At 37.4% G+C, this 144,179-nt stretch overlaps 2 protein-coding genes across 2 annotated transcripts; both read right to left on the reverse strand.

Annotated features, from left to right (window-relative positions):
- Positions 1 to 378: 378 nt before the first annotated feature.
- Positions 379 to 29,032, reverse strand: psat1 (phosphoserine aminotransferase 1). The gene is made up of 9 exons (XM_028802441.2): positions 28,851 to 29,032; positions 15,886 to 15,946; positions 15,736 to 15,805; positions 10,503 to 10,708; positions 8,654 to 8,826; positions 8,227 to 8,396; positions 4,352 to 4,480; positions 3,902 to 4,039; positions 379 to 972 (listed from the first exon to the last, which is right to left on the reverse strand). Exons 1-9 carry the CDS (start codon positions 28,908 to 28,910, stop codon positions 855 to 857), a joined length of 1,125 nt encoding a protein of 374 aa, XP_028658274.2. The 5' UTR covers positions 28,911 to 29,032; the 3' UTR covers positions 379 to 854.
- Positions 29,033 to 44,204: 15,172 nt separating this feature from the next.
- On the reverse strand, positions 44,205 to 101,799 carry cep78 (centrosomal protein 78). The gene is made up of 16 exons (XM_028802440.2): positions 101,582 to 101,799; positions 98,371 to 98,630; positions 97,998 to 98,167; positions 97,529 to 97,601; positions 83,949 to 84,052; positions 79,620 to 79,794; positions 77,943 to 78,056; positions 75,599 to 75,663; positions 75,040 to 75,148; positions 70,912 to 71,035; positions 70,216 to 70,270; positions 69,289 to 69,426; positions 68,444 to 68,521; positions 64,403 to 64,569; positions 48,875 to 49,016; positions 44,205 to 45,044 (listed from the first exon to the last, which is right to left on the reverse strand). The coding sequence occupies exons 2-16, from the start codon at positions 98,621 to 98,623 to the stop codon at positions 44,697 to 44,699; spliced, it is 2,115 nt and encodes a 704-aa protein (XP_028658273.2). The 5' UTR covers positions 98,624 to 98,630; positions 101,582 to 101,799; the 3' UTR covers positions 44,205 to 44,696.
- Positions 101,800 to 144,179: the final 42,380 nt, after the last annotated feature.

A 144,179-nucleotide genomic window follows, 5' to 3' on the forward strand; every position in this document is an offset into this window, starting at 1 on the left:
CCACCACAGGACACACACAAACACACCCACACACCAAGCATACACTAGGGCCAATTTAGAATCGCCAATCCACCTAACCTGCATGTCTTTGGACTGTGGGAGGAAACCGGAGCGCCCAGAGGAAAACCACGCAGACACGGGGAGAACATGCAAACTCCACCCAGGGAGGGCCCGGGAAGTGAACCCGGGTCCCTAGGTCTCCCAACTGCGAGGCAGCAGCGCTACCCACTGTGCCACCGTGCCGCCTAAATGGTATTTATATAGTATTATTATGGTTTAGAAGGCCCCCACCCATAATACAACAGTGCTGAAAATGGAGATACATCTCAAAAATAATCTTTCTACAATGGACACATATAGGCTGAACAAATAATGTAGTAACTTTTAATCATTTATTAGTGTTTCATTGTAGTTTCACATTTTAATAAGTGCCACATAAATCACTGCTAGGATACAGTTAGGATAAATCATTACAAAAGAAGTAATAAAAAATACACCATGTACTATTTACAAATTATAAACAATAATTGTTTTGTCAGCAAAAGCAAGAAAAAGTGCTCTACTATTGAAGGTGATAACTGCATAATGTTATCTCTTGAAAACATTGGGGTGAAATGTGAACTATAAAATAACATTAGGAATTGGTCCCTTGTAAAGACAAAAGGTACAAAGGTAAGTTTTCCTATAGCTATATAAAAACTGGCCATCATACCACAGTAATGTACTATATTTTCAAAAGTATCTTCTTAATGAATAGAAGATTATAACACTTGATTTCATTACATTTGGAAATGGGGAATCTATAACATGTTTTGACTCTTGAACACAAGTATTTCATGCAGAACTGAAACTATTTACAACATGCAGTTTTTTCGATGCACCTTCATAAACTCAATCATGTATTCTGCCAATGCTTTTGTTTCTTCCACAGTTACTGCATTGTAAAGTGATGCACGAATACCACCCACTGACCTAGAAAAATAAAGTACAGTATCAGTTAAAGTTCTAAACAGAATGGTCTTTGCTTTCAGAAAATGTAACTGCTTTTATTTAAGTTATTATATCCACAAGGATTCAAGTATTCTCTGCCTTTTCTTTCTAATAACACAAAACTCTTCATTGACATTTTCAGATATTGTTAATTGAAGAACAGCTTCAAATTAAAGGTACCTTTTAGCTTTTACAGTTAGCCCAAGAACAAAAAATCTAGCTGAATTTATGTAAGAAAAAAATGGCAAAAAAATAAATGCTTTTTGCTTAACATTCAAACAGTAGTACATATTCCATGTCATTAGAATATGTTATGATGAGTCTGTTTTCCAAGACAATCTCATTGAACAATATGGACCTGTGATGCATTAGTGTTGTGTGAAAGTGTGCTTGTAAAACAACACAATTTAAATGTGCACAATAAGTAAAAACATAAAAATACAAATGTTTCATTTTTAAAGAAAGTGAATTAATCTGAAGAACCTTGGTCTTTATTCCACCAATTAAGTAAAGATCAAACAGTTACTGACATGGGTAACAGTCAGATAACAGTTCAGCTCAGACTGCCTGTCTTGTATAATATTTCAGTAAGTGGTGGTGCAAGTAGACGCGTGTCAAAAAGGTAAAATGATTGCTGTCAAGTAGAAAAGAAAAGAAAGATGCTAGCACTCTAAGTACTTTTCACAATGCAGCAACTGTCATCCGGGTCAGGGGGAATACGGAAGTAACTAAGCCTTGCACTGTAGTAGCTTACATTAACACAAGGGGTGAGTCAATTGTGTGGATCAGGCACTGTTATTCTACGCTCTCATTCTCAAGCAACAGAAACAAATATTATAAGAAAAGTGTGCAAAGAAACACACTTCTACTGTTCTGATTGCAACATCAGGCTGTGCATTGGTGACTGTTTCAAAACATGTCACTCAAAAGATGTATACAAAATCTGCATCGGTACAACAGCAAACACAACATTTTTTTCTTATTGTAAAAATTTCAGCACGTTGGACTTATTTTTCCAAGAATAAACATAACACTAAGAACAACAGCAAATATTCAACAATCCAGGTGAGTAATCTAAAGGTGTTTTCCTACTCCTAGTCCAATTGCTTTGTTCTAAATTGGGGTGATTTGTTACTTTGTTTCAACTTCTAGTTAGTTTGGTTGTGTCTCATGCTGCAAACCTTCAAGAAAACTAAACAAATTACAACTACAGTTGTGTTTGTGAACCAATGCATTTTCCATAATTATTTATTTACTAAGCACAGCTCTGTGTGCAAAATGCCTATTATAAAATAACAATAAAATACTTTAAAAATTATGTGCTACTATACATGGTAAAAGAAGGGCATGTTTCAAATAACTGAGTGTACAAAAGAAGGCAAGCTGTGCTGAGGGTACTCACTGATGTGCTTCAGTTTATGACAGTAGATGTATCAAGCGAGTTTCATTTAACCATATGATTTTGTACATTTACTACCCAGTAGCCACCATATGAATTTAACCTCAATATAGATTTTCTCAAATCATGTGTGTACTGGAATAACTCCTATAACTATTTTTTAATATTGTTGGAATGTTTGGTTGAAATTTACTACATATGTAAAGGTTACTGTGCCTTTGTATCCACATCACACGCAAAAAAAGTGTCTCACAGGGCACTGACTGCTTTCTGTTTCTTGCCATCTCTGTATGTGTTTTGAGTTACCCAGTCACATGTGAATTTGCACCTTTTTCTTCCCCCTGATTATGCGTGCAATGGGTGTGCATCAGGTGCAAGATTTGCTCTGATTAACCGTTAATTGTGTCACATTTGAACATTTGTGATTTTAATCCTCGACTCTGCTGTGAATTAAATTCGATAATTACCAAAAGCAGATGCTTAGGTCAAATGACTAGTGCAATAAAAAATAACCATGCCTATTAGTTCTTATTGCAATTTTTAAGACTTTGGGAATAGTAACAGAAAACACTTCTACATAAAAAAAGTACTGTGGTGTAAGCAAACTCATATTTGAAATGGGGCATGTATGTTAAAAAAAAGTGCAATTCCTCATTTTTAATTACTACAGCAACATAAATGGTTGCAATTAATTGGTAACCATATAATATATACAAAACACATCATGCTGTAAACAAAAATATTCTGATAAAATTAAAACATTTTTCAGTATTCAAATATACTTTTTATTTTTAAGTTAAATACAAAAAGATACACAAATATCCATTAGTGCCATGTGTGATGGACAGCCAGGGCACCATCTTAAAGGGACACCTTCTTAAAGGAAGGACCAGGGAGGCAGATATGCACAGGGCACTGCCTCCCCATGAGCACTAGATGGCAGCCCCCCTGGGTTTCATTAGTCCCTCGGATTCCCACAGGGCTCCATGGGAGATGGAGTTTGGCACAGCCATTCTGGGTTCCATGGGGGTCACCAAGGTGAATTCTTGAGCCCTAATTTGTCAGGTTTCCACCACACCTGCTTCTGGACTTTGCTAATGAACCACCTAGAGTACTCCCAGGTGCAGCATAAAAGGAGCCACCGGGAGAAGACAAAGCTTGCTGGAGGAGAAGTGGACGCGGAAGAAGAGGAAAAAAAAGAAACAGAGAGACAAGTCAAAGGAAAGAAAAGAATTGTGCTATATTGTGCTTTGTGTATACTGTGCTTGATGCTGGTGGGAAACGAGCAAAAAGCGTTTCCCACTGAAATAAAAGCCTTGTGTGTTGCAAAGAGTTGTGCCTGTGTCTGTCTGTTTCAGGTTTGGGAAGCTGATGTGCCCCCTGCAGGCCATACATGAAATAAAAAAGTTTCAGAGAAACTGTATTCAGAATTATGACAGGCCAAAAGATAGCATTAGCACACCATCACGTACCCTGGGTCAAAACACACTGTACAAATTCATTACAACCTACCTGTGACCTTTCAAGCTTAACATGCTTCTTTTTGCAGCTTCATCCAAAAATTTCTTTTCTAATTCTTCATCTCCATTAATACTTCCTATGCGGAAAAATATATTCATTCGGCTTCTGCTTTGGCTCTCGACAGGACATCTATATGAATAAAAGTGGAATAAAAGATAAGTCAGAGGAAAATGTCTTTTGAGGCTTTTAGGTTCAATGTAATGGATAGACAACAACTAGCCCAACATTCTCAATAGTAATGGCAAAAAGACATACTCATTACAGATTCTAATTATAACATATTTCTGAATAATGGTCTATTATAAAAGTTTAGGTAAGAAAGAACTACAACATATTAAAAAGAAAGTAAACAAATATTTTTAATGTATCTTTTATTACTCTGAATATGTTAATTTTTCCTTCAAATAAAGTAAGATTATAGCCATAAAAACATCTACTCACACATAGAATCCATTGGATTCATCAATTATGTCATAAAGTAGTTTGGATTTGGTAATGCTTAGTTTCTCCATTGCCTCAAGGCCACCATTATTCTTAATCCATTCACATACCAATCCCATTATATAGATACTGAAAAAAAATAATTTTGGCTTTAGTAATGGATCTATTACCCAGTAGTCTCAAACATTAAAAAAGTAAGAGAAATGCAAAGAAAATGAAGTACAGCGAGTAATGGGCAGCATAATGGCATTTCTTGCAATTTTACTGAGTAAATAGATTAGAAAATGGATGGATCTACAATATCAGATAACATAAAATTAAGTTTCTTCTTTTTTACATCAGTCATAAAATACCTGCACTCAGAAGGTCTCAAAAATTGAAAATTGCATTAGACACATTCTGTATAACCTTGCGATGCTTTAGAAATTTTAAACTGTGCTGAAATGTCCTGAGGGAGTTCAGTAATCTGTTACCCTCTGTGATATCCTAGCTGTATAATCAACAAGATCCTATAACTACAGTCATTATGTGTGAAATGCTCTCTTGACTCAAAGTCATGCAGTATGGTGTAAGGAAGAACAGTTTTTATAGTTCACATCCTGATGCACGCTTAACCATATCTTATAAAATGAACAGCAGTATATTTTATGGCACTTGGGTAAAAACATCAGTAGAAGCCATATTGCTTGGCTCCCATGTCCATTTTGAACTGAAACGTGGAATGTTGCAAGTCTGGTGAATTCCATTGCACAAAGCTAACAAGAGCTGCAAAATGATGAAACCCTGTCTTTCGTGCAGGCCAGAATACAACAACAGAATGGCATTGGCTTGAGAAGTAACACCAGGGAGCATGTTTTGCTACTCATTTATTGATTTCATCCACTATGTTCAACACTATCACAACCACAATCTAGTGCAGTGGTTTGGATTTTCAGTCATCTATGTAAACTCCATGTAGACTGTGATTGTTTAACAGTGATGTCACTTTCTAAATATCAGGTTGTTCAACTTGAACAGCAGTCTCTAACACATTCTAACAACAGCTGTTTTATAAGCTCAGATACAATTTTGTTTTGTAGCAGAATGTACAACTGTAATTGTTTATATTATGAGGAACATATTGTGTAACACAATCACCTGGTTGTTTTTTTTAGTAAAACAATGCATGATGATGCTCCTGCTAGGGATAAAATACATTACTTTTACTGACTGCTTCAATGACAGTCTCAACACAGGGTGAAGAGTGGAAAAGATCAGATAATGTGGATCAGATCAGATCAGATAAAACAGAATTGCGCAAAATAGTGCAATAGGAGTAATATCTTCCAGGTGTCTGCCACTTCATGAAGGCATGTATGTAAGAAATGGTATACTCCCTTTTGGAAATAATCAAGAATGTCTTGTTGGTCCACAACATGTTCAGAATGTAACTTTAGATTATGCATACACATGCCACAACTCTTAAAAAAAGTGGAGATGCCTGTGTGAACATAAAACATTAAAACATAATAACATTTCGAAACAAAAATTACATGTACTGTACAACCAAAGTTTTCAGTATAATGTATGTGTTGGAAGGTAGTTATGCTATTCCAGGAACTATGCCATCAATACTAATTGAACATTAGTTATAGCACTGCTGTGTCCCAGTTCCAGAAGACAGTTTGTATATCTGCTTATTTTTTCTTTCCTATGTTCTCCCACATATCAAAGATATGTATATTGCATTAACTGGTAAATTTAAACTGGCCCCGTGTGCTTAAAAATGCAAATGTGGAAGAGTGTGCCTTGAGATGGAGTCATTAAGGCAGTTCTTAAATGGATAGATATATGCACATACAGAGGAGTTCAAGAAGACTTCTGTTTACAGGTTGATCTATATTCCCATTCTCAGCTATGGTCACAAGCTGTAGACAATGAACAAAGCAACATAACTATTGTTGGAAATAAGGTTTTTCCATAGTGTTAATGGACTTAAATTTCTTTAAAGAATGACATACTTCTTTCAAATTTGGAAAAGCTTTCCAACATTCATCTCATAAAAGTTTCCCAGAGCAAATAAAGCTAGAGTTGCAAAGTCCACAGAAAGGAGGCACACTGGGAAATATTTCAAGGGTTTACATGTAACAGTAACTCACATTCCATTTTTCACTGTGAGCAAATTGGTAATTTGAATTGTTTAAAAAAAACTGAGCAAATAAGTGGAGTGACACTACAGTAAATTGGATGTCATCCTTTTTCACTTTTAGCCTTAATTCACCTGTTAACACAATTGGTAATGTTGGTTATGCATGTAGCTATTAAAGACATGTTCTTTTCTTCTGCATTCATACAATGCATTATGTACTTAGATGTGTTGGTTACAAATATAGTTGGATCATTTTTACTGGAAATCTGTTATTTGAATAATTTAGCAAAAATCATTGTAATTTACAACTGCATTTTATAGGCTACAGTATAGCACAAAATGCTCCAATAACTGCATTCTCATCGTTCTTCATAAACTGTGCAACTTTAATGCTTCAAATGTTCTTCAAATTAAAAGAACTACCAACATAGATGGTAGAATACATAATCAGTATGTACAATATTTATCTTTCTGTTTTGTCTATTATAAGCAGTATGGAAATATAATATTTCCAAAATCCATTTTATTAAAGCCAATATTAACAGAGCCCATGTAATCTGATGAAAGTAATGATACATTCTTCTGAAAGTGAGGTTCACAGACACCACTGCTTCTTTTTCATATCAAAGGTGTGCCTTTAAGAAACAGACTTATCTCCCCAATCTACTTATATGCTGAAAATATATGTATATTACAGTACCTATAAAAAGTATCCACTCCCTTGGAAGTTTTCACATTTTATTATTTTATCACACTGAATCAATGTGGACTTAATGTGGCTTTTTGATACTGACCAACAGAAAAACAGTAATTAATATCAAAGTGAAAACAGATCTCTGCAAAGTGGACTCAATTTATTACAGATATAAAACACAAAATAATTGATCACATTAAGTATTCATCCCCTCCAAGATGAATATTTAGAAGACTTTGGTAGCCATGACACCCTTGAGTTTATGTGCAAAGATCTCCATCAGCTTGGCATAGCTGGACATTGGAAGAATAGTTTGGTGCAAGGAACCAACTTCAAATGTTGTACATTTACTAATAAACGTATGCTCTTTTGAGTGGTATAATACTTTTTAAGGTAGACTTTGTTATACATGGGCTATATGCATTTAAAATATTGGTGTAAAATTATTTTTTTCCATTTTGACTGCCCCATAAATCAGAAAGTTTGATTTCTTTCTGACAGTTACCTAGTTGCTAAAGAAGAACTATAACAGGAGTATTAGCTTTCAAAATTTTAAAGACCTAATGTGGTTTAGTTTGGAGATATAGAGAGCCAAAAGTTCTCTAAAGCATGTAAAAAATATGTAATTTTCGTCAAGCTGTAAACTGACATATATGCAACTGTGGACCAACTGTTTTAAATATTAAAGACATCTAATACTAAACGACAATCTCTGAAAATATCATGCATCTAGCATTAACAGTTCCAAAGTTATGACTTATGTAACACTGTCATTTTTAGTAGCATTTGTTTTTCAATATGCCATACCCTCTTTTTAAAGTGTCCACTAGAAACTAATGATCATGCAAGCCTATAATTATTTTGCACACTATTTTTTGGGGACAATGGCATTATTTTCTGCAAGTGTAAAACAAATCGGACATGGTCAATCAGGAACATTTTTTTAAATCTGTTAATTTGACATGGATTGACTCAGTAAAAATTATTTCTGGTAATTAACACAAACAGAAAAAAGATTGAAGATTTTATAAGCTGTGGCAAAACCATTGCTACCTGAAACAAGGCGGTGTGTTATATAATGAATTCATTCCAGCTTGTACTTTATAGTCAAGTATAATAGGACACTCTTTGGCGGCATATCCCAGTAGGTCTTCACGCACTATGACCACAGTCACACCAGCACAGCCAGCATTCTTTTGGGCACCAGCAAACAGAAGTCCAAACTGCAGAATAGAAAAAGCAAACTGAGGTTTAATTTACAAAAAATCTCATGTATTTCTTGTTTTTGATCTACATACATATGCATTCCAAAAGACAGCTTAACATTTAAGGAAGAATATGTACAATATAAGAATGTTCTGCTGAATATTATGCATTTTATGCATAACATACCAAAACACCATGTAAGATTGCTGTTATTTCATTAATATGTCTTTACTCACTGTTGAAATAAAACTGACTAAATAATTGGAAACTTCACCTTAGACACATCCACAGGCCTGGAGAGGAAATTCGATGACATGTCACAAACAAGTGTTGTTCCTTTTGTGTCTGGTATAAAATTGAACTCCACACCATGAACTGTCTCATTTGAGCAATAATATACATATGAGGCATCAGGGTTCAAACTCCAGTTACTGACATCAGGAATTTCTAAAAAAAGAAATTGTTTTTACAAAAAACTTTTAACTAAAGATTTTCTGGAGTCCAGAGAATTACTTATTACAAGGTAATACATGTGTTAAAACTTTGTTGGATCCAAATGAAAAACTTCCACATTAAGTAGCACTAAAAGTTTGTTTCAGACTGAGCACCAAGTTGCTAAAGTCGACACAGCAGACCATCTACAGCCAACAGTCACTTGTTAGTGTAACTTTGTGTTATAGGTACCTTTTTTTTTTTTTTTTTTTTTTTTTAACGTAAATAAATAAATAAGATCTAATGCAATGTTGCCACATTTGAATTTCAAAGCTCTAGACTTCCAGCATTGACAGGACTGAAGCAGCAGGATGAAAACAAAGGGTAAATTACACACACACATTAAAACATTTTCTGCACAGAAAACCTATAAACATATTCAAGAGGTTGCCTCCTACTGTAGTAGTCAGGTAAGCCTTTATGGTCCTTTATAACTTCACTTAATGTCATTTTGGAGAAATTGGCTAAGTAGGACAACCTTTATTTGGGATACATTTTTGGAATGCTCCTAAAAAATTAGAAAATAATAGAATGAAGCCAAAAAGACAGAAGACCTAATCATGTAAGATCACTTAATTTGTTTTTAGTAAAGTAGCATGTATTTATATAAATGGCACCCATTACACTAGGCTTCTTTATCTTATCCATTTAGAGTTACAATGCTGAAGAACACTACCTTTTTTTCTGTTAAGAAAATAAACACATGCAATTAATTCAGCAGTATTCAAACTCAGTCCTGGGGACTCCATGTGGCTGCAAGTTTTTATTCCAACTAACTTCTGTTTTTAATTGGGCTCCTTCCCTAATAAAGCAAAGTGTTATTTCTCCGTTTCACTCTTTTGGGGTCAATGTAAAATTTACAAAACCTAGTTTGATCATTTTTTACTTAAAAATTGTAGCATTTTTTATGTACATAAATGGGGATAAATTTGGAGAATTTCTTTTAAGTTAGATTTTAGGACTTCCATTCTCATCACGTTATGTTTTTCTGCTTATTCAATCCATTATTTTACCAATGAGAAAAATAACGTGGGTGACACTGAAGTAGTTGTGGTCATTCAGCATTCAGTGTTGTTTGCCCGGATGTCTGCTTTGCCTGATATTAATTGTTATTATTGGAATACAGTTAAAAGAGGTGAACAGAAAAAGGTGAACTAATAGGAAAACAACAAAAGAGAGTTAAACTTTTAAAGCTATAGCAAAAATACAAATATTTTTAAATATGTTATAAATGTAAAAAAAAATATCACACTGCTGTGATTTTCTGAATAAAGAATAAAATAAGAGAAAAACATCAGTTAATTAAATTAGATCAGTTACACTTGACTGACTGACTGACTGTGAAACTGTTTGGAACAAAAACCTATAGCCATAGGGGTCTCCCAAGAGAGCCACTAAATTAGTGTAATATTTCTCAGTTTTAGTACCCCTTACTTGTAGCCTTTAAGACTTGCTCTAAATAAAAAAGAATAAGAAAAAATTGTCAGCTCAGAAAGTGATGTAAATGTGCAACATCTGTGCTAAGAATAAATGAGCCTATTGCTGCCTGCAATAAACATGTCAACTCTTTTAATGTGTACTATTCACAATATTTTGCTGTACTCCTTTTCTTCAAAAAATAAAAAACTTACTGGTGTAACTGTCCATTTTAGGGAAAACTGTATTTATTTTGCCGTATTTCTCAGCCTCTTTTGCTGCTTTGCCTGACCATGCTCCGGTCACTACATAATCAGCACAGTGATCCTTCTTAAGTCCTATCAGATTGAGGGGCACAGCACTGAACTGGCCAGAACCACCTCCCTGGAGAAAAATGACTTTGTAGTTCTGTGGAATGTTCCTGCAAAACAAAACAAAAAAGAAATTCAAATCTCTAAGATTTACATTATATCATATTGTATCAAATCACATATACATTTAAATCAAAGTAAACTGCAAAGTCTATTAAAAACAATTTATAAATAATTCATAATACAAAATATTACTGGCAAATACAATTAATCATAGCATAAAAACTACTAGTGAAACATGCCGACCTATGGTCCTAAAATACAGACAGTTCATATGATGCATGCAGCACTGTTCCATTTTGGCAACATATTCTTTTGTTTTCTCCATGAAAAAAATACAACTTTCCTAAGTAGCACTCGCTTGTTGCAATGCATTTTTCTCATGTTCATGTTCTTGCATTGTGTATCTTAGATTTTGCCTTGCTTGCCTAGGAGCCTTTGTGTCTGCCTGCTGCTTAATTGCTCTAATTTAAGTGCCTTCTGTGATGTGCTTGATGCTCAGCAGATGTTGTGGCTCTTCTTCATCCTTCCTAATATGACAGAGTTCTTTGCCACATTCGATGATCAATAATTTATCTATTATCAATAAATAGGCTGGGGAGGACCTTGCTTTTATTACAATAAACTTTTCTGCCTACCAGTAAAAGCACTAACAGGGTGCTGCAATTCTCAATTTTTTTAAATTTCCAGAACATATCAGGTTATATTCAGGTTTTCATCTTGCTTGTTTGTGTGTATCAACGTTTTGTGTGCTTAATCCTTCTAGGTTTTTGTCGCTTAATTGTCTTCTGTGATATGCTTGACACGCATGCATTTCTCAGTTATTGTCACTGTTGCATTTGGTATACTGCACTTGACACTCAGAAGATGGCACTGCTCTTCTTCCTGTTAACGTTTTTTGTCATGTCATCGGCCTCTGTGGTTTACTTGACACTCAGCTGAACTGGTGTTCTTTTTCTTTTCACAATGTCATATCACTTTGCCATAATAAAACCCATGAGTAAAGGCCAGTTTCTGAGATTCCTGCTACCTCATATTTTTTTAAATTTAGTTATTGTTCAATACCAAGATCAAGGTTCTAGCCCCAGTGGTTTGCAAGTATTCACATGGTAAATGATAAATACATAGATTTACTTAATACATACACAAATGTTTACCCGAAATTTCTTTTGAATTACTTAATTACAAATACAATTATAAAAAAACTTAGAGAAAACCCAAGCAAAATGACACCTTTTATTGGCTAACTAAAAAGATTACAATATGCAAGCTTTCGAGGCAACTCAGGCTTCTTCTTCAGGCAAGATGTAAACATTTTGCTTGGGTTTTCTCTACATTCATAATGGCTAACACGGTACAACACCCTAGTACAACAAAAAAAAAAACTTAATGAAACATGGTTATCAAATACATGATTGTATGAAGGCTATAAACTTTGTCTCAAAATTCTGTTCCTTCACTGTTTATAATAGATTATTTTCTGCTACTGGGCTGAGCACTCCACATTCAATTCCACTGAGACATACACACTTTGCAACAGGGGTTAAAAAAATCACACTCTTTCCTGGAGACATAGATCAAGATGATACTCACAATCAGGCACAGTTTCTAAAGAGTAAATTCTGTTATACAGTAAGTTTCTGACAATGGTGCATTCTCATGCCTTCTCAATTATGACTGATGCGAATAAACAGTTCAGGCATAATTCCACCATGGAACCTTTGTGTAAAATAATGAGTTGCTGTCTTGCTAGATTGTAACTGGTTACATTTCACATAAAAGTCAAAACACAATAAATAATAATAATATCAATCTTTTCTATATCTATGTACAACTTAATTACACTTTAGATTTCACAAATTTGAATCTCTCATGTACTGTATATTCCCAAGCACAGTGTATAGCATAAAGACATAAAACAAACAGAAATTAATGTAGTGAATAGGTAAATAGTAATAAACACACACCAGAGACTCAACCCACATAAAGAATACACACTTTAAATGTAATAAAGTAAATGGTTAAAACCATGATTTTTAAACAAATAAATACATGTCAATTTACATTTAAGCAGTGTTTTAGCTGTTAATATCAGTTAATTGCTGCATTGGCATCAACTCACAATGATGCTGAATTAAAACAGTGTGGTCTACCTGAACTTCATAGAGTAAACTACTCAACTAAAACCCTCCTCTTATGCCCTTGACCCAGTCCCAACAGGCTTTTGCAAAGAGGTCTCCAGTATGCTAATTGATAGTGTACTTGGTACAGTTAACTCCTCATTAGATACTGGAGTCTTCCTCCCAGCCAATGAACTATGGCACCGGACTTATCTTTAGAGACTTTAAAAGAAATCTGTATACAGTATATAAGGATTCTACCTTTTTTTATCACTTGTATATCCATGTTATGTGTGCATTGATTTATACTTATCTGTTATCTTTTGGCATGCCATTTATTCATTATTTTTATCTATTTCTAATTTGTTTTTCTTTTCTTGTATCTTTTTCTTTGACGTCTTTTAAAGCAATCTGAGCTGCATCCATTGTCTGAAAATGTAGCATAGAATTAAAATGTTCTTATTGTTGGTTAACATACTGAATAATAAAACTTCAAAAAGTGAATTCATAAACTTAAACAGCTACCTTACATTAATTTAATTCAAAACGATCAAGTGTGCTGACTTTTTGTAGCGGTTTCTAACAATATTACTTTTAATTAAAGTGCACCTAAATTAAAATTGTGTATTTGCCATATATACTGTATGATGAAATCTTTCATTTTTTTTCCTTTTCCTGGCACAGAATTCTAAATTTGCATAAAGTTAATATATTTGTGAGTGGTGAGTCTGTATGGTGAGTGTAGTACAGCGATATGCCAGCCAGTGTTTTATGCTAAATGCAGTTTCTTTGGTCATGTATAATAGGTGCCTCATCACATGTTTAATATTATGGCATGCATGGAGTCTAAATCTGTAACTAGGGTGCAAAGAAAATTTTGTATTTAAGCTTGATTAATTTCATTTCTATTGATAGTGTGAAGGATGTCTTTGTTAAACCAATTGAGAAATGTAAAAACAGCAGAAAATTTCAAAAGGTTGAGAAGTACTGTGGAGCGGACTTCGCGATTCAGCAGGTGTCTGTCAGTAGTATTAAACATTTCAGACTGGACTTTTTGTTTAATTCTTAACCCTTGCGCTGGTGTATTTTGTATACCAATTTCAAGTTATTTTTGTCCAATGCCCTTTTACTTGAACTTACCAGCAGCAACTGCGGTCTATCCTCAGCTTGATTCACTAAAAGTACAGTGCTGCAATGGTTTCCCTCCAGTGCGCCCCCAGACGGTTTTATGAGTGGATGCACAGTTGCAAGTTCCATATGGTGCATTTGGTATACCGCGCAGGGAATTTGAGTATGTATAACAACAGTGAGAAGTTCTTCTTGCAATGACTGTGTGCAAAGAACATTCAACAATTGAAGTGAAATGTGATACATGTGCAAATCCTGCAGTGGATGAAAGTGCGACAAATGAGCACTGGAGAAGTGGATTAGGTTTATTTTCAGATAGTCCTAGACTGTGTCATACTATTCAGTAAATAAGGTATTATCACAGCGTGCATATAAATAGCCTTTTAAATATTGGTGCATAAAGTACACTGCAACTACTTATGAGATGAAAAATGGTGTGAATAGTTAAGGATTAATCAATATTTACTCTGTCACATACAAAAATACAAACAGTGCATATATCTGTTTGGGAATATTTTCAGCTTTTGTGCTCAGTTTATTGAATTGTTAAATGAAAACCATATCCTAAACAATTTGCAAACTCATTTAGAACTCTTATTAGTGGTAGAGATCATTTGAAAAACATATTATTCATAAAAAGGTAAATAAACAGTGTTGATTAATTATTTTTGACTACTTTATTCCTTATCTGGCACCATTAGTCAAGTGACGAAGTTAAGTGATTCTTCATAACTTCCTTTCAAAAATCACCGTATCTTTGTGCTGCACCCATTAAAAAGAAGAATTTACTTTTCTGTTTTATTAAAGCTTGCACTGGTAGTGATATACTTCAGAAATATATTCCCTGTTTTGATTGATAATTATTGTTTTATTAACAATATGTTTGTCTTTTCTCTTTAAGTAAAATGCATGTGAGAAATATGCTTGAATCAAAACAAAAACTTATACTGTTTGTTATTTTATTGTTTTTTGTCCAAGTATGACTCTGCTGTCATTGTATTTATAATCCTCTTTTTGGGTCCCAGTATGATACTAGTTCTCTTTTATTTCTTTATTATATTGGAAGCCTTGAACTCACAATATTAGAGAAAATGGAGTTCTGTCATTGACAGTCAAATTTTATGGATTAGGTTGATAGGTACAACATGAACGATATACACTTTGACAAGTATAAATAAAACTGTCCATGTGGATATTTTTGGTAATATAAAACAAATAAAATGTAACAAAAATTAAAAGATAACAGTTAAAAAACTAAAACTTGATAATAGAAAAAGAACAAAAAACTAATTGGAAAATAGCAATAATAAAAATACTAAAACTAAATAAAAACTAAAAAATACAATCAAAAACTAAATAAACAGTATTTTAAAGTAGAAAAACACTGTTGTATACATGCTCTTCATTATCCTAAAATGAAAATTAGTAAGCATAACTTTCAATTCCAAAGAATATGCACAGCTTTTACATTTTCTTTACCTCTTTTAAAAACTGTATACAAGAATATAGGCTTTGCTTTTATTTATTAGACTATGAACTAATGACTAATTATGAAATTTTCATCTGTTAACCTGTTGTGCGATCTATATGTACAAAATGGCAACTATACTAATTTAGAAATGTCAACAGCTATTGTTACTTACACAAAAAACAAATGGACATAGGACCCTGAAGTAGAATACACTTGTCCTGAAAACTATCTAAGGTGAAATACGACATACCGTACCCCTAAATCAGATTAAACAGGCTCAGGAAGTAAATGTGTAGATGATTTCTGATAATCAATGTGTGGATGATTCTTATTCTAATTATTAATAAACTTTACTCACAGTAGTTCACACAAAAGGTTTTCTGTTGTATGTAGTATTTTTGAGAATTCTGACGACCTGTGGCTCATCTCTGAAAACAAGAGAATGCAATTAAATACATGTAGAGAGTTAATAATAAGAATATATATACATGCAGATGGAGGAACTCACCTAGAACACTAATGCCAAGTCCTTTATAATCCAGTAGATCATTCTGGGCCTCTAATAATACCTGTAGAAAAAATTATATGCATATATAAATGTTAAAAATAATCCATTTATTAAATCCTTCTATTTACTAAATCGACTAAATCCCACTTAAAGCTGCAGTAAGATAAGGCTGGTCCTGGTAGCATTGGGCATAAAGCTGGCATCGTTCACTCTACTCACAAGTACACCCACTCACTTAAATCAGATCACCAATAAACATTCACTTTGCATTACAAAGATGTTGAGAAAAAGAAAAAGACATTACATTAATACATGGAAAAGATGCTATATAAATAAAATATATTATCAATCTATGAAGAAAAATAAGCTGCCATTTTTAAGATTTTGACTTATCAAATACTTCTAATTCCAAGTCAACTATAAGGGAGATTTGTTGACATAAAATACTTAAAAGTATTTAGAAGTACTCTTTAAAAGACTATTGCTAAACAAAACAATACTACAAAAACATGTTCTCATCACTTATTATCAAATTTGCTTAATTCATATTACAATTACATGGGGAAGGACAATAATCCAGCAGAAAGACCCAAGATACTGTGTATGCAATGTTTTGTGGGGTTCGAGTCTGCTATAAAGCATATACAACCTAAACAAAAACACAATGCAGAAATTTAGTCTACAGTAAACTTGTCAGCATGTCTATAGATATTAACAGTGAATCCACATGAATAAGGTTATCACACACACACTCTGTAGAAGCAGTGTTTTAATTTTCTTACATTGCTTTGTAATTCATAAACACATTTAGGACATAATAATTAAAAAATTCAAATAATAAATAGTGGCAATTACTTGTAAATACATTGTTATAAATGCCCACATTATAATTCTCTAAATATTGTATTGGCATTGCACAACCAATTAATAATTTTAAACTCTTTTCTGCTATAAAGTCCACTTCAATCCTCTGCTCCCAAAAATCAGATTGCAAAATATACATGACAAGGCTTTAAAAATATTGCCAAACCTTTACCTCCATATTTAAAACTAATGGTACCCTCTGTCATAAATATCCAGTATGTATTAATGTTTCAGAGTTACTTCTTATAGACTTCTCTATTTCAGTGTAACCGTAGTGAGTAATAATACGATCTAACCAAAGCCCAAAAAAGCTCACATTCACTATTGACTTTTGAACTGCACCAAGCAGTGTCATCTCTGCATTTAAGGCATAAGGGCACTGCCCCCATCCCTCAGCAGATGGCAATGTTGTGCAAAAATTAAATAGGCAAATTCACCTCAATAATTTAACGTATTGTTAAAATATTTATAACAACCTCAAATAAGTCATCATAATCAAATTTTTGCAGTTTCCCATGTTATACTCAATGCAATTGTGCTATCCAGTTTTAAGGTTACTTGGGTAAGCCCTTGGACCCTGCAGCATTCTTTGCAAACATTGCTCATATGTTCACATTTACAGCTTGAAGTTTAAAATTCCACCTTGAGGCTTGAAGGATTCTGCCCTTTTAAGCAACTAACTGGTTAATTTTTCTGTGATGCAATTTAAAGTGTTTATGAACTTGTATGTTTTGGGAGTAATTGTCATTATTATTATGAATCACATTGAGTATTCACAGGCAATATGATTTCACACTTTGCCCAGTGAACATAAATTAAAAATTTCTGAATATTCAGTTGTGTTTCTGCTTTTTTTTTTTTTTAATAGAGTATTTAATGTTGGCATTGACATATCTTTTATATATTGTTATTTGGTTGTTTTACTATGTGAAAAATAATATGCTGATAGATCCTCATTATGTTTGATATTTTATGGTACTGCTTAACTGGAATTGTATCATCACTGGTGCTAATACATTGTGAAACACTGTTTTTCTCCATCATATGATCGATCATCGAAAGTACTTTCAATTCGACTTCAATGATCTTTTTTTCTGCCACTTCACACTGTTTCACTTGGGGTCAGAGGCACTACCATCTGTGCTCACTTCCCCCCCCCCAATTCTGTGACCTGAGCTGATCCTTCCTGGAAGCCATATACCAGGACCAGTGAACTTAAGAAGAGGAATGGTCTCATAAGTTCTGCTCACTAAGTAGCTGATCCTCTTTTTCTTGATTTCTCTATCTCTCTCTCACACAGTCTCTCTCTCACACACACACACACACATTTTCTCTCTTTCCCTCCACAAAGCTTCTCAGGATGGTTCTGCCCTTTCTGACAGTGTCTCTTTCCCAGGTCCACATAACCCCACTAGAATTTTCATACCAAAAATACCACTGGCACTAATATTGGAATATGATATCACAATGTTGCGCCACTACTTAGATGAAGACTGACTGATGAAATCTGTAGTACTACAAACAGACAATCTTCCAGCTAGATATAAAAGTAAAAGCCTTGCTAAGAAGTTAACATTATTGTGTAAACATGAGGAATTCCAGGCAGAGCAATAGTGTACTTCCATGATAACAAATTAAATATTGTCCATTGAAACATCAACACCTATGAACCGGGCCTCAGTAAGTAGTGTATTTTGCTCATACACTACATAGTGTTGTTAAAGACAGATTCAAAAATGTTCAAATAGTAGGCAACCGCAGAATGCATCAAACATTGGTTCAATGACACTGACCATTTGTAGCTTCTACTAAAAAAAAAAACCTTTTCTCATGTAATTTAGATTTTTTTGACATGCTACTTTAAACTGTGTAACTTGCAAATGTTTTGGACTCTATTTGACTATCTTTAACACTAGAATTACCAGAGCCTACGAAAAAACTCGTAGATCCGGCCCACCTTAAATTGCTTCTTAAAACCATTCTCACCTCTCCGCCAGCGTCTTTTGTCATCTAAATGTACTGATAAAGACAAGCTGCAAACAGCCTGCTATTCCATCCCCCCACCGACTTAGAACGTAAACGAACTTTTTCCAGCTCATGTCTTGATTGATTATCTGGGAGTGAAGTGGAGTTTTAGAGTGGAAATAATAAATCGTTATTTGGAACACACGCATTTCATGTGTGTTGCGTTTCTACAGTAATCTGTGTAAACACATTGTTAAAACAGAAACTTTTTTTATATTCTAGTAACAAAATGTAGGCATAAACTATATAATGTATGAAGCCTGAAGTCCAAATATCAAAGAAACACTTTTCACAAAAGGTACAAAAAAAAAAGCCGCTGCCAAAAAAAGCCACCTTAGTGTGCGACATTGACACCCGTTTACTATAACTGCCGCCGTAGCGCAACAGCATCAGTTGCTGACTAGCAATCAGAAGGTCATGAGTTCGATCCTGCATGACTCCCTTTTGTGAAGTGTTCTTATTTTTACTGTTTTAGAATAAAAAGATACATTTGATTTCAGTCTGTAACAGCCGGTGTAATTTATGATATTTGTAAAGGTTAGCTTTATTTATTTATTTTTTTAAATTCACTTTTCATTCTCTGTCGTGTTCAGGATCCTTCCCTAGCCCACCCGACACTGCTGTTATCACATAAAGACGCGCTATAGCTCTGCAGTTTATCACGATATATACGACCACGTGTTTTTTTCCCCACAATCTTGACAGTCTCCACATGTTGCTGTATGCTGTTTCTTTTGTACTCCAGGACATGCAGAGGAAAGCATAGTAAAGAGCAGTCACTTCAGCGCTATATGCAATCATCAGACACTCCCCATCTGACACTGCTATTTTCACATTAAGACTCGCTATAGCTCTGCAGTGTACTTGTGACTGCATTGTCATACCAATGATTGCGAACTGAAGTGTCTGCATGCACTTTTCGTGGCATTACATGCATATTTTTTGAGCATGCCCATGTAGCTCAAACACAGGAACATATGTTGATGTAAAAGTATAACAAAACAAGTGCACTTTTATTCAAGACTATAACCGAAGAAAAAAGAAAGCAAGTTACAGTAGGCAGCTGATATGACAGCTTGCGTGGTGCAATGCTAAGAACTGCTGGTTTCCATTCCGTGCTATATAACTGTTAACATTTGAATCTGATGATTGCATATAGCGCTGTCTTATTCAGTGTGCGCAAGAACATGCAGGTGGCCAGTTGCTGCGTGCTACAACGCACATTTTAAAAAAAGAAAGAGACAAATATATGTGACGTTTTGAAGAAATCATTTTATGCCGTGAATAGTACCAATCAGAAAACATTGTCAAAGTAATGCAATATTATTTGAAAACGAACAGCGTCAGGTTGGGTGTGAAGTTATACTGGCGCTGTTTGAGTCAGATCAGAAGCTGAATAAGCTGAACAAGCTCCTGTTCTGACTCTAAGTAAAAAGCATGAATTAATCAACAGAAATAACTGCGATCGACATTTTAAACTTAACGATTTACAGTGCATACCAATTTATAAATTTTATGTCCATTTGAGGTAAAAAAAAAAAACAAAAAAACCACTTTCTCCAAAGCTGGGAATCGAACTCGCGTCTCTATAGCATGGCAGGGTTGCTGTGGTCCAAGTCAGCAAATCTTAGCATTAAGCCACGGAAAGAGTTGTAGTATCCTTGAACCTTTTGTGAAAGTGTTTATTTGATGTTTGGACTTTAGGCATGAACTATAGAATGTGTGAAGCCTGCATTTTGTAACATTTATTACTAAAATATGAAAATGTTTCTGTTTTAGCAATGTGTTTGCACAGATTACTGTAGAAACGGAACACACATGAAATGCGTGTATTCCAAATAACGATCTATTATTTCCATTCTAAAACTCCAGCAGTTCAGTCACTCCCAGATAATCAAACAAGACATGAGCTGCGAAAACTTCGTGAACGTTCTGCGACCGTGGGGGATGGAATAGCCGGCTACTTGCTGCTCGTCTTAATCGGCACATTTAGAAGACAAAAGAGAGGTGAGAACGGTTTTAAGGTGGGCCGGATTTATGAGTTTTTTTCGTAGACTCTGGTAATTCTAGTGTTAAAAGGGACTCATGATCCAGGAGGTTTTCTTTCAGGATTCCAAACCACAAAAATACCTCATTAATTCTTTTGCTTTACAGGCTACAGGACACGCTGGAGGGACTATGTCTCTCGGCTGGCCTGGGAACGCCTTGGGATTCTCCTGGAAGTGCTAGAAGAAGTTGCCGGGGAGAGGGAAGTCTGGGCATCTCTGCTCAAGCTGCTACCCCCGCGACCCGATCTCGGATAAGCGGAAGAGGATGGATGGATGGATGGATGTTAATAAACAATATCGTTGCAATTAACAGTTAAATACTTGATATTGCTGTTGGGTGTTACTTTACCAATGATTTGAACCATGTGATTAAACACATTACAAATAACCTGTTTACACTAATTGTACACAAATAGGCTGTGAATGCACTGTACTTGCATTGCGTTTACACTAGATATAAATGAGATTCCATTTTCTCTCATAAAATGCAAATGCAAATTAGTGTCAGAGATAAGAACAATTTTAACTTAATTAATTATTGGTTTTGCCTTCAGCAATGCAAGCAAGTAATTAAATAATTTGGTAAGCCTTCTACTTTATTTTCCTTACTTTCCTCTGTTGTAGGAGGTGGTTCTCCAGCTGTTAGACTCATATCAAGGTAAATGAAGCCCACTCACTTTAAGAAAGAGAATAATACAATTTATTGATAAACACATGGATTACAGAAATATAATATCTACAAAAATATACTGATATAAGGAAGGATGCAGACAGGCTAGACAAACATAAAACATAGACAGACTGGATATTTACTGGTTATTTACAGTTCTAATTTATCTTGGCATAGACAAACAGTTTTATGATACCAAGTCTTTAAAGATGATATCCAATGTTGTATGGAGTTGTTGTTTTGCTGCTCATGTGGAGCATTCTTCTTGTGTTGGAGTGCACTCTTTCTCTTTGCTGCCTGATCTTTGTCTGTGGTGTACAGTGCTTTCCTCAGTTAGACCTTTTGCTGTGTCATCTACAAATTCATAGGGAAAAGCATTTCTCTTTCTGGCATAAGAGTTTAGATGCTGAAGTTCCCTTCTTGAAATAACGCTTGCTTCTCAGTCTTCTCAAACTGCTGCCATAATTATTTGGCTTGTGAGACTGCATTTCAGCTTTCTGGTCCTTGAAGAGAAGATTGTCATCTTTCAGCTGCCCAAAGAGGGCTCATTTGCTTTCTGGTTTTAGAGAGATTGTTTATAGCTGTCCAGACATTCTGGAGAGTTACAGCAGAGCACCCATGTGAGTTTCTCTGAGTTCTGGTGAATTCTCTTGAGAAAGCCCAGAGAGTATCCTACCATGGGATGGGTGCAACTGGTTTATGAATGAAGGTGGAACCTCTCATGATTGAATTAAAGTGACTTCCAATTACAAAATCTGAGTTATTCTGTCCATTTCAGTTGTCATTCTTTGAATTATAGGTCTTTGTTCTTTCTTGAGTCTATTTTGAGCCTTATGGCCTGAAAAATGTCTGCAGAAGGGTCTCTGAATAGATATCAATTCAAGTCTGGTTTACATGTTTGTTATCAGATGAAGCACAGGCTGGTCCTGGTATGAAGAGTTCAGTCCCTTACTTTGTAAGCTGAGTGGGGAAAGGAGCAGCAGGGTGTCTGCATCCCTGCTGAATCTCATTTCTTAATAGGCCTGGTGTGCCACTAAAGACTACCAAAATGGACAATGCCCACTATGTCCTACATTAGCAATCTGAGAACTTCCTCTGTGGTGGAGATCAGCATGGTAAATGTGCCAGATTTTTGCATGATTTATGCATTGTACCTATGCCCCACCCCGCGACAATGTTGTCAATCATCAATATTTAAAGGGACAACTGATCCCATTGAGAAAATTCTACATACCTCCCAAAAATATTGTTACGTTTTACGGATTGATAACTCAAAGGCAAATTTTTTCAAATATCATGTAGTATGATTCACATAATAAATAATAATTAATACATGTTATTTATATAGCGCCTTTCCCATGCTCAAGACACATCCACTATAACTATGAAAAACTATGATGCACAGTCCCAAGATATTTCTTGCACTCCTTAGAAATGAGATTTTGATAAAAGGGAATGAGGGAAAAGGACCTCAAGTGTGCCTTGGCATTTGGAATAGTTGACAATCAGGACAAATAACACAGACATGCTTTAACTCTGCTTTCAATGCAGGCCAAAAACACCAAAACATTAATCATTCAACAGTCGTGTCCACACCAGTCATTTGCAGGCAACACTCATACACATATGCACCTACTGTACATGCATACATACCAGGTTCATTTAGAGTCACTTATTCAATTAATATTTATTTACCTGTGCACGATGTGCTATGCATGGATTTTTTGACAGAGTAGTTATTTCCTTGTACATCCCAAAGATTTATGTTAAGATAAATGCAAGTCCTAACCAATCCTCTACAATCAAGTATAGATACCTGTGTGCCCTCTTGGCTGCTAGGATCAGCTCCATCTCTAAGCTACACTGGAATTTAAAATGTTTATTCAGAAAAATGAACAGATGGATTTTGTCTTCCGAGTTTGCTTTGTACATATTAATAGTATATGTTTCTAACACATTATTTAAACATTTCACCCAGACTAGTGTAAATGTATCCAATCCATTGTTTAAGTCTTCCATTATCATGCTTAAATGCCCTCCCAATACATTAGTGCCTTTCCTGCTCAAATGTAACCTATCTCAGCCACACAATTTCTATATACTCCAAATGCCTCCCCAATCTCTCCCAAGTTTAGTCTCTACATTATTAGATCAACATTTGAGTCAACCATTTAACATTCTCATCTCCTTAATTTTAACATATTTTCTGTTCTGTTTTCAAGTAATGATTTACATTTGACTATCATTACCTATGCAATTAGTTCTGATTTTAAAAACAACTGGACTGAGCAATACTCTGGAAAAAATCTATCTGTATGCTCGTGGAGCCACCTACCTATGCACCAGGGAGGCAACACACAGACTAAAAAAAATCAGAAATTTACAAATGTATGTCGATGCATTTACTAAGTGTCATGTTTATTTAAACTATTCAAGTACATACAACAAATTATTTATTTATTCATTATTCAATTCAGGAAGGTTTTGCAGGAATTGCAGAATTTATAAAGATGAACACTGATGTCCCTTTAACATATGCAGAACATCCCAGGATGTTGCTGGTCAAATGCATGCGTTTACAAAGCAAGACTCAGCTACCCTAGAAAACTTAAATAGTCTATTGTCAGGATGAAATCTACTATAATTCCAAGCCTGATTAAGCAATCAGAATATCACAAAATTTTCAAATTACACTTTTTTAAAATAAAATATAATTATTTCAAAATTGTCTGTAAAATGGATGAACTCTGAAACAAGTATGCTGTACTTCACTGGAGTCAAGGAGGACAATGTTAGCTTGGTTACTGTCATACATAGCAATGGATTGCCCTCTTCACAGTTACTGTCTCCCAGCAACACATACTCAGGCAACTGTGAAGCAGTTGGTAGAACAGATGGCAGAGTTTTCCAACTTTGGAAAACAATAAAAATGATGGTGTTTTTCAGTTTCTTATTTATGGTATTGTTTATGCCTTTGATGTATCTGTGTGATTTCAGTACCTTGTGAAAAATATTTGTTTGAAAAACATCAGTAAATTAGCAAAAATAGTACTAAATACTGCAGCTTGACACCCTTTTTTCCTTTTTGTGAGTGTATGCTTTGGCTCTTGGTGTTGAAATGTGGTGTGACTGTATTTTAAGGGATCTTATCACTTAGCAGGTGCTTTCACACAAGCCAACCAACTACGTAAAGGAGTGCTGTTTATTACACTGAGCCACTTTATGTCTGGATACCACTTTCCACCAGTTGTCTGCTTCATTTAATCTTTCATGTCAAATAGAATCAATTTTAAATTGTGTACTTTTCATTTATCCTGGAAAGTAAATGACCCAAAATGTTTGTTACAATTGTCTGGTGGCTGCTGTGTTTTTCCTAACATACTTGCATAGGAGACTTAATGAAATGGATTACTGGCAAAGAATACAGTACCAGAAATAACATTGCTATGTTTGACTGGACTATTAACAAACAGTGCTCAAAGATTGCAGAACCAAGAACTGCTTAAAGTGCATAATTTTACAGTCCAGGGTTAAACCATCTGCTTTAACCATCAGAGGAATGTGCAGAAATTGCTAAACAATTAAATTTTGGCTGATCTGTTGTAAAACTCAACAGTTAAAATTCACCATAAAATAATATTTAGCTCACCTTTCAAACATGTACTCAGACTACATCACATCAAAATCAACTAGCCCACATAAAACAATTGATAAAAAGGGAACTTCTTGTTTATTCCACTGCTCTATCAGAATAATATAAAACACAAATTTCAAAATAAACCTTCAATGCTCATCTTACATAAAACAATTGATAAATAGAGAACTACTTGTTTATCCCACTGGTGTATCAGAATAACACAAAAATACAAAAAATTCTAAATATATACTTTCATTACACATACAGTATTAAATAGTATGTTATTACAAGTATACACGACTAAAAAAAAAAAAAATGTTGCTGCAGTACCCGAGCTAACCACATTGTGGCACCAAAAACAAATACTGTAGCTATGTTCTGAAGCAAAAAAATGTATTCTTTTTCAGATCCTGCCTAATAAGATTAAATTTGGTTTATATATTTAAGCTTTTATGAAAATTAAACACATTAAATAATAATCTACAAAGTAAACTGTCCATTTTTACTCCCAATGATATTTTTATTAACAGTATGAGTATGACAGAAAGAAAATGGGCATTTTGCAGAAATTGAGAACTCATATGACTCCAAAGACAGCGAAGACTTTGTACAATAAAGGCAATCCATGCAAAGAAACCAAATAAACACAAAGCAACGCCTTCCATATCTCGTCCGCAGGTATATCAGCTGGACTGCTTTTCTTCTTAGACATTCCTAATGCTCAACTTTTCTTCTGTCATTCTTTCCCTTCTATTTCACCCTATAGTGTCTTATTAGATGTGGTCATTTATATTCTATGCTGCAAATATTTTTGGGGTTGTGTCTAAAGAACTGTGGCTATCATACAATGCATCAGTTATTGACCATGCTTTAATGAAAGCTATCTGCTTCCAGCAGCATACTTGAGGCATGATCTCAGCTCCTCATGTTTATTTCATAGTAATTTTTAAAAATAAACTTGCCAAAGAACAAATTTGTCAATGATTTTTGCAGTTAATTCACCAGTAAATGTTACAAAGTGGGATCCACCCATCAACATGACTGAAATAAGCACTCTGTCTGATGAGGTGGCTGTTTAAAGGTCAAGCAGAAAATTATACTTGATAATGAAATAACAGCAGCATGCTGAAACAAAACTGAACAACTGTAGTAAATGGATGTCCCTTAGATATACTGCCAAAGTCATGCTTATCTTTAACCAAATTATTACTAATAAAAAACAATTATGACTTTTCTTTATTTCATAACTTATTATGTATGAGCAAGAAAATGACTGATACTTGTTATACTGTATGCTCCTTGCTATTTCATATTAACCAAAAAAAAAAAAAAAATTTTTGGACCCATTTAAGGTCACATATTAGCTAAAAATAAAAAACTGGAACACATCTGGACATAGAAAGATTTTTTTGTGCTCAACAGCCTTGTGCTTTTAAAACTAGGATGTACAATAATTGCTAAAATTAAATTGCTTGGCTGTCTCAAATAAAGAAAATTAACTTTCTTCTTCAGTTTTTAGGAAAACAATTGAAAATCATCACTGAAATGGTACATTAAAATCTGAAACAGCAAGTTCTGGGTCCAAATGAATTTGAATACATATTTCATTGATCTTAAGTAAACATAACTTATATAAATCTGATGTTTGACATATTTTTCATTCTTATTTTCACTTTACAATAACCATTTAGAGCTATAACATATCCATCCATTTATCTGTTCTTTTACAGAAACCCACCAATGCAATCTAATGTTGAATGGCCCAAAAAGCTAATCCTTTCAAAATGTATTACAATACTGTAAAATAAAATAGAAATAATACAAGACAAACCACTGATATATAAAATACAAGAACATCTATTTTGCCCTGTATAGGATATTGTGAAATGCAAACATAATCCTTAATACATTACTGTTATTTATGTTTTTAGTAGTAATACATAAATGTTTTATATATATTTCCATATTTTACACATACATTTAGCTTGCATTTGCAGACACTATAAAATATTTTAGCTTGCGCTGGAAATATGAAACACTTCATGCGCTGCTTAACAAATATCTTTGAAACGTATATGTCCAGAGAGAACCTATAAAACAGATCTAGAAAGTGCAGGATATCTAACTACAGACAGAATAATAAAAAGAAGAGGTATAGATTGAATTGTATAGTTTATTGAGCAAATGTTGTAAATGATAAGTTGGATAATAAGATAAATGGTCTGCTTACATTCATATTATACACTGTATTATTAAATTATACATTCATCACGGTAATCCCAATGTTACACTGCTCAGTATAACATGGAATCATAGCCAATGGTTGGACTCTGTTTCTCTTCCATCGTTTTATGTACTTCAAATTCAAAAAGATTACTGTACTGATTTTTCATGTGCATGATGTCCCATGTATAAGCTGTACAACTTAACTTTTTCTTTTGTTGTTTCAGTCATCCTACCATTTTTCTCGTCTTTGTATCAGGCAATGGAAAGTTCCCAAAACAAAAAAAGCATGGTCAATATAAGATGTACATTATTAAAACTGAGAAGCATACAAGTGGTGGTACCTTTAAACATATGTGTTGGGAAGGTGTGAGGAACAGATAAAAGATCAAATTAAACTATGGCAAGCAGTAAGTGACTTAGATGTTACTGTATACTATCACATACAATATTTTCTACTGCTACTTAATAGTTAATAATACTATAATTCATTGATTACTGACACTTATATTTCCTTTATTCTTCATCCATCCTACTGTATTTTTCTAAATCAATTTACTGTGGGAGGCCAGTTAATATCCCAACTCATCCAAACCATAGGAAAAAAAAAAAATCTGTCATATCTGAAGAATGCCCAAGTGAACATAGGAAGATTCAGCACCCAGGCACTGAGCCTTGGACAACTGTAAAGATGTGATCTTTTTTTCTTTCTGAAGCACTTACATACTTCCCAAAATCGGTTTAATTGCACAGTCAAAGTAAATGTTTCCCAGGTCTAGTGGCGACTTTAAATTGGCCGTGGGTGTCCTTTGATGAACTGGCGACGTCCAGTCCAGTGTTCATTTATGCTTTACTCCCACTGGAAGGTTCCCCGTTCCAAGTTAATCTGCACTACGAAAAACTTTTTTTTAAGCAAAATTGTATTCCATTTTTATCCATAATAAACTGTACTTATTTTTATTTTAATATGTGGCTATGTATTGATACAATAAACGTCATATGTGCAATCATGCACTTTATACAGTACACTCACTACAATCTAAAAGGTGACTTTCAATTGTGTCGAAAAGCTTTTTATTTTAGTGGCTTTAGAATGTATTGATATAGCAACAAATTTAACTTTGTTTTTAACTGTTATTTAACATTTGCAATCCGCGCTCGAAGTTCTATCCACATCAAGCTCTGTATCCATAGCGACGTTATGTTCTCATCCGACATTCTGTCCAAAAAATCTCTAATCCCTGAGGAATAAAGAAATATATACCCTGACTTTCTCATATTGAGGTTTTCCCTACGTTTCCGTATGTTCTGTATTTTACTAAAATTATAATAGTTTTATTACATGAATAGTACTAAAACATAGAAATGTTACTCTCCTTGAAGAACTATAGGCTACTTTAATTTGTGACGAAGTTTATACTACATGCTGGCAGAGATACTGGGTAACCCACAGATGAAAGATGACACACATGCAATTGTCTTCATATATTTTACTTACTGATGGGGGGATTTTAGCAGGGCCGGCACCGAAGTTGATTGTCAGCTTCTTTTTCTCCATGACTAAATAAAGAAGTCGATGATGCGTTTGTCTTCTTTTTGTTTTCTTTCAAGTCCTCTCCAGACTACAATAACTCCCAAGCCGCCGAATTTATGTGAAAACCACCGCAGCACAATGTAAATCTAGGCATTATCAACAGTACCACCCTCAGAACTTGATTGGTCGCTTTCACATGGTGACTTTTTGTGATGCGCTTCTATTGGGTGTCATATTCAAGCGGCATCCACGATTGGCTGAGTGTCCACGAGAATGGCTCGTGATCGCGGAGAAGTTCCTGCAACCCCAAGTTAGTATTGCACCAGCCAGTAGCCACGCGGACGAGCGAGATAGAGAAACAAAGTGCGAGGGTTACGTGATGCTTTTGCATAGTCAGGTATGCTATGCTTTTCACCGTCAGCAGAGCGTAAGGTACTAGACCTTGAGTTCATAGTCATTCATTGGAAATCGTATGAATATGTACATAAAGGATGCTTGGTGAAAATACACCCAAGTAGGGCTTTACAATGATTTTTGCAGTTCTGTGCAAGGGGATTTATGATACTTTGAGTGTTAAAAGTTACATTACCGGCAGTACAGTAAGGTGAAAGACCAGTAACATATTAGGTCATTTCAAGCAGCATTCTTTAAAGTAAGCAGTTACGCTGCATTTATGTTTAATTTGTCTTTTCACACTGCATTTAACTAAACCTAGTTACGGTGATTAAAAATCTGCGCAGCAGACTCAGAATGTACCTGCAGATTCTTCCATATACCCATAACTATTCCAAGCAAGAAAGCAGTATCTGTTGATAAAAATATTGAAGAATTGCAGTTTTTTTAGCTAATGTATAAAGTACTGACCAGCGTTACCATGAATATATTTTACTTTTAAAAAGTATGAGTTTCTTCACAAGTATGACAATATGTGAAACTGACATATTTTAATTGGTAAATTTTGAAACAGAATATTGATTCACCCATATTACAGTATTTATTTGACCAGAACAAAATATTTTTCTGTTTTTCCCATTACCAAATGTAACCTGTGAAGCTTCACTGTTAACTAAAAAAATATACAAATAGATTTACATATAGTACTGTATAAAATGGACTTTTCAAATGTGCAGAGAATTCATCTGTAGTCTCCTTCCAACATTGCCACCAGGCTATGCTGCATCGGCTGTAGATACATTATTGAATATACAGTATTTATAACTTCTTTCAGAGATGTATTCAATATGATCTGTATCTTACCACCAGCTAGCATTTTACAATGGACTTTGGACAATATTATAACACCAAAAAACACATTTACTTTCTTGCTCTATACATAAAAGGTACACATAATTTAATGTGATATTTTTCTACTGCAGAAATTCAGGACTTGGACCGTGATGTTCAGCAGCTTCATTACATGAAAAAGAAACATGTTTAAAATTTATATATAAATCAAAGTGTATAAAATGATGATTAAAAATGTGCAGAATCAAGTATAGCAGATGGATTTCCAGGGCCTCTGTTAAGTTCTAATTCTGACTATTCATTCATATATGTATTTTATCCAGCAGCCTGCTTATCCAGTTAAGGGTCACAGACAGCTGATGCCTTTCTTAGCAGTATTGAGTATAAGGTGGGAACCAACACAGGTTGAGCCACCAGTCTATCATAGGTTACAATCACCCATACTAGCCAACGTAGTTTCCTTTTATCCCCACATATATGACTTTGGCTCTATGAGCAAAACTAATATCCCTAAAAAATAAACACAAATGGAGACAAGCAGCATTCAAGCTAGAATTCAGTAGTTCTAACAACTGTACCCTGGTGGCACACTGTTCTAATTTCTGTACAGTAATCCCTCCTCCATCGCGGGGGTTGCGTTCCAGAGCCACCCGCGAAATAAGAAAATCCGCGAAGTAGAAACCATATGTTTATATGGTTATTTTTATATTGTCATGCTTGGGTCACAGATTTGCGCAGAAACACAGGAGGTTGTAGAGAGACAGGAACGTTATTCAAACACTGCAAACAAACATTTGTCTCTTTTTCAAAAGTTTAAACTGTGCTCCATGACAAGACAGAGATAACAGTTCCATCTCACAATTAAAAGAATGCAAACATATCTTCCTCTTCAAAGGTCACATAGATAGAGAAAAGCAAACAAATCAATAGGGCTGTTTGGCTTTTAAGTATGCGAAGCACCGCGGCACAAAGCTGTTGAAGGCGGCAGCTCACACCCCCTCCGTCAGGAGCAGACAGAGAGAGAGATAGAGAGAGACAGAGTTTGTTTTTCAATCAAAAATCAATACGTGCCCTTCAAGCTTTTAAGTATGCGAAGCACCGTGCAGCATGTCATTTCAGGAAGCAGCTGCACAAAAGATAGCAACCTGAAGATAATCTTTCAGCATTTTTAGACGAGCGTCCGTATGGTCTAGGTGTGCAAACAGCCCCCCTGCTCAATCCCCCTATGTCAGGATCAGAGAAAGTCAGCGCAAGAGAGAGAGAAAAGTAAGCTGGGTAGCTTCTCAGCCATCTGCCAGTAGCGTCCCTTGTATGAAATCAACTGGGCAAACCAACTGAGGAAGCATGTACCAGAAATTAAAAGACCCATTGTCTGCAGAAATCCGCGAACCAGCAAAAAATCCGCGATATATATTTAAATATGCTTACATATAAAATCCGCGATGGAGTGAAGCCACGAAAGGCGAAGCGCGATATAGCGAGGGATCACTGTATTACAAAGTTTTTTTTTGATAGATAGATACTTTATTAATCCCAAGGGTACTAGGGTGTTGTACCGTGTTAGCCATTATGAATGTAGAGAAAAGCCAAGCAAAATGACACCTTTTATTGGCCAACTAAAAAGATTACAATATGCAAGCTTTCGAGGCAACTCAGGCCCCTTCTTCAGCCTATTTTGCTTGGCTTTTCTCTTAATCCCAACGGGAAATTCACATACTTCAGCAGCAACATACTGATAAAAAACAATATTAAATTAAAGAGTGATAACAATGCAGGTATACAGACAGACAATAACTTTGTATAATGTTAACGTTTACCACCCCCGGGTGGAATTGAAGAGTCGCATAGTGTGAGGGAGGAACGATCTCTTCAGTCTGTCAGTGGAGCAGGACATTGACAGCAGTCTGTCACTGAAGCTGCTTTTCTGTCTGGAGATGATACTGTTTAGTGGATGCCGTGGATTCTGCATGATTGACAGAAGCCTGCTGAGCACCCGTCGCTCTGCCACAGATGTCAAACTGTCCAGCTCCATGCCTACAATAGAGCCTGCCTTCCTCACCAGTTTGTCCAGGCGTGAGGCATCCTTCTTCTTTATGCTGCCTCCCCAGCACACTACTGCGTAGAAGAGGGCACTCGCCACAACCGTCTGATAGAACATCTGCAGCATCTTATTGCAGATGATGAAGGATGCCAGCCTTCTAAGAAAGTATAGTCGGCTCTGTCCTCTCTTGTACAGAGCATCAGTATTGGCAGTCCAGTCCAATTTATCATCCAGCTGCACTCCCAGGTATTTATAGGTCTGCACCCTCTGCACACAGTCACCTCTGATGATCACGAGGTCCTGGAGAGGCCTGGGTCTCTTAAAATCCACCACCAGCTCCTTGGTTTTGCTGGTGTTCAGTTGTAGGTGGTTTGAGTCGCACCATTTAACAAAGTCCTTGATTAGGTTCATATACTCCTGCTGCTGCCCACTCCTGATGCAGCCCATGATAGCAGTATCGTCAGGAAACTTTTGCACGTGGCAGGACTCCGAGTTGTATTGGAAGTCCGATGTATATAGGCTGAACAGGACCAGAGAAAGTACAGTCTCCTGTGGCGCTCCTGTGTTGCTGACCTCAATGTCAGACCTGCAGTTCCCGAGACGCACATACTGAGGTCTGTCTGTAAGATAGTCCACAATCCATGCCACCAGGTATGAATCTACTCCCATCTCTGTCAGCTTGTCCATATGGAGCAGAGGTTGGATGGTGTTGAAGGCACTAGAGAAGTCCAGAAACATAATTTTTACAGCACCACTGCCTCTGTCCAATAGGGAGAGGGATCGGTGTAACATATAGATGATGGCATCCTCCGCTCCCACCTTCTCCTGGTATGCGAACTGCAGAGGGTCGAGGGCGTGATGGACCTGTGGCCTCAGGTGGTGAAGCAGCAGCTGCTCCATGGTCTTCATCACATGTGACATCAGAGCGACAGGCCGGAAGTCTTTCAGCTCACTAGGACGTGATACATTTGGGACTGGGGTGATGCAAGATGTTTTCCAAAGCCTCGGGACTCTCCCCTGTTCCAGGCTCAGGTTGAAGATGCGCTGTAGAGGACTCCCCAGCGCACAGGCCTTCAGCAGTCATGGCGATACTCCATCTGGACCCACTTCTTTGCTGGCACGAAGTCTCCTCAGCTCCCTGCTTACCTGGGCTGCTGTAATTGTGGGTGGGGGGAAACTCTTCCCTATGCTGATATCAGTAGAAGGATGGGTGGAGGGTGCAGTACTCCGAGGTGGGAGTGGGTTAGGGTGGTCAAACCTGTTAAAGAAGTTGTTCATCTGGTTTGCTCTCTCCACGTCTCTCTTGATGGTGGCACCCCGCTTCGAGCTGCAGCCAGTGATGATCTTCATCCCATCCCACACTTCCTTCATGCTGTTATTCTGCAACTTTTGCTCCAGCTTTCTACTGTACTGTTCCATCGCTGACCCTGAGCTGGACTTGGAGTTCCTTCTGCACGCACTTGAGCTCATGCTGATCACCGCCTTTAAAAGCCCTTTTCTTCTGGATCAAAAGGCCCATGATGTCACATGTATTCCATGGCTTGTTGTTAGCATAGTAGTGTACTGTTCTTACTGGAACTACAATGTCCATACAGAAGTTGATGTAGTCAGTAGTTAGGTCAACAACCTCCTCAATGTTCTCACTATGACCCCTGCAGGATATACCAGTCCGTAGTTCCAAAGCAGTCTCTAAGAGCCTGCTCTACCTCAGGGGACCACTTCCTGAATGAGCATGTGGTTGTAGGTATCTCCCTTACTCTTGGTTTGTAGTGGGGCTGAAGAAGAACCAGGTTAAGATCTGCTTTCCCAAGCGCAAGCAACGGGGGTGGCACTGTATGCGTCTTTAACGTTTGCATACAATAGGTCAATAGTCCTATTTCCCTGGGTGTTACAAACCACATACTGGGAGAAGGCAGGTAATATATACTTTAATTATCCCCTTTTAATAGTTTTAATTGGCCATTTTTAAAAGTGTTGTGCTGTTATGTCTTTGGAAGTCATATAGGTTATTTATTTACAGCTTCAGAATGAATAACAGCTACTTGTCATGCAGACTACATGATTACAATAACTTTCATCCATTTACTGAAACATATTAATCCAACTTTAAGTATTGTGGTGAAAGCATAGATTAGCTCGGAGAGGGATCGAAATACATCACAAGTCACAACCATTGGTTCAGTTCTGCTCAGTTGCAAAGCATATTTATGCACATACTTTCATTCCCTCATCCATCCACTTTCTAACCTAATTTTCAAGTTCAGGGTTGGTGAAAGCTAATTATCTCTCCCACCAGTATTGGGCAATATATGGGAAGCAACCCCAATGTGTCAGTCTATTGTAGATATTCATTCATTATATACCACTATGGAGTTGCCAAAATACTGAATGTGCATGTCTCTTTGAAATATGGGAGAAGAGTTATGTTCTAGTCATAAAGCAGGAAGATGACTACGCTTAACTAACGATTATGTAGATTTGCATTCATTCCTTTAGTTCGATTATAGTCAAGAAAAAAAAAAACTCAAAAGTTTGCATCTCAATGTCAAGTCTTTTGTGATGTTGGGAATGGCTTGAAATGTCACTTCAAAAAAATGTGTGTACTATTCTAGATAATCTGCAGACAAATATATTTCAAGGAGTTTACAAATCTGCCTCAAATTGGTTATCCAAACCATTTTTAGATCTGACTATGTAGTATGTAAGAATCAAAGGACATATTTCATACAGGTGAATATCTACGAAATGTTAAAGACTGAGTCCATCATAAGAATAGCTTTCTTAGGAGGACATGATGAGTGACTACCTTGATCTGTCTGCTGCACACATTAAATATACACTGGATACATTTTGTGTACATTTCTGGGAAATGTACTTGCAGCATGTAGTAGTTTGCACATTGAATTTTGTTATTTTGTATTATGACTTTGGGCAACATACTTGACCAAGAACTTTCTGATGACCAAGCTGGATTCCATAAGGACAGAGGGACCCATGATCACATTGCAAATTTGAGGTGGATCATATAGAAGACGAGGGAGTACCAGAAGAAGCTCTACCTGTGCTTCATTGATTATATCAAGTCTTTTGACTGTGTTGAGCATGATAAGCTTTGGGAAACATTGAGTGAGGTAGGAATGCCAACACACCTGGTCAGGTTAATTAAATCACTATACTACGATCAAAAAGTCACAGTACAAACCCAATATGGAGACACAGAATGGTTCAAGATCAAAAAGAGTACAAGGCAAGGATGCATCCTCTCTCCTTTTCTTTTCATGAAGAAGCTGGACTTAGATGATTCGAGTGTTGGGATGAAAATAGGTGGAAGAACCATCAGCAATTTGAGATACACAGATGATACTACCCTGCTGCAGAAAGTGAGAAGGACCTCAAGAAGTTGATCCTGAAGCTGAAAGAAGAAAGTGAGAAGATGGGACTTAACTGAACATCAAGAACACCAAGATCATGACTACTGTCAACAAGAAAGTCCACATAAAAATCAACAATGAAGAAGTAGAAGTGGTTGACAGCTTTGTTTTTCTTGGATCCCTCATTGATCACAGTGGAAGTTCGACAGCAGAGATCAAACGCTGATTAGCACTAAGGCATGCAGCCATGGTGAGCATGGACCAAATATGGAAGTTCAAGGATGTCTCGGTCACCATCAAATAAGGACTGATCGCTGCCATTGTGTTCCCAATCGCAATATATGGTTGTGAGACATGGACATTTATAAAAGCAAATAGAAGAAAAATTAATGCCTTTCAGCTGTGGTGCTGGAGAAGACTTCTACAAATCCCATGGACAGCTAGGATCACCAACAAAGATGTTCTTGATCATATAAACCTTGAGTTGTCCCTGGTAGGCAAGATCACCAGACAAAAACTTACCTATTTTGGACATGCGATGAGGGCAAATTCACTAGAAAAGAGGCTAACTTGGAAATGTCAGTGGTAAAAGGAAGCAACGGAGACCAAAGACCTATTGGCTGGACATCATCAAGAATGACACGGGAATGAACATCAAGCATTTGAAAGAAGCTGTAGAAAATAGGGAATCATGGAGAGGACTGGTCTACAGAGTATGCAAGGGTTGGACATGACTGAATGAAAAGGGAGATTATGACTTTATGTACTGTGCTATTGCTGGATCAAGTGCACTTCCCTTCAGGGATCAAAAAATAGATACTCTCTAACTAAAGTCAGACTCATATAAATGGCAGATGGCACCTGTGCCAGTATTGTTACTGATCAGAGGATGTGCGCCCCCATTGGCTTAGCCTTTTCAAAATAGCTTTCTGCCAGTAGATAATAGCAGTGAACCTGCAATGACTTAAAGTATTTGCATTTTGTCATCAGATTTTTAAGTTTAAAAAAGTCACATTTTTGTATATCTGAATTTCTAGTCATCCCTTAGGGAGAAAAGCAATGTCACTGTTGATTTATTGCAGGTAATCAGTTAAAGATTACTTGTTATTATTTTTTTTTTTTGGTAAAATAAAGAGCAATTAAATACATTAACCTTGTACCTAAATGCTTCAAATACAATGTGACCGAAAAAAAGAATGTTTCCACATACTGCATGATGTGATGCAATTAACCCAGAGATGCATGTCTCCTCTTTTATAATAAACTGTGTATCTCTAAGATTAGTGAACAAGCTGTGTCTATGTCAGAGATATTTGAACAATTGGTACAATTTGGAATTTAAACCAAGGCAGAATGTGATTGTTTTACATGAATGTTGAGGTGTGAACGAGGATGAAAAAATCCTGCACAAAAGATTTTGCCTCATTTTCCATGAGCGTGTAAATGTTAATAGCTTACTATACACAGGACAAAAAGCTCAGTGAACAGTTTATCTGGCTGCATTCAACCAAAAAGCCAATTTGGTTGTTTTTTACTTTTCCCTTGAAGGTTATGACAGTCTCCTCCCTGCGTGGAGTTTGCATGTTCTCCCCGTGTCTGCGTGGGTTTCCTCCGGGCGCTCCGGTTTCCTCCCACATTCCAAAGACATGCAGGTTAGGTGGATTGGCGATTCTAAATTGGCCCTAGTGTGTGCTTGGTGTGTGGGTGTGTTTGTGTGTGTCCTGCGGTGGGTTGGCACCCTGCCCAGGATTGTTTCCTGCCTTGTGCCCTGTGTTGGCTGGGATTGGCTCCAGCAGACCCCCGTGACCCTGTGTTTGGATTCAGCGGGTTGGAAAATGGATGGATGGATGGTTATGACAGTCCGAGTTGGCTCCATGGTCTTTAGCAGCTTGAACCCGGAACCATCAATAGTCATAGACCAAGGAGGAGCAGGGCAAATGAAGACACACACAGCTGGCAAGGGTAAGTAAAAAAGTGGTTTAGTGCTTTTATTTAAAACAGTGTCCAAAGTGCAATGCTTCAATTAATAAATAATCCATAAAAATGAGGCACAAAGTGGAGGTTGAAATGTTTATATAAAAAAAAAATCCAATAAAAAGATGGTTAGAAATCATGGCAGGAGTCTGTCTATTCATTAAAAAAAAACACAAGCCCCAGTGCAGCTTTCTAAAAACTGTCGTCTCCTCCACTTACTCCAGATGGGATCTTGCAGCCTGAAACCTGTCCTTCCGAAAGGCACAGCCTACCTTTTAACTGGACTTGGGTCCTCCCCACCGGTCCAATGGTGTTCAAAAGACACCACGCCAAGCCTCGCTCCCTTCTCCCCTGCTGCCATTCCTCAGCCTTACACGGTAGCGCCCCTGGAGTGGTTGGTCACTCCTGTGACCCTTAGTGCCCTCTTGAGCAGCGGCCATGCACTCCTCTCCTGTTATTCTCTTCCTGTCTGCCTGTCTCCACTCCTTTTCACACCGGCTCTTCTTCTGTTCCGTCCCTTTAACCTCATACTGTACTTTCTTTTCTTTTTTTTGTTATGGCTGTCCACTTGGACTTCCTTTTCTACCTGTGGGCTTAGGTGAGAGTTAATAAGGAAGAGCTGAGCTAACTGCTCAGGCACTCAACAGACAATAAACTCACTACCCCCAATGAACTCCCCATGACCACACAGCCAAGTGTGTTGCACCCACATGCCCAAATCTACCCCCACCGCTTTCAGTTAATTTATTTATTTAAAAATGGCACAAGCACCAAAGACCTCACCATACCACAAAGGTAAAGTAATCATGAACATATTGCAGCACATAACTATAAACACCTTTGAGTAAATATAGTGTATAGCGACACACTTTTCTTTGTTGACTCATTCTGACTGCAGTTATAATGTGTGGTGACTTCAACAATGTGACTTTGGAAGGAACTGTGACAAATTTTTATCAGTTTGTGTCTTGTTCCATTCCAGATAACATGCTAGACCCACTCTATTCAAATGTTAAAAATGCCTTTAAGTGTAAACATCTGGCACTTTTGGGCAAATATGACTACAAACTGATTTATCTTATTCACAGCTACAAGATTGTTGTTAGATGGCAACTTGTTAGCGAGGAAGTGTAGCCTGGAGGCTAAGATAGTTCAGAATGATTACTTCCAAATGACAGACTGGGAAATAATGTGCGAGTCAGAAATTATGGGGATGATATTGCACCACAGACTATATTAACCATGGTGCTGACACTGTGGTACCCTCAAAGACACTGCATTGCTTTCCAAACAAAAAGCCTCAGATTATTAAGAAGCTGAAAGGTATCCTGAATGAGAAAAAGAACGCATGCAAGTCTGGTGACAAAGGGGCTCTAAAGAATGCACAGTGAGTGCTGAAGCAAAAGCTGAGTGAAGGAAAGGAAGCTTAAACAAGTAAAACAAAACAAACTCACTCAGAATAACATGAAGGAGGTCTGGAAAGAACTGGGCATAATTACTGGATTCAAGCAATCTAGGGCTAAGGTGCTAGTAGGGAATGTGGACAAAGCTATCACCCTGAACCAGTTTTTCAATAGATGTTCCTTCCCTCTGCCCCCTTCTTCCTCTGGTTAGTCTCTCCACACCACCCCTACAACATCGACAACTCCTTCCACATCAACTGTAATGCCAGTGATGAGTCCACCTTTGACCATCAGTATGGGCCAAGTAAGAAGACAATTGAGGAAGGTACACACAGGAAAAACCAAGGGACAAGATATATTTAGTCCTACGTTTTTTATCTTGTCCTACGTTTTTAAAGCCTATGCTGACCAACTTTATGGTATTCTCTGTCACCTGTTTAGTCTGTCCACAAGGCTCCAAAATGTGCCATTGATGTAGAAAACATCTTGCATTGTTTCTGTTCCAAACATGGCAGACACCTCTTCATCAATTGACTACAGACCAGTGGCACTTGTGTCTAACATAAGGATGACCTTTGAGATGGTGGTCGTTGGACAATATGAATCCTTTTGTAGTGGACCACCCGGCCCACTGCAGTCTGCTGTTGAACAAACATTTGAGTGGAAGATGTAATTATCCATAGGCTTATTCTCACCTGGACAAATCTGGCAGAACTGTGAAAAATATGTTTTTTGATTTCTGCAATGCTGTCATTAACATCCAGACATTAAGGAGTAAGCACAGAGATATGCAGGTAGATGAGCCTGTGGTGTCTTGGATAATGGACTATCTGTCGGGCATACCACAGTTATTGAGACTTAAAGACTGTGTTTCCGATACAGATGAAAGCTACACTGGAGCACCACAAGGAACAGTCCTGTCTTTTCTCTTCACTCTGTACACCTCAGACTATAAATATAACACCAGGTCATATGTCATTGGCAGAAATTCTCAGATGGATCTGCAATTATGCAGTGTATTAATAAGGTGAATGAGACAGAGTATTGGAGTCAGGTGGAGAACTTTGTTTCTTGGTGCAGAAGGAATTGTCTGCAACTTAACATCAGAAAAACCAAGGAACTGGTTATAGTATGCACTTTCTCCACACCAAAGAGGCACTATGTCCAGTCACTATTAAGGGAATGAATGTCAAGGTAGTGTACTCCTCCAGGTACTTGGTGGTCCACATGAATGACAGGTTGGATTGGTCTCATAACACAATAAAACTGTTTATGAAAGGGCAGAGCAGGCTCTTTTTACCATGGAGACTGTCCTCCTTTAATGTGGGTAGTGACATCCTTGACATTTTCTACAACATGGTGATGACCAGTGCAATTTTCTATGCTGTGGTGTGTTGGGCTTGTAACATCACTTCAAGAAAGGTCTACCAAATCAACAAGCTGATTAAAAAGACAGGCTAAGTTATGGGACACACTCTGGATCCCCTGGAGATAGTGGCAAAGGAGAGAATGAAGACAAAACTGAATGCCATTATGAACAGTGCCACACATTCTCTCTCTGACATACTGAGTACTTTCAGCCAACAAATTATTCTGCAGAAATGTGTCAAGAAACGCTCTTTTATACCCAACAGCAGTGCACCTGCATAATGTCTCACGGTGACTGTCAAGTCAGAAGTTTTTCTTTCTTTTTAATTTTCTTCCCTTGCAGTCATTCTGGTGTGTGTTCAGACTATATACTGTATAGTGTGTGTATATTTATGTATCTAACTACCTATTGATTTATTTATATAAAGAGCTTCCGTAAAAAAAAAAAAATAATAATTTATCCCTGGGAACATATAAAGTTTTATCTATTTTTATTTTGTGTGTATAGTGTGATGAATTGATACTGTAATGATGGACAGATTGGTAACAATGGTGTAACTTTATATTCACTTGACAGTTTTGAAGTTTAACATTTAGCGATTTTCCTGTGATAGGCTGGCTTCTTGTCAAAGACCCTGAATAGGATTAAGTGGGTTTGAGATTACTCTGTTTTCTTGCCATTTCAATACTTGCTTAAATATAGTAATGTTTGCTCATGTTAACTCTTTCATGATTCCTGAAGATGATACCTTGGTGAGACATTTATATTTTTAGATTTATTTTTTCATGCTTGAAAAACATTGCACAGGATCAGACATTAGGCTACTGCATACTTTAGTGCATGCTTACTTGCAAAGTGGATGGTTGCCCCATAATTCTTAAATTGTTACATTTTTGTAGCTCCTCTTATGAAACATCGGGTTGGGAGGAGAGGTCATGCTCATTCACTCTTCTTTTCACTTCTCTCCAGTAGTGTTTGAGATTCCTAATACACATACACACACAGTTTATCATCTTAAGTTAGATCAACAGAGCCACTGTATAAATGTTGTATGTTACCAGTGATGTCACCAAGGAGGGCTAGCACATTTCAAAGATAGTGTACTCAATGGTGCATTACTAAATTACTTTTTGATGAAACTTTGTCAATGTTCTACCTTTAAACTTAACACACATGCTGAAACCTGAAAACTGAAGAACACATGTGCATGAGGTCATCTGAAAATATGCAAAGCTTATGTCTGCACCATGTAACCCACGGCAGATATTAAACCTACGGTATCACTAGGCACAGTCATGCACACTCACTCATTACAGTTAGTCTGTGCAAACAAACAGTGTGATCAAGCCAAAAATTAAATCTGGACCCCACATCATAATATTTCTAAGTAAACCATCTGGATATTATGCCTGCAGGTTTCCATTTCTGTGTGACTTCTTGAATCTGTTTTTACTTCCCATTTGAAGAGAAAAGAAAGGGAATTGTTACTGATTGCAAGGACGTAATACATTTGGGGAACTAAAATGCAGGATGATACTTTGAAATATTTTTGAGTGACAGGAATACAATTCTATAGTACAAAGGAGACAAAATTGAACAACTTAAATACAGGGTGAGTCAAAATGATGTTAATATTTGAATGACAGAAACAATTTATTCACAAAACATACTTCATATGTGCAAGTAGTGCTGGGAGGTATAGCGGCTCATACCGAAAACCATTTATTTTTTTTATGATAAGGATTTTTCTTATACCGCAACACCGGTTTAAATAGCCTCAACAACGTTTGGAACGTGGTGCAGTGGGAAACTGTTTAAGAGGGGACCTTTTTCACTGCTACACCGCTAAACAAGCATGCAACAGAGTTCATGCATTAGTGGAGATATTGAGTGGTGAAAATGGAAAGAGAACATTCTAAAACTGAAGCTGTAGCAGACGATAAAGTTGAACATGATGACACAGAAGAACTTTTGCCGAAAAAAGGAGCTGTGTCTGTTGTCTGGAGATACTTTGGTTTTAAAAGGTTGGATGTGGACCAAACAACTATTTACTGCAAATGCTGTTGAGCTAAAGTTGTCGCCAGAGGCGGCAACACGAGCAATTTGCTGCACCACCTTAGCCACAAACATGCATTGAAGTATCATGAATGTATGGAACTAAGATTGGCACCCTCCACGTACTCAGGTAAAACTGAAAAAGCTAGAGGACACTTGAGTCAGACTTCATTTGTAGATGCATTTGCTAGAGGTACTGCCTACGACAAAAAAAGCAAGCGGTGGATCGAGATAACCAACACAATTACAATCCATATAGCTAATGTGTCAGTGGACAGAGATTGTTAACATTAACAGAAATTGTAGTTGGTTTACAAAATATATTTACTATTCCTTTTCTAAGACATGTTCAGTGCAATACAACTTTTGACAAGCACCTGTGGATATTTTACTAAGTCTAAATGCCTCTTTGGATGGTTGAAAATATGTTGCCAAAATTATAGTTTAAGTTGTTTGCAAAATTTGTTCAATTAAAAGGTTCTATATTTTGTATGCAGCTGTCATGCAGTGTGATCCCTTCTCTTCATTAGTGCCACCCCCTTGAAAACCATCACTTTATGGGGCCATGCAAACCTGTATTAATACTTGTGTACATATTAAAATGTTTTTTTTGTACAATGTACAATTCTCATGACAGTGGAATAGGTTATTCTTAGCCAGTTTACTGCAGTAATTGCAGTGGAAAATGTGGTTAACATCCACTCATGCATGGGGAAAAAATACCGTTGAATACCGTGAAACTGGTATAATTTTGAAAAATACCGTGATATAGAATTTTGGTCATACCGCCCGGCACTAGGAATGTCTCAACCTGTTCGCCATCATGTTCAACGCATGTACCATATGTGGCACATAAATTGTCCACAAGAATTGTATACAAGTATATACATAGCAGTACCATTAGTGTTAACATAATTTTGACTCACCCTGTCCAATAAGATTTTTTACAAGGTGTATGAGACCACAGTGACTTGATAGGCTAATAAAGCAATGAGGTAAGACATGGCAAAGAGCAATCAACTTGCTGCAGGTAGACATTACATTCATATGGGTTCAATTGCAGGCTATACTCTGTACATGTCTCTCTCTTAGGAAAAAAAAAACATCTGGGAAAATGCCATAAAAGCTAAAAGAATGTGAGACTATTTTCTTACAGCTATAGATTAATTGGAAATGACATTGTGATTTCCCCACACCTCCTCCTTTTTGCACAATTTAGACTTTAAACCTAAGCAAATGTTGTTGAAGGATGTACATACAAGAGAGCCCTGAAACATCACTAAGATGAAGGTGTATGATAATGTAAAATGAAAGAAACAGAATTCCTCCCAGGCAAAGTAATGTGTAAGAGTGAACTTAACTGAACTCAGCTTGTTACAGTTGCTAAAGGAGATGCCTCAGATTACATAAAAGTCAAGGGTGAACTTGTTTTTTTTATCAAAAGAGATTGAATTGTATATTTTGAAACAAAATAATAACAAAACAGAATTTTACCACATAAGATTATTTAAATTTTGATATAAAGTTGGTAAGGATTAGATAAAAGGTCAAACGTGTGATCAGGATATTTTAAGAGTGGACTCACTTCCCACTATACTACTACATATTAAATTAGATATACAGTACTTGGATGGATCCAACCTGAGCAGATGTTTAGAAAAGTTACAAAATGAATATTTTTATTTAAGGGATTAATGTAACGTGACACTTTCTAAGTATGAGTTAGAGATTTATTGAAGTCGCCTCCAAACAATTGTTATTTGAAAGAAAGGTCTTGATAGTAGTAATGTTAAGGGACTTTATTTAACCAAAAAAGTATTTACATAAAAAATAATTTACCAAGAATGAAAATATACATTTTTTATATAGTCTAAGTAGATTATATGAAAAAAGTTACAAAATTAATTTCTTTATTTAGGGATTCATTTAATGTAATACTTTCTAGGTGTGAAGTAAATTAATATAAATAATTTACATAAAAATGAAATGTAAATATACAATTGTAAAAGCATCATGGTCACAGTGTTGGTTATGATTATTAAATGATTTTGATTTTAAAAGTATATGTGGGTATGATGTCTTAATGTATAAAGCAAATCAATTTTTCTTTTTTCAGTAATCTCTATAAACACAACTGCTTGGAACCAAACTAGGTTACTGACAGTAACATCACACTAAATTTCATTTAATTAAAATTTGTGCAACTTAAAAAGTTACACAACAGCATGAACAGTATTAAAAAAGTGTACAAATTTCTGATTCATCATAAGAAGCACTTTCACTTTTTAGTAGTTTCCCATTTGGAGATCCACCTTTAACATATAAAAAGGCTGTTCTGCAATGATGTTTAGTCTATAGTTCACCTCTTCTTGCTGTGTGAAATTCAGACTTGATGCCATTCTTCTGAGATCTGCTTTTCCCACTAGTCCTACTGCTGGATATTTTGCTGTCATTGCTTTTTTGGCTACAGATGCTACTTGAACTGTCAGAAAAATGTTCAGCTGTAGGTGTTACTTCTACAAGATTCACCTTTGTTCCAGATTCATTTATTAATTCCCTCCCAGAGTTAAATGCAATTGGAGTTTGATCTTTTATCTCTTCTTTGATCTTTGAGTCCCTTTGACCAGAAAAGACATTTGAAGAGTGCACTCCAATAAATTTCATTCCACTGTCAGATCCAGAATGATTATCAGCACCAACCTGAGAAAATAATATGGTCACAATGGTTTAATGTCTTATAAAATCTGCAATATTACTATAGAAACAATAAATATATAGTAACATATACTGTATAATAAATATAAAAGAGTCAACTATAATAATAAATGAAGAATATAAAAAGTAACTAGTAACATCATAGGACTGATAATTATTTTTGGAACTTAATTTTCCAAAGTGCAGTGTGATAAGATGACCAGGGTATATAAAGTAGTTCGCTAGTGACAAGCTACTTGAAACTTGTCCTTTTTACAACTGCAGTCTTCAACTTTGTTGGAAAAATTTTTTATCATAAATAATCATAAATAAAATGCATACCACTTGCATATTAACGGTTAACCCTTTTTTTTTTTTTTTTTTACTGCCATTCAACAGGAACTAATCCTATAGACATTTAGCAGTTCAATTTGTAATGGACTGTAACATGTATGAGATGAGACACAAAAATAACTGGACTGGGCTTGGGGCTTTCCTGGAAAACCGTCTGGAGATCGGCCAGACATGAATCATAGAACTATATCCACTCCTACACGCCCTCTCAAACCGCTGACCGGCTAGGTATGTCCTGTGAATAGCCCAGTCAGTATTTGAACAACTATCGCTACATGAGTTGCTGCAATAATGTCAGGTGAAAAATAAATAAATAAATAGGACAGCGAATCAACATCAAATTTCTCACGAATTTTCTCTTCTTCCGTAAAACAGTTTTTGACTGATAAAAATATTCCTGTCTTCGATCATCCTCCCTATTCGCCCGATTTAGCTCCCTGTGATTTTTACTTGTTCCCGAAAATGAAAAGTGACCTGAAGGGAACACATTTTTCTTCAGTGGATGAAGTGAAGACAAAAACAGCAAGCCTGTTGAAGAACCACAAGCAAGAAGACTTCTAGCACTGTTTTCATCAATGGAAGATACGTATGGAGCGGTGCAGAGATCAGGAGGAGGAGGAGTATATAGAATGTGACAATGTTTAGAATGCTGTAATTCATCAATAAATATATATTTTTTTTTTTTTTACCATTCTGGGTATTTTTGTGTCTCACCTCGTATTTGCAGAGTACCAATACCAGTACTTCTATTCATGACTTTGGTATTTATAAATGAATGTGATTTTAGCGTAAAAATAAAATCTTGTGTATTAGTCAACTTAAAATTGGTCTGGGAAACTTTTTTAAAAACCAAGGTTAATTCCCAAGACAAATTATATATATATATATATATATATATATATATATATATATATTATATTTATAGTAATATATATATAGTAATGTTCAAATTTGTAGCTGAAGGAAGAATTCATTGAATGTGTTGTGTCTGAAGAGTATATACTGTAAGCCAATCCGTGACAAAATTAAATGTAGTCCAGCATGAAGGAGCTACTGCTTGATTCATTTGCTGCTGGAGTGCCTTCATTAGCCTTCTGCTTCTCCAGAGAGTGCATGACGTGCCTGAGTAAATCAACAATGTCACGCATGGCCATCTGATTCTTTCAGCAACTACATCTGTCAATTGTTTTGGAAAGTGCAGATGAAGAAAAAATATATATACAGTACATATATACAGTCATATGAAAAAGCTTTCAAAGTAGCAACTTCCTTTTAATATATGACATGCCTTATGGAAACAGTAGTATTTCAGCAGTGACATTAAGTTTATTGGATTAGCAGAAAATATGCATCATAACAAAATTAGACAGGTGCATAAATTTTGGCACCCCAACAGGTGGCGCAGTAGTAGTGCTGCTGCTTTGCAGTAAGGAGACTGTGGAAGATTGTGGGTTCGCTTCCCGGTTCCTCCCTGTGTGGATAGCGCTTTGAGTACTGAGAAAAGCGCTATATAAATGTAATTATTATTATTATTATTATATTACATAAATACTTAGTTGAGCCTCCTTTTGCAAATGTAGCAGCCTCTACAGTAAATGCCTCCTATAGCCTTTGATGAGAGGTATTTTTGATCATTCTTCCATATAAAATCTCTCCAGTTCAGTTAAATTTGACAGCATGGACAGCCTGCTTCAAATCATCCCATAGATTTTCAATGATATTCAAGTCAGGGGACTGTGACGGCCATTCCAGAACATTGTACTTCTCCCTCCGCATGAATGCCTTTGTAAATTTCGAACTATGTTTTGGGTCATTGTCTTGTTGGAATATCCAACCCCTGCGTAACTTCAACTTTGTGACTGATGCTTGAACATTATCCTGAAAAATTTGTTGATATTGGATTGAATTCATCAGACCATTGACTTCAAAAAGGGCCCCAGTCCCTGAACTAGCCACACAGCCCCACAGCATGATGGAACCTCCACCAAATTTGACAGTAGGTAGCAGGTGTTTTTCTTGGAATGCAATGTTCTTCTTCCGCCATGCAAAACGCTTTTTCTTATGACCAAATAACTTAATTTTTTCTCATCAGTCCAAAGTACTTTGTTCCAAAATTAATCTGGCTTGTCTAAATGAGCATTTGCAGCTTTCCACAGATGATGGTGTTATTCCCTAGCATAGATGCGTTCTAATCATATTTGGTGTTGTTTAAAAGGGTACTTTGTGGCTAGTCTATACAGACTTTTTTGGTTATTTTGATCTTTAAGACGGCATGTACAGTAGTTTGTCTAAAGTTAAAATATACTGGTATTTGTGGAACACTGATCAAAAAGCCACTGGGCATGGTGCAACACATGCCACTCTAAAACTTAGGCTAATGTGCCCAGCTTTGTTTGAAGCAATTGCTTTGTTAGCAATCAAAAAAGGTTTAATTTTTTTCTAAAGTAACATACTGACATGTTAAACAATCTTTTAAATAAAGCAAGACACACAGTTATAGAAGCCTGTTTTGCAACCACACCAAAGAAGCAAAGTGTAGATTGTTTTAGAGGAAATGGACATGTAGCACACTAGTGTTAAATCGGTGAAATCTGCCAAAATGTTTTTTGCAGCAAATATTTTATACATCCCTACCCCCCAAACCCCCCCCCCCCCGCTTTTTTTACTGTAACATCGGCATACACAGTGCGATTTTTAGAAATCATGGACAAGCAACTACTCACAGCGCACGATAGAGTGCACAATACTATACAGTACATGTACATGGCCGTAGTCGACAGTTTTACCCATTCAAAAACACACGATGGGCACATGCTTCTCAAAATGTTAACAAAAAAAAAAAAGAGGTGCGCTCGTATCTATTGCCATACTGCACTCTGAAATTACAAAGAAAAGAAAAAGGCGTATGTGAACATGGTGATGATTGAGGTATGGACAATATGTTCCGACTATTTTACAGAGAGAACTGGAGTTTTTTTTAAATATATGTAACATACCATTGTGTTTGTTTATTTCGGGTTCTTCCAGTAAAGGTTTTCTAAGATGCTTTTGTCATTGGCCATTTAGTTCTCTGTGTGTTGCTATATGATATTTATATTTTGAAAATCGAAAATGAGCAGGATAATGACAATACCCAATGTACAAAATATATTGTGATCGATGCCCAATTAAATTTTTATAGCAAAATCAGAAAATCGATCTGTTGCTAAATTGGCAATCACTGGATTGCAAGCACAAGTGGAAAAAACAATGCCGTTTCAGCTGCTGAGATGTGCTGAAAGCTACCCCTGACACCTTGTCCACTGAAGCTTTTGACAGTGTTGGGCTATATTTTTCCCCTCTCTAACCACACACGTTTCACCAAGAGGAAACTTTTCTCTTCAGTTTATAATCATGCACTGTGATACCTGGATATAATAAAACAACAAATTATAATAGCCCTACATAACCCTGTTAAACATAATTATATATTCACTACCTACTTGGTTTAGGGGCTCCACATATTCTTTATGTCCTTTTTCAGAGCTTGCTTCAATTTGACCAGTAGATGATGCAAGTTGGGGCTTTCCCAGGGGTGCAAAATCAGACTGATCAATTCCTGCAACAGACGCAAGCTGCTCCAAGCTACAAAAAACAGAAAAAAAAGTTTAGTTCATCATTACAGTATATTTAACATTAACTAGGCTTTACATAAAAACATAAATTAGAAACTGTATGATATTTGTTCAATGCCCTACAAATTTATGGACCTTGTTTCAGTTCTGCTAGACATTAGAATGGATTTTGCATAGATTTTCAGGGCTAAGTGAATCAGTCACAGTATATTATTCATTCAGTGATACAGTTAAAAACGTCTTGTTTTTACCTTTGAAGTGAAATAATAATAGAAATATAACCTTACGAGTTCTGACCTAGAATTACCTTTTACATTGAAACACCGACAGTTCCCCATTAAAGCTGCATTTGCCATGACCATCAACAAATCACAAGGACAAACCATGGACAAGGTTGGCATCTACCTCTCTGAACCCGTTTTTGACCATGGACAACTTTATGTTGCCTTCTCATGTGTTCGACATTCATCTCACATTAAAGTTAAACTTAAAAATGATCCATGCCAAGGAAGACTCATTCAAAGACAAGACACCATCTTTACTACTAATGTTGTATACAGAGAAATATTCCAATAAAACATTACTCTATGCCAAACACTCTATTTTGTATTTATATAGGCATCATCCAAACCTGCACACTATTCTATATCTAATTCATACATCTCACTCTTTGTCATTCCCCAACGCCAGGGGTTGGCGAGCGAAGCGAGCAGGGGGCGGAGCCCCCTAGTAGAAATATAACTGGACTGACTTTACAGAGTACAAGTACAAGAGTTAGACATAATCAGTAGCTTTTTAACACAGTATGATTTAACACCAACAAGAGGGTAAGTCTGTCTAGATTTAGTATTTTGAAATAACCAGGGCAGAATTTAGGGTGTAGAGGTGTTCAAACCACTAGGGCCAAATGACACATTTCAAATTAAATTAAAATCTTAATTAAAATTTTGAGCAGATATGGCTAAGTCTAAATAGGATAGGCTTTTAACTGTGAAAGTCCTTTATGTCGAACAGCAGTGGAAAAGGTTAAAAATGTTTTATAAATTATATATATATATATATATATATATATATATATATATATATATATATATATATATATATATATATATATAATATAAAATGCAGAATCAATTTATCCTGAAATTTGAAAGCAGTAAAATTAAAAAAAAAAATTCTGCCATGGGTAAATAAGGAGATAAAAAAGAAAATGAAGAAGGAAAAAAAAGTGTATAAGGTATATAAGTGCTAATTGTAGGGCATATGAGAGCATAACAGCCAACATTAAAAAGGATATAAAGGTTTTGAGAGAAATACTGAAGGGGAAAGATGACACAAAGATTCTCTCAGCATATGGGCGGAGTGGTGGCTCTGAGGCTAAGGAGCTGCGCTGGTATCCCGAAGGTTGCCGGTTCGAATCCCCGTCACTGCCAAAAGAGATCCTGCTCTGCTGGGCCCTTGAGCAAGGCCCTTAACCTGTAATTGCTCCAGGGGCGCTGTACAATGGCTGACCCTGCGCTCTGACCCCAAGGGGTATGCGAAAACTACCAAATTCCTAATACAAGAAATTGTATAAGGCGAAATAAAGAACAAAAAAAAAAAATATTTAGTAGTGTGATATAGCGGGTCTGTGGCATGTGCATTTTAGATCAATAAATGAATAACACATTTACATTTTCGGGTGGGGTGTATTTTGCATGGCGGAACAGCAGGGTGGCACGGCTCCGAAAGTGGGATCGGGCAGTGACAATGAAGTTGACCTTTTCCCTTCTTAGCACTGGAGTCGTGATTGCCGCACCTGCATCCCACAGCAGACATCAGTTTTCAGAGGGAAGTGCTATGGCTTGTTTGTTTTTAGAAGAATTCTGCTTTTGAGACTTTCAATCTTGTTTTTATTGGATTTGTTTATTTGACATTTTAACCTGAACATTGCACATTGTTTTTATAGATTATTCATTTATTTATTGCAACACTGCACTTTTGAACCCTTATTCTTTTTGTTGTTTACACCTACCTTTGGTGAGTGTATGTTTTCTCATTTGCCCGGCTCATCCTCAGGCTATGACTATCGACTGTTCCGAGTTCAAGCTGCTGAGGACTGTGGAGCCAACCCTGACCATCACAAATGGTAAATGAATGGCAAATCCGGTGTTGACATATATTCGGAACAACAGTGGAAATTAAAATATTCATTAAAATAGCTGATGCTCTCACATTTTGCATGTATCTGGTGTTTTCACGTGTGAAGAAGTCGATAACCTCCCAGCATTAACAAGGACTACTAAAGAGGTACTAAGGGATTTGGAAATTATAGAGGGATAGGAACTTAGATTTGAATGCACAATGGGAGGTCTGAAACTTAAAAGCACCCCGTATGAGAAGGCCCCGGAAGTCATGGTGAACTCATCACTATCAACAGACAGACGGTATACACAAGCCATTAAGAAGGCTAATAGGATATCAGATTATATACCACTACGTGCAGAGTACAAGTTAGAGGAGATAATGCTTAAGTTTCAAATTACACTGCTGAAGCCTTACTTGGGAGTACTGCATTTAGGACATAGAGTTGTGAGCTATTAGAAAAGAAAGGAGCTGAACTGTTTCTTTTTAACCAAATGAAGATTAAGAGGTGACATAACTAAAGTTTTTAAAATAATGAAAGGAATTAATACTGTGGAGCTGAGCGGTTACTTGAGTTCAACAAGAAAACATTTAGCAAGGAGTGTGGTGCTTTCTAAATATATGTACTAAACTCCTTGGAATATAAACATTATCATTCCTTCACTTGATAATATCTACCCACCAAGTGCTGGCTACCATTTTCTTGGATGAGCACAACAGATTGCTTACTAGTTTTCAATGGACTATCTAGTCCTGAAGTTAAGCTACTGTAACTCTATAGATATTTTGTTTGTTCGTCTACCACTACTGTCATTCTTAGTAGTGGGCTCACATTCAAACAGCCTGAAGACTGTAGTCTGAATTACTTTTTCTAATCACAAGAAGGCAAGTTTTTAAAAGCCAGATACATCTTTTGTGAAGAAAGCATTTTGTTTTTCGATATTTCGGCACTGAAAAGCATTTGTACTCTCTAGCACCAAATATTAGAAGAAAATGAAATTAATAATGTAAAAATTGTTCAAAAATATGTGTGATGTACAAAGAACACTCTAAGAGTAATTGTTTTAAATAATGAACACTTTTTAGCTTCAATTATTCTGCCACCTCCCCAAGGTGTTAAAATAACACTTTTAATATGTTGAATAAAAGTATATTTCTGAGTAAAACAACAGTGCATCCAAAATAGCCCAAAAACATGGCAATGTGCTCTTCTCTGAAAAGTGAAATAAATCCATCTGACTAAAATAAAAATGGGTTCTTGTGTGTTTTTCCCAAAAAATGAGTTGACATTCAAAGGACACAGGCTTATACTGTATCTATCAAAAATCTGACATTTGGCAGAAACACAAATTTGACAAACTTTGCCTTAACAAATTTAAACCTTTAAGTATTATAGGAAGTTCCCGGGATTATACCACTAATAAAGCAACTTCTGTTTAAGATGAAATGTAAATAACCTTAAATATATTAGCATTTCAATATACAGGGGGTCCTCGGGTTACAACTGTCGCGACATATGACGTTTCGAGTTTACAACACTCACTCCCATAAAAACTTAAAAAAAAAAATTGAGATGTGAGAAGGAATAAAGGCAAGGATTTTTTTTTTACACTCATTTTTTCTGTTACTACAGTACAGTATATTTATGTCCTTTTCCTTTTTCTTTGGCTTAGTTGAGTTTTTTTGTTCTAGATTATGATTTTGCAAATGTGTTAGGGCTAGGGTGTGTTTCGAGTTACACCAAAATTCAGGTTACATCACTGTTGTAGGAACGGAACTGTGTCATAACCCGAGGACCCCCTGTATACAAATAAGGCCGTTTTTATTGGCCAGCTTGCCTTAAAACACACCATTTGGATGAGGAAGGATGGATGAGTAGTTTAATCCTTTTTGTCTGTTCTGTCAAAGTGTAGGTAATTTATTATAGTCCACAAAGTAAAGGTTATCCCTTAACTGGCCATTATTTTATTTTTTAAATCTTTAAGCCCAAAATCACATGAATTATATTTTATACTATGTAGGTATTCTACATTTTTATCCTCAAGAAAGAACCTCAGAAGCAACATGGCTAGCTGCCAAGCACTAAACAATAGACAAAGTAGTAATCAGGCCAGCCATTCATATGGTGATGTTTCTAGATTCTCATGGTCTAAACAGCTAAGAATCTAGGTCAGGATACAAAAAACAAATAACGGTGCTCTGAATTTCAAATGTATAAAAAAAAATCAAGCATTTTTCTGTTTTATTACTATGATTTTCTTCTACATGAAAAAGCACCCTTTTTAAGATCATTAAGGTTGTAAAATGGAATTCTGCTACCACATCCCCCCAAAGAAATTGCAGATGTGGAGTCTGTTTCAGCTGTGCATGACAAAAATAATCCAGAATTTGATAGCTCTCCGATTTCTGTAACTACACCAAAACTAACTTCATTTTCATTTTAATATATTTCACATTTTGCACCCAACCAGAGAACAAAAGACTTAACAAATCCTTTAGCACAACGCCTGTATTATCACAGGATCTACTCTTTAATAGCCTCTGGAAAAAATGGAGAAACAAAAATTATTCTGCTGCCTCTCTGGAACTTACTGGACAAATCCTTGGTTTGAACAACTTCCCCAATTTCCTATATCTCTAATTCCCAATTTCCTGTATCTCTTAATTCCACAATACAGTACTCCTTATCACCAACCTGACTCTCCAAGTCTGATATCTTATCCATCAGTCAAATTCTTACTCAAGACTCATTATGAAACTACTAAAAGGCAGCCTTTAAAATCTTCTTTCTGTTTTCCTATAATTTAACTGGTATATGATTATGTATGGTTCTCTTTTAATTAAGCAACAGATAAAAGTCCAAGTCCCAGGTATATAACTGTCTGAGTGTCCTTTAGTAGCCCTGAAGACCACTGCATCCCCTTAACCCTACTTTGTCTTAAGAGGACTTAATCAGGGCTATCTATCGCCTTAAAAGAAATGTGGTCTTCACTTCCATAATCAGGCAGAGCCTGATCTCTGTATTTCCCTCTTTCTCACCCAATATAAACCTAATACACCCATGGTTGGTTTGACTTTACATACAGTAATGTGTAAATTTACTGTAGTTAGTAATTCACAGAATATGTACTGTGTAGGTTTTGTAAGTGTTTGTGTCTTCTAATATTTTAAATGCTATATGATGCTATGCCATTTCCCAATGACTTCTGCATGTGACTAAAGCTGTCCTTATCTCGATCAATTAAGGAATCCTCAGGAAAAAGTAGTTTGCTTTGAGAAAGCAATGGGCAATCACTTGCTTATTCATTGTATAAACTTATGAAGCATTTCAGTATTAAAATGAAGATCACACTTTAGATTTTTTTTACCACATAAAATACATGTTAAACAAACAGTTTAGTGTGTTTCAAAACATGTACTTCCATTGATTTAAGTGATCTTCATCATCTCTTTGGTTTTAAAATCTGAATCTGAGTTTGAATAATATACCAAAGGTTCTTAATATTTTTAGATTGCTATACATGTACATAACAAAAATTCTGCAGTGATTTGGAGAAGGAATGTATCTTGTTCATTTTGTCTCTTAACAAATCCCACTACATCTCTAATAAAACATAAGAGGTCAGTTACATGTTAAAAACTGCAATATCATTGAAAGGTCAAATGCTGTTATAATAATAATAATAATAACATTTAGTCACTGCATTTTCACATTCTAAAATTGAGGAACATTATAATGAAAATTAAAACATTAAAAAAAAGTTTAAAAATACAGTGATCCCTCGCTATATCGCACTTCGTCTTTCGCGGCTTCACTCCATCGCGGATTTTAAATGTAAGCATATGTGAATATATATCGCGGATTTTTCACTGCTTCGCGGATGTCTGCGGTCTACAGTACGTGTGCTTCCTCAGTTGATTTGCCCATTTGAATTCAAACAAGGGACGCATTTGAATTCAAACAAGGGACGCTATTGGCGGATGGCTGAGAAGCTACCCAATCAGAGCACGCAGTTAAGTTCCTGTGTGCTGCTGATTGACTCAGCAACGGAGTGCTGCATTAACCAGGAAGTCTCATCTCACTCATTCAGCATTAATGCACATTACTGCTAATGCTTCAGGATTGCAGAAAAGGTAAAAGTTTTGGATATGTTGAAGGAAGGAAACAGCTACACCGCTGTAGGACACAATTACAGCATCAATGAGTCCACGATTCTTTTTATTTAAAAAGGAGGAAAAGCATATAAGATCTACGGCCGCAGTGTCCTTTAATCAGGGCGCAAAACGAGTTGCAAGGGGACGTGATAAGGCAGTAGTCTGGATGAAATCTGCTTTAGGGATTTGGATTGAAGAGTGCTGGAAGAAGAACAACGGCAGTGCTAAACAGTCGCCTGAAGAGGCTCCTTTAGAAGAGCTGTAACGCTATCCTTTGTTGTGCAGTAAAATTAAACTCATCGTTATCGGACAAGTCGTCGTGTCATTGTTGGTGAGTAACCATAATTAATTATTTACGTACAGTACTTATTACATGTACATAGTTTAGTGTCGCTGTACACACATTTTACTGTATACAATTTTTCTTGCATTGTACGTATTTATTGCTGGTGGCCTGTCTGTTGTAATGGCTGTAACGTATTGATATCGGAGACGCTCGATATCTTTAAAATAATATTTAGGTTTTACTGTATGTAAACTGTGTTTACATACATAATTTCAACGAATCTTACCTAATATCTAAGAGAATACAAAGGGTTTATGCTGTATAACTGTGCGTGAAATGTTTATAATAGTGTGGGAGAGTTTGTAAGGGCTTAAAATATGTTTATATGGTTATTTTTATATATGGTTTCTACTTCGCGGATTTTCTTATTTCGCGGGTGGCTCTGGAACGCAACCCCCGCGATGGAGGAGGGATTACTGTATAATTAATAACAATATAATGAATGTATGTAACAGATCCATAAGAATAGCTCAGGAATCTGTGTAACCTGTAAATGTCTGCAACATTTGCAGTTATAAATATGACGATTCATAACCAGTTATTTACTTCATAATTCAGAAAAGCCTAGTAGGTTGGAAAATTACTGACTGTTTAATCATAAAAATAAATCCCTCAACTCAGCTTCACTTAAGTACAGTACAAGAGACAAAAATGCAGGGTTTATTGTTCTAATATAGCAGGCTTGTTTATTAAGATGCTACGAAATGTTTGTGCACAAGTCCTCACCTCCAGATTTGGCTTTGCTTTGATGTATGTGCACAGTTAAGATTATTGTTTATTCACTAGGAACCAGCTGCTGGTGATGATTCACTAACCCAAGGAAAAACTGAACAACTAATAATGAATTTTAGTAAACATTAGCAATACTCTGTAAATGAGACAAAGAAAAAGAGGAGGAAACTAAAGATATGTTAATAATATACAAAAACCTTAGCAAGAATTTAACCTTCAAACATTGCCTTGATAAACTGTCAACTTTTATTTCTGGAATGTACAGCAGTACTTCGTATAACAGCATGAAGCAGCATCTTCTATAGAGTGTTTACAGGAATCATAAAAACATGGTTATAAAGATGGTAAAGTTCACTTTACAAAAATAAATTTCCAAGTCTGTTAACAACAAGCTCTCCACTGAGCTTGTGCATCTTTTTTTATGTGTAGTTTATCATATATTTACAATGCAGTATGTTACTTCAGTTGACTTTTTCCAAAATGTCTTAATATAGATTAACCCTATTGTGGTCTCCTTCTGAGGTTCATGAGGGTAATATTTAAAAAAAAAAACATTCTTGGCAAAATCATACTGGGATTATGGTGTAAAATTCAGATAGTGTCCTGTATACAGTGCATCCGCAAAGTATTCACAGCGCATCACTTTTTCCACATTTTGTTATGTTACAGCCTTATTCCAAAATGGATTTTTTTCCTTAGAATTCTGCACACAACACCCCATAATGACAACGTGAAAAAAGTTTACTTGAGGTTTTTGCAAATTTATTAAAAATAAAAAAACTAAGAAATCCCATGTACATAAGTGTTCACAGCCTTTGCTCAATACTTTGTCGATGCACCTTTGGCAGCAATTACAGCCTCAAGTCTTGTTGAATATGATGCCACAAGCTTGGCACACCTATCCTTGGCCAGTTTCACCCATTCCTCTTTGCAGCACATCTCAAGCTCCATCAGGTTGGATGGGAAGCGTCGGTGCACAGCCATTTTAAGATCTCTCCAGAGATGTTCAATCGGATTCAAGTCTGGGCCACTCAAGGACATTCACAGAGTTGTCCTGAAGCCACTCCTTTGATATCTTGGCTGTGTGCTTAGGGTCGTTGTCCTGCTGAAAGATGAATCGTCGTCCCAGTCTGAGGTCAAGAGCGCTCTGGAGCAGGTTTTCATCCAGGATGTCTCTGTACATTTCTGCAGTCATCATTCCCTTTGTCCTGACTAGTCTCCCAGTCCCTGCCGCTGAAAAACATCCCCACAGCATGATGTTGCCACCACCATTCTTCATTGTAGGGATGGTGCCAGGTTTCCTCCAAACGTGACGCCTGGCATTCACACCAAAGAGCTCAATCTTTGTCTCATCAGACCAGAGAATTTTCTTTCTCATGGTCTGAGAGTCCTTCAAGTGCCTTTTGGCACACTCCAGGCGGGCTGCCATGTGCCTTTTACTAAGGAGTGGCTTCCGTCTGGCCACTCTACCATACAGGCCTGATTAGTGGATTGCTGCAAAGATGGTTGTCCTTCTGGAAGGTTCTCCTCTCTCCACAGAGGACCTCTGGAGCTCTGACAGAGTGACCATCGGGTTCTTGGTCACCTCCCTGACTAAGGCCCTTCTCCCCCCGATCGCTCAGTTTAGTCTAGGAAGAGTCCTGGTGGTTTCGAACTTATTCCACTTATGGATGATGGAGGCCACTGTGCTCATTGGGACCTTCAAAGCAGCACAAATTTTTCTGTAACCTTCCCCAGATTTGTGCCTCAAGACAATCCTGTCTCGGAGGTCTACAGACAATTTCTTTGACTTCATTCATGGTTTGTGCTCTGACATGAACTGTCAACTGTGGGACCTTATATAGACAGGCGTGTTGTTTTCCAAATCATGTCCAACCAACTGAATTTACCACAGGTGGACTCCAACTAAGCTGCAGAAACATCTCAAGGATGATCAGGGGAAACAGGATGCACCTGAGCTCAATTTTGAGCTTCATGGCAAAGGCTGTGAATACTTATGTACATGTGCTTTCTCAATTTTTTTATTTTTAATAAATTTGCAAAAATCTCAAGTAAACTTTTTTCACATTGTCATTATGGGGTGTTGTGTGTAGAATTCTGAGGAAAAAATGAATTTAATCCATGTTGGAATAAGGCTGTAACATAACAAAATGTCGAAAAAGTGATGCGCTGTGAATACTTTCCGGATGTACTGTACAGTCATATGAAAAAGTTTGGGAACCCCTCTTAGTTCTCTGGATTTTTGTTTATCAAAATAGCAACTTCCTTTTAATATATGACATGCCTTATGGAAACAGTAATATTTCAGCTGTGACATTAAGTTTATTGGATTAACAGAAAATATGCATCATAACAAAATTAGATAGGTGCATAAATTTGGGCACCCCAACAGAGATATTACATAAATACTTAGTTGAGCCAACTTTTGCAAATATAACAGCCTGTAGACACCTCCTATAGCCTTTGATGAGTGTCTGAATTCTAGATGGAGGTATTTTTGACCATTCTTACATACACAATCTCTCCAGCTCAGTTAAATTTGATGGCTGCTGAGCATGAACAGTGTGCTTCAAATCATCCCTTAGATTTTCGATGATTATCAAGTCAGGGGACTGTGACGGCCATTCCAGAACATTGTACTTCTCCCTCTGCATGAATGCCATTGTAGATTTCGAACTGTGTTTTGGGTCTTTGTCTTTTTGGAATATTCAGCCCCTGCGTAACTTCAACTTTGTGACTGATGCTTGAACATTATCCTGAAGAATTTGTTGATATTGGGTTGAATTCATCCGACCCTCAACTTTAACAAGGGTCCCAGTCCTTGAACTAGCCACACAGCCCCACAGCATGATGGAACCTCCACCAAATTTGACAGTAGGTAGCAGATGTTTTTCTTGGAATGCGGTGTTCTTCTCCCGTCAAGCAAAGCGCTTTTTGTTATGACCAAATAACTCAATTTTTGTCTCATCAGTCCAAAGCACTTTGTTTCAAAATTAATCTGGCTTGTCTAAATAAGCATTTGCATACAACAAGCTACTCTGTTTGTGGCGTGAGTGTAGAAAGGCCTTCTTTCTCATCACCCTGCCATACAGATGTTCTTTGTGCAAATTGCGCTGAATTGTAGAATGATGTACAGATACACCATCTGCAGCAAGATGTTCTTTCAGGTCTTTGGAGGTGATCTGTGGGCTGTCTGTAACCATTCTCACAATCCTGCGCATATGCCGCTCCTGTATTTTTCTTGGCCTGCCAGATCTGCTGGGTTTAACAGCAACTGTGCCTGTGGCCTTCCATTTCCTGATTACATTCCTGACAGTTGAAACTGATAGTTTAAACCTCTGAGATAGCTTTTTGTAGCCTTCCCCTAAACCATGATACTGAACAATCTTTGTTTTCAGATCTTTTGAGAGTTGCTTTGAGGATCCCATGCTGTCACTCTTCAGAGGAGAGTCAAAGGGAGGCACAACTTGCAATTGACCACCTTAAATACCTTTATATCTCATGATTGGACACACCTGTCTATGAAGTTCAAGGCTTAATGAGCTAATCCAACCAATTTGGTGTTGCAAGTAATCAGTATTGAGCAGTTACATGCATTCAAATCAGCAAAATGACAAGGGGACCCACATTTTTACACAGCCAGTTTTTCACATTTGATTTAATTTCATACAACTAAATACTGCTTCACTAAAAATCTTTGTTCGGAAAACACCCCAGTATTCAGATGTTCCTAGGAAATGAAAGACATACCACTGTTATCTTTTCTGTTGAAAGTAGAGTCAATTATTATGCAGGCTGAGAGGTGTTCCCAAACTTTTTCATATGACTGTATAAGCAAAGTACACATTTATTTTGACAAAGTGTAAGTTACTTAAATTTAGATTTTCAACATACCATAGCATGTAGATTATAGTAAGCAGTGTTTTCTTCTAGAAGACAAGTTTAATTCATTTTAAGATTAAAGCTTAAAAACTATATAATGTTTAAATCAAAAATAAATTAAAAAATGAAGAATAGTAATTCTGACCCATGCTGTAAATAACTTTTCAAACATGACTGCTGTATTTGAAGAATTGGAATTAAAACCACATTTTCAATTTGGGACTTCTAACTATGGCCCTCTTGAAATCAGCACTGAGGAGTTTATCTTTTTCAGTTCTTAATCTGCACTTTCAATATTATAGCAAGAAAAGGATTGTTACCTTCATCACAAGTAAATACATTTTCATAATCAAAAAATATCTCCTTCAGATCTTGAAGTGTGTAGGTACAAAGCAGTTTTGTGCTAAAAGGTCTTACAGAATGAAAAAGGAACTTTAAAACATAGGACAGCATCCTAGCCATAAAATTTTAGAACACATTGGACAGACACCAACACCCATAGCCTAAAATACATTCCATTTTAAATAAAAGTAATGTTACTGGACTGTTGATTTCAATTCTGGATAGTGCTTATTAAGTCAGAAGTACATGGTATGCTTATGGCATCTATGAATATACAGTAAATGCAAATTAAGGCTATGTCACATTAGACAACCTTTCCAGCAATTTCCAGTCATAGTCTTCATTTACATAACAAGTAACAAGTCAGAGGCAGTTGGCAGCATGCTCCCGTACAAACAGTCCTGCAATGTGACATGCTCAGCAACTCACTTCAACTAGCCCATGGCACACTCTGACATAATTAAACAGGTTTGATTTTGTCACATTTCATAGGGGCAGTCTGTGTGCAAAGAGATGATAACCAATAAATGCTCATCCAGAAGTACAATTCATATAATGCAGCCAGAAAGATTAAGGAATTCAGGTGTTTTAGGCCTCACAAACAGAAGCGAGGCTCGTCTGTCTGATGTCTTATGTTTTATGTACCATGAAAGAACAGGAAAAAAAGAAAAAGGGGTTGAGATGGCAAATAAGCATCCTATGCCTTTTAACCCTGCATACAGTGTATGCTTTGTCAGGCAGCACATTATTGGCTGTCACAAAAAGAGACACTAAATGTAACATGTCCAGTGATTTTCCGGTCATGTAAATTGACATGGTCCGGTGACACTATCAGCAACTGCAATCAGCAAGTCTGACACAGCCAATGGCTCAAAGTCATCTGTGCAAGTAACGAGGTATAGAGCATTCAAAACAAGATAAACTTGATGACATAAACAAATATTTCTTAGGCAGAACAGAACAAGTTACTATTCCCTATCTTATTATCTCTTCAAGTAAACATGTAACTGTAAATCACCAAAGGGTCATAGCCTTGGGCAGCTATTATCTCTCCAGTTCCTATGCTTAAAGTGGTATAATATTACTATTAGCAGTAGCAATGGGCAAATGAGCATTAAAGGTAAGCTAGAAATTTTAGGCATGATTGGACAATTTTCTCCAATGCACATTTACTTTTTTTTTTTTTTTTTTTAAATAAAAAAACAGCCCAAAACAAATTAAATTTTAAAAAAAAACATACATATATACAGTAATCCCTCCTCCATCGCGGGGGTTGCGTTCCAGCGCCACCCGCAAAATAAGAAAATCCACGAAGTAGAAACCATATGTTTATATGGTTATTTTTATATTGTCATGCTTGGGTCACAGATTTGCGCAGAAACACAGGAGGTTGTAGAGAGACAGGAACGTTATTCAAACACTGCAAACAAATATTTGTCTCTTTTTCAAAAGTTTAAACTGTGCTCCATGACAAGACAGAGATGACAGTTCTGTCTCACAATTAAAAGAATGCAAATGTATCTTCCTCTTCAAAGGAGTGCGCGTCAGGAGCACAGACTGTCAGAAACAGAGAGGAAAGCAAACAAATCAATAGGGCTGTTTGGCTTTTAAGTATGCGAAGCACCGCCGGTACAAAGCTGTTGAAGGTGGCAGCTCACACCCCCTCCGTCAGGAGCAGGGAGAGAGAGAGAGAGAGAGAGACAGACAGACAGAGAAAAACAAACAATGAAAAATCAATATGTGCCCTTTGAGCTTTTAAGTATGCGTAGCACCGTGCAGCATGTCGCTTCACGAAGCAGCTGCACACAGAAGGTAGCAATGTGAAGATAATCTTTCAGCATTTTTAGACGAGCGTCCGTATCGTCTAGGTGTGCGAACAGCCCCCCTGCTCACACCCCCTACGTCAGGATCAGAGAAAGTCAGCGCAAGAGAGAGAGAAAAGTAAGTTGGGTAGCTTCTCAGCCATCTGCCAATAGCATCCCTTGTATGAAATCAACTGGGCAAACCAACTGAGGAAGCATGTACCAGAAATTAAAAGACCCATTGTCCTCAGAAATCCGCGAACCAGCAAAAAATCTGCGATATATATTTAAATATGCTTACATATAAAATCCGCGATAGAGTGAAGCCGCGAAAGGCGAAGCGAGATATAGCGAGGGATCACTGTATACATATATATATATATATATATATACACACACACACACACACACACACGTCACTCCTGTATACATACAGTAGATCTGGCAATGTTTGTTGCCAATTTTTTGTTGTTATACCATTGAATAGCATCAGAATAGAAAATGCCTGTGCCAAATATATCTCCAAACACACAAACTGTACGTTTGTTAATAAATTAGTCTATCCATTGTACTTTCTCTACCGTATCACACACAAGACCGGAGAAAACCCTAAACTGTATTTCTTCAAATAAGAGTATGGGTTTTGCACTCACTCACTCAGGTCCAAATTATTGTCACTAATCATACTAGCACTTGCGTCTTAGGAGGAAACTAGACTGCCCAAAAGAAAAAAACAAACAGAAAGAATATGCAAATGCTAGACAGTAAGAGCCCAGGACTTCAGAGACTGTAAGGTAACAGCACTAACAACTGTGCCACTATGTTGCTCTTTACAGCAGAACAAAAAATTAGGTAGCTTATTTCCTACATAATATGTAGAAGTGGCAAATGACACTTTAGAAGGAATTTTATTTGTTCCCAGGGGGAAATTTGGCTTTTTGCAGAAGCTCTTTAAATAAATAAATACATAAGCAGGTAGATAAGAAAATAAATAAATAAACAAACAAAAGGACACACACACTCTTCGATCTAAATAAAGAAGAAATTAAAAAGAAAGAAAACTTCTGACTTGATTGTCACAACCACAGTGAGACGTTATGCAGACATATTGCTGATGGTGTAAAGGAGCCCCCGTAGCATTTCTTTGACACACTTCTCCTGAATGATTCATTGGCTGAAAAGTACTCAGTGTTTGTGTGTCAGATAGAGGATGTGCAGCATTGTTCAAAATGGTACTCAGTTTTGTTTTAACTCTACCTTTGCTACTACCTACAGGGGGTCCACAGTGCATACTATAACTGAGCTTACCCTTTTAATGGGGATTGTGGAAGAGAGGTGAAAAAGAGAGTGCAGGCAGGGTGGAATGGGTGGAGAAGAGTGTCAAGAGTAATCTGTGACAGACGGGTATCAGCAAGAGTGAAAGGGAATGTCTACAGGACGGTAGTGAGACCAGCTGTGTTCTATGGGTTGTAGACGGTGGCACTGTCCAGAAAGCAGGAGACAGAGCTGGAAGTAGCAGAGTTAAAGATGTTAAGATTTGCACTGGGTGTGACGAGGATGGATAGGATTAGAAATGAGTACATTAAAGGGTCAGCTCAAGTTGGATGGTTGGGAGACAAAGTCAGAGAGGCGAGATTGTGTTGGTTTGGACATGTGTAGAGGAGAGATGCTGGGTATATTGGGAGAAGGATGCTAAGGATAGAGCTTCCAGGGAAGAGGAAAAGAGGAAGGCCTAAGCGAAGCTTTATGGATGTGGTGAGAGGACATGCAGGTGATGGGAGTAACAGAACAAAATGCAGAGGACAGAAAGATATGGAAAAAGAAGATCTGCTGTGGCGACCTCTAACGGGAGCAGCCGAAAGAAAAAGAAGAAGACGACCCTGTTCATTAGCTTATTGTTGTTTAATGACAGGATATTCATGCACAAGTTCAAATTGATTTAACAGTTCCTTACTCATATGTGACAACACAGAAGAACAACACAGGTAGTGAATACACATGAAAATTACTTACCCAGCATCTTTAAGCAGATCCAAAAAGGCATGGAATTTTCTAAAAGAAGCTTCAATACTTTCTAGAACTGCATCGTCCTCCAGTAAACTTGATGTTACTGACTGAGTATGTAAGGCCTCAGAAAGTGAAAGGTTTATATTTTTCAGTTTTGTGTTTTCAAGCTCCAGCTGCAAACAGATAAGTGAACAAATTACTGTACTTTATTTTTTTAAGAAATATAAAACTTTGAATTTAGAAATTAATTCATACATACATAATATGTAGATAATATAGAAACTTATACTTATTTGCTATTGTACATATAGAACATTTTAAATATTTAACAAGAAAGATAAATGTTGCTTTGAATAGGGGCAACGTAGCTTGTGAAAACATTAATTGTTATCATACAATTACACAGAATGGATTTGGTAAATATGCCAGTGCTGTTAGTGACACTAAAGTGAAGACTGATTCACTGACAGTACAGAAGGGACATGACATCCATAAGAAAGAAGTGTTTCAATTATTTTATAAGTGATCTTTTATAAACAGTCATACTTTATTCTATGATTTATGATAGAAAGCTATAATAATGATATTCATACTGCCAAGCTAAATTTGTAAATAGCATTTATAAAATACAATTTAGATACTAACAGAATTAATAAAATACATAGTGCATTAAACTTGAGATCATGCCACTCTGCAACTGTTTTCCCAGAAGTTTCATATTATGTCATACTCTAAGTAAATATAGATTTAATAAACTTGTACTTAAAAAAAAAAAAAAAACTTGTATTTGGACAATACTGTTTGTATTTTCAGAAAAGGGGTGATTTTTGTTTCCTCTCTGTTTCCGGTACTTTACACGAGATTGCAGGGGTGAATGTCACACTTCTTCCTCCAAAACCCTTCAACCCTGAGAAGCAAACATTTGCGATGGCACTGTTGTCTAGTCATGTAGTCTGGATGAAGGATGCACCTACCGTTTCAATACTGAAACTCCTGACTCATTAGTTGGTCACAGTTAAATGCCAGTGCACCACCACCCATATGGCAAATGTATAACGTGTTAAACAGCATCAACAACCACCATCAATTCGTGCCTACTGACACAATATATGGACTCTTCTTTTAACAAGGCTCAGCTACATTATGCCACAACATATTCTTAGCAGTGGGCTACGAGAGAACTGCTGGTATTGGTATCCATATTAAACATTGGGAAGTGACAATGAGTTGGATGCTTTTCTTTGTTGTTTTTTCTGTCCTCCCGGCCATCTGACCTTACCTTGTTTTGCTGTTATTTATTCTTTAATATATATTGCCTAATCTTAATTTTTTTTCTCTTCTTATAACTTTCTTTTGTCATCTTATAAAGCACTTTGAGCTACACTGTTGCATGAAAATATGTTATATAATGTTGTTGTTGCTAAACAGAATGCATCCTTCATCTTAATAACAGCCATTTCTAGTTCATCAGTCTATACAATCCAGCCTGATAATGCAATGTAAGGGAGCTACAATTGCTACAAATCCAGCCACATACCATTGGTTACAGAGTTTTGTTCCCAACAGTTCCTGCATTTCTCAGAAGTTGGCCATTGCTACACCACCACTATGTCATTTGTTCCAGGCGAGATGCACTCTATGCTGACCCACTATCCTAGAAATTATATCTCCTTCTCCTACAAGTGATGCTTTCCTGGACTGAGTTTTAATCCAACTGCTCTGAATACCTACAGTACTTGTTACAATCCCCCTAAAGATTACTGAAATGTTCTCCCATGGAACAGGAAGGCATCTAAATAGATAGTTGGAGTATCTTTTTCTCACTGGTCTAACACATAATCCATAAGTCTCACAAAAGGAGAAGGGGTATTAAACAGGCCAAAAACTAGGATATGGAACTGGCTAACACCTCAGCTGGTAAAAAAGGATGTCTTAGACCGTGTTTTGGGTGCAAGGGCAACTTGCCAACAGCCAATTTTCAGATCAAGTTAAGAGAATTATGCAGATCCATTTACCAGGTCTATAGAGACTCATCTGTATGGGGAAACAGGTAGGAATCTTTAGCTGTAATGTAGTGAAGTCTTAATCTTCTCCATTAGCACTAGTGACAACCTGTCTGAAGGCTCAGTAATACCTGCCTGACTGTCCTCTAAGTTGCGGTATGCAGCCCTTTGCCGAGCTAAAGGATTGTGACCAGGATGCTGACAAATGAGCTGAGGATTGCCTGTATCAGTGCTGTGGTGGACAAACAGTATTTGACCGACATCTTTAGTTGGAGGGAGAAAAATTGCTTTTGAACTCAACTCATACGTAACAAAACAAAACATAATTTTTACCCACTTTGCCAAATGTTTTAGGTGTTTGCCTATAGATAAATACAAGCAATCTTCAACAGAATGTCCAAACCAAGGAGATACCATCCTGTGTTGCTGCCACCCATACCCAATGACACAAGTATGCCTAACCACCTGGATTTTCACTGTCTTTTCGCTTATGCCCAACCACCTGGATTTTCATTGTCTTTTGGCCAAATGTAGCAACACCAAAACATGGACCTGAAGAATGTAATAGCATCCCACTTGGGAGAACTGTCCAGAAGAACACTTGGATTCTCCTGGGCCAGCACTGTCCTGGATACACTGTTCTCACTGCATTTCATACTGGTGTGGGGCAAATAACTCCAGTAATTTGAGGCCAAAACCACTTTAAGATGATATGGATTTCCACAACATCTGCACAAGTGTGGTCCGAATGTTGCCAGCGATCGTTTCTTATAGAGATTGAAAAATGTAGGTTTTTGGAGTTTACCCACAAAGAACAGAATTTGTACATTCTTCTTGCTTTGTCTGTACTTGGGATAGTTGTTCCACTGGTCTGCCATTTTACACTCTGTGGATTTTATAGTAGTCTGGTTGGAGATAGAGATCCAATTCAATTAAACTTAAACTGAGGATTTGTAAAATACAGTAACACAGTCTGGCTATAAACTTGATCTCACAAATATCATAAATATCACCAGGTTCTGTTCTATAACCCAGATGAACCTGGCTGATGATTTTTTTGCAATTGACACCATGCTTACCATTCAAAGGAGCAGTACAGTTTATACAGTCCAGTAGTTCCTATTCTTTCAATTTATTATGTAGAGGACCTTAGCTTCCTAGGATGCTGCCAGTTGCATAGGTAACCTTTGTTCCCCATCCGCTGGCTAAAATATCTGAAACCTCCATTGATACAGTACATCTCCACAAACACTGACTATCAAAATAACCTGGCTTTACTTTAAGACTTACTCTGACAAAGGAACTGTACTATTAATTTCTCATCTTCCATCTGCATTAACACTCACTAAGTGGCAAAGGGCTGATTTGATTTCCTTTTTTAATGTCCTGTGTTCCATTCTGCTTCTGTCTGCCTCACTCTTTAAATACTTCACAATTCAATATAATCTGGTAACTCCTTTCACATAAAGTAGTCTTCAATAAAAGCAACAGTGAAAACAGCAGTTATTTTTTCTGCTTTGTTGTTGGGGGCAAAATTGTAACACACGCTATCAAATAGTTTATCTTTTCAGTGGAACTGCAGTACGTACTTGGTGATTGAGACACATGGGAATGGCCTAAAAAGAGATGTTTCTAATAAAATTTTGAAGATACTGGACAACAAGCCAAAACCCATTTGGTTTGTTAACTAATGTAGTGTAATCTTCAGAATTAGCAAAGTAACAAAGCATTGATTGATTTAGTGAACGCATTTATTTGCTCTATTTGACAAGGACCCAGACCAAATCCAAACAGAACTATCTGTGAGACAGGAAAAAACTCTGAAAAGACAAGTCTATCACAGGATGCACACTCACCATTACATCCACTCCTTTGTCACAATAGGCAAATTGAAGACTCCATTCAACTAACACATACACCTCTAGGATGTGGAATAAAATTTAAAAAAAAAAAAAAAAAAAAACATGGAGAAAGACAAGAAACCCATTCAACCCTGTACCACCCTAGAAACAATGAACACAAACAGTGAATCTGACTAAAATACCTCAACTATTCGTGAATCTGCTTTGGCTCTAGCTCTTCTTTCCTCTTTTAGTCTTAGCCGACATTCTTCTAGTTCCACCTGTATAATAAAGTTATTAAAAGTTTCAGGATAAATATTATTCATTGAGAATTTATTTTTATTATGAAAGCATGAAGGTTTCACCTCAATTAAAAGTATCTAAGTAAGAAAGTTATTTAGCAACTTGTTGAAATTAAAGAGCAGCTGCTGAAGTGCCATAATTGTATACTATTACAGTTTTTCCTTTAGTATATGCACCACATGTGCTACTTCACTGACAGTGGCAACAATTTAACATATTTAAAACTATCATGGGTCAAAGAAAAACATGTGATAATAAAGTTTTCTATTTTCTAAGCACCTTGACTGGTACAGTTTAACCAAGTAAGCAGGATGAAAGAAAATTGACGGAACATTTTTGACAATTGAATACCAAACCCAAATGTTGACTTAGCTCTGAAACCTGCTGTGTCTACTAATTTTTTTTTTTTTAATTTCATCTACAACGTGAATAACTATCGAGGGTGGGGGTGTAAAAGTGGGACAGAAAACTGAATAAAACTATATATACTATGCATGGTAACATCACCAACCTGGCTAGAATGTGGATCTACAGTACGTTCTAAAAATTTTAAATGTAAACCAATTAATGTAAAGTATTTTGCAATGTTTAGGTTATATTCTTTTAGTCATTCTGCATAATTGTCACTTTTAAGCCACAAATCTAACTACTATACAATTTAAAACTGAAAATGCTCTTGAAAATATGCTTTTAAAAATAATGTAATCACTACCTTTACAGGCCATCATGCTTTTGGTTGTAGTACCTGTAATCGTCTGAACTGCTTCACTGAAATCTTATCAGGAGTTACACAGGGGACTGGAAGGAGTGTTTCTAGTGTATCAGCTGCATCTTCTGTTCCAGAGGAATCACTTTCTAAAATCAGCTTCACAGGGCTGGAAACCTGAAGTATATAAAAATAATAAACATCATTTTGAAAGAAAAACTACTCATACAACTTTCAACTCTTGTTTGATTAACTATCATTTTTAAACCTGATAATGTAGGTTTCCTATGGGTAGCAAAAAGAAATTAATAATAATAATTATACATATATACTGTATATAAAACTATAAATATTCTAATATTAATCAGTAATGATAAATCATTTTGTTAAAAAAGTGAATTTGTTTGAAAACTAAAATAATAAATTAAACTTAAGAACAGAACAAAGTAAAATAAAAATATAAGGTAGAACTTCTTTATTACTTTATTCATGCCAATGAAACTTCATGTTTCTTTACCTAAAAAAAAAACAAACTATAGATCTGAGTAAAAGCAGACTATATTTTTATTGTTTATACATATGCTGTTGGTGTGATGCACGTTTTAGGGGCTAATTTGTGCATATTGTATAATTGTACATATTGTGGTCTGCAGGAGTTGCACCAGCCGCACAAACCCAACAGGCACAAGTTCCAAGCACAGCATACGTTTATTAAGAGGGAAATTGTGAATCTTTTAATATAAAATTTAAAAATGACATTATTTAAACAAATACAACTTACAAAAAACAGATTTATGGTCAACTAGTTTGAGGTTTTGCATATGACAAAATTATGAAAGTGATAAGCCATACATACTTTTTCTTAATCAAAATATAAACTCAAAAAAATAAATGAAACAAAGGTATGCAGGCAATTTAACAGATAGAAATTCAGATATGTGAGAGCCTTTTATAACACTTAATTACCTTGGTTTTTTCATCAACTATTGAACCATCCTCTAATGATACTAGAGAAGGACCACTGCAGAGGGAAAAAAAATAAAACACCAAAAATGAAGTTTTACATAATAGAATAATAATAATAATATATTGTTAAAGTTAATATTTTTTATTTTGAGTTGACCCACATTCATTATTAATAATGAATGCAATTTCTTCATCCTTTGTAGCAAATGTAAACCTTATTGCTGTGTCAGAAAAATATTAATTTATATAAAAAGATTTTTTTTAAATATACATTTTCCATAAAAAATTTTGTAAACATTTTAATAATTTCAGTTTCTTATGACAATTCCAACACCACACACATTTGTTTATTGGACATAACAGTGTATAGTAGATTAATTATAACAAAAGAGAAAAGCTATGAAACGCTATTAAAACTGAAGACACATAGCTGACGCTGTGATTTCGAAAGGGTGCTGGCGAAGAACACTACATGCTAGCACAAGGGAGAATTGTTCCAATGCGGATAGCTCGCAGCGGAGACTGACGGGTAATTGTACTATACTGTATATATGTATGTATGTATGTATGTATGTGTGTGTGTGTATATATATATTATTCTGTCTTTAAACTGTTAAATATAAGCTGGTACAAGTTGACCCAGCTCCATCACAACATTGTGCTACAACTGATGAAGTAAACACTTTTTATACTCACCTGCATCGGATGGCCTCTATAGCCTTTCGCAGAGGCTTATAACGATGTGTTACAGGTGACAAAGAATGACAGACATCTTTTTCCACAGTTAAATGTTTCTTCTTGATTGGTGGCTTCCGAGATCCTATAAAAAAATACTTGTTTAATTTTGATTTTATTTTATGGCATAAATAAAACTGGAATACGTTATGTATAAAAAAAAAATAGAAAAATCAATTCACAACAAAAAGTTAATGCCACAAAAAAAAAAGAAACTAAAAAATAATTGCCTTAATAAATGCAAGTTATTCATAAAGTAAATTCTTAACGAGCTTACATTAAGTATTTTGGTTCCAAAATAAATCATTCATAAAAAAAAAGAAAATGCTTTCAGGTTGAATGAAAATTAGAAGTAGACATTCTTTGAGATAGAACCTTAAAGAATATTAAACAAATTATACTTAGCAGACAGTTGCTCTACATCCTCAGACAGTAGCAACTCACTGAAATCACAAAACATTTTGAGTTTCTTCTAAATTCTCTTGCCATTTAAGGAACCATTGAGTAGCATAAAGAAAATTTTATATACAGTGGTGTGAAAAACTATTTGCCCCCTTCCTGATTTCTTATTCTTTTGCATGTTTGTCACACAAAATGTTTCTGATCATCAAACACATTTAACCATTAGTCAAATATAACACAAGTAAACACAAAATGCAGTTTTTAAATGATGGTGTTTATTATTTAGGGAGAAAAAAAATCAAAACCTACATAGCCCTGTGTGAAAAAGTAATTGCCCCCTTGTTAAAAAATAACCTAACTGTGGTGTATCACACCTGAGTTCAATTTCCGTAGCCACCCCCAGGCCTGATTACTGCCACACCTGTTTCAATCAAGAAATCACTTAAATAGGAGCTGCCTGACACAGAGAAGTAGACCAAAAGCACCTCAAAAGCTAGACATCATGCCAAGATCCAAAGAAATTCAGGAACAAATGAGAACAGAAGTAATTGAGATCTATCAGTCTGGTAAAGGTTATAAAGCCATTTCTAAAGCTTTGGGACTCCAGCGAACCACAGTGAGAGCCATTATCCACAAATGGCAAAAACATGGAACAGTGGTGAACCTTTCCAGGAGTGGCCGGCCGACCAAAATTACTCCAAGAGCGCAGAGACGACTCATCCGAGAGGTCACAAAAGACCCCAGGACAACGTCTAAAGAACTGCAGGCCTCACTTGCCTCAATTAAGGTCAGTGTTCACGACTCCACCATAAGAAAGAGACTGGGCAAAAACGGCCTGCATGGCAGATTTCCAAGACGCAAACCACTGTTAAGCAAAAAGAACATTAGGGCTTGTCTCAATTTTGCTAAGAAACATCTCAATGATTGCCAAGACTTTTGGGAAAATACCTTGTGGACTGATGAGTCAAAAGTTGAACTTTTTGGAAGGCAAATGTCCCGTTACATCTGGCGTAAAAGGAACACAGCATTTCAGAAAAAGAACATCATACCAACAGTAAAATATGGTGGTAGTAGTGTGATGGTCTGGGGTTGTTTTGCTGCTTCAGGACCTGGAAGGCTTGCTGTGATAGATGGAACAACGAATTCTACTGTCTACCAAAAAATCCTGAAGGAGAATGTCCGGCCATCTGTTCGTCAACTCAAGCTGAAGCGATCTTGGGTGCTGCAACAGTACAATGACCCAAAACACACCAGCAAATCCACCTCTGAATGGCTGAAGAAAAACAAAATGAAGACTTAGGAGTGGCCTAGTCAAAGTCCTGACCTGAATCCAATTGAAATGCTATGGCATGACCTTAAAAAGGCGGTTCATGGTAGAAAACCCTCAAATAAAGCTGAATTACAACAATTTTGCAAAGATGAGTGGGCCAAAATTCCTCCAGAGCGCTGTAAAAGACTCATTGCAAGTTATCGCAAACGCTTGATTGCAGTTATTGCTGCTAAGGGTGGCCCAACCAGTTATTAGGTTCAGGGGGCAATTACTTTTTCACACAGGGCCATGTAGGTTTGGATTTTTTTTCTCCCTAAATAATAAACACCATCATTTAAAAACTGCATTTTGTGTTTACTTGTGTTATATTTGACTAATGGTTAAATGTGTTTGATGATCAGAAACATTTTGTGTGACAAACATGCAAAAGAATAAGAAATCAGGAAGGGGGCAAATAGTTTTTCACACCACTGTATACTGTATGTGACATCAATGACCCTTATGTTTTTGTAGTTAAGATAGTGTGTATAAAAAAAAAAAAAAAAAAAAACACTCAATTTTATAGAAGGAATTGGACAGCTTCCCTACATGCAAAATGCAGTGCTTTGTTAAAGTGTTCAGATTCTTGACTAATTATATAATTTTACTGAGTAACAAATTTTACAAAATTTAAGGCACCATCATCCAGGATGTGAAACTCGAGAACAGTTGTAAAAATGAAGAATAAATAGCATTCTATAAAAGTTAGTGATAAAACAATGTAAATATGTAAATTAGAAAAAGGGCTAAAGACAAAGAAATAAGAGTCTGAATCCTTTTACAAGATTTTGTATACTGGAAGCAAAAATACAAAAACTAAAAAAAAATAAACCAGGCTTAATGTGATAATGTTGCTTGCAATAGTCTTGTTCTTCTCATTTATCTGAAGTTTCAACTTAAGAACTAAAAAATTAGTATTTTAATTGTTTTCACTGTCTTTATAACCATAATGAATAAATCTATTATATATGCCATTACAAATAAATGATTCAGTCTTTAAACTGTATTATAGCAAGAATTGGAATGTGATATATGCCAAGTTGTTTCCAGCTATCCTCATACTGTTTATCTGCAGTACAAGCAGTCCATTCCTGAAGATCAGCAATACAAGCCCATATGACTACAGCTTTGGACTACTGTAAAACATTTTTATATCTTACAATAAAAGTAATCTTTTGTTTTATCAGAATATACACAATGCACGTTTGTCAGGACCCACAAAAAGTATTCATTATTCTAAAAATTTGATTACTTCAGTATTCACTATAATGGGATTTGACCTGTAATTATTTCTTATACCCCATCACTGGAAAGTTGCCAATGAAATAATATAGTGCCACTCGCTTTCTAATTTAGTCAGAAATTGTTTATACAACTTGTCTTGTGTAATGCCTTCAAAATGTTAACCCAGACTTTTATAGCCACTCTGCATCTATTCCATGTGAAATTAGCAAGTAAGAGTTTTCAGTATTTTCCTAGGCCAACATATATGAAAGTTTTAACTCTAATAACGTAGTATCTACAGCTGCTTTTCAGTAGGAATCATCATTCTAGAGTAAATAAGCAACCAGTTCTAACATCAGTGGTTCAAGGATTTAGTCATTTAAAAGAAAAAATAAACATTTATTAAGTAAAACATTTATATGGACATGATCGTTTCAATAGTGCAATAACAGCAGTCAACTTCTATTGTAAATTATGAGTTAAAAATAAATAAATAAATTGAAAAAGTTACTAATGCTAACTGATTAAACAGATTTTGGTCTTCCCTACTGTTTTACAAATCATTTCCCCCCACAGGAGAATACACCAAGTTCTATTGGTTTGTTTCAGCAAATATTTCCAGTGTAAGTGCCAGCTTCCCTCCTGTATCACAGGGCATTGATGTTTGACTGACCAGTACTTTGTAATCACCCAGAAGGAATGAATGTGTGTCTCTATGTGTTTCGTGTGTGTAAGTGTGCTCTGCATTCACAGTTGTTTCTTACCTGCTGCTGGGATAGAAACCAGCTCATTGTGACATTAAATTTAAATGAGTTTGAAAACCAGATGAACAGATGTTTCAAGCACCATAAAATATTTATGTTTAATTCTATCTCTATTTTTAATGATTATGATGGGATTCAATAAAGACTAATTTAGATATTAAACAAAATCTCAAGTAGCTTAAGTTTTAGGAATCTAGCAGTCACTAGTGACTAATGAATTTTGAGACCCAGTGAAAGCAGTTGTGTGAATGGAAACATGTAGTATTTACAATTCTCAAGTTAAATATATATGTGAGGAATAGTATTTAAATGGTATTCTAATACCCAGGAAGAATACATCAGAAACAGTGTATGATTAATTATTTCATATAAGTAATTAAAAAAAAGTACCTATCCTCACAGTAGCCTTTAGTTTTGTCCCAGTGCTAAACACCATGCTCCTTTTTCGAGGTTTGGGTTTCACAGGCTCTTTTGAAGTAGGCGTTTTAATCCACTTATACTAATAGAGAGAGAAGTGAAATCACTTGGGTATATACAAGTATATGTATTATACACAAAATATACAGTTGTTTATTACTCTATTCTTTATATAAAATTAGAATTTGAAAAATTCCATATAATTTCACAACATTTTGTAGCAGTTTGTTGAATGAAGTCGTTTAATTTTTAAAATACAAAGGGGAAAAACTATAAGAATAGCTAATGCTGAACTGCACTGCTACTAGACTGCAATTTTATTTCAAAAACATCCCACCATATCAACAGTATCCATTTGTGTGCTCACCACTACACACCAAGCCTAGACATGTGTACCCAGCATTCCTATTCTTAGCAGGTCACTCAGTTTGCAGGCTTGTGACATGGGTGTAATTAAATTGAAGCAGGCTTAAGGACGTTATTTTATGATCACTTTACTACCTCAAAAAGACTTTAAAGTAAAAAAGCTTACCTCAGAATTTGTACCACTACTATTAAGAAGAACCTTCTCAATTATAGACTTCAAAAGGACGGTATCTGTATAAAGGACACAATACTGTTATTGAATTAGTCTGCTTAGTAATTACTGTAGATTTATGCAGTACAGCAATGGATAGTGAAATCAGCCCAACCCAAAAGACATATAACAAATAATAACATTTTCAGTACATCATATGAATGTATTTTATTTTACTTCTTTGGCTTGCACAGTACAGGTTACCTGATACTATGGAAACATTTATACTGTAAATCTAATAACCTAAACTTCTAAATTTTTGCAGTAAAAAGCAAAAACTTAAATGAAATATAACCTGTGAACTTAAATAATACAATCCCAGTTTTCAGAGTACATCCCATATTGTGAACATTCAGTGGGATATTTGAAGCCAAACAGAGATTTTTATGCCACTTTGCGCACACAGTATTGAATAGTATCATCACACTGATTTCATAGGAAGTTGTGTGAGAATGTTACGGAAATTAAATTACATTTGATGAAATATCGGCAGACAGGATTTAAAAAATGTTTGTTGGGTAAAGAGCTCATCTGTTCCACCATTACTTATTTTGTACACCTATATAGTTTCCTAAATTTTAAATTCTGGGCCATATACATGACACATTTCACACATCTGCACTCATTTGAGCTCACCAAATATTTTAAAATGGTTTATGAATATAGATCCAAAGTAGAGTGACTTTTCCTGCAGTCTAAATGTGACCTATAAAAACTAGACGTATAAAAGATGTTATTTATCCTTTCCTTTCAGTGGATTCAGAATAAATAAAAAAAAAAGTGAATATAAACTGCCAAAAAATAAATGCCTGTAATCACCAAAGACAATTTCAACAGCTTTAAAGAATCTTGCCTGAAAATGTCCCCTATGAATTTATTTTTGAAAGCATACACAGGAAATGTACAATATTCAGTGTTACAAATTATACAGACACATTATTTAAACACAACTAATGAGATATGGACTTCTCAATACAGTAGTAGACAAATCTGGGTTGCTAGTTTCACATTGCATGCCAGTGCTTACAGTTTATGATCTTTTGGCATGTTTGTTCAAAATACATTTTTGTGTGTTAAATTCTTTTGAACAACTGCCTTCAGGTTTAAGCTGCAACTGCAGTTAATACACTATATTGCCAAAAGTATTGGGATCCCTGCCTTTACACACACATGAATTTTAATGATATACCATAGGCTTTAATATGGAGTTGGCCCACCTTTTGCAGCTATAGCAGATTCAATTTTTCTAAGAAGGCTTTCCACAAGGTTTAGGACTGTGTTTATGGGACTTTTTGACCATTCTTCCAGGATAGCATTTGTGAGGTCAGGCACTGATGTTGGACGAGAAGACCTGTCTCGCAGTCTCCACTGTACTTCATCCCAAAGGTATTCTTTTGGGTTGAGGTCAGGGCTTTGTGCAGGCCAGTCAGGTTCCTCCACAACAAACTTGCTCATCCATTTTTTTATAGACCTTGCTTTGTGCACTGTTGCGCCATCATGTTGGAACAGGAAGGAGCCATCCCAAAACTGTTCCCGCAAAGTTGGGAGCATGAAATTGTCCAAAGTGGCTTTGTATGCTGAAGCATTAAGAATTCCTTTTACGTGAACTATGGGGCCAAGCCCAACTGTTGTAAAACAACCCGACACCCTAATTCCCCCTCCAACAAACTTTACACTTGGCACAATGCAGTCAGGCAAGTACTGTTCCTCTGGCAACTGCCAAACCCAGACTCATCCATCGGATTTCCAGACAGAGAAGCGTGATTCAGCATTTCAAAGGACATGTCTCCACTGTTCTAGAGTCCAGTGGCGGTGTGCTTTACACCACTGCATCCAACGCTTTGCATTGCACTTGGTGATGTAAGGCTTGGATGCAGCTGCCCGGCCATGGAAACCCATACCATGAATCTCTCTATGAACTGTTCTTGAGCTTTTGGAGGTGTGTAGCTATTGACTCTGCAGAAAGTTGACGTCTTCTGCACACTGTGCAACTCAGCATGCACTGCCCCCGCTCTGTGATTTTATGTAGACTACCACTTCGTGGCTGAGTTGCTGTTGTTCCCAATTGCTTCCACTTTGTTATAATACCACTAACAATTGACCGTGGAATATTTACTACTGAGGAAATTTCAGGAATGGACGTATTGCAAGCTTGCATATTGTAATCTTTCTAGTTAACCAATAAAATGTCATTTTGTTTCAAGATAAAAACTAGTCCCTTAGGTTTGTAGGGTATTACTGTCAACATCTAAAAGAAACATTTTACAAACATGCATGATTAAATCAAGAAAACCTTTACCTATAAGAGGATTCATTCTTAGATCAAGCACCACTATTGTTGCATTAGACTGCAAGACATCATACAATGCTTGTGCCCCTTCATTGGATATTCCACACTTCTGTAGGTCAAGTGCTAAAAATCAAGTGAAAGATAATAGATGAAATCCAGGAGTTTAAATTAGATTCTAATATGTATAGTCTGTTTAACAGTCAAATAACTGCTTAAAGGTTCCATCCAAATAGCACAATTTTTAAAATAAGTAGAAAAAAGAAAATAATTTTAAAAATAATAATAAATGGAAAAAGCATTAGAATCACAGGTAATGATGTACCTCCCTTTTATAGTAAGTTTGTCACCTTTGATTATATGGTACTCCAGTATGCACATACACTCTTCTGAATACAAATGGGAAAAAATCCAAATGTTGGATTCAACAAAGAAATAAAAATGGTAAAAAAAAAAAAAAAAAAAAAAAAAAAAAAAAAAAAAGCTATGGTTAGAACACCTACTATGAAAAGCCATTGAGCGACTCAGATATTACACATTTAGCAAAACATTACACTTTCCCAGATAATATAAAACATTTCTATCTTTGTTTGAATTTCTACTTTAATCATTAATACTAGCTTGTTCATTTTAGACACACTAATTTCAGAGAAACTGTTTTATTTGCTTTTTGCCATATTACCTTTACTTTGAATACTCGAAGCCAACAGATATAAAAATGTTTATTGTTGTTATTGATTAAAAATACTTTTATCTAAATGAGAATGTCATTAAAAACAGCTTTATTCGATTCATAAATGTTAATTTGAGGAGCCAGTTGTTTACTTTATTGGCATAATGTATACAAGCAATTAAGAGGGTGAATTGACAAGTCAAAAGATTTAAGTGGTGTTAAATTTGGTTGTGTGTTATGAATTAATCACCACCTAAAACATTAAACCAACAGTAGCCCACTTGTCAAAAAAATAACATTGATGAAAGTTGCTGAGGAAGGGAAATAGGATTTGTACAGCATGGCAGAGCAGTTGCTTAGGCAAGATCCAAGTGCAGCAATGTTGCATCCAAATCAATAGGTATTTTAGGCTAATTAGTTTAAATTGTTCTGGGAATACCAAATGTGACAACTGATGAAACAGCACCCTATACACATTTAATTTATGACTAATATACACTTGCATTTACTATTTTACCTACACTTTAAGAAAAGTATAATTTGAACAATTGGCCTATATATCAATCTCATTAGGGCAGTACAAAGGTGGATTTCAAGACTTAGTAGGTCAGAAGGTGTGATGCCTGGAAAAATCACAAAATGAAGTTTTTCTACACACTACTGTACTTTTTAAATATCTGGACTAGAAAGTTGCAATAACGGTAATAATGGGCAAGTCAACAGATTTTAAACAGATTTTAAAGAACACAAAGGGTCACTATTATTAAAACTAGTGCATAGAAACATATTTCATACTGCAAGTTTTTTCTTTTCTTCGTCTCAATCATGTCTGTCTGTTTTGTGTACTTAGATATGTTCATGGAACACATAAATAATTGTATTTCGGATTAATGTTATGGTACATAAATGTAGTGATGATGATAAATATGGTTACTGTATTATGCTAGGATAGGAAAAGAAATGTATGAAATATATATTTACAAGCAAACAGAAAACTAACCAATATGATTTATCACCTTTTAGCCAACAATCTTCAACAAGTGGTTCAACAAAGGCCTTTGCTCCACGATCTCCAATTAGGGCATTACAGTTCAATGTAATTCTTCTTAGGCCTGACATACAATCCAGATCAGGTTTTCTGTAGCGGAGGCTTTCAGCCCATGCAATACTGTGACGTTTAGTTGCCTGGTGCTTAAAAGAAAGACATTTAGTTAAATATTATAATTAAATAAAATTAGCACTTTTTTTCTGTAGACAATGATTTATTATAAAATGTATACTGCTTCAAAAAAGGTATCAATTAAAATATGAAATGATCATTCAAATATAGTCAGCATAGAAAGCCAGCACAGAAACGAACACTGTACTATTTCAAGCCAAGTAAAAAGAAAATTTATGTTGAAGTTTAACTTTGAAAGACTGACTGCATTTCCCCTAGTAAACACATTCCTTGTTTAAGATTCAATTGTCAATAAACTGGTGTTAGAAAAATAAAGAAGTTTATTAAAGGGTTCAGTGTTTAACCCAGCCACAGGAGATGCACAAACCAGTGTGCTTCTTCATGCTGGTCCCAAGCCTGGATAAATGGGGAGGGTTATGTCAGGAAGGGCATCTGGTGTAAAATTTTGCCAAATCAATATGTGGACAACAATACAAATTTCCATACCGGATTGCTCGAGCCCCTGGTTAACAACGACCGCCAACAGGGTGCTGGTGGAAATCGGGCTACTGTTGGCCGAAGAAGAGGGGGGAAGACGTGTCCGGAGGCAGGAGGAGAGGAGGAAAGTAAAGAAAGTGGAACTGAGGGTAGGAACTTTGAATGTTGGCAGTAGGACTGGTAAGGGGAGAGAGTTAGCAGATAGGATGGAGAGAAGGAAGGCTGATATATTGTGTGTGCAAGAGACTAAATGGAAGGGGAGTAAGGCCAGGTGGATTCAAATTGTTCTATCATGGTGTGGATGGGAGGAGAAATGGGGTAGGAGTTATTCTGAAGGAACAGTATGTCAAGAGTGTTTTGAAGGTGAAAAGAGTGTCAGACAGAGTAATGATTATGAAGCAGGAAATTGGAGGTGTGATGATGAATGTTGTTAGTGCATATGCACCGCAATTCATATGCACCGCAAGTTGGGTGTGCAATAGGTGAGAAGGAATATTTTTGGAGTGAGTTGGATGAAGTGATGAACAGTGTACTCAAGGGACAGAAAGTGGTGATTGGAGCGGATTTCAATGGGCATGTTGGTGAAGGGAACAGTGGAGACGAGGAGGTGATGGGTAGATATGGTGTCAAGGAGAGGAATGAAGAAGGTCAGAGGATAGTGGATTTTGCCAAAAGGATGGACATGGCTGTGGTGAATACGTATTTTAAGAAGAGAGAGGAACACAGGATTACGTACAAGAGTGGAGGAAGATGCACACAGGTAGATTAGATCCTATGCAGAAGAGCTGATCTGAAGGAGATTGAAGACTGCAAAGTGGTGGCAGGGGAAAGTGTAGTTAAGCAGCTTAGGATGGTGGTCTCTAGGATGACATTGGAGATCAAGAAGAGGAAGAGAGTGAGGGCAGAGCCAAGGACCAAATGGTGGAAGTTGAAAAAGGAAGACTACAAGGTTGAGTTTAGGGAGGAGGTGAGACAGACACTGGGTGGCAGTGAAGAGTTACCAGACAGCTGGGAAACTACAGCAGATGTAGTAAGGGTGACAGCAAAAAGGGTGCTTGGCGTGTCATCTGGAAAGAGGAAGGAGGAAAAGGAAACCTGGTGGTGGAATGAGGAGATACAGGAGAGTATACAGAGGAAAAGGATGGCAAAGAAGAAGTGGGATAGTCAGAGAGATGCAGAAAGTAGACAAGAGTACAAGGAGATAAGGCGCAAGGTGAAGAGAGAGGTGGCGAAGGCTAAAGGAAAGGCGTATGATGAGTTGTAGGAGAGGTTGGACACTAAGGAGGGAGAAAAGGACCTGTACCGATTGGCTAGACAGAGGGACAGAGCTGGGAAAGATGTGCAGCAGGTTAGGGTGATAAAGGATAAAGATGGAAACGTACTCACAAGCAAGGAGAGTGTGTTGAGCAGATCAAAAGAGTATTTTGAGAGGCTGATGAATGAAGAGAACGAGAGAGAGAGAAAAGGTTGGATGATGTGAAGATAGTGAATCAGGTAGTGCAACAGATTAGCAATGAGGAAGTAAGGACAGCTATGAAGAGGATGAAAAATGGAAAGGCCGTTGGTCCAGATAACATACCTATGGAAGCGTGGAGGTGTTTAGGAGAGATGGTAGTGGAGTTTTTAACCAGATTGTTTAATGGAAAGTGAGAGGATGCCTGAGGAGTGGAGAAGAAGTGTACTTGTGCCGATATTTAAGAATAAGGGGGATGTGCAGGACTGCAGTAACTATAGGGGAATAAAACTGATGAGCCACAGCATGAAGTTGTGAGAAAGAGTAGTGGAAGCTAGGTTAAGAAGTGAGGTGATGATTAGTGAGCAGCAGTATGGTTTCATGCCAAGAAAGAGCACTACAGATGCAATGTTTGCTCCGAGGATGTCGATGGAATAGTTTAGAGAAGGCCAGAAGGAGTTGCATTGCGTCTTTGTGGACCTGGAGAAAGCATATGACAGGGTGCCTCGAGAGGAGCTGTGGTATTGTATGAGGGTCGGGAGTGGCAGAGAAGTACGTAAGAGTTGTACAGGATATGTACGAGGGAAGTGTGACAGTGGTGAGGTCTGCGGTAGGAGCGATGGATGCATTCAACATGGAGGTGGGGTTACATCAGGAATCAGCTCTGAGCCCTTTCTTATTTGCAATGGTGATGGACAGGTTGACAGACGAGATTAGACAGGAGTCCCTGTGGACTATGATGTTTGCTGATGACATTGTGATCTGTAGCGAGAGTAGTGAAAAGGTTGAGGAGACCCTGGAGAGGTGGAGATATGCTCTAGAGAGGACAGGAATGAAGGTCAGTAGGAACAAGACAGAATACATGCGTGTAAATGAGAGGGAGGTCAGAGGAATGGTGAGGATGCAGGGAGTAGAGTTGGCAAATGTGGATGAGTTTAAATACTTGGGCTCAACAGTACTGAGTAATGGGGATTGTGGAAGAGAGGTGAAAAAGAGAGTGCAGGCAGGGTGGAATGGGTGGAGAAGAGTGTCAGGAGTGATTTGTGACAGACGGGTATCAGCAAGAGTGAAAGGGAAGGTCTACAGGTCAGTAGTGAGACCAGCTATTTTATATGGGTTGGAGTCGGTGGCACTGACCAGAAAGCTGGAGACAGAGCTGGAGGTATCAGAGTTAAAGCTGCTAAGATTTGCACTGGGTGTGACGAGGATGGATAGGATTAGAAATGAGTACATTGGAGGGTCAGCTCAAGTTGGATGGTTGGGAGACAAAGTCAGAGAGGCGAGATTGTGTTGGTTTGGACATGTGTAGAGGAGAGATGCTGGGTATATTGGGAGAAGGATGCTAAGGATAGAGCTTCCAGGGAAGAGGAAAAGAGGAAGGCCTAAGAGAAGGTTTATGGATGTGGTGAGAGAGGACATGCAGGTGATGGGTGTAACAGAACAAAATGTAGAGGACAGAAAGATATGGAAGAAGATGATCCTCTGTGGCAACCCCCAATGGGAGCAGCCGAAAGAAGAAAAAGATTAAAGGGTTCAGTGTTAGGGCCTACAGTTCTGAGGTGTGTCAAAAAAGAGGTCCTCCGTAGATGTGACCTATTCAATATTGGTTGATCACAGGATAAAGTTTATTGGTGTGCTAGAAGAAAAACATCTTAAAGATCCAGCCATGATGTTTTAGCATTTGTTATATCTGCAATATGATCTTGAAAGAATAATGATGTTATTTTTGCTTTTGAAAAAGAAAAAAAAATAAACACACAATACCAAAGTGCAAAAGCAACAACATGGAACATATAATTTATTTACAACAGTCATGCAAATGCTTGCAGGTTCCACCGCAGCCAGTGTACCACTGATAGATACAGTTAACCAACAAGATAACAAAGTGAGTCTTAGTGTATCCGTGTTCCCTGCTAGTTTTGTAGGCAACGCATAGGATGATAGTTGTTAATCGACTGAGCTCTACTGAATTTTCATAATACACTAACAACATTACCTTTTTTCCAAGTTATTAAAAAAAAAAGACACGAAAAATGGCACAACTTCCTCTATGGAGGAATGTTTATTATCACTTCCAGTTAATGCAAACAGTCAAACTGACAGACACAGATATTAACCCAAATCACATATTTGTGAGAAAATATATTAAAAATAAGACTATTCTTATACATACAGTCTATCAAAGCATTATCAAGATTTTTAGAATCATATCAAATATAAATATAAAAAAAATACCTTAATAATATTTGCCATTTGTTCTGCACTCTTCCATGTGAGGTTACAGCTAGTGAAATCAATTGTCTTGATTGATGAAGAATTTTTTACACTGTGGCAAATAACTTCAAAACAAAACATAAACAACAAAATAAAATTAGCAAACATAGTCTCATGTTAGTCAAAATAACTTAATGTACTGGAAAACTCCATCCTAATATAAACAGTTTATTCCATGTACACGATGAATGGGGTAATAAATTCTATTGTAGTATTGCGGCACTGTTCACCAGTCATTGAATTTGTTTTACAGTGAAATGTCAGCCACTCTATCTGCAGAGAGAGATCACTTCAGTATTATTGAGAGCCATGCATCTTGCTCAGCATTTGCTTCAAGGCTAGCTTAGCTATGGGAGCGATTGATAACAAACTGCAAAAAGGACATCCCAACAGCTTTTCACTTGTTATTTTATCATTGCAAATTTGAAATCAATTTTACCAGCATGTACGTTCCCAAACCAGAGGAGATTACTGTTTAGACAATGTTTACCCAATTGTACAGAATGCATACAAGGCCACGACCTACCCTTATCTTAGCAACTCTGATCACGTCTCTGTAAAACTGTCCCCCACTTAGCAATCCATAGTGAGACACACTAAACCAGTCTTCAGAGAAATCAGAGTTTGTCCTGAAGCCACCTCATCTCTTCAGGACTGTTTTGAGCACAAAGCCTGGGACCTGTCCCCAGGCAGGCTGCAGTCAGCGGTGAACACATGGATATATGTACAGGAGTACACATCATCTGTGACCATATGTACCTTCAAGTGCATAGAGGATGTTAATTACAAAACATGTCATCATAAGGGCAAACCAGAAACCCTGGCTGACTGCAAAGGTATGTGCACTGCTGAAAACCTGCAACACTATTTTCATATCTGGAGACCTCTCAGAACAGTAAGTGCTAACCTTTCCCAGGACATCAGTGAGGCAAAACATGACTACACAGTTAAAATTCAGGGTTTCTTCCAGAACACTAAAGACATGCAAAGCATGTGGCAGAGCCTTCATGTCATCAGTCATCACAGACTACAACGTCACAAAACAAGACCATATTAAAGAAGCAAATTTGATAAGCCTCATGTTTTTATTGTCAAACTGACTTATGGAACAAAGTAAAGTAATGTCAGTATCTGGTTGAGCCTCCCCTGGTGAGAATGACACCGCTCAGCCTCTTTAACAAGGCTGGAAAACACTTGTGGAGGGACCTTGGGCCACTCTTCCATGCAGAACATTTCCAACACATGGAGATTCTTGGGTTTTCTCTTTTGAGCTGCTCTCTTCAATTGAGACCACAGATTTTCAATTGGGTTCAAACCTGGAGACTGTGACAGCCATTGCAAAACCTTCATTGTCTTTCTGCAACCAATTCTTTGTTGATTTTGATGTGTGCTTTGGATTATTGTCTTGTTGGAAGACCCAACCACAGCCCAGTTTCAGCCTTATCACAGAGGTAACCAGGTTTTCAGCTAAAATGTTCTGGTATTTAATGGAATTCATTATGTCCCTGACCTTAAGAAAAGCCCCTGGAGCACTGGCAGCAAAATAGCCCCAAAGTATCAAAGAGCCACCACCATATTTTACTATGGGTATGAAGTGCCCTGGTTTGTATGTAGTTACCTTTTTTCACCAAAAATGGCAATGGTGTGAGTGGTCAAAAAGCTCAATATTTGTCTCATCTGACCATAACACACAATTCCAGTTATATATCCAGTGTTGCTTGGCAAAGCTGAGATGCTGGGATTTGTGTCCTGGACTGAGGAGAGGCTTCTTTCGTGTCACTCGTCCATAAAGCTTCTGGTCATAGAGGTGTTGCCTCACAGTTGACTTTGAAATGGGGAATCCCCAAGATTCAACTAAACTTTGCAGTTGTGAAACTGTGATCTAGGGCTCCTCTTTGCCTCTCTTAGCATTGTCCTCACTGTGCATGGGGGCAATATGAAGATGCATCCCCTTACTGGCAATTTTTCAACAGTTCCATCCTTTTCAAACTTCTTTATTATGACCCTGATTGTGATTACTGGTAATTTCAAATGAATATATAATTTTTGTTGCCATTCCCCAATCTATGCAGCTCAACAACTTTTTTTTTCTCATTTGAGTTTTACCCATGTGGATGGATGACAAAAGGATTTTACCTGTATGTTACCTCATATTAATACCCCAGTAAAACATGAAATGGCCATAGACAACAGTTCCTTGACACCAAAAGTTCCTAGGCACTAAAATTTATTTGGTCTTATTTATAGTATTCTTCAAGGGGTCCAATAATATTGCCACATACATTTTTGATAAAGATAAAACACCTTTTCAGGTTTTATTTATATTAAATAGTCAATGTCATCCCAAACATTTGAGGAATTTTAGAATCATTGTACAGTGGCACCACTGGCCACGACCGTAATTCGTTCCAAAACTCTGAACACAACCCAATTTGGTCGTGACCCGAACGTAATTTCCCCATAAGATTGTATGTAAATAAAATTAATCCGTTCCAGACTGTACGAACTGTATGTAAATATATATTTTTTCTAAGCACAAAAATAGTTAAGGTTATACCATAGAATGTACAGTGTAATAGTAAACTAAATGTAAAAACATTGAATAACACTGAGAAAACCTTGAACAACAGAGAAAACTAACATTGTAAGAGTTTGCGCTAGACAAACCGCTAGCTGTAAACTTTTTTTATGAGTTTTAAGCACAGGGAAAATAAATTAAATGCCACTTCTCTTGTGAAACTTTTCAAACCATCCTGTACTGGCTTTAAATTCCTCACCTTCGCAACTCGAAGAGGGATTTTGTTTCAGCAAATCGCCATGAATATTCCTGGCTTTCGCGCATATGATCGGCTCGCTTATGCTATCCCCTGCAAGTTGCTTTTCATTCAACCACACTAGCAACAGTTTTTCTACCTCTTCCAGCACTTGAGGCCTCTGCTTGGTTAACATTATAACTCCTTTTGCAACATCAGCTGCTTTCTTAGGCCCTGTATATGCAAACAAAAGAAAATGGGAAACGGAGAATGGGAAATCATTGGCACATACGAACACGCGTAGGGAAACTGGCCGCCAGTGTTTTTGTTCACCACCAGAGCGTGTGGTCGTGAACAGATGCAAAATTTTGGCAAACTTTTTGATCGTAACCCGATTTGTACGTGTTCGGAAACGTTTGTGACCAGACGTTCTACTGTATGTACTATTTTTTCATGGGTACTAATATTTCTGGAGTTGACCGATAATCTCTGTCCTACATTTAGACGAAAAGGCCATGTATATATGAATATTGTTCACCACTTTTAGTTCAGGTTTCAACACAATCATTCCACAGAAGCTGATTGTGAAACTTAGCTGACTGGGTCTGAATACCTCTCAATGTAACTGGATCCTGGCCTACTGACAATATGGCCTCAGGCAATCTGGATAGACACCAACATCACCAGCGCCATTTTTCAGAGTGCTGACAACAGACAGTTGTGGACCTCATCAGCAACATGGATGAACTGACATACAGGGAGTAGCTATAAAAGCTGGTTGTTTGGTGTACAAAAAACAGGCTCCCTCTCTTATCATTGACAAAACAAAGGAGATGATTGTGGATTGTCCTGTCCACACACCACTGTATATCAACAACTCCTCTGTTAAGGTTATTAAAAGGGTAGAGTTTCTGTGAGTATACGTTGTGGAAAACCTCACCTGGGCCCTTGTTAATAAAGCTTGCATATGCTTGCATAAATGCAATTCCACAACTTCCCATGCAAACATCTGGATTCATTAAAGAAACCTTGATGGGAGAACATGCGTATATCTACATCAACTCTGACTGAACATTTTGGAGAAACTGAGAAATAACTACAGCCTTGATAAAGTAGGTAAATGCAGCTACGTCAGCTAAATAACAACTTGCACACATAATAATAAATATAACTTAGCCGTTATTATAACGTGCTGTGGCAGGCAGCCGGGCATGCCCCTGCAACATATGTTCCGGGGGAGCAAAGATGGGAGACCCAATACCTCCCCTCGGACTCCTGCAGGGCTTCATGGGAGTTGGAGTTTGGTGTAGCCCTGTTGGGTTCCACAGGCGCCGCCAGGGGGTGCTGCAGTGGGAGCTGCTGGGCCCTTCTGGGCAGTTATTTTGCCACACCCAGAAGAGCAGACGGGTGTCGCCAATCAAGCACCTGGAGCACTTCCGGGTGCCTGATAAAAGGAGCCAGCGACCACCACTCAGGGGCCAGAATCGGGAGGAGGAGGACGAGGTTGCCTGGGAGGAGTGCTGGAGGAAGAAGAGGGTGCTTTGCTTTGTGTTTTACTTTGTGCATGGGACTGTGTACTGCCTGTGGGACACGGGGAAGAGGAGCTCTCACAAGCGAAGAAAAATAAATAGTTTATTTATTTTACGTGTGCTTCTGTGTCCAGTCTGTGTCGGGTCGGGCACCTGTATAGTGCCTTTTTCACAGTGCATTGGCACAGCAAACATATTACAACTCAAAAGTGATGAATATGAGGTATACTGTATTTTAATTACTTATTAATGGGCATAGCAAACATATTACAACTCAAAAGTGATGAATATGAGGTATACTGTATTTTAATTACTTATTAAAGGGCCAGTGCTGCATATTTGCGCTGAACAACTTTTTTGGTTATTTGCAGGTTTAGATCAGCTACTGCTGTCACTGCTCAGGGAACTGGTTGTCAGGTCGGGAGTATGGCAGCCAAGCTGTCATGTCTGCTGTGCTGGACACCATTAACTGACCAGTGAGGCACTACATCCATCCATACATAAATACATACTGTACATACATAAAGGCAATCTGCAGCTGTGTTCTTTTCTCCTAATGTAATCAGAGCAATTTACTGCATTCATTTTGCAATGAGGGCATCTAGCGAAAATGAAGCTACATTTGTTAAATGTGAACAGTGATTTTTCCTTAAATCAAATGTCACCTGTGGTGCCAATATGTAACTGGTAAACATAGTGTCTCAGTGGCCCGTGTGAACCATGTCAACAATTAATTTATTTTGAGGCAAATGTGCATCACATGGTGGCTGGCTTACTGGTAAGGTAACTGGCTGAATCCTCAGTTTTTCATACAGCCTGTACAATTCATTGTAAGTACAATCATGTTACTATATGTGTCAGGTAATAGCAGCTACCCACTCAGTGATTGGTGCCTTTCCCTGATACCCAGAACGCAGAGGACAGATGCTGTAATACTGTCCCTGATCTTGCGCTCTAAGCTGCGAAGCACAGCCAGACACTCTTGAATGCAGGTGGCGGTGTCTCAATGCATCAGGAGGGTGGCTTCTCTTCCAGCCAATAAAGTTCTGCAGCATCGTGATTGTACATGTAAGAGAATGAACAGCATGCTCCACATATCAATGTTTCAGGGCAGCATTTGAGGTTTGTTCACATACAAGGGTAAATTGCATAAAAATGTGCATGTGCCATTAAAAAAAAAAAAAAAATCAGGCTGTTTGCCGTATGTATTTTCCTATTTTTTTGGCAGGCACATATTTTTCACCCATGAATACATGCAGCTTTTAAAAAATGAGGCCCTGGGCCCTCAACTCTACCAACTTGGCAAAAAAGTGACACAGGGTCTCCACTTCTTGTGGTTCTTAAAAAGAGCAAGCCTCCTCCATACCACCCTCTCCATTTTCTACAGAAGTAATAATAATAATAATAATAATACATTTTATTTATATAGCGCCTTTCCCATGCTCAAGGCACTTACAGAATATAATAGAGAACGGCAGAATATACAGTATATAGCATTGTACAAACCAGATAAATAAATAAAGAAGATTAAGACAGTAAATTCTGAAAAAAAACAGACAACATAATTGATGGTTTAGCACACACACACACACACACAGGTTACATTGGCATCTTGACAGAGAAGTAAACTGAGAGAAAGGTAATAAAGTCAAGTAGAGCTAAAAGCCTTCCTGAACAGATGAGTTTTGAGTTGTTTTTTAAAAGAATTCATGGAGACATCTGACCTGATTAATTTCGGTAGGTCATTCCAGAGTCTGGGCGCTATACAGCTGAAGGCCCTGTCACCCATAGAGTGTAGATTAGTGAGGGGCACAACAAGATTACCAGAATCAGAGGACCTTAGTGGGCGGGCAGGCACATAGTGATGGAGGAGGTCACTGATGTAGTTTGGTGCGAGGTTATTTAAAGCTTTGTAGGTTATTAGTAGGATTTTATATTCGATTCTGTAGGACACAGGGAGCCAGTGAAGACGGAGCAGGATGGGTGTGATGTGCTCGCTGCTGCTGGTTTGAGTAAGGACTCTTGCAGCTGAGTTTTGAATAAGCTGGAGCTGTGATATAAGATTAGAAGGGGCACCTGCCAGTAGGGAATTACAATAATCGATGCGGGATATGATAAAAGCATGGACAAGTTTCTCAGCATTAGAGAAGGAGAGGAAGGAGCGAACACAGGATATGTTACGGAGGTGAAAGTAAGAAAGTTTCTTAATGTGATTTATGTTGGTGGAATAAGTGAGGGAGGAATCAAAAATGACACCAAGCTTTTTTACAGTAGAGGCAGGTCTGATGAGATCACTGCCAAGATGGACTGGGAAGGAGCTCATTTTATTAAGTTGCATTTTAGTCCCAATTTGCAGGAGTTCAGTTTATCGCAATTTAATTTTAAAGAGTTCTGCTCCATCCAGGTTTTAATTTCACTAAGGCAGGTTGTGAGCTGAGAAAGCTCTGATGAAGTTCCACTTTTAACATTGAAGTAGAGCTGGGTATCATCTGCATAAAAATGATAACCCAATCCATAACTACGGATAATATGGCCAAGTACTATAAAGAGCACCCTGACCAGCTCCATCATTATCTGGTAAAGACATTGCAACACCTCTTATAACAAAACCAAGCAATACCTCAGCATTTGTGCCCATTCTGCCAGACTGTATAACAGTTTCTGTCCACAGGCTGTAAGGCCTGCTGCCTCCATGACCCAAGTGATCATGATGGCAAGCAATCGAAAAAATGTACAGACTGCCAACTATTGGGATCTCTCTCTCTTTCTTTCACACACACACACACAGCACTTTAAATTACATTCACTGTAATTCTACACGCCTACTATAAATGCTGGAATGATCTTGTGTTAACATAATTACTGTACCAAACTTGCCTACAAGAGTCTGTCTGTTTGAACCTGCATTACATATATGCCTAGATAGTCTTTGCTAGCCAAAAAGCCATTAAATTTATGTTGCTTCTCCTACTTCTGGCTGCTATTTCTGGCTGCTTCAAGCTTTGTACAGCAATCATTTTGAATACTGTATACCCGCACTGAACATTTCACCTTTGATATTTTATTTTTCTTATTTTGTTTGGTCTGTGTTGCATGATGGTTCAAGAGACAAGTCACTCTGTTTATATGGAAAGATAACAAAACTTACTTGACTTGCTAGACACATACACTGTATATAAGTTAATGTGCAAGCACGCGTGTGTGTATATGTAAGTAATTACTTGAAGGTGAGGAATAGTACTGCACAGTGCAGACTTTGTCACCATCTTCAGTCATTTTGTGCTTTCATGTGCACATGTCACTGAATGTAACTATCAGCATGCAGAGCTGTGGATACAAATAAGCTCTGTCACAAGAAAGCAACAGCACCTGGCTATTTAGTTGAGCTGGGAGGGTAGGTGACACTTGGAACGACCACTCAACACAGATAGCATTTATTCTGCTGAAGGATCAATGGTCAGTTAGTGGAGTGATTTTATGCCATCGCTCTGCCTTTTCCAACTGTTCCAGGCACTGTGTCAATGCAAGTTCCAACTTACATACGAAAACTAAAGACAATATCAAGTTAAGACCTGATTATGCTAAATCCTACTCTGATGACAATGAATCCCTTGAAGGATAAACTATTATATCAACTGTGGAGCATCCTCAAGATGATCTGGAGGAGTGAAAAGGAAACCCTGTAATGGAAACCTGCAGAGGGTGTTCATATTTCAAAAGTAGGAGAACTCAAGCAGTTCAGAATCATCTCCTTCCTCTGTATTGAAGGCCAAAACTTTTTTCAGCATTGGTGTCTGCTGCCAGACAGTGCATCTGCTGAGGAATTCTTATAGTGATACCTTCATGTAAAACATTGGACTGGACTCCTGAGGTTCCAGGATGCAATAAAGTAATACTCCACCTAAAAATAATAATTTTGTTGTATATGTAAATTCTTAGCCCATGTACTTTGTAGTGATGGCCAAGAAAAAAAAATTACTCTCATGTTTTCATGCACAAAACATGCACATTTATAATAACAGAAGCCAATAGTGGCCAAAATTATACAACTGTAAATGATATAAAAAAAATAAAAAAAAAACACACATCCATTGAAAAGAAAAAGAAAAAAAAAAATCTCATTCAAAACATATCACATAATCCACATCAGTTATCCTGTCATACGCTCAAAATTGCAAAGCACATGCTTTTTTGCTAAAATATTATTAAACAGATATTTCTGAAATAATCAGCACAGAGCATAAACAGGAAACTAAACCCTCAAGGGACAGACGTTTGAAAAGAATATCTGCCTTTTCCCCTCATTTGTTGGTCAAAACTCCTTTCTGTAATTCAAAAAGTCAGTCCAGTGAGGCTTTAGTTTCCTATTTATGATGTACACCAAGACTGGCAGCTCAAGGTTGACTTGAGGAAGCAACTGGAGATACCAAATTCCATTGCAGCAACCACGCTTTGGCCACATATGATCCAGATGCTTCAAGCAGCAAACATCTGACCCTGCTGGAATGGCCAGTTTCCTGGAAAACCGTATGGAAGAGGCATTTGAGAGGAAGATGGCTAGACAGGGGGTAAGCTCCTTGATATCACAGAACAGCACAGGAAGACTATCACAAAGGCTGTGAAAAGAGCTTTTAAGATCTCTGTGATGCCAGTGGAGCAGCACATGGTTTTTGATCTGTGTACAACTTATGCAAATCTGCATTTGAATAAATCATGCAGTGCTCAATAGAGAACACCATCCCTGAGATGGTCAACTTAAGGGGGCAATGAGTGTATAATGGTGAACAGCTTTATCAGAACCACTTTACAAGCTTATACTGGGTGATTGATTTTGGATGGGGTGTACATATTAAATACTGAAGTACTAGGAAGCCAATGGGTTGCTGATACTGGCAGGGTCATATTTCCAACTACAGTGTACTTAGAAACATTAAACATTTTTTCCAGAATCATATGCTTTGATGACTGATCAACAAGGTCTGGTTAGCAAAAGCTTTTTTAAACTTACTGCAATAAGGGATGTGTGGGATAAATGGGCTGCAAGTTTGACCTTTCTTTACAATGCAGGGCTCCATTTAAGTGTGGATAAAATACTGGCTCTATTCCATGGGGCACTGTCATTTCACACAGTACATGCCAAAGAAATAAAAAAACTATGCCATGAAAATCTAAAAGACTGTGATTCCCAGTCCAGATATGCACCAAGTTTACACTAGAAAACAAAGGACAGGAAGATCTTGGGAAACATTTACCTTAAAGAATAGAGAAAGTGTTTTTCTCTGTAATATCACAAGATCAAATTAGACTTTATAATAAAGACAGATACATAGCATGTAATCTTTACTGCTTATTTAAAGTAATACACTCTCCTAAAAAAAACAAATAAGCCTTTGACAGAGTTGAAGGGTTTTTCTGTTTATTATGCAAGTTTGGTTAAAACCCAATATATCTGCACAGATTAAATTACATTATACTACTGCATAGCCCTCAGTCCATATTAATAAAATAACCTTGGATCATTTCCATTTAGAGCATGGAAAATTCAAGAGGATCCAAAAAGATTTTCAGTAGTTTAGTTAAAAAAGGACAATCAAGGTGGAAGTAATGTGTATTAGGAACAACAGTATGGATGATGTAAATTTATATTTCTGAAAGTTTCCTAGTGGTCAATGACCTATTAGAGGCAACAGGGACTAGTATGGCCACTTTCAATTTGGAGTTGCTCAGAGAGAGAGAGGTGCACTTAGATTAAAAAGGCTGAAATCAAATAAATCACCTGGACCAAATAAAATTAATCTTAGGGTGGTTAGCAAGTATGTATATAAGCCTCTAACACACATTTTTCAAAAATAACTGCATAATAAGGGAAATTCCTACAGATTGGAAGCTATCAAATTGTTTCCCTTTTACACAGGGGGAATCCTGTTGTAATGAAACTCATGGGACCATAAAAATATTTCATTATAATGGAATTTTCGTTATAGCAAATATGGGGGAAATACATATACTATTGTGACCAGGGTCATTGATGATTCACCATCTCTAACAGCAGGGATGCAAAGACAGCCCCGTAGCTGCTCTGTCTGGTAAATAGTACACCAAGGGCAAAGTAATTGGTTTTCCTCTGCTGGATCAGGCTTAACGCGTAAAGTGCTTGTCACGCAAAGTTTAGAACATTTAACACTAGGCTTTGACTTGCCCTTCCTCACACCTTCCTGGTCTGCCACAGCCATGATTTCAAACCGCTGGTATTCTTCTATTCTGAAGATGGGAGCTAAAAGAGGACAACTGCCATGTCACAGCTCCTATCTCATGTGCTTCAGTGCTGAAGTAACAGCTCCTAATTTTAATGATGTTTTGAGTCTGTACCTGCCTTCTTTATACAGTAATAAAGTACCTGTATTTTCCTTGCACCTTTCTGTGTCTCATGCGACTAACTCTGTGACCCAAGCGTGACAATACCTGTATAAAAAAACAGAGCTTCTTAAATTGAAAAAATATTTTATTTGAAAAGGACACGTTAGATGTAACTTTTTTTAAATAGAAATACAGGTGTGAATACTGAATGAAAATGAGATGTTACATGTAACTTTTTTTCTTTATTATAGAGATAGAAACATGCTTCGAATTTATTTTTTTCATTCAGGTCCCAACGTTTGATCTTTAAACTTTGTTTTCTATTTTTTTCGCTCCTTCAAAATTGTTGACAGTGTTGAAGCCGCGATTCTGAATGTTTTCACCACGTCATTTTTCTCATTCCGGAATCAACTTTTTTCAGGATTGTTAATTTTTCTTTCAGTGTAATCGGACGCTGTTTCATTGCAAAGAAAACTTTGAGAAGAACTATGAAACTCAAACAGTGCAGTATACGCAAACAAACTACCCAGTCATTGCTTAGTGGAGCACTGACTCTGAATTCAGCTATGTGCTTGTCGTCGTGCCTACACTCTCGCCAAATCTTGCTTTAACTGTCCGGGACCAGAAATTTCACAACACACCGTCACTTTCTTTTGGTCTAACAAGAAAGAGACAGTCTGTTGCAGGGATCCCAAGACTTAGTAAATTTTGGCATTGCTTTATTATCTTTGGTGGCCATTTTTGGTTGAAAAAACATTCAATATATTGAAATTTACATTTCGTTAAAATGAAATCCATTAAACACGTTATTCTGAATATTTTGTTATTTTGGCATTTTCTGTAATGGGATTTGACCTGTGTACATAGTATATGTAGTATATTATATACAGTCATATGAAAAAGTTTGGGAACCCCTCTCAGCCTGCAAAATAATTGACTCTACTTTCAACAAAAAAGATAACAGTGGTATGTATGTCTTTCATTTCCTAGGAACATCTGAGTACTGGGGTGTTTTCCGAACAAAGATTTTTAATGAAGCAGTATTTAGTTGTATGAAATTAAATCAAATGTGAAAAACTGGCTGTGCAAAAAATTTAGGGTACCGTTGTAATTTTGCTGATTTGAATGCATGTCACTGCTCAATGCTGATTACTTGCAACACCAGATTGGTTGGATTAGCTCGTTAAGCTTTGAACTTCATAGACAGATGTATCCAATCACTGCGGTGGGTTGGCACCCTGCCCGGGATTGGTTCCTGCCTTGTGCCCTGTGTTGGCTGGGATTGGCTCCAGCAGACCCCCGTGACCCTGTGTTCGGATTCAGCGGGTTGGAAAATGGATGGGATGGATAGATGTATCCAATCATGAGAAAAAGGTATTTAAGGTGGTCAATTGCAAGTTGTGCTTTCCTTTGACTCTCCTCTGAAGAGTGACAGCATTGGATCCTCAAAGTAACTCTCAAAAGATCTGAAAACAAAGAATGTTCAGTATCCTGGTTTAGGGGAAGGCTACAAAAAGCTATCTCAGAGGTTTAAAACTGTCAGTTTCAACTGTAAGGAAAGTAATCAGGAAATGGAAGGCCACAGGCACAGTTGCTGTTAAACCAAGGTCTGGCAGGCTAAGAAAAATACAAGAGCGACATATGCACAGGATTGCAAGAATGGTTACAGACAACCCACAGATCACCTCCAAAGACCTACAAGAACATCTTGCTGCAGATGCTGTTATCTGTACATTTTCAGCGCAATTTGCACAAAGAACATCGGTATGGCAGGGTGATGAAAAAGGAGCCCTTTCTGCACTCATGCCACAAACAGAGTTGCTTGTTGTATGCAAATGCTCATTTTGACAAGCCAGATTCATTTTGGAACAAAGTGCTTTGGACTGATGAGACAAAAATTGAGTTATTTGGTCATAATAAAAAGCGCTTTGCATGGCGGAAGAAGAACACCGCATTCCAAGAAAAATACCTACTGTCACATTTGGTGGAGGTTCCATCATGTTGTGGGGCTGTGTGGCTAGTTCAGGGACTGGGGCCCTTGTAAAAGTCGAGGGTCAGATGAATTCAACCCAATATCAAAATTTCTTCAGGATAATGTTCAAGCATCAGTCACAAAGTTGAAGTTACGCAGGGGTTGGATATTCCAACAAGCCAATGACCCAAACACAGTTTGAAATCTACAAAGGCATTCATGCAGAGGGAGAAGTACAATGTTCTGGAATGGCCGTCACAGTCCCCTGACTTGAATATCATCGAAAATCTGTGGGATGATTTGAAGCAGGCTGTCCATGCTTGGCAGCCATCAAATTTAACTGAACTGGAGAGATTTTGTATGGAAGAATGGTCAAAAATGCCTCCATCCAGAATCCAGACACTCATCAAAGGCTATAGGAGGCGTCTAGAGGCTGTTATATTTGCAAAAGGAGACTCAACTAAGTATTTTTGTAATATCTCTGTTGGGGTGCCCAAATTTATGCACCTGTCTAATTTGGTTATGATGCATATTTCCTGTTAATCCAATAAACTTAATGTCAGTGCTGAAATACTACTGTTTCCATAAGGCCTGTCATATATTAAAAGGAAGTTGCTACTTTGAAAGCTCAGCCAATGATAAACAAAACATCTATTATATATCTCAGGTAAATTATTGGGAGCAATAAGGAGGAAAAAAAAAAGCAACAAATGCAAAGAACAGGTGTATTCGTGATCAGCCAGGTTTATATGGGGGGTAAAAGGACTTAAGAAAAATGATTGGAAAGAAAGCCAGCAGCTTTTCAGGGTCACTTACTCCTTATTTTGTTATATGTTGTTCAATTTCATATTGTACTTGTTTTATGTATATTAGCCAGTTTTATCTTATAAACCTCATTAACAACATTTTTTGAAGTTTACAATAACTTACCTTGTAATCCTTCATCGCCAATGGAGCAATATGCCAAAGAAAATCTCTGCAGTGATACAGCCTTGGATAATCCCTATTAAACAGACACACAGATACAAACACATGATTCTACATCAGATCCTATGTTAAAGAATTAAACACATATAGTGACAGATGTTGATTTTCTCAAAACACATGCACTGCTTTTCTCAAAGGTATATTTAAATATTAAAAACAAAAAAAATAAAATCATATATTTTAAAATCGTGACCAACATAAATAATGTCAACCATTGGAGTACTTTTAATTTTACACATATTGGTATACAGTACCTGAATGAATAAATGGATAATTATGATTAGATATGGAGAAAGCTGCCATTTGCAGTATTTTTCTGTATAAGTGTCTAAAATTAAGTATGGTCATGAAATTTTACTCTCAGAAAATAAATTATCAAAAGAAATGAATTTAAATGGATGTTCTCCAATACCTTTGTTAGGGCAACTAAATCTCTTTCTCTTAGTGGAAGTCCTTGAAGTTCCAAAGTCCTCAGAACCTGAGAAATGCACAAGCAATCTCGAACTGATTTACATAACCGAAACGTCGTATCTTTGGACCGAAATACTGGAATCTTTCTCCTGTAAAATGTTCTAGGTCTTTCTGCAACAAAACAAAACAGATTTAATGTCTTAAAGAACTCTTACATCAGGTAAACTAATAATAATTTGAATCATTTCTGTGCACCATGCTGCTTGTTTTTAAAAGGAAAAAAAGAACAATTAAGAATGCAAATAATATGAGACATTTGTTTACATCATTGATATTGCCAATCAAACAAAATGCATAATCTCTTAAAAACAAACCTGCTTCATCATGAATTGGCTGATGGAAACTTCTTATTGCAACATGGTGGAGATGTTTGTTAATCGCAAGAGAGTTCAAAATGGGAGTCCAGTCAATCAATCGTATGCGATCACCACAAAAGTCCAAGGTATCCTGTGCAAGGTTTGCTTTGACAGCTACTAGTGGGACAGTGTCTTGCAAAACACAACAGTACTCATAATAAGAATGAAAATCCATCCCACCACGACGCCTAACTTGAATGGGGTCTAGCATTGTGAAGCTGCAAGAGAAAGAGAAATATGTAACATTTAAATGTTGCTAAAATGTGCCCACAAAAGCTTTAAAAATGTTTAAAATCAAATATGGCTAAAACAAGGGACATGTAATTTTAAGGGATAATCAATACTTCTGCACATTGTTTTAGTAGACCATCATTAAGCCAACTGAGGAAATTATACACAAATATAATTCCAGTTAAAAGTCTGGACAGAAATGTTCATGTTTTTGATAGAAATTTATATCTTTTTTTAATCAACGTACCATTAAATTAATTTAACAATATAGCCAAAACATTAGAAGTGTTTCTAATGGCTGTCACTGCTTGAAATGCTTTATTTTAATTTATTATTCTCATATGACTGCAAATCCCCATTTTCAGCAGCCATTCCTTTGGCGTCCTAATGGTAAAATCCCTTGGCTGACCATTTATTTGTCATGTTTAAATGCTAACTGCCTGTTAAGAGAAACTTTTGTAATTGCATTAGCACTGCTGAAACAACCTGTTATTCTCTTCTCTTGGGTTGTGAGATACTAACATTCCTAAAATTCAATTCTGGGTTTAAAAAACGGCCAAAATGAAACGGCTTTCTCAAGAAACTTGTTAGATTATTGTCTTTTTGCAGAATGAAAGTAATTACATGAGACAAATTGCCAAGAAACTGATTATGTCATACAAAGGTGTATATTACAGTCTTGAGACAGCAGGGCAACTACACCTAACTAGGATAGAAAAAGAAGGGGAAGGCCGAGATTCATAACCACATAACAGGATAAGTACATCAGAGTCTGTAGTTTGGGAAGTAAATTCTTTACAGCTCCTCAGTTGGCTTGTTGCTTAAATAAACACCAAATACCAATGTAATCTGCAACAGAGAAAAGATGATTCCAGGGTGCTGATCTTAATACACTTCTCCAGTCATCTTCAGTCCAACATCTTTTGTTATTTTGCTTATTTAAACCTCTTTGTTATTATTTGCCAGTTTCCAATATGGCTTTTTTTTTTTAAACTCTGCCAGCATCCCAGAACCATCTTTTCTCAGTTGTAAATAATGCTTGCATTTGACATGAATTTAATGAAAAAGCCCACTGAAGACCTGCAGGGCATTTGTTTGACAGACTACAGACTCTGATTTACTTCCTTCTATCAGAAAACATGAAAACCAACTCCAAACACATCACCAGTACATTGCTATGCACTCACACCTGCTGAAACTGGGCTACTAAACCTAAACAGTACATCTTTGAGATGGGGGAGGAAAATTGAGATCCAAAGAAAAACAGAACAGGGGAAAAGAACATGTTAGGATAGGGGCCTTCAGCACCGGTTCCAGATCACTACTGTGGCTAAAGGATTTCAATCTAACCCTGTTTTAAATTAGTGACCACTTTTTACTGTTAACTGTTTTGCCTTCATTTTCATTGGATTTGCTATTTACAACTCAGATCCCTTAATTATTTCTTTTTTCCTTAATTAGTAGCCAAACAATATTGAAATACAAAATGAGCCAACAGATGACCATCATACAATATATGAAAATAAAGAAAGGTGAACGTCTCAGTAATGTTGATCTCCTCTGGTCCACAAAACATTTTGACGGTATTCTTAGAAAAAAGAAAATCAACAGTTTTGGAAATGTCTGCTGTTGCAGAATGAAAGCACCAAGAAGCTACAGAATTAAATAATGGGCTTAATGAACAACAAGAATTGGCTCCTAATTAGGAAACTGGTTGGAGTGTGAGGCTCTGGCTTAGCTGGTCATCTGTTGGCTCACTCACTTCATACGTCATTTCTGTTTGGGTGCTGTTTAAGGGGAAAAAAAGAAGCAATTCAGAGGACCAAACCTTAAAAAATTAGTCAATTAAAACGAAGGGGAAAAAGTTATTTAAAAGCAAAAACTGGTACTTAAGAAATGGTTCAAATGAAAACCTGCAGCCACAGTAGTGCTTCAGCACCAGAGTTGGAGACCCTCTTGGTAGGGTTAAGATTTGAACCCAGGTCTCTGAGATGAAGGCACTAGTGCTAAACAACAAAGCTAGGAAGTGAACAATAAGGAAATTAAATACTAGATTGAATACATGAAATTTCTGAAAAAGGTAATGAAAGATCAACAAATCAACCAGAAATATTATTATTATAACAATTTTAACACCAAGTAAAGTTTATATTACTGCGTAAACAGAAGAGTATAATTTTCATAAATTCAGTAATTTCCCAGCTGTTCATAATGCAATACTCAATTAATTACAATTTTTTTATCAGAGTCCAATTTTTTTTTCATATGCTGCTGATACGATTTACAATTTAATCGGGTGCACGTTCATTTTATTCTGCTGGTGCTTTTTAATGCCACCTGTTGCACATAATGTCCATATGTAATCACAAGGCAGTTTATTTTCTGTTTTGTTTTCGTCTTGTCAGAGATCTGTTGTCAAGCGCCACTTGTGCAGTTTTTTTTTTTTTTTTTTAAGAGATTTACTACGCTGCACTGCCGAATCGCACTTACTGATTATGAAGTTCTGACCTCCCCGTACTAACAATGCATAAAACACAAAAACGGCTAAGGGCGGCTCACGGATTTCAACAACTTCCTTCTAGCTGCTGGGGCTCGATTCAGATTTTCAATCTCCATGTACAAGATCTCTCAATGTGGGAGAATTTCCTTTCACATCCCAAAGAGAAGCAAGTTAATTGACGTCTCTAAACTGACCAGTGTGTGGACGACTGCTATTCTGATCTTACGATCTACCAGCGTCCGAACACTGTATTCTCTCCTGTCATTCTTCCGGATCTGCACGTTGTCAGGGGCTTAGGTAGTTACCAAGAAGCTGCAAAAAGACTGGCAAGCTGGACGCGAAACACAACACGGCGCCGAATTTAAAAATGAGTTCGAGGATAATGCAGCTATGAGGAGCGATCTAGTAAATAACAAATAACGACGAGATCACACTCACATTTAACGCCGACTTTCCTCACAAATACGGCAAATCCTTCAAAAAGAACTCCTGACTTGTGCACTGCAACACCTCGACCGTTAGGCTCAAGACCTGCAAACACAGAGCTCGTTTGGTCGTATTATCTTTCTCTCCGTTTCCCAAGCGGCCAACCGGCGCCGCCTGTCGCTTTCTCCGCGCTACTTCCTTCAGCTGGCCGCCGTTTCCTTGGTTTCTTAACCGTTCACGTATGTCGTAGGCAGACTCGAAAAATTAATCAGCTTATTACTGCCATCTGTTGCATTGGAAGACATAGCGCAGATCAACTCCTCAGCTATTTTAGGATTTCCTTATGGGTGTTTATTTCCATTCTGTGTTTTTAAGATGATAAATTTACACGGTTACGTATTTTATTCAGAGCAAGACAAGGTGAATAGGAGAACGGTTAATGAGATGGCTAGGTCTGTGAGGACACGACCAAATGATTGATTGACTGACATCACATATTGTTGAAGCATTTAATCCAATAGGAAGACGGAATAGGAACTAATAGCAGATGATAGGTGCCCACACTTTGTATATTTTATTAATCCTTAGTCTTTCACAGTACTTTTAATAGTGGAAACGTTTGAAGGCCAGTTTGAGTGAAGGCTGTGATCGTTCCTTTTACTATAGTTGCCAGGTAAGAATCCAGCCATATATTGCATATATTCGTGGTGGGTGGAGTCCCATTCTTAGAAGGGCACATTCAAGCATACACTCATACTCACTTGTGCTTGTCCAAATCAGACATTCCACCCATGCACAACCAATTTCAGGGAGGTTTGGGTGAGGGGCATACATGCAGTAAAAGTACCAAGGGGCCATGCACCAGGGCGTTTTTTGGATTTGCTAGTATCAGCTCTTTGGTCCCCCATAGGGTTTCCAGTCTGATGGACACCCTTGGGGAGTCCTCCTTGGGTTTCAAGTCCAATGGGAATCCTTGGGTGGACCCTGGGGGGTTTCCAGTCAGATGGCCACCCTTGTGGGGGCACCCAGTCCAATAAGCACCATTAGCGTTTCAAGTTGGGAACAAGAAGGATTTCCAGGAGATTGCATATCACCTGTGTGAGTCTGGGAGAACACCAGGCAACTCAGAGCTTCCAGGAGACATGGAATGTCTGCCAATTTAGAGTCATCACTCAAGTTTACCTGTGTGACTTTGGAATGTGGAGGAAAGCCTATGCCAACACCCATGCACCAACAATCCTCTGTACAGTTCTTTTAGAGAACTTAGCATTAGTAAATTACTTAGTAAGCAGATCCTTTCAAAAATCTGATGTACATAGCCAAGAAGTGCTAATAAACATGAACTATGCAGACAAAATTCACAATAATGCCCTCTGAAACATTTACATTCCTTGTCCCCAGAACACAGGTCTGCAAAATTACTCTCATAAAAAATTGTTTTAATTGTGAATAGTTTATTTTATTTATATTCAAGAACACCATAAAATACACTGCTCAAAAAAAATAAAGGAAAACTTAATCATCACATTCAAACACCAAGTTGGTTAAGCTTCAGGGATATCAGTCTGTCCAGTTAGGAAGCATAAATGATTGTGAATCAGCTTCATCCTGCTTTGATGCAAATGAAAGTGACAACAGGTGCGCTGGAGAGGCGACAGCAAGGACACCCCCCAAAAAAGGGATGGCTTTGCAGGTAATGGCGACAGACAATTGCTCTCTCCTTATCCTTCCTGATTGATTCTTCTCTAGTTTTTCATTTTGCTAGTGTCTATGTCAGTACTAGTAGCACGAGGCAGTACTTGCATCCAGTTAAGGTTGCACAGGTTGTCCAGCTCCTCCAAGATGGCACAACCATATGTGCAGTCACAAGAAGCTCTCAAGAGCGTGGAGGAGATACCATGAGACAGGGCGTTAAACCAGGAGAGCTAGGGGATGTGCAGGCCAGTCAATGGCATTAATGCATTCATCATCCAGGAACTGCCTACACACTCTGGCCACACGAGGCTGGGCATTGTCCTGCACCAGGCAGAATCCCAGGGCCCGCTGCACCAGCATAAGGTCTGGCAATGGCTCTAAGGATTTCATCCCAGTTAGTTAAACTTTGAAAACAGTAAGAAAAATAATTGATAACTAGAAAGTGTTTCCTGAAAAAATGTTACATTTTGGAGAAAAATTGATTTAATTTTTTAATTCAGCACCCAAATATCACCTCAAATAAGTTTTTTAATGGATACCTGTGGGATAGGCCATGGTCCGAAATTCATTTAGCAGGCTAGAAAGTGGATGAAGACATGGTCAGATGAATTTCATAGTGAGTTCACCCATCTCTTCAAGGTTTATAACTCAGTCAAATAATTAGAGTGAACATTTTACAAGCATATTTGTTTTTTTGTTTGCTATTATTGGCCATGTCATTGTCACCTCTTCATCACTATCTTGTCTTTAATGGTTAGTTTGGTTATTGCATCATTTTGCCAGTACTTTGAATCTAATGATGTCTGCTTTATACTTTGCATGTTTGTTTATTTTGTTTTAAGTAACAGTTTTTTTTGGATGGCTGATTACATTTGTCATAGTAGGTGATTCTTAAAGTCTTTTCTTTCTAAATTTATAGAGATTGTCAAATATTAAACGATATTTTATTTCCCTCATTAATTGTGTCACCCCTCCTAATGAATGGTTAGTGTCTCCTGTCACTTAGGATAGTTAGGCTTTAAATGACTTAACTCACCCCTTGCCCATCTATCTATCTATCTATCTATCTATCTATCTATCTATCTATCTATCTATCTATCTATCTATCTATCTATCTATCTATCTATCTATCTATCTATCTATCTAGGCAGGGTTATTCTTATTCTCTTCATCTTTCCACTCATTTGCATAGGGACTCTAACAGCTTTTTTATCAACAGGGGATCTGTCATAATGTTCCCTGATATTTTATTTTCTCTTCTTTTAGCAGTTTGAAATTCAATTATTAAATTGTTGACAGTTCTACTGTGGCACTACCTAATTTCTTAAATCACAGCTTACTATTTCCTAAAATATTCTTTCCCCACTTCAAATCAGGTTTTTAAATACCATGACATCCTACTGTGTAGATTTGCTACACTGGTATAGATTTAAAAGCTTGCATGTTGTCTCTGATTTGCATTCAGGAGCCATAAAAACTAACACATTAATTTAAAGAGACGTTTAAAAAAAGGCAGAAAAGTGGTGACCAGTATTAAAGGGAGATTATACATTTTTTAAGGGAGATTATAATTTTTTCAGTGAGTAGTAAAATATTAACTGCAATTTTTCCCGTATCAGTAGATAATATATGTTGGATTTCAAATATAAATCTGTTACTGCTAAAAATGCACATGAATTAGGGTCTCACCTATATGGTTTTGTAACAGAAATTGAGATTTCTCACATATTACTACTGTAATTTTCATGGAAGTAGCTTCTGTGACAGCAGCAACTTGTTTATTACTATTTATTTACAGCCCCTCCACTGTCAATATTTTTTGATGCAGTATGGGGTTTTAAATTTGAAAGCAGATGTTGAAGGTAATTTGTTTTTGAAGTTTGTGCAGAAACCTGTGAGAGGACCTCTTCTAACACTAAGGCACTAGGCATCCACTCTGATATGTGGCTTGAACTTATTTTGTGTCTTAGATGGCTATTTTAGCTCAATAATATACAACTGTGCAAAGAAAATTACTCATATTTTTACAAGAACGAGGTATGGAGAAAAGCACTCTCAAATTCATTTTATTTAAACTGAAACTGTCCTCTAAGAGCACAGCCATATTCATAGACAAAAATGGTAATTCAGAGATGTTCCAGATTTTCTTTACAATTTCCATACAGCCTTACCTAGTATTTAGTGAGGTTCAAGCAATAAAGATTGAGAGTCACAACTTTTTATAATCACAATCTGAAATTGCCAATGGTTTTTCTTTGGGATTACATGTACATCGCCTACTTATCAGCACCGCAAGCTACAGTTTAGTGACATCATCCTAATGTATCTCTTAAAATATTAAAAAATAACATAACTTATAAACATAATTAAATATTTAAAAAATGTAATTTGTGTGCTTTTCACCATACAAGCCCCGCAAGATCCAAATATGAAAACACTAGAGCCTCTAAATCTATTAAACCCTCCAAATTCTTTCAGCCTGTCACCATTCACATCTTCTACTATGTAACTTCAACAGAGAACAGCCTGCTTTCGGTGCAAAACGATGTTGACTGCACTGAATCTTCTTCCATGTTCTCTATTGCGATCATTCTGAACCACTCAGCATAGTTTAACTTCAAACTTTGAATCAAATAGCCTGTGTTGGACTGGTTAAAGTCACACTTTTGGGAAAGGTTCTTTGTGTCTATAGGCATAACTTACTGTCTTTTCTTAAGGGACTCTCCAAACGCTGTGCTCAAGATTGGTGGGACCCTCTTTTCTTATTATTTTTATCTGATAGGTGCACTTATACAGTACCTTCTATCTGCTCCTCGGATATGGATTAGGTCTTTCTTTCGTTTTCACCTTTTCATTCCAGGTTTTGGACCATATCTTCAACTGCCTCACCACCGTCTCTTCTTGATAAATAACAGTCCTCTGAAACTGTTCCCATCCAAGACAGGCATCTTGTGCCTACCTTCTGCTTTCCGCTCCACTGTTGTTGTCTAGAACTACGTTAACAGAAACATCACCTTTTCATCATCATCTGCATCATGAACCTTGGAATGACTTTTTTTGCATTCTCTCTCTTCTTTAATCAAAATATTTCTTAATTGATGTAATGCCTTTCTCTAGAGGCAATACAAATGTACAATATGCTTTAAAGCTGTGAAATGAAGTTCATATGATGAGCCAACGTGTTGCAAATATTATGATCTTTAGGTGCCACTTGAATTCCAGCATTTTCACCCAACATCTCAAAGCTTCATAAAGTTTCTGTCACTCAGCTTTGTATTGTGTACAGTATGTTTACTTTTTTTTGCCCAGTGGCTGAATAATAAGAAAAATAAATAAACTTAAAATATCACTTCCGTAATTGTTATAATGTATTACGTGTAATGGACTTGTGCCATAACTGACATATATTGTTTTCCTCCCTAATGAGGCAGAACAAACTGTTCATAATAATTCCCTATCCGTCTCCAATCCTCTTTGTGATAAGGAAATAATTAGAATTGAAGAAAAACACTGAGGGACACCCTACACTTGCTGAGTTAATTGTTTTGGGGTCTTTTTAGAAATCTGTAGAGGACTTTGGGCCTTTTTGACCTGAACCAATCTGGCAACCCTGAGTTAAAATAGCATTCAATATTACATTCGTGCAGGACAGAGTTTCTGATTAAAATATTATTAGATGTTGGGCCTCACTGTTTACGAAGAATGCCCAAAAGCTTCTTGACACAGCAACTCCCTGTGGCTGGCCAACAACAGCAGTCATGCTAGCATTGCTTCAATCAGCTGATGAACTCATCTGAAAGGACAAATGGATTGCAGCCAGAAAGCTTACAACTAAACTCTTAGCACTCAAGCATAGTGTGAACAAAATTATTGATGACTCAAAATATTCAAAGCAGTGTGCATCTATCATCCTCGGCTTCATTGTGGATGATACTAGGATCCGTAACATTAAACAAGAGACCAAAACACAGACAATGGAATTGAGTCATCTAGGTTATCCTTGAAATAATAAGTTTAATGGTTGCCTTTTCAGCAAGGTAAGTCATCACCAATGTATTTTTGGATGTAGCCATCTGCACATTAAAATTCTTAAGTGCCTTAAGATTTGCACCTCCATGTCATCTGTGATAAAAGGTTTTATGGTGATGACAAGATTATTAAAGATACGAAGTTGCAGGATTTAGCCTGGTTCAAGAAGGGGGTGCATGGTTTTGTGCTTTGCATTCTCAGAGGGTGATAGAAATGGAAACACATACATCTAATTATCTTATAAGTATTGGCTATAACAGTTGTGCTGCAAAACTGTCCAAAAGTGAGTAACTTTTGAATTTGCCTGATGCTTTTATGTATAGTCACTAACAGATTACAGCTGAACACTACAATGGCTTTCCTATTACAGGAAATTCTCAGTGTCACAGCTATAGCCAGGATAAACTTTTTTTAAACAATATTAATCTAGGAAGCAGAAGCATATTGCAATGATACCCAAGTTTGTCTGGTTCCAATCATCTCCCAAAATAGAAGTGATTCTAAGGCATATAAAAAGATATTCACTAGCACACATGAAAGAGAAGGATAATGAGCGAGCTTTGTGTTTTTTCTCTTTTTTTGTCTAGATGCTTCTCTTTCTCTCTTTTAGCTTTTTACCTTGTAATGGACAACTTTATACTGCAGTTACAGTGTTGAATGTTTCACACAATGCTCCTCTTTTGCCAGCATAGAATACAGTTGCTAAGAGTTGGTGATCAGTGAACTCTTTACTTAAGTAAGACAAATGTGGTGCTGTTACTGTACATATGGTCTCTCCTGCATGTGCATCTCAGTGTCCTTTACAGAGGCTGGATTCAATGCAACACTCAAGCCAAACTCCATTACAGACCATCTTGTGCTGTTAAGTTCTGGCACAATATTAACTCTTTTAGTAGATGGGTCACTCCTGCCTTTTATGAACCATAACCTAAGCAACAAGGGTTTAGCTGTAGAGTAGACGTTAAATTTAATTAATAGAGAGAGAGAGAGGAGCTAGTAATAACATTAGGATAGAAAGGAAGGGTTGGACATTTTACAACTTTATTCTTAGGTGCACATCAGTACAAACTTATTAGATGATACTTGCTACAAAGTGTTGTCTATCATAGTTGGCAAAATTTGTGTTATGGCAATTTTTGTCAATGACCGATAAGATAAATAAAAGAAGATTGAGACTCAAGCCGAGCTATACCAGAACCAGTGTAATTCGACTTTTGATTGAAACAATTCTATCAGAAAGAGATACTGAAGTGAAGCTATTGAAACCTTTCACAGAGAACTTACCCTTAGACTGAAAGCAGACACTTGCTGTTAAGTGTCAGTAAACGGGGAGGGGTGTTAACTCATGTCTGTAGTTGCAACTTAAGTCCCATGAGCCATACCAAAGGAAAAAGAGCAATGCCATTACAGTATGTTCTACAAGCACTGGCAAGTTAATCATCCAGGTGAGGACATGAAAATGAAGCCACAGAGCCTCACCCAAACTAGATTACTAACAATTCCAAAAATATTGTTTAATCTGAAGAATTTTCATTACTGTTATGACATGCAGATGGTAGTGTAGAAATCTTGCATAAAACGACACAATCCATCCTCCTTTTTTGTCAATAGTACAGATGTTGTGTAGTGGTGTGGAGAATATTTATATGGCAAATGTTGGGTTTGTTAACACAAAATTAACCTCATTTGATTGCTACACATTACTGAGCATTGTTGCTGACCATGTAACATCCTTTTATGGCCACTTTCTACCCTTTTTCAAATGGATACTTCTATCACGCACAATATTACTGTGCAAAGTAGACTAAGTTAATAACAAACACAACATAAATGATATGTAATCACCCCCTTTAACATGACACACCTAAACCATCACTGGTGTAGCTAATTGGTCTTATTAGTAACATACTAAGTTAAATGGAGATCATCTGTAGCCAAGGGGTTTCAACTGATTGAAGCCTAAATGCACTTTATCTGGAACAGGGGTGTCAAACTCCAGTCCTGGAGGGCCACAGTGGCTGCAGGTTTTCATTCTTACCCTTTTCCTAATCAGTGACCAGTTTTCACTGCTAATTAACTTAATTTCCCTTTATTTTAATAGCCCTGTTTTTAAAGATTCAGTCCTCTGAATTGATTATTTTCTTCATTAAATGGCAGCCAAACAGAAATGAGACATAAAACAAGCCAACAGATGACCAGCTAAACTGGAACATCAAACTCCAATCAATTTCACTCCATGAAATGAGGAGCCAATTCTTGTTGTTAATTAAACCCGTTATTTAATTCCATAGCTTGTTGCTGCTCTCATTCTGCGACAGTAGACATTTCCCAAACTGTTACTTTTTTGTTTTTTCTAAGAACACAGTCAAAATGTTTTGGTGACCTGAGCAGATTAACCTTTCTGAGACCTTCACCTTTCTTTATTTTCAGATACTATGGTTAGCTGGTCACACAGCATCTTGTTTTGCGTCTCATTATCATTAGGCTGCTAATTAAGGGAAAAGAAACAACTAGGAGGTCCAAGTCAAGTTCATTAAAACTAAGGCAAAAGAAGTTAATTAGCAGTAAAAACCGGTCACTAATTAAGAAGATGGTTAGAATGAAAACCTGCAGCCACTGCGGCCCTCCAGGACCAATTTGTGGTGATTTAGAAAACTTCAAGCTACCCTGTAAAAAGGTGACTTAAAAGCATAAGTCAGGGCATGGATACAAGAAATTATCCAAATTAGTGAATATTCCTTGGAGTCCACTTAAATTAATCATTCAGAAATGGATGGCCCACTGTAAACATGGCTACAGCAGGTCATCCATAAAGACTGAGTGATTGAACAAGAAAAATACTAGTCTGGGAGAACACCAAGAGACCTGTGATAATACTAAACACTTAGTTACATGCCGCAGTAACTGAGAGTGGAGAGACTGTGCAGACAACAACTGTTGTACTGGTACTTCACCATTGTAGCTTTATAGGAGAATGTCAGAGAGAAAGCCACTATTAATAAACACACATGACATCTTGGCTAGAGTTTGTTAGAAGGCATATGTGTGTGCTTCAGATCAGCTGGAATAAGGTTCTTTGGTTGATGAGACCAGAACTGAACTTTGTAAACACCATGTAAGTGAAACACTGTACAATACCAAAAACACAACTTGCCCTCCATGTGGCATGATGGTGGCAGCATCACACTCTGGGGATGTCCTGGAGAGCCTGTGAGCGTAGTGGGTAGAATCAGTTCAGCAAAGATATTGAAATCCTGCAGGAAAATCTGATGCAATCTGCATGAAACTTGCTCCTTGGGAGAAGATTTGTTTTCCAGCAAGAGAACAACCCTGAGCATGAAGCCAGTGCTTCTTAAAAATGGCTTAAGAACAACAACTCAAGCTGTGTTTAAATAATACAATAATAAAGGCACCAATTTAATCTTTAAAGGCTTTTTAAATGGGAAATCCGCTAAGGTTAACAATGTACATCTGCACATTTCTAGGCACTGACTCTACAGTATAGACTCCCTGTTTGGAATGTCAGCAGTTTGTGTTTTCTCATCAGTAAAATAGCTCTACAAAAAACTGAAGATGCAGGAGTTTCTGTTCTTTACAACTATAGGTCTCCAATTACATGCTGCTCTTTTACTAAACTGGACCACCATAGCTGTAGCAGCCTTCTTAATACCAGGTTTCTATATGTTCTATAAAACATTTTCTATGTAGCTTTATGCTTTCACTGTTGAAACACTGAGTGCAGAAGGACCAATGTCAAAAGTGTAATCATTACACTGATTGAGGAGGTACAATTTGTAACTAACAGAAGTACTCAGTGATCTCAAACATGTGGTATAAAGAATGGAGTATAATTTGTGGGGTTTCTCATGGGCACATGGCCAGGAAGAGGATATCTTCTGAAGACAGGTGTTTTGCAATAATCAGTAACATATTCTTGTTATCTCCAAATTAAAATGAAAAATAAAGCAATCACCTTACCATACCCACACCCTCACATCTGAACTAAGGCAATCTAGAGATTAATGATCAATTTCTAGAGTCTTTAGGTTGTTCTACTTTGCAGTGGGTTCTGCTTAACAACATACCAGATTATCTACAGATTAGCAAATCTTTGCCTCTCTTATATCACCTCATTGTCTTGACATGGTATAATCCATCTACCATTTCCTAATCTCACTTTTATCAAGATATGGTTTGTGAGAAGAAAGCACAGTAAACATAAACCTGAAACAAATCATGGAAGGGAAACAATTTAAGGTGAAATATTTATGTGATTACTTAGCATATGCAATTGTGTAAGTTAATTATTTTTCATAACTTAGAGTCAACCTGTGATTCTGTCCTGTGAGTGCTGCTGGGATAGGCTACAGCTCCTGTGACTCCATATCGTGTTTGAAAATGAATAAATATACACTACTTATAAAATGTCTGGCACAGCGGTGCAGTGTTCCAATCCTACCTAATTTCCCCAATTTAACATCACGTAGAGATTTGAAGGACACAAAGGTCCTACTCTCTACCAGACTACAAACTACTTGATAATTTATTCCATGTGTCTATGGTTCTGTGCGTGAAGAAAACATTCCTAATGTTTATGTGAAATTTGTCTGAAATTCCCAGCTGTGTTTCTTTATTCTTGCTGAAGAATTCATTGTAAAGTTGTGCCTGGTATCCTCGGTGCTAATTCTTTCGTGATTTTAAGCAATTCAATCATATCATCTCTTAATCCCTGTTTGCTTAAACTGAAGAGGTTCAACTCTTCAGGTATTTCCTCATAACTCATATCTGTTACCCTGGAATCGTTCTAGTTGCTCTTCCCTGGACCTTCTCCGGTGCTGCCATCTATTTTGTAATATGGAGACCAAAACTATGCACAGTATTCAAGGTGAATCTTCACTAGTATGTTATATAACTTGTACTCTGCACATTGCACTGTATAACTTGAACATTCAATTAGCCTTCTCAGTTGCTTCTCCATGTTGGTGTAGATAGTGATGAATCCAATAATACTCCTAAAGAGTACTTTCAAGTTTCTGTTCTCCTACTATGTATTAAAATCTAACATTTTACTTCCTACATGTAATCCATCCATCCATCCATTTCCCAACCCGCTGAATCCGAACACAGGGTCACGGGGGTCTGCTGGAGCCAATCCCAGCCAACACAGGGCACAAGGCAGGGAACCAATCCTGGGCAGGGTGCCAACCCACCGCAGGACACGCACAAACACACCCACACACCAAGCACACACTAGGGCCAATTTAGAATCACCAATCCACCTAACCTGCATGTCTTTGGACTGTGGGAGGAAACCGGAGCGCCCGGAGGAAACCCACGCAGACACGGGGAGAACATGCAAACTCCACGCAGGGCGGACCCGGGAAGCGAACCCGGGTCTCCTAACTGCGAGGCAGCAGCGCTACCACTGCGCCCTACATGTAATCATTTACATTAAATTTCATCTGACACAAATCAGCCTGAGTGCTTTTCTACATTCCTCTGGAATAATTTAGCTGATTCTGTTTTATCTGCCCTTCCAGCTAGTTTAGTGTCATCTGAAAACTTAACCAGTGTGGACCACCAGGGGGATATACCAGCCACCCTACCCAACACAGACAGGCATGGACACAAGTGCAGCTGTAACACACCTTTATTTTTTGGTGTGAGAATAGCTTCCCCAGCTTCCCACCCTAACAGCATAGCTCTTCAATAAAAAATCTCAGGTTCTTTTCTTCCTTCGCCTTTACAATGTACCATTCCTCCTCCAACAAGCTTCATCCTCTTCCACCCAACTCTAGACTCTTGAGTAGTGGCTGCTGACTCCTTTTATAAGGCACCTGGAAGTGCTCCAGGTGCTCTTTAACAACTTCTGGCAGCACTTCCAGATGTGGCAGACGTGCTGCAATACAGTGCTCCAACACAGTCCAAGTGCCCTCTGGCAGTAGCCATGGGCCCCAGAAGGGTGGAGCATTCAAGCTTTTTGTGGCCGTACAGCAAGCCAGGGCAGCTGCCCTCTAGTGTCCCGGGGAAGGTAATGCCCAGAATATGGTCTCTCCTCCGGTCCTTCTGTTACAGGGGCATCCCGGCCGGGCAAAGGTTCTGACCATCCATCACACCAGCTTATTGATTATATTCTTGTCCAGATCGAACATCTATACCCCAACAATGGTCCTTATGGGGCACAAATTTTAAATTTAACCTAATTCTGAAAAAGTTTCTTTTACCATAACATTTTGTTTGCGGTTATTAGACCAACTTCTACACACTACGCCCATAATTCCCACTTGTTTTAGGTTGATTACTAGCCTCTCATGTGATAGCTCCCCAAAGCTTTCTGAAGTTCAGAATAAATAACATCATATGCGCCTGTCTGATCATTTGCTGTTGTTGTTTACAGACATCTAGCGAATGTGAAAACTTTATAAAGACAGCACCTGAGCCAGGACAGGCTACAGTAAAAATATTGTGTATGATTATTGCAATAGACTGGACACTGACCATTGCTTTTTAGACAGGCTCTGGCTCTTCTTACCCCAGGACTGTATAAAGCAGGTCCAGAATCTGATGAACTCTTTCATTATTGATTATGTTTAATCTGAATTTATTGAGCTTGTCATTGTTGATAGATTTAGAGCTAAAAGAATTTCAGTATCAGTGCGCAGTTTAAGTGTTCATGGACTGAAACGCCACAAGCATGTGAGTAAAAATCGTATTGAAATATTCCATTATTAGCAAGAGAAATATTGAAACAAAATGTACTATCTGAACAAGTCTATGATGGAAAATGTTAAATCCAAAAATCAGGCACAAATGCTAAGTGGATGAATACAAAAATGTCAAAAAGAAAAACAGTAGTTGAAAAAGGCAAATCTAGGAATCAAGATAAGAATTGAAATGCTGACAAAATCCAAAGAAAATGCCAAAATGTCAGAAACAACAGATGGTAGAAAAACATAAAATGAAAAGGAATCATTAAAATGAAGGGAGTTCTGGATGGGTTGGTGGATACATGAACCAAACGATTTACAAAAAAAGCTCCATCTGAGTCCCATGTCCCCCCATCAAGTGACTGCTGTGCAGTGTAAGTGGCATAGCAACAGGCACAGATTAAAGGGGCCAGCAGCAAAGGATATATAAAAGGACGGACTAAGGGGTGAGTCCCAACCCAATCCAGATAGCAGTCTGGGTTTTGTGAAAGTTGCTCATTCATATTTAAAGTAGAACTGTCATCAGTTCTGTCAAAGAGCTGAACCCATAAATTTGGTATTTCAAGGAATCCTTTACTTTTTTATGAAACTTTCTGTATTTTAAATACATCTAAATGAGGGCTGTCCTTGTAAGGTCACAGTCTTGTTTAATAAATACAACTGTTTTATTTAGCATTTTAATTAGTTTGCACTTTTTCAAAAGAAAAAAATATCTTACACTACAAAAAAGCAAACTATTCCTTGATTGCAAAAGTAGGAATAAATAATAGTATAACTTCTTTTCCTCTGACTCTATGAGTGCAATGCCACAGAGAAACCGTTGGGGGAGACATTTAATAAGAAACTGGTCCTGTTTTCAAACTGTACCATTGCACAGACTTGCATTCTGCATATTAATAATATTATTAATCTAATTTGAAATTACTTTAATTTCTAATTAATGGTATTTTAAAGAAACATAGTGCGCCACCACCATCTACCCAAAACACCATGATGTTCCAACAATGATGGATGGATTAAAAGCCAGAAGTCTGTATGACCATCAGCATCAAGTGACTCCGTGAAAAACCCGAACTACAAAAAGGACTATTTCATTTATGTTAGGTAGAATGCCCAAAGGGGACTGGGCGGTCTCGTGGCCTGGAACCCCTACAGATTTTATTTTTTTTCTCCAGCCTTCTGGAGTTTTTTTTTTTGTTTTTTCTGTCCACCCTGGCCATCGGACCTTACTTCTTTCTATGTTAATTAATGTTGTCTTATTTTAATTTCTTATTTTGTCTTTTATTTTTCTTCTCTTCATTATGTAAAGCACTTTGAGCTACTTTTTGTATGAAAATGTGCTATATACATACATGTTGTTGTTGTTGTTGTTGTTACTGATATTTAGTAATATTCAACCTGAAGAATTCCTCAGTTACTCTTTTGTTCCTTTTTAGAGTAAAGGCTCTTGCTGTTGTCCACTGTTGCATATTATCCCTATGCCCTTCCCAATCTGACATCCTGCCATAATATATACAGTATATAGAGTCATGGATTGAATAATGGATTGCCTCAGTGTCAAGGGGTTACCAAGGGTGGAAAAGACAGTAGATTGAAACAGAATGGTGAACGATGTCATAACTGACCATAGGAAACAATAAAAACTTATACTACCTTACACACCTGTTTTTGGAAGGCAAAGGCTATAAAGGATGCTAAGTTAGATGTCTGCAGATGGTACTACATGAACAAGTAGTCAAAGGACACCAGGATGGGAGCAGAGACAAAGAGGTTATGTTGGACAAACTGAAAACTAGCAGTGTTCCCTCAGACAGTAAGGTGGCAGCAGAGCAGCACCACAGAGCAGGTGGAGTCCTAGTCCCCATTACACAGGGCAGCCAGCCCAGAATTACAGAACTTCAAACGTGCCACTTTCTCAGCAATGAGCAGCCATATCTTATGTACTTATCATACATTTCTGCTTTGTAATATTGCAAAATAGTTTATTTATCTCTCCTGTACAGCTGCTGAGATAAATATGCTCGAGAAAGGCATGGATTTGTGTTTGAAATCAGTTTACTGTGTGACAATTGATCTGTCTCCATCAAAGTACTGAACTTGGTGGAAAAACCCTGATGTTTATGTACATTGTAAATGGTTGCCTGGCTGGCAAAGGTTTTCTTGGAAAGGAAAGGGCATTAAGCTGAAACATTACAGGAGGTAGAACCTTGGGAGATCCACATTTTAAAAATGTAGACATCAGGGCCAGTATACTACGTATGTACAAAAAGTGCCATGGATGTAATTACTTAACGCACATTAAAGTACAGAAGTGTTCACAAGGGACTGTCAGAAAAGGTGGAAGAATTCTTCCAAACTACAAGTTGTAGCAGCAGCATCACAATTACATACATTCTAACTCTTTTTATGTTTTATTTAGTCATGTGTTGGTTACGTCATCAAGGACTGCCTTTTTAGTATTTAGTTATTATAATACAAGTACTTGGGGGTTCACATCAATGACAGGTTTGCCTGGTCTCAGCACAGAGAGGAACTCTATAAGGAAGGGCAGAGCAGGCTCTTCTTCCTTAGGAGACTGTGCTCCTTTAATTTGGGAAGTGACATCCTTCACATCTTCTATAACTGTGGTGGTCAGGCTGCTGTGTGCTGGTAACATTACTTCAAGAGAGGTTTAACGAATCAACATGATAATTAAAGGGACAAGCTCAGTTATAGGACACACACTGAACCTCCTGGAGGTTGTAGAGAAGGGCTGAGTGCCATTGTGAACAATGCTGCACATCCTCTCTCTGACATACCAACACTGAGGACTTTCAGCCAACAAATTATTCAGCAGAAGTGTGTCAAGAAACACTACTGGGGCTCCTTTGTACTAATGGTGATATGTCTGCACAAAGCCCCTCTGTGACTGTGATGGCCAAGTCATAAGCTTGCTTTTTTTAAATTTTCTGACTTTTTAGTTATTCGGGTGTTTGTTAAGACCATAAAGTGTGTGTGTGTATTAATTTTTTTATGTATGTATTTATTTAAAGCACTTCTGTAAAAAGCCAAATTTCATTCTGGTGACACATAAAGTTCTATCTATCTATCTATCTATCTATCTATCTATCTATCTATCTATCTATCTATCTATCTATCTATCTATCTATCTATCTATCTATCTATGTAATTTCATGGGCCAGTTATGAGTGTGTCCTACAAGATGTGCAAGTGTGTGACATCGCAGGGTCATGATGTTTCTTATTTAAGTATAAGCAATATGCTCTGTCATTTTCTGCATTTTGATTTAAAGGAAATACTTTTTTAGCTTCTCTGGCAATTTCTTTTCAAGGAGTTTTGAATTTTAGTTTTGACTCTTATTTCTTTGGAGTATGAGTTTATCTTTCCCACTAATTTAATTGCTGATTTTTAAGTTTTCTGTGTGCCAACCCTAACTCTGTCCTGATGTTCCTTCTTGTATTGGTCTTTTAATTCTACATCTCACTCAGGTTATAAAAATGAATCTTTAATCTACTATACATTTTATTAAAAAGTAAACATGCACATGACAAGACGGCTCCTCTATGGAGCAGATGGGTCCCTGCTGCATACTATGGAAGGCAACTAGCATGGGAGCCACCAAGTGAACCTGGTCCTTTCAGTGTATATTGTGCCTCAGAAGTGTGAGACATGGGGCTGCCATGGGGTAAGTAGGCCCTTCATCTTAAAATTAAGCACACTGATTGAAACTCCAGAGTTACAGATCTTCCAAAACTAGTCATTTGGTCTCAAGCACAATAATACTATAGTGTCCTATAAATTAAAAATGGGTAAAGTAGTACAACCATAACTGATGTTTGGGCTATGTAAGAACAAAAACATAACACACACACACTCCACTACCAGCGTCCACTCACCCCTCCCTACCTGAGACAGAACTGTATAGGAATACAAATAAAAAAGAATGGATGGGGAAACTGGCACACACACACCACATGCAGGAGCAGAAGTAGCATAAATTAACAAAATTAGGGGAAAAAAACGGAAATGTGGAAAGTAGAAACCGCTTTACAGATTTCCTTATATAATCCTTCTGATTTTCAGGGCTCGTTATGGTTAATTTTTCATGTTATGTCATGGATTCTGTTTTTGGTTTTATTCTATACTAGTCATTTAGCCCGTTACAATAACAGGCGCTAGAACAGTAGTGCATAAACATTAGTAGGAACAGTCTATATTAAATGGCAAGGGACTTTGACCTCATTCTGTTTGTTGGTCGTATTTTTCTTTCTTTCAGCCTTTCTTTTGTTGATGTTTACTTGCTGAGCTGACCGTCCTTCATGGGCTGCCGCTGTGTATTGTGTGTCTTTAATTTTCTGTGACAGTAATACTGTCTTATACGTCCGCTGGCTTATACGTCCGTAATATACCTTTAATTTTCTCTGGCGGTAATACAGGCGTGCACGTTGGTAATATGCCTTTAATCTCCTCTGACAGTAATACTGGCTTACATGTGGCTGTAATATGCGTCACTGTATTATGTACCTTTAATTTCCTCTCGTAGTAATACTGGTTTGTATTTCCGTAAAACGCCTGTAACTTTCTCTGACAGTAATATCGCGCATCGCACCGTGCCCCGCGCGTGCGCACTTCACCAGAAGCCCCACGCATGCGCACTTCACCAGAAGACACACACACACACAGACACAGGGATTTTATTAAAGAGGATTGTATTTATATAATATTGTGAGGTTTATTAATTATTTTGCTATTTTGTATTGCAGTATGTTAATATTATTGATAGTGAGTTTACTTTTTATTTGTTCTGTCTGCTGTATTTAGAGCCCAGGGAGGTGGGGCCACCTGATCATGCATTGGGGTACTAGCCCCAGCAAGTATTTAATACTGCTTTTTTACGATGATGAGAATTTATGATTCTCATTTTTGATCATGGGATTTCCTGGCTTTTAGACTACTGCTTATGATTAAAGATACTGTATACTAATTTGTGGAATTATTACATTAATTCATTTTAGGTTTTAACCCCTATTTTTTCTGCGTTCAATAATATTTGAATATAAAGGATCTTTGCTTTTTGCTTGTCCTTTTGACTACAAGTTTCCTTCTCTTTCATTCTGTTTTTATGCTTAAACCTTCCCAAGCACAAAATTCCACAAAAAAAATTCCAAGAATGCCAAGAAATAGCTGTGTCAAACAGTATAAGTTTGTATCTGGACATTTGCTTTAAACTTTTGGCTTAAGTTTTTGTTAGTGGTTCTAGTTTTGGCAATTTGTTTCTGGTTTGTTGCTTAGGCTTTTTATCCCACTGCCTGTTTAACATTTATAATGTGGTGTGGTCCTTCAGTACTCCCACTCACTTCACTTCAGACACTCACTCTTTTTCATTGTGAGATAATAACACATCCATGTTTCTGCTTTTTCCTCTTCCTGTTTTATGTAACTGCTACATAATGTGTATTGCATTAGTATTACTTTATATAAGAACACACACAGATAGGAAGGGTTAGAGAAAATAGCAGACAAAAGAAAGGCCTAGGGACAGAGCCGAAACTAGTTTCTGACCTTCTTCTGGCAGATGGTGATATGGACATGCAGCGTGCCTGAAGATTATTTTAAGACAAAAAGACCAGGAGATGATCAGAATGATGAGAAGACGTGACCAAAAGTAAAAAGCATGGGACAAATATCAAGAGACGGAATGATAATATGCAACCAAAAACAAAAGGCAAGATCAGAGTCGAAGTCTAAAGGGAATCAAAATTTAAAGCCAGAAAATCCACAACTGACACTAGAGCTACTTTAGAGTTGAAGTACTTGAGACTTTGCATTCACCATTGAATGTATTTCAACTTAGAATGCAAAGTAAAAGTCTGAACCTATAACAATCCAAACTAACATCAAAATACATGAATAAAAATGTGTGAATATTACACATTTGTGTGTATTGAGTCATTTTTTAGCAACCAGTAGTCATGGAAGTTCAGTAGAAAATTAGCCCAGGATTAGGAGCTTATAATTTTAAAAATGTGGGTTAATATTACACGAATATTATATGTGACCAAAAGGATTTTTATAAAGGACCTGATTGAAACAATTGGCAGATATTAATAAAGACTTTACAGAAGGGACGTCAGAAACAATAAGTTAAGAGATCAATTGTTAGATTCAAGGGAGTTTACTGAATTTGTATTCAAGTGACAAAGGTAAAGCCAGAAGTTTCTAACCAAAAGCATGCTCAGAAACAAAATTTTTTGTTTATGCTACAAGAAGACCAAAACCAAAATGAAAGCATCATTTCACAGGCATACATTGAAAAAAATGTTTCATGTGATATTTATATATTTTTGGGTGCTGAATACAAAAATGAAAAACATTTTTCTCCATCAATTAGAATTTTTTCACAAAACACATTTTGTAGCTATCAATTACTTATGGTTTTTCTCACTACAATTAATTATTAACATTTTATTTTAATGAAAATTCGTTTGAATTTAACGTTTTCTAGTATTAAAACCTATGTTTAAATCAGAACAGTTAATTAATTTGATAATAAGGTCAGAATATACCTGGAGTTACGCACAGTGATGAGCGGTCAGCAGTTGGGGCATACAAAATAAGTTTTCACTGTGAGAGGGATAGCAGAGCCAAGAATTTTGATTTGCTTAAAATGGAATGGCCAGCTAGAAAAAAAGCTACAGCTTAGTGCCAAAAACATCAACAGACCCAGCTTGGTGGATCCACATGACATCCTGCTACAACCCCATCACATCAAGCTTGGTTTAATTAAGCACTTTGTCAAAACCCTATCATAAAATGGAGCCTGTTTTATGTATTTGTGCTGAAATTTTCTAGGTTTGTCTAGGGCTAAATTGAAATCGGGAATTTTTTGGCCAGACCTGATGTCAGAAAACTGATTTGTGATGCAGAATCTGATGGTGCAATGAATGACCTGTAAGAGAGGTTTGGTTATCATTCACAGAAGAATTTCCAAGTTTGTAGGTAACAATAAAGATCCAAATCACAAAGAAGTTATACATTTATAGTTAAGTTGTAGTACAGTGATCCCTCGCTATATCGCGCTTCGCCTTTCGCGGCTTCACTCCATCGCGGATTTTATATGTAAGCATATTTAAATACATATCGCGGATTTTTCGCTGCTTTGCGGGTTTCTGCGGACAATGGGTCTTTTAATTTCTGGTACATGCTTCCTCAGTTGGTTTGCCCAGTTGATTTCATACAAGGGACGCTATTGGCAGATGGCTGAGAAGCTACCCAGCTTACTTTCTTTCTCTCTCTCTCTCTCTTGCGCTGACGTAGGGGGGTGTGAGCAGGGGGGCTGTGTGCAGCTGCTTCCTGAAGGACATGCTGCACCGGTGCTTCGCATACTTAAAAGCTCAAAGGGCACGTATTGATTTTTGATCTTGTTTTTCTGTGGCTCTCTCTCTCTCTCTGTCTCTTCCTGCTCCTGACAGAGGGGGTGTGAGCTGCCGCCTTCAACTGCTTTGTACCGGCGGTGCTTCGCATACTTAAAAGCCAAAAAGCCCTATTGATTTTTTTTTTTGACTGCTTGCTTTGCACTCCTTTGAAAAGGAAGATATGTTTGCATTCTTTTAATTGTGAGACAGAACTGTCATCTCTGTCTTGTCATGGAGCACAGTTTAAACTTTTGAAAAAGAGACAAATGTTTGTTTGCAGTGTTTGAATAACGTTCCTGTCTCTCTACAACCTCCTGTGTTTCTGCGCAAATCTGTGACCCAAGCATGACATTCTAAAAATAACCATATAAACATATGGTTTCTACTTCGCGGATTTTCCTATTTCGCGGGTGGCTCTGGAACGCAACCCCCGCGATGGAGGAGGGATTACTGTAATCGGATTGCAACATGAGTTTCAAAGTTCACCATTTGGGTTTGCATTTAGAATTTTTCCCTAAAACTCTTGGAGCAGTGAGTGATTTCAAGGATATGGAAAGAAAGTGCCAGGGATATTGGGTTGGCAGGATGATGGTGAACAACTGCTGGTGCTTATGGGTGGACTAGAAAAGTGGACAAATAATGGTCCACCAAATGACATTTTCAGTGAAAATAAAACTAAGAAGTGGCAAAAAGTAGAGAAGTTACATGTCAGTCAATGAATAAGCACTGTTGTTTTCTTTACATATATGTTTAAAAATATTAGATTGACTAATTGTGTTCAAAGTAGAAACATATTGTATACATACATAGTTAAATTGTGAAATTTGTTAGATTTCTATTACATTTTTTTCAATTTTGTACTTAAATGTGATGTGATGGAAACATTCTAATTATATTATTTTATTGTGTCCATGAATGCAAATAAAAATAACTATTCATGATTAGAACAATATTTTATGAACTTAATTTTGCAGACATATTTAATTATATTTATTAAAAAATAATACATTTAACAAAAGCAATAAGGATTAAATCAACAATAATTTACAAGATATAAAGCATGGCAGCATCCAAACAAAAATAAACAAAAACTTTATTTTCCGAGAACAGAAATCGTTAATTAGACAATGTACTTCAGTGTAACAGGAAATAAAAAAAGTCAAAGAATAAATGTTTAACTTAAGAAGCCAATCTGATATCCAAAGTATGTAGCTCTAAATACAAAATAAAAGAACAAAACCAGAAAAAAACTGAACATAGTTGCATTATTTGTTTTCAAATTGAGAACTAACAAGAACTGACAAACATGCCATTAAAAAATGTGCAAGTCGAATCCAAAACAAAACTCAAGAGATGCATAATGAGACCTGCTCTATCAGGAGGCACTGCCAAAAAAATGCCACAATGAGAGCCAAGACAGCAGTGAGTCCATTTATTTGCTTTGGGGGATTGAAACTGTATAAGCTGGAACAAGAGAGGGTCATAGACCGTTTGAAGGTGCTGCCCTATTTGATCCATCCATCCATTTTCCAACCCGCTGAATCCAAACACAGGGTCACGGGGGTCTGCTGGAGCCAATCCCAGCCAACACAGGGCACAAGGCAGGAAACAATCCTGGGCAGGGTGCCAACCCACCGCAGGCCCTATTTGATTCCAGACCATATTGAAAACAATAAGAATGGGCAAAGGGGACTGCAACATAACAACAAGGGCAGAAAGGGAAGAAAATGGGATGAGGCCTCAAAAAGACCATGACACTTAAAAGGTCTTTTCTTTATTTTATTAAGTTAAATGGCATCTTTTATAATGTGTCCATCACATTTTCACACATAATGTAGCACACACATCATGTGATTAGAAATATGTAGCATCTGTGGTAACCTGGAACTGAAAAGGCAAATATGCAAAAAGTAAAAATGAACAGTCAACATACAAAAGGGTAATATAACACCAAAATAACTGCAAATATAATAAATGTATAACGAAACAAGCATCATTTGAACAAAATGGAATGCATTTTAAGTTAGATTTGGAAATCATTTTAACAGAAAACTGATTTACATGAACTGTTTAGCAGTTATTTCATCACTTATTTTTTTCCAAAAGAACATTTTTATTTGTTTTTTTCGTATTGATAAACCAGACCTTGGTATGCACTTTCATCCCAGATAGTACATCCTACTATATTTTTAATTGTTTTAATGGAATGGAATTAAATAAGATAGAAAAAGATAGAGTAAGAAATGCAGTAAAAGGCAAAGAAAACAGAGATAAAAATACATTGCAATTTATGTATCCAACACTTCCAGAAATTTTGCAGAAATACAACTGACATGTGATTAACTAAACATTAAATCTGCCCACAATGTAGGATCATGCCGACTTCGTACTAAATTCCTCAAAAATCAAAAGGGATGGTCGTTCCAGAGGTGGTGGCGCAATATGATCCCTTGGCTGGAGCATTCCATTGAAACTGATAGTGCACTTTGCTTTAGATATCAAATTTCTGTGAATTAGAACAAGTATAAAAGTAAACTGAATGTCAGTGAGTATAAAAGACTGAGGAACAGTTAAAAAAAAGACCAAGAAGCGTAGTCACAGTTAGTGCCACATGTTAGGTATGATTAAATGGCGTGACTTTAAAAACAATGTACTGTACTTGTCAAAATATTTGACATATAATAGCTGATTGAAAAATGTAAGCAAGAAAGGTAGAATAACGGACACCTGATCTCACAATATTTGACATTAGCATGACAAATCCTTGCCTTTTGTGGTGATGATGACAGTTACTCCAGGTCAAATCAGGGGCATTTTCTTGAGCTGGTTGAACTTCCTGGTTAGTATGACAGTTCCTTTCAGATTCACGTTCACTCAGTCAGGGATCAAAATATTTTTGATTTCTCCATTGCCTTCAATACTATATCCAGCCGTCCCTGTTAACAGGTGAATTCAGAGATACACATGTGGATGAGCTTATGGTGTCCTGGATAACGGACTATCTGTTGAAAAGACCGCAGTTTGTGAGACTCAAGGACTGTGTTCCTTATACGAATGTGAGCAACACTGAAGCACCACAAGGAACAGTCCTGTCTCCTTTTCTCTTCACTCTGTACACCTCCGTTACTTGCAGAAATTCTCAAATGATTCTGCACTTATGGGGTATATTGATAAAGTGGATGAGACAGAAGAGAGGAATCAGATGGGGAACTTTGTTTCTTGGTGCAAAAGATAATTGTCTGCATCTTAACATCAGCAAAACCAAAGAACTGGTTATGGACTTTTGCAGCACCAAAGAACCTCTATGTCAGGGAGTGGATAAAGAGGTGGTCCACTCCTACAAGTACGCGGGGGTCCACATCAATGACAGCCTAGGCTGGTCTCTTAGCACAAAAGAACTGTTTAAGAGTAAACAGTTTTTTTTTCCTTAGAAGACTATGTCCTTTATTGTGAGTAATAACATCCTTCACATATTCCAGCAATTTTCTATGCTGTGGTATGCTGGGATGTTAACATCACCACAAGAGGGGCTCACCAAATCAATAAGCTGATTAATAAGGCAGGCTCATTTATGGGATACACGCTGGACCCTCTTGGAGGTTGTAGCAAAGGAGAGAATGATAACAAAACTGTGTGCCATTATAAACAATGCTGCACATCCTCTCTCTGATATACTAACACTGAGGACTTTCAGCCAACGAATTACTCAGTAGTTGGTGTGAAGGAGCTACTGGAGCTCCTTCATACCTACAATAGTACACTTGTATAATGCTTCACTGTGACTATAACATCCAAGTCAGAAGTTTACTTTCCTTTTAGTCATTCCAGTGTGTGTTTAGACCATGTATATATGTGTATTTATGCATTTTTTGATGAGCTTCTGTAAGAAGCCAAATATCCCCCTGGGGACAAATAATGTTTAATCTATCTATCTATCTATCTATCTATCTATCTATCTATCTATCTATCTATCTATCTATCTATCTATCTATCTATCTATCTATCTATCTATCTATCTATCTATCTACAGTTAGGTCCATAAATATTTGGACAGAGACAACTTTTTTCTAATTTTGGTTCTGTACATTACCACAATGAATTTTAAATGAAACAACTCAGATGCAGTTGAAGTGCAGACTTTCAACTTTAATTCAGTGGGGTGAACAAAACGATTGCATAAAAATGTGAGGCAACTGAAGCATTTTTTTAACATAATCCCTTCATTTCAGGGGCTCAAAATTAATTGGACAAATGCAATAACTATCTATCTATCTAGTGCCTTCCTCTATAATTATTATGAATTACCTGTCTTATCATATAATGCCTTTATCTGATTGTTCTAAAAGTATATTCTTTAGACAAAACCTTTGAAATAATGAGAAATATAATTTAAGTCAGATATTGGGTGTGAAGGGGAAAATTAAAATTTAAAAAAAACAAGCAGACTTCTACTATCCACCCACCCTTCCATTTATCATCAAACACTTTTAATCTAGTTTCATGATCACGATGTGTAGACCCCACTTGCCTCCATCAGAATCAAACAGGAACCAACAGGGAATAAGTCTCTAGGGCCCATTGACAAATACATACCTATACTTGCTTATATGAGGCCAATGTATATTGGCCAGTAATCTGAAACACAAGCTTTTGGGATGTGGGAGGAAAACTGTAATTCCAAAGTAGACCCCACATTGACAATAGCTGAATGTGAGATTCAAAACCAGGACATTGGATCAGTTAAACAGAAGCACTACCCACTACATCACCATCTCTCTAACTATCTGAGGCTAACAGAGGATTGCAATTCCAGAAAGTAAGCAAAGGTAGTCATTAAAAGCTGTTAAGGGGCTGCAAATCATCCTGCTTGACAAATGTCAGTATGGTGGTCGCTAGCTGAGGAAACTAGAGCTTGATTGCCTATTCAAGGGCAAGTTCAGAAAGACTGGACATAGGTTAGTTCACTCCTGCCTAACTGCTAGGGGGCAGCACATAGTTACTGATGCTATCAGGTTTGCTCTGGCAGATCAGTCTGATTTAATCTTGAAAGGATATGGTTGGAAAATATTACTTGATAAAAAGGGAAATACAGTGCATGTGGAAAGTATTCACAGTGCATCACTTTTTCCACATTTTGTTATGTTACAGCTGTGGGGAACAGCCCAGACACAGACAGGTAGACATGATGTTTCACCACACACTTGTTTATTTACACTAATATTTACAGCAATAGTGAGCACAAACCCAGTGCCGCAGCACCAATCACCCCTTCAGTCCTTGGCCACAACACAATGCCTTCTTCCACCCGACTCTCGCCCCTGACTGGAGGGAGGCGGCCCCTTTTATACACCCCGGAAGGACTCCAGGTGTATCCTAAGGGCTTCCGTAGCCACACCCCTGTGTGGCGGAAGCTCTGTCAGCGTATCCGGAAGTCCTCCGGGTGTCCTCAATACTCTTCCCCCCAGCACTTCCGGGTGTGGCGGAAGTGCTGAGGTCCAGGGCTCCCAAGGCATCGGGGCGCCCCCTGGCGGTGACCACGGGCCCCAACAGGGTAGAGCTTCAAAGCTCTGTACCCGTGGCCCCCAAAGCAACCAGGGCGGACACCCCCTCGTGTTCTGGAGAAGGCATGAGCCCTCCTCCGGTCCTCCTGGGCATCCCGGCCGGGCGACAACCCCAGCCGGGTGCCACACAGCCTTATTCCAAAATGGATTAAATTCATTTTTTTCCTCAGAATTCTACACACAACACCCCATAATGACAACGTGAAAAAAGTTTACTTGAGGTTTTGGCAAATTTATTAAAAATAAAAAAACTTGAGAAATTCCATGTACATAAGTATTCACAGCCTTTGCTCAATATTTGGTTGATGCACCTTTGGCAGCAATTACAGCCTCAAGTCTTTTTGAATATGATGCTACAAGCTTGGCACACCTATCCTTGGCCAGTTTTGCCCATTCCTCTTTGAAGCACCTCTCAAGCTCCATCAGGTTGGATGGGAAGCGTCGGTGCACAGCCATTTTAAGATCTCTCCAGAGATGTTCAATCGGATTCAAGTCTGGGCTTTGGCTGGGCCACTCAAGGACATTCACAGAGTTGTCCTGAAGCCACTCCTTTGGTATCTTGGCTGTGTGCTTAGGGTCGTTGTCCTGCTGAAAGATGAACAGGTTTTCATCCAGGATGTCTCTGTACATTGCCACAGTCATCTTTCCCTTTATCCTGACTAGTCTCCCAGTCCCTGCCGCTGAAAAACATCCCCACAGCATGATGCTGCCACCATCATGCTTCACTGTAGGGATGGTATTGGCCTGGTGATGAGCGGTGCTTGGTTTCCTCCAAACGTGACGCCTGGCATTTACACCAAAGAGTTCAATCTTTGTCTCATCAGACCAGAGAATTTTCTTTCTCATGGTCTGAGAGTCCTTCGGGTGCCTTTTGGCAAACTCCAGGCGGGCTGCCATGTCCCTTTTACTAAGGAGTGGCTTCCGTCTGGCCACTCTACCATACAGGCCTGATTGGTGGATTGCTGCAGAGATGGTTGTCCTTCTGGAAGGTTCTCCTCTCTCCACAGAGGACCTCTGGAGCTCTGACAGAGTGACCATCGGGTTCTTGGTCACCTCCCTGACTAAGGCCCTTCTCCCCCAATCACTCAGTTTAGATGACCGGCCAGCTCTAGGAAGAGTCCTGGTGGTTTCGAACTTCTTCCACTTATGGATGATGGAGGCCACTGTGCTCATTGGGACCTTCAAAGCAGCAGAAATTTTTCTGTAACCTTCCCCAGATTTGTGTCTCGAGACAATCCTGTCTCAGAGGTCTACAGACAATTCCTTTGATTTCATGCTTGGTTTGTGTTCTGACATGAACTGTCAACTTTGGGACCTTATATAGACAGGTGTGTGCCGTTCCAAATCATGTCCAATCAACTGAATTTACCACAGGTGGACTCCAATTAAGCTGCAGAAACATCTCAAGGATGATCAGGGGAAACAGGATGCACCTGAGCTCAATTTTAAGCTTCATGGCAAAGGCTGTGAATACTTATGTACATGTGCTTTCTCAATTTTTTTATCTATAATAATAAAAGGCAAAGCCCTCACTGACTGACTCACTCACTCACTGACTGACTCACTCATCACTAATTCTCCAACTTCCCGTGTAGGTGGAAGGCTGAAATTTGGCAGGCTCATTCCTTACAGCTTACTTACAAAAGTTAGGCAGGTTTAATTTCGAAATTCAAAGCGTAATGGTCATAACTGGAACATATTTTTTGTCCATACACTGTAATGGAGGAGGCGGAGTCACGTATCGCGTCATCACGCCTCCTACGTAATCACGTGAACTAAAAACAAGGAAGACATTTACAGCACGAGTCACACGCGGGAACGAAGGTAAATGACGTTAATTTTTGACTGTCTTTTAATACTGTGTAAGCATACATATTAACACATGTGCAATTAAACGTGTGCATTTACGGGGTGATTTCTCAGGCTTAAAAGCTCACCTTTTATCAAACGCGGGAAGAAAGGTAACTGACGTTGTTCACTGTCTTTTAATACTGTGTAACCATACATATTAACACATGTCCAATTAAACGTGTGCATTTACGGGGTGATTTCTCAGGCTTAAAAGCTCGCCTTTTACTAAAAAGGTAAATGCAAAACTATTTTCAATCAGTTTATTGAAACGCTCCCGTTAAGGATTGCAATAACATATTCGCGAGATAAAAGAACGAAGTAGGGGGAAATGGAGGAACAGCCGCAAACAGCGAAGAGCAAAAAATTAATTAAACAATTGAGAACGGAGCGAGTTAAGCATACAAGCATGTTCATAAGGGAAACAAAGCACGGTGTAAAACGTAAGTTTCAATTAAGTTTATAGAAACGCTCCCGCTGCGGATTGCAATAACATATTCGCGAGATAAAAGTTTAATGAGAAGACACGAGGTATAAACGAACCACACGCCGTGGCGCAACGTTAGGGGCAACAGTTTCAACCATTCTATGATCTGCTTCTCGCAACTGAAAGACGGCACATGGCGGATGTTAGCCGACTTGCTGACCGCAACGTTAGGGGCTTCAACTATGGCGCTGACGCCACATCTCAGTGCCAACACTTTGCAGACTGTACTTAAAAGACACGCCCTCCTCACTGGACAGTTAAAAACACCAATGAAACTAACGATGACATCAAGTATTACCCAATCCAAAGTAGGAAAGGAGGCATCTTCATAAAATGCGTGTGGGATGATTTGCATGAGACGCTGCTTTAAAAAAAAAATGATAAAAAAAATACAAGATAAATCCCGTCCAGTATTGATTCAAAACGGGACGCGCAATTTCATTCTCAAACGCGGCACGATTCCGTATTTTAAAGGACGGGTGGCAACCCTACAGTGCCAGGTAACCACCCATACAATCAGATTGTGATTCAGACTAGGAATGCAATGAATGTAATTACCCCGATCTACATACAAGGCGAAAGTCTTGCAACATTCAAAGATGATGGTTTGGGATAAGTACACCATACAACATAAAAGAGCTTATGAAGCCTTGAACCGAAAAAAGTAAGATCTCAGAGATCGTAAAAAAAAAAAAAAGGAGGTAATGTCGTTTTACTCGCTGTACATTTTAGTCAAACATTACCAGTTATTCCACGAGGGAGACCAGCAGATGAACTCAACGCGTGTTTAAAATCCATGCTTCTCCCACGCTCGGTTATATGTCGCGTGTTCTCGGGTAGGTGCACCAAAAAATTTATACATTTAAGCATGTAATGGGCAAACAAAAAATGAGGTATACCCGAAGGCACTGCAGTAGTACTTCATGTAACTTTACTTCTTAAATGTTAATGTTTTACTGTTTAATAATTTATACGCTTCTTATATGTTGTTCAAATTCTTTTATCAAAATAACACTGACAGCGCAATGCACGATAACATGGAGTGAATACACCATACACATCCGCCCACGGCTGCCCTGCTGTGCGCAGATAAGAGTTGATTCTACAATAAAATAAAATAAACATAAAAAGAGTAAAACAATCATCACCCATAAAGCGTGTGTGTGTGTATATATGTGTATATATATATATGTTGATATGTGGATGTGTATATGTATATATATATATATATATATATATATATATATATGTAGATATGTATATATATGTGTATATGTATATATATGTTTATATGTGTGTGTGTGTATTTTATATATATAAAACACAGCAACACTCATAACAATGACAACACAATTACATTGACAATCATGTTACGTTATTTTTAAAATGTTTCCTTTTTTTTTCATTACCTCTTTAACACACTACTTCTCCGCTGCGAAGCGCGGGTATTTTGCTAGTTTTTAATAAATTTGAAAAAATCTCAAGTAAACTTTTTTCACGTTGTCATTATGGGGTGTTGTGTGTAGAATTCTGAGGAAAAAAATGAATTTAATCCATTTTGGAATAAGGCTGTAGCATAACAAAATGTGGAAAAAGTGATGCGCTGTGAATACTTTCCGGATGCACTGTACAGTGATGTCATCTTCCATTCTGCTTACTGGCTTATTAAACATTGATCTTAGTAGTTGCTTCAGAACTGAGGGTAATTACATGCACTTTAAAAGTATCAATCAAGCAGGTCATTATTTTAATTAAGAATATTGTTCTATGATTAAGTGTCAGAATGTCCTAGAATCAGGCAAACACTGTGATGCCTGGTTAATTTGTTTAATTTTTTAAAATTCATTTTTATTTCTTTTCGATTTTCACTAAAGATTTCATTATCAGTTTAGTTTTATAAACGTTTGCACATTTCTATTTTAGTTTTTAGATTTGGTTTAGTTTAGTTTAGTTTTTATTCTAAGAGAATAACTTCAGTTTAGTTTAAAAATGAATAAAGATTAAGAAATGCACTCTGGGTTTATAGTACTTAGAAAAGGAATTGTAGAGGCACACAGACAGAAATGCCCATAAAAGTCTCAGTGAGGCTGCTTTTATACTGAGTTATCTACTGAACATTTAATAAAGTGTGCCTCACTGGCACTGTAGCGGTATCCAGCTGTTCAAGGAGCAGCCTATTTACTTTGGCAGCGCTGGGCATTTTAAAGTTCAGTTCAAGTGCTTCACAGTACCTTTATGAAGGAAGATAATTCATGCAACCTGCTAGAAATTCAATAAATAGCTGCGCCAGCGCCCTTTCTTTCTTTATGTGTTCTATTGACTGAGTTAACCAGATAGCAGCTTTCTACTGAGAAAGTTAAATCTTGTTGACCAACATAGCCTTTCATTTTACCTTATAGGTAGGATAGTGTTTTTAGCAAGAAATGGTCTTGAACCACTTCGTTGACATCTTAGTGAAAATTGTTTAAATATGTTTTTTAAATCTGCAAGTTTCTTTCCTTTACTGTCAGTGTCATACTTTTAGTACTATATCTTCCCATTTAAAACCAATTCTTTTCTGTGTCCATGATCAAAAACATGTTCTGTCTTGATCCCTGACAACTGGCATGCTCATTTGGCTTCATAGCCATATATTGCACGGCCATTTAGAGAAAAAGAAAGAACAGGCAATAGCAGCAATCTCTCCAAGGTGAGCAAAAGTTTTCAGTTGCATTACCTTGCCAGTAATACTTTACTATTTTACAACATAATTATCTATTCATATTAACTTGTAAATGTATTTGTTAAAGTAGCATATTAACTATTCAGGCACATGCTGTACAAATCATGCATTTATAAATTGATTTATTTATAAAGCTAAACAGATACTCTGTACGCTGATCATGACTGAAAGAAATAGTGTGAGCAACTCCACCATGTACCTTCTTGAACAGCATGTCACATACATCTAGATTATTTAAAACAAGGGTATCCAACTCCTGAAGCGCTACTGTTGCTGCTGGTTTTCATTCTAATCCATTTCTTAGTTAGTAACCAGTTTTTGCTGCTGGTTAACTCTTTTGCCATCATTTTAATTGACTTGATGTTTAAGACTCAGACCCCTTAATTATTTATTTTTTCCTTAATTAGCAGCCAAACAACCCAGCCACAGGGGATGCACAAACCAGTGTGTTTCTTCATGCTGGTCCCAAGCCCGGGTAAATGGAGAGGGTTACGTCAGGAAGGGCATCCGGTGTAAAATTTTGCCAAATCAATATGCGGACAACAATACAAATTTCCATACCAGATCGGTCGAGCCCCAGGTTAACAACGACCACCACCAGTACTGTTAGCCAACAGGGTGCTGGTGGAAATTGTGATACTGTTGGCCGAAGAAGAAGAAGGAGAAGAAAAGGGGGGAGACGTGTCCGGAGGCAGGAGGAGAGGATGAAAGTAAAGAGAGTGGAACTGAGGGTAGGAACTTTGAATGTTGGCAGTATTGTCACAGGTGTCTGGTCACACTTATAGGTAATCTAACTTAGACACCATTAAAATATCCGACTACGCCACCCAGTTTTATTAAGAGACTGGGAACTCCTGAAATTTACCAATAATAGCACACAGGTTTCTTTAAATTGGGCGGTGAGTAAACACACAATGAAAGACACAACAGTAATTTCAGGAAAAGGCAACAGTAATTCTATTGTACAGGACAATATAAGGTACATTAAACAGATAAACAAACGTAACAGAACCTAAACATATCAAGAATTAATTTCCTTTTTTTGTAAAAGGAAAATACACAGTCCACACTCTAAAAGTCCGTAAAAACAGGAATTGGAGGATACAACCTTTAGTGGTGCAGAGTCCAGTTTGGGCACTGTGTTACCCCAACACTTAATTGTTCACAGAAGTTGTGTGAAATTGTTGACTCCCTGTCAGCGTCTCTTCGTTGTCCCTTTTTCTTCCACTCTGGGCTCCTTGTGTTGCTGGGACCTAGGCACGCCTCATTCCTCGTCTGTCAGCTTTACTGGGTCCTTTCATGCAGATTCCCTCTCTCACTGAACCCACATCCGGCGTCTCCTTGTGCAGCTGTCTCTTCCTCCCTGGAAGTGTTGCCGCCCTTGTGCCTCACGTTGTGCCAGCCAGGTACCCTTGTCTGCCTGCGAGCCCCTGTGCCCTGTCCGAGTGTCTTGGCAGTGTTTCCTGTGGACTCTCCCTCCTGCCTTCTGCTGACCAGCAGTTTATATTTACTTCACCCCTCTGTTGTCAGTCCTGGACAAACAGTTTAATCAATGGCACATCTAAATTGCCTGGGTTTAACAATTAACAAAAACACAAGTTAACAAAATGTATGGTTACCAAACATTAATAAGTACAGACATGCTGATTAGGAACCAATGTTTCCAAGCCAGGTAAATACAGACATTCTACCAAGGCTAGACTTCAAAGCAGTGATTCCCTTGCAGGACAGCAAATACCATTAATAAGTACAGATAGCCTTTTAACTTCTCACCCCCCAGTCCCAACAGTGGGTGCCTAATGGAGCCACCCAGTGCACAAAAAAAATGTAAAAGTGTCCCCCTCTGACATCATGACTGGTAAGGGGAGAGAGTTAGCAGATATGATAGAGAAGGTTTATGAATGTGGTGAGAGAGGACATGCAGGTGATGGGTGTAACAGAACAAGATGCAGAGGACAGAAAGATATGGAAGAAGATGATCCGCTGTCTGCAGTGGGCTGGCACCCTGCCTAGAGTTTGTTTTTCTGCCTTGCGCCCTGTGTTGGCTGGGTTTGGCTCCAGCAGACCCCCGTGACCCTGTAGTTAGGATATAGCAGGTTGGATAATAGATGGATGGATGATCCGCTGTGGCAACCCCTAACAGGAGCAGCCGAAAAAAGAAGAAGAAGAATTAGCAGCCAAACAATACTGAGATGCAAAATGAGTCAACACATGACAAGCTAACCTGCGCCCATCATACAATACCTGAAAATAAAGAAAGGTGAAGGTCTCAGTAATGTTGCTCTGCTCAGATCACCACAATATTTTGACAGTGTTCTTAGAAAAAAAGAAAATCAACAGTTTTGGAAATGTCAGCTAGCTACTGAAGAATGAGAGCAGCAAGAGGCCATGGAATTAAATATCCTGCTACTGTATATCTCTTTTCTGCCTTTGACAGAGTCAACCACAACACCCTTCATGTCAACCTCCCTGACACTGGCATCACTGGTAATGCTGTCATATGGTTTGAGTCCTACATCTCGGGCAGATACTACAGCGTATCCTGGCGAGGAGAGTTGTCAAAGGCACACCAGACATACACAGGTGTACTGCAAGGATTGGTGCTGGGTCCTCTACTTTCCTCTCTGTACACCATCTTGATGGGCTCCATCATCCAATCCCATGGGCTCTCTTTATCTGTGCTATTCCAATGAAACACAGCTGTACCTTTCATTCCCCCGGAGGACAACATGGTATTAGCTAGTCTCCTCATGTCTTACTGATATCTCAACCTGGATGAAAGACTACCATCTACAGCTCACCCTGGCAAAAACCGAGCTTCTTTTGATCCTGGCCAGTCAGTCTGTTGAACATCCCACCTCTGAACAGCTTGGCTCACTGTCAATAACACCTGCCAAGTCAGTACTCAACCTTGGGGTGGTGACTGATGAGTAGCTATCTTTTTCTGACCACATTTCTACGGTTTCTCATTCATGCAAGCTTCACTCTGTACAACATCCACAAGATCAGATCTTATCTGATAGAGTATGCCACACAACATCTGGTCTTGTCGCGTCATGTGCTATCAAGCCACTGCAGTTGATCAAGAATGCAGCAGCCCGTCTTGTATTTAACCGTCCGAGATGGGCACATGTCACTCCTCTCTTCAGGTCACTACATTGGCTCCCTGTAGCAACACACATCAAGTTCACATCCGTGATGCTTGCCTACAGAGTAGTCAATGGGCAAACACCTGTACCTATGGAGGCACTGGTGAAGTGTTATATGCCTGCTGTCCCACTCAAGTCTGCCAGGGTGATGCCTCCTCTGCGTGGTATTGAATTTCAATCCAGACTCTTTTCTTGTGTAGTTCCCAGTTGATGGAAAGGGCTACCCACCTCCATCCATACTACTAACTCCCTCAATGTCTGTAAGAAGCAATTGAAGACCCATCTGTTCTGTGAATATCTGTCTAATTTATTGAAGAAAAAAAAATATGCTGCTATAATCTTTTATATGGTTGGTTAATTTGTTGTTTAAGTTTTAATTGCCTAATCAATCATAATCTATGATTGTAAATTATTAGTTATTACCTCTTTATACTTGTGGCAACCAACTTTTGTTACCTGTCCTATTACACTTGCTGAACGAACAAGCCCTAGCCTAATGTTACTTGATTAAATTTACAAATGTTGTAAGTCGCTTTGGACCAAAGTGTCTGCCAAGCAAATGAATGTAAATGTAAATAATGGGTTTAATTTACAACAAGAATTTACTTCTTTTTTTTTATAATTTTTTAAATTTTATTGTAATCATTCATACAAATCGATCAATTTTTACAAAAAATAGGACTGAAAAACAAGTTGACCCCCACCCCTGAGAGAGAGAGCATGGCCAACGGGACAAAACTTAAGGCTTGTAGACATACCTAAATTGATGAGTTTAATAGGCCAGTAGAGATGAATGGAGAAGAAAAAGAAATGCTGAGATAATTGGTTCCTCTGTGCTTTAAGAGCTTATTCTAAAATTTTATTGATTAGATCCTGCCAGGTTTTGAAAAAATTCTGTACAGGTCCCCTAACTGAGAATTTGATTTTTTCCAATTTCAAATAATATAAAACATTGGTTACCCACTGACTTAAAAGAGGAGAGTTAGGATTCTTCCAGTTTAGCAAAATAAGTCTGCGTGCCAAAAGTGTAGTGAATGCAATCACAGTTTGCTTGTCCTTCTCCACTTTAAACCCATCTGGAAGAACACCAAACACAGCTGTTAATGGGTTAGGAGGGATTGTGACCCCAAGGCTGTCTGAAAGGCACTTAAAAATTTTGGTCCAAAATGATGTTAATTTGGCGCAGGCCCAAAACATGTGACCCAGTGAGGCTGAGACTTGATTGCAGCGTTCACAGGTTGGATCTTGCCCTGGAAACATTTTAAACAGTTTTAGGTGAGACAGATGTGCTCGATATATAATTTTGAGTTGAATAATTGTATGCTTTGCACACATGGAGCTCGAGTGAAGTCTCTGCATTGCTATTTTCCACTCCTTTTCTGATATATTGATTAAGAGATCTTTTTCTCATTGTCCTCTTGGATCTTTGAAAGGGAGGGACTGTAAAATAATTTTATATATTGCAGAGATGGTGTCTAAGTCCTTGAAATTGAGCAATATTTTTTCCAGCATGGATGAGGGTGCAAGATGAGGAAAATCGGGCAGGTTCTGTTTAACAAAGTTCCTAATTTGAAGATAGTGAAAGAAATATGTAGCTGGAAAGTTAAATTTGGAATGTAATTGTTTGTAGGATGCAAAGATGTTGTGTATATAAAGATCTCTAAGCAATTTAATCCCATTTTTTTTCCAGATATTAAAAACTGCATATGTTTGCAAGGGTTGAAAGAGGTGGTTTTCTTGCAGAGGTGCCACAGATAAAAGCTTCTCCATCTTAAAATGCTTTCTACATTAGTTCCATATTCTGAGTGAGTGTAGCACAATTGGGTTATTAGTATATTGCCAATACCTTGCATTTATTGGGGCACAAAGCAGGGAATATAAAGAAGCACTGCAGGATTTAATTTCTATTGTGGACCAGGCCTGTGTATGTTCATCTATTTGTGTCCAGGTTTTTATAGCTTGTATACTTGCTGCCCAGTAATAAAACTGAAAGTTAGGTAGAGCCATGCCACCTTCTGCCTTAGGTCTTTGTAGGGTCGCTCTTTGGATACATGGATGTTTTGAGTTCCAAATAAATGAGGTTATTGTTGAATCTAATTGCTTAAAAAATTATTTGTTGATATATATTGGAATGTTTTGAAATAAAAAAAGAAGCTTAGGAAGAATATTCATCTTAACAACGTTAATTCTTCCAGCTAGAGTGAAATGAAGGGTTGACCATCTATGCAAGTCTTGCTTAATTTTTCCCATACAGACAGCGAAGTTTTGTTGATAAAGAGCTTTGTGTTTAATTGTGATGTTTACCCCTAGGTATTTAAACTGATCTGCAATGATAAAAGGTAGGGTGTCCAATCTAATATTATATGCTTGAGAATTCACTGGAAAGAGTACACTTTTATTCAGATTAATTCTGAGACCAGAGATCTTTTGAAATTCTGTAAGTGCTGTTAAGACTACAGGCACATAATTTTGTAGGTCTGATATATACAGTACCATATGATCTGCATATAGAGAAATTTTCTGTTCCAATCCTTCTCTGATAATCCCATTTATCTGATCAGCATTTCAACAGTGAACTGCCAGTGGTTCAATGGCGATTGCAAATAGCAGTGGTGACAAGGGGCATCCTTGTCTGATACCACGTTCTAGTTTAAAGTAGTCTGAACAAATTTTGTTAACACAAACTGAAGCTTCTGGATTGGTATACAGTAGTTTGATCCATGCACAAATGTTCGGGCCAAACCCAAATTTCTCTAATGTAGTGAAAAGGTATTTCCATTCAATCATGTCAAATGCTTTTTCTGCATCCAATCCACATTACTAACCGAGAATGATAAACCGGATGGACGCAGGGACATCCGGCAATGGGCCGTGGACGCAAAAGACATACTGCGCAGGCACCCCACAAATCCCCCGCCAAACCCCCCCCCCCCCCCGCCAGCAACGGGAACCGGATGGAATGCAACCTAAAGTAAGAAATGAGGCACCGCGCACAGAAAAAAGGAGTCAGACCACAGAAAAAAGGAGTACTTATCCATATATCTAACGCTGAAGAACAAACAAGTCATGAATTCACGATCACGGGTACAACATGAACGTAAACGCATGCAGCACGCGTCTCACAGTGCTGCATCGATACAGGCACGGGTTCAAAACGAAACACCTCCCATCTCAGACATACAGAGACGACAGCGAAGGGACAAAATAAATAAACGCAGACGTCTACTCAACACGTTCACACTATGCAGCATAGGTGGATCTCATTACAATGTGGCACTATTAACCGTTCAACCACAGAAAAGGCTCCATATTAACAGTGAGTGCGATCCTCCTTATTACTTATCCATATTTCTCACGCTAAAGAACAAACAAGTCATGAATTCACGATCACGGGTACAAAACGATACGGCTCGGATAACGGGACCAAACACAATTCACACTATGCAGCATAGGTGGATCTCATTACAATGAGGCACTATTAACCGTTCAACCGCAGAAAAGGCTCCATATTAACAGTGAGTGCGATCCTCCTTATTACTTATCCATATATCTAACGCTGAAGAACAAACAAGTCATGAATTCACGATCACGGATACAACATGAACGTAGACGCATGCAGCGCGCGTCTCACACTGCTGCATCGATACAGGCACGTGTTCAAAACGAAACACCTCCCGTCTCAGACATACAGAAACGACAGCGAAGGGACAAAATAAATAAACGCAGACGTCTACTCAACACGTTCACACTATGCAGCATAGGTGGATCTCATTACAATGTGGCACTATTAACCGTTCAACCGCAGAAAAGGCTCCATATTAACAGTGAGTGCGATCCTCCTTATTACTTATCCATATTTCTCACGCTAAAGAACAAACAAGTCATGAATTCACGATCACGGGTACAAAATGATACGGCTCGGATAACGGGACCAAACACAATTCACACTATGCAGCATAGGTGGATCTCAATACAATGAGGCACTATTAACCGTTCAACTGCAGAAAAGGCTCCATATTAACAGTGAGTGCGATCCTCCTTATTACTTATCCATATATCTAATGCTGAAGAACAAACAAGTCATGAATTCACGATCACGGATACAACATGAACGTAGATGCATGCAGCGCGCGTCTCACACTGCTGCATCGATACAGGCACGTGTTCAAAACGAAACACCTCCCGTCTCAGACATACAGAAACGACAGCGAAGGGACAAAATAAATAAACGCAGACGTCTACACCGCGCATCTGGAATGCCGGAAAACAAGCAGGTAAGGCTCCAAAAAGAGAAAGCTCAACTGACCTACATACAAAAACGGGCAAGGCTCAATACAAACAATGCACGCCGTAAACTACAACGGGCTTCTCACACAGCACAGGCAAATTGATTACAGCTCCAAAACAACACGTCCCAAATACTGGACATACAACGACGCGCCTCTCAAACGGCACAAGCAAAACATACAGGTCACGGACATCAACGACAGACACCTGCTAAACGCTTACGCCACTTAGCTGACAACACGTTCAATAATGAGTCCACTATTCAGGAAAATTCATTCGAATTAATGCATGTCATTTGCAATCATTGTCATTCACTTAACTTCCCTGAAGAAACAACTGGCAATACAAGTAATACATTTACACGGTGTTGTCAAAAGGGTCAAATTAGACTGCCTCCTTTACGTTCATATCCTGAATATCTACAGAAGCTTCTAACTAACGATGTACCTGAAAGTAAAAACTTTATGAACTGCATTAGATCCTACAAATCGGTATCCACTATGAACATGAACAGTAGCACTGCACGTGACATCCGTCTTGCAAAACTGTTAATTATTGATGAATGTACAATGGCATCCAGTCACTTACTCAACACCATTCATAAACTTCTACAAACGTTGATGAATAATAATATTCCCTTTCGATGAAAGGTACTTTTATTAGGAGGAGATTTTAGACAGTACTTAGCTATTGTTCCACATGCCATGCGCTCAGCTATTGTTCAGTGCACCTTAAAATACGCAGACAATTGGCATTGCTTTCAAAAGATACAGTTAGTACAAAACATGCGATGTCCAGATCCAGATCATAACAATTGGTTATTACAACTAGGAGATGGTACACTCACCAATACAGATAGACTTCACCCAGATATTATTACAATTCCTCAAGCCTTTATCTGCGACGACTTAGTTACAGAGATATTTGGAACAGCAATCTCATTAGACCAAATGCCCCTTTTAACACAACGCACTATATTATGTCCAAAAAATATTTATGTGTAAAACATAAATACCCAAGTTATTGCATTACTTCCTGGAGAAACACAACTCTTTCTAAGCTCTGACAAAGTTGACTCTGATCACGACAATGACCATCTTCATTGACCTTACAAGTTCTGACCTGGAATTACCTTTTACACTTAAACGGCGTTTACAAAGAAATTTTCCAATAAACCTTTACACTGTGCCACACACTTTATTGTTTGCTTTCTATATGCATCATCTACACCTTCATACTATTCTACATCTCATTCATACATCACGCTCTTTGGCATTTCCCAACACCAGGGGTTGGCGAGCAAAGCAAGCAGGGGGCAGAGCCCCCTAGTGATAATAATATTTCTGGGGTGTTTGACTTTGTTGGTGAATATATTACATTAAACAGGCGTTGAAGATTGGAGGATAAGTGTCGACCCTTCATAAATCCAGTTTGATCTTGTGATATTACCCGAAGGCAGCACTTTCTCCATCCTTCTAGCTATGATTTTTGAGAGTATCTTAACATCATTATTCAGAAGTGAAATTGGTCTGTATGATGCACATTATAATAAGTCCTTATTTTGTTTAGGAAAGATGGTGATTAATGCTTGGCGAAAAGTTTGAGGTAGAATTTGATTGTCTCTAGCTTCTGTAAATGTTGCTAATAGGAGGGGAGCTAGCTAAGTGGAGAATTTCTTATAAAAGTCTGCAGGGTAGCCATCAGGGCCTGCTGCTTTCCTGCCTTGAAGTGACTTTATAGCATCTAGTAATTCTGATAGCGCCAGAGGTTTATCCAGTTCCTCCACACTAAAAGTATCTATTTGTGGTAACTGTAATGTATCCAGAAATGCATTAGATTGTGTGTTGTCTTCTTTAAACTCAGTAGAATATAAGGATTTATAGTAGTCTGTAAATGTATGCATTATATTTTTATTGTCAATGATTTCGTCTCCGTTCGTGTTGGTGATTACTGGGATTGCATTGCGAACTTCTTGCTTGTGGATTTGTTGAGCTAAGAGCTTATTAGCTTTCTCTCCATGTTCCTAGTAATGATGTCTTGATTTATAAATTAGTTGTTCAGTTTCTTTAGTTGTCAAGAGGTTGAGTTCTGAATGCAGAGCCTGCCTTTTCCTATGTAGAGCCTCGCTTGGAAACCTGTCATGTTCTTCATCTATGCTAGTAATTTCACTTCTTAGTTCTGATACTTTCTTGGTTTCTAATTATTCATGTGGGAAAGATATGAAATAATCTGTCCTCTTAAGAAGGCCTTTAGAGTTTCCCAGAGTATTCCTGCAGAAACCTCTGAGGATGTATTTGTCTCTAGGAAGAAACTGATTTGTTTGGATATAAATTCTGTACAGTTCTCATCTGCTAATAGAAGCGGGTTAAGACGCCATCTGCGAGGTGAGTGTGTGGTGCATAGTGACTTTAGCTCCAAGATCAGAGGTGCATGGTCGGAAATAACAATAGCATTGTACTTGCAAGATTGAATCGTAGGCAAGACATTATTATCTATAAAGAAATAATCAATTCTTGAGTAGCAATGATGTACTGGTGAGTAGAATGAATATGTTCTTGAGTTTTGGTTTAGAAACCTCCAGGGGTCTGATAAGTTGTGGTCAGTTACAAACTGTGTAATTATCTTTGCAGTGTTAGATGTCATCCCCCCTGTTACAGGAGTCCTATCTAAGAGTTGATTTAAAACACAATTAAAGTCCCCAGCCATTATAATTTTATGAGTGTTCACATTGGGAATGGATGCAAATACGTTTTGTATGAATTCCTTATCATCAGACATTAGGTGCATAAGCATTTATCAAAATCATTTTACAGTTAAATAAGTTGCCCATGACCATCACATGTTTCCCTTCCGGATCAGATACTACATCTGATGCTACAAATGAGACTGTTCCGTGTATGAGAATTCCCACACCTCTAGTTTTCTTTGTAAAGCTAGAATGGAACATTTGGCCAGTCCAGTCCTTTTGCAGACGGAACTGATCCTTGCTTAGTAAGTGGGTCTCCTGTAAAAATACTATTTTAGCATTTAAACCTGTTAGGTGAGAGAATACCTTCTTTCTCTTTAATTCGTGATTCAGGCCTTTAACATTCCAGCTCACAAAGTTAACTGTCCCATCATGGAGACATTGATTCTGAGTTTTTGATGTAATTTTATAGTCTTAACTGGAAGTGAGACAGGTTTAACCTTAATTTCCTATTTCCCCAAGAGTTATTGCCATGCAGCCTATTATTACGTTAATAGTTATAAGGATTAAAAGGATAGATTAGATATAGCCTGCTCTCTTTCTCTCCCCCCTTATCCCCCCCCCCCCCCATTTTGCCTCCCCACGTGAGGCTGGACCCCACTTCATAAAGTCTCGGTCCTCTGACATACCTAGAGACAGAGCACGTCCAAAACAAAACAAGCCCCCATGCAGCGACGTTTTAGGATTAAAAAGTAGAGATATCTATTAACAATGTGGTCTAAATACTATATGCCTAAAATATAATCATTAACAAACTATGATTATATATAATCATTAACAAACTAAAAGCATAAAATATATAATATAATCTTCAGCAATCTTAAAGTAATAAGATAATAAACCCAGGGGATGGTGTTAGAAAGTGGTCCAGGATAAGCATAGTAAGTCTTAATGCAATAATAACAATAAACCAAGGGTATGATGTTAAACAGTCTCCTTTAGGGTAGTAAGAAAAAAAAAGTTAATTTCTTCCACACACGTCTATAACTGTAATTAAAACATAAACAGAAAGCGTTGACTTCTAATTAATTGGAGGTAAATTGGTTGGAGTTTGAGGACCCAGCTGAGATGTCATGTTTGGGCTCACTTCATATCTAATTTCTGTTTTGGTGCCACTTAACGAAAAAATTAAGCAATTCAGAGGAATGAATCTTAAAAAACAAATAAAAAAAATGGAGGGAAAAGAAGTTAATTAGAAAAAAAAATCTGGTCTCTAATTAAAAAAAAGTGTTAGAATGAAAACCTGCAGCCAGAGTTGTGTCCAAGACCTGAGTTGTAGAACCCTGATTTAAAATCATTTGAACCTAATTCTAAATTGCTACAAATCACAATTCAATGTTTGCATCCGAGTCTAAAAGGACAGCCACATTCTTCACTTATGAAAATAACTACAGGCTAGAAGGGTAAAATACAGTGCATCCGGAAAGTATTCACAGCGCATCACTTTTTCCACATTTTGTTATGTTACAGCCTTATTCCAAAATGGATTAAACTCATTTTTTTCCTTAGAATTCTACACACAACACCCCATAATGACAATGTGAAAAACGTTTACTTGAGAGTTTTGCAAATTTATTAAAAATAAAAAAATTGAGAAAGCACATGTACATAAGTATTCACAGCCTTTGCCATGAAGCTCAAAATTGAGCTCAGGTGCATCCTGTTTCCCCTGATCATCCTTGAGATGTTTCTGCAGCTTAATTGGAGTCCACCTTGTGGTAAATTCAGTTGATTGGTCATGATTTGGAAAGGCACACACCTGTCTATATAAGGTCCCACAGTTGACAAATTCATGTCAGAGCACAAACCAAGCATGAAGTCAAAGGAATTGTCTTTAGTCCTCCGAGGCAGGATTGTCTCGAGGCAAATATATGGGGAAGGTTACAGAAAAATATCTGCTGCTTTGAAGGTCCCAATGAGCACAGTGGCCTCCATCATCCATAAGTGGAAGAAGTTTGAAACCA

Source organism: Erpetoichthys calabaricus, chromosome 5, assembly GCF_900747795.2.
Source record: "Erpetoichthys calabaricus chromosome 5, fErpCal1.3, whole genome shotgun sequence".
Taxonomy (NCBI): Eukaryota; Metazoa; Chordata; class Cladistia; order Polypteriformes; family Polypteridae; genus Erpetoichthys; species Erpetoichthys calabaricus.

Excerpts from the sequence above, each read along its gene's own strand:
- psat1 (XM_028802441.2), bottom strand. The coding sequence starts at position 28,910 with ATGGAGAAAAAGAAGCTGACAATCAACTTCGGTGCCGGCCCTGCTAAA. Across the intron at positions 15,947-28,850 it reads CTGCTAAAATCCCCCCATCA|GTATTATTAGAGGCCCAGAA; the intron begins GTAAGTAAAATA and ends TTTTTTCTACAG. Across the intron at positions 15,806-15,885 it reads ACTTGGCATTAGTGTTCTAG|AGATGAGCCACAGGTCGTCA; the intron begins GTGAGTTCCTCC and ends TCTTGTTTTCAG.
- cep78 (XM_028802440.2), bottom strand. The coding sequence starts at position 98,623 with ATGCTAGACCCCATTCAAGTTAGGCGTCGTGGTGGGATGGATTTTCAT. Across the intron at positions 97,602-97,997 it reads ATTTAGTTGCCCTAACAAAG|GGATTATCCAAGGCTGTATC; the intron begins GTATTGGAGAAC and ends TCTGTTTAATAG. Across the intron at positions 68,522-69,288 it reads AGCAGTTCAGACGATTACAG|GTGGAACTAGAAGAATGTCG; the intron begins GTACTACAACCA and ends TTTATTATACAG.